This window comes from Dermacentor variabilis, chromosome 9 (assembly GCF_050947875.1).
Source record: "Dermacentor variabilis isolate Ectoservices chromosome 9, ASM5094787v1, whole genome shotgun sequence".
NCBI lineage: Eukaryota > Metazoa > Arthropoda > Arachnida > Ixodida > Ixodidae > Dermacentor > Dermacentor variabilis.
The window spans coordinates 35,436,950-35,581,128 of NC_134576.1; the positions used below are offsets into that span (position 1 = coordinate 35,436,950).

Genomic DNA, 144,179 nt, shown 5'->3' on the forward strand with positions numbered 1-144,179 from the left:
AACGGTCACATAACGGTCGCATAAATCCAGCTCGAGTTCGCAATGTTCGCGATGAGATGTCTTTTCGAGCTTGAGAAAGACGTTTTAGACAAAATCCAGAATGATCTCCGGCGCCGGGGGTTGCTTTGGTCGACGGTGCATGGACATCACGATAAAATTCCGTGGGGGGGGATGAAGCCCCATAAGCCGTCCCCCCCCCCCCATGGCTACGCCCCTGCCGTGTACTTATCTTTAGGTGCCCGTTAAAGAACCCCAACTGGTCAAAGTTAATCTGGAGGCCCTCGCTATGACGTGCCTCATAATCAGATCGCGGTTTTTGCATGTAACACAATTTAATTAATTTTTACTCGTAGCCGCTCGCCATTGCCCCTTGCAGATGCAGTGATCTCCGTCACACACGCTGGTACCGCGCACTGACTTCAGCAGCTATCACCAGAGGTAGCACACTCTCAAGCTCTACAAGTGGTCATAGAAGGAGAAAAAATTTACCGTGCGGCACAACTACGAAAACAAGCATAATACAGCCATTTGAAGCCAGCCTGCGTGAGGCACCCTAGAGGCTCCGTAGTAAGCGGAATTTTAACCTAAAAACTTTTCCCCACACCTATCGAGGCGTTTTTATTACAGCACAAAACGTACAACATTATCATTCCTAATTATACATTGTACTCTTTATTAGTAACATTGCTGTTTATTTTCCTTTGTAAATGCAAAAAAAAGCGTTCAGCACCATCAACCTCTCACGTGACCTCTGGCGTGGATTTAAATTTTTTACCGGCATGTTGCATGCATGGCAGGCACGGATCCATTCGTTCGTACACTTAATCTGGTTGCTTGTTTTGTGCTAAAACAAGTTCATTGCGCTTCGCTACCTCGCGCTTTTTAACTGTGGGTGAAGTGACCTGTTGCTAGCGAAGACGCAAGCCCGAAAGCTAGGTTTCGGTCTCAAGCCATGCAGAACACGTCTGCATTGAAACGGGAGCCAGATTCTGCAGCGATTGACGACGGCAATACCTGTGACTCGTTTAACTTGCCTGCTTGAATCGTTATTCGTCTCGTTGAATTACAGGCGCAGACAAGTTAACGAACTAGATCCTACGTTACATATACATGTGCAGTCAGGACACTCCGTTGCTCTTTCCGAAGTGATCAGTTAGTTGCGAGGCCGTCGTTTACACACACAATCACGGAAGAAAGAGAGAGCGATATCGGAACGCGCGTCGCATTTTTTTTTTGTCTTATTGTAGCCGTGGCCATACGCGACTCAGTAACCTTATCAACATATCTTTTTCGAAACCGCCGGCAACTATTTTTATCCAGACAACCAAGTAACCCTTTAATAAATGGAAGTGAAAACGCTAAATTTAATGTAAAAAACTGTTGCAAGCATGATAATTCACCCATATTTCATACTTATTAGTTCCAAATGTTATTGCTGTTCAGTTTGGCTTACCTTAGGGCATTTATTTTTGCAGCAGTGAAGCGGTGCACCACGTCTGTGCAGAAAAAGAATGAATCATTTCTAAGAGGTTCATGTCTCGCCTGCATTTTCTTGCGTAACGAGCAGTGTTATCTCTGCTAAAGAAAATATAAATAAATATATTATACTTAAGTTTTTGTGCATTGTAGTAATTGTAATTTTATGGACGGTAGAAATATTTAGTTAACGTGCTGCTTAAGCACCCTAGAACAAACAGTGAACATTTCCATGTGTTCTGCAGTCCCAAAGCATTACAATATATATGTCACACCTTTCTGCATTTCATATTGCAAAATTGTGCTTTTTTCAATTTCTGATGCAGTCACAATTTCTGTTCCACACATGCAGTAATGAGGGCTGCACCAGTGTAAAGCAACACACTCTACGCACTAAAGAGAAGCTACTGCCTGCTACAACAAGGACATTGTGTGGACTTTGACCACTACTTCAAGGTAAGCAACACCGGGATCAGAAATAAATATGCTTGCTAGTCCTGAGATACTTGTCATATGACTGTAGCAGATTTTATGAATGTTTGTTCATATTTACGGTTCAGCATAATTGCTTCAAGATAAAACACTACATGACATTGGCTGTGCTGTATCTCATGTGTTGTTGTTTTGCCTCAACAGAGTCTGCACCAAGTAGATCTTGGTCATCACAGGAGCCCCCATCTACACCAACAGGAAGCGGCTGGAGCAGAATTTGCAAGGCTTTTACACCACGAACAGAAAAGCGGATGCAGAAGTATTTGGATGAGATATCAGGTCCACGGTGAACTGTGTGAAGATCGAAAAGATCTTCAGTCATCATTAAACCAGCACGGTTTCCTGGTCATGTCCAATTCCATTTGTGCCAAGTATAATTTCTTTTCTATAAATGCAAGCTTTTTCACTGCCCATTCTTGTTAATCTTTCTTCCGCATACAAACAAAAAGGTCAACCGATCCTTCGCTCAGACTTAATACCAGTCATTTTCTAGTAGTATAACATATCTGTAGCAGTATCTTTTAGCGTACGCTGCCATGTACAATTCCTCTCCTGAAATAGCCGATACGGCATCGGAATGTGTCTTGCATCAACCTATGCGCCGTGTGCTACGTAGCCTTTGTAGCATTTGACTTTTCTTAATGTTTCTGGCCTTCAGTGCTTGCACAGTGGCTTCTTTCTTGAATGCGTCTTTTTTTTTCATTCGCATATTTAATTCCTAGTCACGTTGAGGATCAGCCTTCTCGCTCGATAGCCTGAGTCTTTACGTAAGCGGCACTGAAGTGATCGACTGCAGAATCTGGTTTCGCTACCCCACTTGGTCGTGGTCGCCGTGTTACGTTTCTTGGATGTGGGGTCTCGGTCAGTTGCATTAGGAAGCAACTTCTCGAGGTAAGCACCTGATCCTGGAGTCCGCACAGCGACACAGACTCCCAATATACACGCACCATAACTGGTGCTCTCCGTTCGTTCTTTCCTGCTGCGACCGTGGACAAAAATTTTGCTTGTGGCTTTTCTCGGCCACGATTTGGCGTGAACGGAGTTCAGCATACGTGAGTACATGGTCCGAAGTGTGTGAAGTTGATAGCTATATGGGTGGAAAGGCCCGAAAAGTGGCTGCAGAAGGTGATGCCCACGAAACCGGCCACGTCCATATTGAGACAAAATGGGGCACCAAGTGTGAGCGACCTCTTAGCGGCCCCCCTAAAGAAAATAAACGTGCATGTTGGAAATGAGATAAGGCAGGTTTATGTGATACCAGTGGCAAAAGGACGAAGCTCGCACCCACAACCATAGCACGCTTACTATGCTTACCGGAAGCACAAATGTGAATAAATTATAGATGATTTTATGTACCATTCGGTCCACAAGTTGTAGCTTTAGTACACGAAGCAGTTATTCCGGAGACGCCCAGAGCTGCCCAGAGACGCTGCCACGTGTCTAGTGACAGCGTCTCTGGGCTGTCGTGTTCTAGCATAGCACGCGTTCAGATTTTATTTACTATAACCACTGCAGCTGCGCAGAAAACGAAGCTATTTACCCAAAACCGTAGTGTGCCATGCGTTTGGTGTAGTTCAAAGGTCCCCAGGTGGTCAAAATTTCCAGAGTCTCCCACAACGGCGTGCCTCATAATCACACCATGGCTTCGGCACGTAAAACCCCAGAATCAAAACAAATCCAAAAAATGCAAGGGGTACCGATACAGGTGTCTCGCGGCTTTAAGGTCTCTCCCGCTCCTGAAACTGCGCGCGTAGTTCTATCGCGGTTTCTGGTGACGATCGTTTGCTTTTTGCAAACTCGGGCACGTAGCCATAGTCCTTTCAGTGGAAGGCTAAATGCCCCGAAGGAGCATGCTCTGCGTTGTACTTGTGCTTCCTGACCCGCTCGTTGAGACAACAGCCTGTTTGTTCTACATATACTATTTTATACGAGACATTGAGATAGAGCTACTAACATTTTCGCAGCAGCTGACAGACACCTGATGTTGCCTGAGGTCGCACTAGGCAACGCCGTCCGATGTTTATCAGATATAGGCATGTCACGTTGCTGTCTAGTTTGTTAACACTGACATGTGACGATAATGATATGCATATAACCAAATTTGATTACTTATATTGATAGTACGTAGAGAACCTCCACACAACTGTAATGCGTGTTTTTCCTTTTCATTCTTTATTTGGACAGATGAAATGTACTTATTCACATGTGCATGTCACACGAAACACTAGAAGCAACAAATTATGCAGCACGCTGGCACGCGCTTGATGCCATTGTCTCCCATAAAAAACGTAAAGTGCATAAGCGCTGTTTTGGTTAACGCACTTCCATTAAAATAAGCCTTTTTTTTTTCTCATGTGTTCGGTAACAAAAAAAAATTATACTACTCTTGTTTAGCTATACATTAAACGTGTCGTGTGTAGAGCTTGCATATGCAATACGTTCCGGGTGTTCTTCTTTATTTATTTATTTATTTATTCATTTATTTATTCAGTACTCACAGGCGCCAAAAGGAATTACAGTGGGGGGGGGGGGAAGGTTTTACAGAACAGTTATGAACTTTCCCAAAAGATTTTTTTACCCGACGTGAGAAAAAAAACAACAACAAAAGTTCAACAGAACTTACAGAATTTTCAAAACACGGTGAGTTATGCATGGGCAATTCAATCTAAAGGTAAAAGAAACAGGCTGGTTGAGTCACTTCAACAGGGCAAAAAATACACCATTTGACACGACGTTGACAACACTGGCAGGTAACCTATTCCATTCTTGTATAGTTCTTGGAAAAAATGTTTTCTTATACAGTTCTGTCTTGCATGGAACTTCTCGTACCTTTAGCGCATGATCCACGCGTTGTGATCGGTAATGAGGCGGCATTATATATTTGTCCCTTTCTATACCAATTGTACCGTAGAATATGGAATGGAAACGCTTCAGTCGCAGCCTTCTGCGTCGTACCTCCAAGGTATCGCATTTAAACTCTTCCTTAGCACTTTTTAATTATTAAAAAGATGTTTTATTCACTCGGACCACGTAGCACCACTTCTACTTCTTGATCTAGATTATTCTCAGAGGCGGACAAAATTCAAAATGAATATATCACTAAATAACAAAGTTTCGCTAATTACCTTTTAATGTAATTGTTTACAGCACATATTGTAATTTAGAATTGTAGCCGGTGACATTGAAAGTCATATTCACTGGGAACAAATTCTGAGGATGGCACAAATTTCGTGATCAGCGTTCTCAAAGTTCCCGATGAAATACATTGATGTTCCGGTAATTTATGAGTTTCAATGCATAAAAAAACACGTTCTATTTAAACAAAAAGGGTCATAGTGTCGACGCTAAATAGGAGGTCGACGCACACGGTGGTTCAAATTATTCGATGATTAAATCTAGATTACATATCTCTTCATTCTAAAATGCTTTCTTTTTTGCCATATTCCTTTTTCACTCATTTCTTATCTTATTCATATTGTATTTCATAAGCAATTACGTCAACCTCGTCTTCTTTAGTGTCGACACATGGTTGAGCACTTCATCCTTATTCGGACCACTTCCCACGAGTGAGCGGAATATGCCAGCTTGCTGCTCTACCTTTTGAAGAGCGAAACAATTCATCAAGTCTAGGCACCTCGCCGGAAACACTTATGGAGTTGCCTGTTATATAGAATATGTTTTTTATTAATAACCGTCCTTTCTTTCTCTTACAAAAAGATCCGGTGGGCCGATCCCGAAGGTTATGAAGTCTATGGTGCTGTATGGTATATTCTTTTTTATTACACTGGTGCGAATTGCGCCCGCATCGTAAACTTTACTCACTCTGAGGCTAACTCTCCCGTTTCGCAGGCTCTGGCGAAGCCGTTTTTAAGCCACCATTGCAACGCGCTGAACCCTACTTATTCCAAACGAAGTCGCTCCATTTTTTTTTTTTTTCAAAATGTTCGGTACGGCGGCTTCGCCTCAGCACGTCGATATATACGGCGGTGCACCCTTTACAGGGATCTAGTGCAACGTTGTTTTAGAGCCCAGCTCTTAGCTGCCCATTCCTGCAGCGAGCGTCGGCGTCCTACCTCGTAACTGAGCGAACGAGCTCAGCGATAGATGGGAGGGAACGCGGAGCGCAGCGAGAAATTAAATACGGGGATGGCGAAGACAGCGCGAGGAGGAAAGCGCAGGAGGAGGGGCAGCGGAACCATGAGACGGAAAGCGGAGGAAGAGGGTATGGCGAAAGCGTGAGAAGAAATACGTAGTGCCGCGCACGACAGGCTTTGCGGCGAAGATGGCTACGAGGTGGCGCCAGAGTAGTGCGCGTCGTTTGCATGGAAACAAAGCGCTGCATGAGTGCAGGTCTGTCTGCGGCTGCTGCTGTGAATGGCGCCCACGCGACGCGATTAGCGAGGCAGTCGCGCCACACTTGGCTCCGTTTGCAACGTGCCGCAAGAGAGATTGTCCGCGCCAGCCAATATATCGCGAAATGAAAACACGCATGCCGCTGGTCTCAAATCTCAGATCAGGGAGCATCGTAATTGTCGGCGAATATTTTTTTACTATATTTTCATTAATTATACCCATACCATTTCCCCTATTCTGAAACTAATTAGTGCTTCTTGTCTCTTTGAGACCGGCAGTTTCCTATCTTTTGCGACTCGCTACGAGGCCCTGGAGGCGCAAAATGGCTGTCTTTTTTTTTTTTGGAAGAGGTCAGAGGTCAGCACACGAAGCATTCAGCACGCGGGGCGCGATAGGATCTTATCGCACGGAACATAATGCTGCTCCGCTTCGACAGTCACTCTCGGTCGGGCGGCGCGCTATTTGAAAGCTGCTTGTCTTCAAAAATTAGATGAAATAACACCGTATCTTTAGTGCAACTTTGACAGCACTTATACATAAATCTCTGCTCGTATCAAAATTCATTCTAAGTGAATGTGCTTAGTAGAATCACTGGCTTTAATTTGGGTATTGCAATATGTGCGGAAACGTAATTGTTAAGCTGATCAGTGATCTTTTATTAATTAAACACTTATGAATTTGGTTTCGAGTGTAAGTAATGCCCGCCTTGCTGTGTAATCCACTTCAAAAAGTAGATTTGTGTTATATGCCACATGCGACCTTTTAATCTGTTAATGTTAAAAAAAGCCCATGTATTTCTTGTGGCTGGGTCACGGAGCAAGAAACATTTAGGAGTGGAAACTCCGCTGTTTGCGACGGCCAGACAAGGTCACAAGCCCGCGGAGCCGTTATCGTGCTGGCGGCCTGGAAAGAAATTACCGCCGTTGAGCGCGCGCCGAAGCCGCCTGCCCGGGCGGCGCTGCATTTTTTTTTTTTTTCGCTGCGGCTTCTACGACGCGCCGCATGGCGCCGCTACTGTATACGGCCCCGTCGGCGCATACAACAATTGTGACCTTATCTGGTCGCCCGCGCTCGCTCGCGCTGACGGGAGTTTCACCTCCTAAATGTCTTACTCCGTGGGCTGGGTGCACAGCCCATGATTACCTGAAATTTGATTACTTGAAAGGTACCAATGGCCGCTTCGTGGATGCCGCTGTCATGTCATCGTCTGGACGGGCTGTTCGTGGACCACCATTTTGAGTCTGAAAAATCGCTAAATTTAGTCGAAAGTATTACACTGCACACAGCAGCCCACGGCATGTGTTCTTTCAAAGGCTGTGACCACCCTAAAACGGGGAATGGCGTGTGCATGAAGGCTTCTTACTTTATGATGATGATGATGATGCCGTTTCTTGGCATCTGCTTTGAAACGTGACGGTGACAAATAGCTAGCCTGCATGATTTGATCAGGTTTTGCCAGTTAACATCATTCGGTCTGTGATTGCCAGTCGTCAGACACCAACAGCATTAGCCGGAGAGCAACTTCTCGAAGCTCTCGTTTCAGTTCTCCACGGCCTTCACTAGAAACAACATGAACGCTTGTCCAGAGCCTCGTCCATTTGTGCTGCCGTGAAATGTCAAGTCCCTACAACCGCGGCATGATGATCTAGTCCTTCGGCTCATCGCAATGAACACTCCGCCAGACGTTATAGTGCTTCAAGAAACCAATGTATGAAAAGAATTCAGACTTCCATGCTTCGTAGGCGCCTACGGCAACATTCGATGCGCACTGCCGGCATGCGGTATTTCTAGTGCATGGACTACACACATCCACGAAATGCTTCAAAAGCATCGTTATACGTACGAGCTGATCTACATTTCGCAGTTATTGATGCAGGTGACATCTGCGACGCCGATTTTGAATGTTCCGCTGTAGCTACAAGTCTCAGAGATACAACGACGACTGTGGCAAGCATATATTATCGACCGACGCGGTCTTCAGACACCACATTACTGGAGTGCCTAGTCTTTCGTAGCGGCTCATCATTTGTGCTGTGCGCAGACTTCAATGCTCACGATCCTCGCTGGTGTTCTTGTCCACAAGACAGTCGTGGCGTGGTGATCAATGAACTTACTGTTAGACATGATCTACAAACCCTCAATGACGGCTCACCTAGATTTGTCGGCAGAGGAGAGGAACAATCCAATATCAACGAGAGATGTGCGCCTGGCCTGGTCATGTGAAGCTGACCCGTGGGGTTCAGGTCACCTACCAATTTGCTTGGTTCCAACGTTGTTTTTCTTTCTTTCCCCACATGTAGTTCAAATGGTTGAACTACATGTGACTGCTTGCGGACGCAGCGGACGCCGCCCGACCGAGAGTGACCGTCGAAGTGGAGCCGCATTATGTTCCGTGCGATAAGATCCTATCGCGCCCCGCGCGCTGTATGCTTCGGGTGCAAGTGAAAGCGTGCAAAAGAGAGCCGAGAGAGAGAGAGACAGAGAGAGATAGTGATCTAAAGAAAGACGCTTGATTCTGCAACCCGTGAGGGAGCACGACGAAGCGTCGTCAGGGGAGAGCGAGATGGGAAGTGAAAGATGATAGAGAGAGGGATGTGATGAGCGCCGTCTTCCCGCACGAGCAAGGGGAAAGTGGAGAGAGTAGCGAGCTCGAGGTAACGCGATCAAGCACGCGCGAGGGCGCGAGGAGGGAGGGGGGAGTCAGGTAGAGAGAGAGAATAACTTTATTGAATTAGGGAAATGGGGATAGGGGATTAGGAGCTTGATGGGTGGTGCCCCAAGTCCAGGGCTCCACTGGCTTCTGCCGCTAGCCGAACGTGACCAAGAAGAGCCTTCTGCACCTTCGGGTCTGAGCTGGCGAGTTGTGCCTCCCATTGCTCCAGTGTGTTGGTTAGATTATACCTAACTAAGTAGGCATTTAAATTTGGCGGTTTATTTTGGCATCTCCATGAGATGTGGTATAAAGACGGTGGTGAGTCGCTACACCACGGACATTGTTGGGAAAATTTTGCTCAATCTTAATAAATTTGGGTAGGTTCCCGTTCGAATCCTGCGAAGATCTATTGCGTCTTCCCCTTGCAAAGATGTGTGGGGGGCGCCGTATTTTTGCCGCATGCCGCGCTGGTGAGCAAGAATATCGCGTGGTGCCATACGTGCCGGATCGTTATCATCCTCCTCGCGACGGCTTTCCTGTGAAGCGGCGGGTTGTGAATGGGAGGGCGATGGTTGCTCCGCTCGGTTCGTGAGCTCTCGAGCTAGAGCGTCAGCCCTCTCATTCCCCTCCAGGCCTTCGTGTCCCGGACACCAGACCAGTCTGTGTGTATTCCTGAGTTCCTTTCCCAGGAGGCGGCTAACCTTGAAAGGGAGACGGCCGTTCATAAAGAAGCGGCACGCCTCCTGAGAGTCCGAGATGATGGTGTTGTACGACGGCCCCGTCCTTTCCCGGTCCTTGATTGCCAAGGCGATGGCGAAGCATTCTGCCTTGGAAATAGAGGACGTGATCAGGGAGGCGCTTGAGATTAGGCTAGTCTTGTCATTGCCTATGATAGTGACTACTACACGCTTCCAGTTGTACTGAGAGGCGTCAACATAAACGGTGTTCTCATTATTTCTGACTAGTTTGCCTAGCCATTTCACCCTCTCTTCTCTTCGCTTTTTGTTTCTGTCTTTGTGCATATTTCTTGGGACAGGAGCGACCGAGATCCTGCTTCGGACGGGGCCGGGAATATCAACCAGTACCTCGTCCAAGTTTTGGGGGTGTGGTGGGATACCCGCCCTCACCAGGATCTCTCTGCCCGATCTCGTCTGGCTAAGTCGGCTTCTTTGTGAAATTAAAGTTGCCGCCTTGAGCTCGGAGTATGTGTTGTATACACCAAGGCCAAGGAGCTTGTCTGTCGGGGTGCCTACCGGTAAGCGCAAGGCCACCTTGTAGGCGGCTCTGATATAGTGTCAACCAGCTCCTCCTCACTCTTGTTGAGTGTGTGAAAAGGGAGGCTGTATGTTAGTTTGCTTATAACGAGCGCCTGTACTAAACGGACAGTGTCGCTTTCCCTCATGCCTTGTTTGTGGAAGGTGATTCTTTGAATCATCCTTGCCACTTGTTTTGTTGCCGACTTTAGTAAATTGATGGTGTGGCTGGCCCTGCCATTGCTCTGAACCCAAAATCCCAAGATCCGAGCAACAGTGACCTCTTTGATTCGCTGATTTTCGATTCCAATTTCTATGTTCCCATTACTTTTATATCGTTTCCCGTGGATGCGTATTATCTCCGATTTTTCGGTAGCTTTTCCTTTCGATGTGCGGTCGTGGTTGGGCATGGCTGTCAGCGTGGCTGAACGCGTAGGCTGCGCGCGCGCCCTGCTTTAGGATAATCTGCCACGTGCGCAAAGACTGGGCGAGCTGATGGAGGTGACGTGGCGTCGTGCGCCGTCTTCCCGCGCGTTCAGTGCTGGAGGTTGCGTAATCTCGAGTTTCAGAGATGCGTTGAAGCGAGAGGCAAGCGGAGCACACGCTCACCGCTGCGGGTGCCTTTTATATCAGAGTCGTCGGGCGACACTATCAATCGCGGGGGCGGAGTGGCTGCGAAAGTGGGGCTGCTTCGCTTCGCATAATAAGTAACTTCCATCGCCGAATCTCAAATCCAAGATTTAGTTTTTCTCATTCAGATATGTTTCTTTTTTCAATTGCATGATAATTTAAAAAATTTTGCGGCCTCTTACGTGTAAAAAAATTAATTGGCAACACTTTATTGGCATAAAATATCTAATTTTAATGTCACAAAATGTTAATATACCAAAGCGAATTGCTGATTTTCCCAACATCGTTATATCTAGGTTTAGCTCTATTATGCCCGACCAATTGTGAATATGGGTCCTGGTCCGGTATTCATAAAAAGCTCTTATACTATAGTAGGATACAACTTAAATCAGCAGTTGGCAACCAAGAAACACAGACCTTGCGGGGCTGTTACTCCGCCAGCCAATCACAGAAGCAAACAAAATTGTCATCATGAGAACATTTCAAAATGGCATAGTACTTGACATCTCCCAAGCGTCAGCTGTTATTGAAGAGTCTTCACCGGCAGAAACAATGATGTGTGCAACAAACATAGACAAAGTGTATAGAGTCTGAGCATTTCACTCTTCAAGAGTCCGCGATACAGTTCATTTCACTGCTGCCCCCGTTTTACTCATGAAACTTCACTGCCAACTGAAGTGAAACTTGACAATATATAGTTACAGCAAAGCAAGTGTTTTATTTCAGTCCAATAAAGAATTAGGCTTTCACCGTCCCACTATAATAGACGAGTGAAAACATACAAAATTATGCACTTATAATTTTATTTTTGTGGTTACCGCCTTATTTAGGCAACAGAGAAAGATTTACCTATGAACTATTTGCAGCCTCGTGGAGGAACAGTGGTTGGCGGTTATGAGGGCATGGGCGGGGCTTCACTACAGACTTGAGTTGTATCCAACTATAGAATTGTTTGCAAGAGAGAATTTCATCCACTCCTGGCGGTCAACACACACACACATAAAATATATGTGTGTGTGTGTGTGTGTGTGTGTGTGTGTGTGTGTGTGTGTGTGTGTGTGTGTGTGTGTGTGTGTGTGTGTGTGTGTGTGTGTGTGTGTGTGTGTGTGCATGCATGCATGCATGTATGTATGTATGTATGTATGTATGTATGTATGTATGTTGAAGAGGTTAAGCGAGGAGCACGACATCACAGAAAGGGGATTCTGGACTCTCGTAGAATATTTCCGTGGGATGTTTTTGTCCAAGCATTTCTAACTTGCCCTATGCTAGTACTCCTTCTCTCTACTTTTTCTCCCTGGAGCGTCACCACAAGGAGGGCAGGTCATGCTCGCTAATCATAAAAAACCTTTGCAACAACCCAAGATTGCAGGCAAACAAAGCACAGATTTAAAGATCGCATTGCAGAAGTGTATGCCTGAAGCAATGTCTTATTTATTATACGTACTTCAACTTTTGAAATTAGAAGCCACCACCCAGCTGAGAAGTTCTTTATTTCAGCAGGCATACATAGGTCTCCAACTAATGGAATACTATTTGACCATAACCAGTTTCAAATGCTTACAAATGTATTACAAGCATGTGTGTCTACTGACGCGACACATTGAAAACTGTACTATCAGTGCTAGCACTACTTTTAAAATCACGGTAAGATGGTGAGTATTTACAGATGAGGTAGCATAGCTGAGCCACAAGTGCAGGCAATTTACGTTGAAAGACCGGTGCGTGGCAAAAAGAAATCTAATGCTACCGGGCAAACTCATGAGCTGTTAGATTGAAAATAGTAATTTATCAAATCACATTGCACCTAGAAATCTTACTGAACCAACAACAAGACAAGCTACTACTCCAATGTAACCAGCAGACATATAATTTAAAAAATAACAAAGAAGAGCAAAAGACAGTGAATCAGATTTCTTTCAGAGGCACTGTTTCAGAAACTGCATTCCAAGGCTGTCCCTTGGAATAGTTTTTAGCCCTGCCTTATAGCATGCATGCACACTACACAACAGAGCTCAAGTCATCTGGACATGGCATAAGGAGCTCAGAAGAATAGATACGTAACCTTTATATGTCCTCTGAAGCTTTGGCCAAAGCTCTCTATCGTTCACCCAGTCATTCTCACTTCTAAAATAGCAGCTTGCTCCACTGCAGCCGCTGCCATCATAAAAACAATCAGCAGAAGCAGGTTGAGGTAAACAACAGAAGTGTCACTGCATGATTAAACATAGCAGTGCCGACAGGAGCCTGGTGAAAAGTATCTATAAATAATAAATAAATGAGTTCGTGGCAGTCGGGTGCAGATGCTGGCAACATTCCAGCCATAGTCATGGCAGCTACTTTACTGTCACAAGGGAATGCTTGAAATTGCGCAATGTCACCATGCGGTAACATCATAAAAAAGCCCGACTGAGTATGTGGTATGGCGTGTCAAAATCGTGTCAGCATCTGTCTAGTATTCATGGCATTACAGCCATTGCTGTATTTTAGTTGCAAGTACAAGTGTTTGGCTGCACGGCTGCTTGGATATATTTATTGAAACTTTTGCAAAGTTAACATCAACAACACAGTATATAAAAAATTCCTACTACTGCAGTAACTATGTTGTAGAATTAATATGGGCAAACCAAAAATATTTATATACAATTTTACATCATGAGCACATTTCAAGAGAATCTAAGCAGTATGATTCAAAAGAATATTAAATAAGACATTTCCTTTGTAGGATATGCAAATACTGAAGTTCTTTTAAAATGAAAGTGCCAGCATTCATCTTTTCTGAAAAGGCTAAATGTAGAATAATTAGGAGTCAATTGTTTTAGATACAAGTCTCTGGAAATCCATAAATTTGTGTAAGAGCCATGGTTAAATGCTTTCTTGTACCCTGTGAATAAAATTACGTTTCACTCATTAAATTTTACAAATTTTGATATGTCAGTAGAAGGAAGCTCTGACTATGGCTGTTCTCATGCAACGCACATATTTGTACACAGTATTTAAACGTATTCAGATACACTGCCAAATATGTAATCTTCATACTTGACCTTGCTAAAATACTTCTAAAGAACACTAACTTTTATAAATGCAATAAAAAAATCAGTAATTTGGTATTGTGAAAATTCCTAAGGATGAGAGAATTTCATAAAAGAGAAAAACTGGCATCCTCCCAAGAGCGGCACGAAGCTCCAAAGAAAATCCATAAGGGTATCTCGTAAAGAAAGTTTTGCACTTGAAGAAAAATATGTCTAAGTCAGGGGCGCAAACTACAGGGATCGACACTTTGCATTTATTATTGTGACAGCATTCATATAGACACTCCAGGTGAAGTCCCGCTTTCATCGTCGCCATGATGTTCCATATAAATTCCAAGTGCGATAACATCTCGGCCGTGCACCGTATGGGTGTGAGTGAAAATGCCTGTGAAGGTGAGCTAAGAAGAATGGTAGCTTGAAGCGGCAGTGTTTTCTTGTGCTCGCAAGGGAGGAAAGCGAGGAGGATGTGCGTCGTCTTCTCACGTGTGCAAAGGGGAGGGGGGAGGGGATATGCGTGCACTAGGAGGGGGGGCGAAGGGGGCTGATTAGTGGGCACCTAGTCTTCTACTCTAGGTGCGGCGGCTGACCGTGGCCGCGCATGTCCTATCTTGGAGCCAGTCTGTGCTGGGTTCGAAGGCTAGCCGACCTCAGATAGCTGGTGTGAGTGTGTGTGTGCTGCGTTATCGCATGCCTAGTTCACATTCAAGCGAGAGGCAGCACGAAAGAGAATTCGCTCGCCACTACTATTCTTCATCGCACCAGTATTCTGACAGCGAGCGTCTGCAGTGATTGAGTGCACTGTGTTCCCGTTTGCCTCTGTGCGCGTGACAGCATGCTTGTTAATTTAGTTAGCAAGCGAATGTTTATAGCACATTATGCAGCAGATAAAATTACTAAGCTTGCTTGATATAGCTGTCTTATAGTTTCCTATTGCAATCAATGCTTCGCCTGTCAGGCCAAACTGTGACTCTTTCGTTTATTTATTTTGTCCTCAAAGCATTAGAAAGTGGAGTGGTTAGGAAGAAATGAAACAATTTTTTTTTAAGGAACAAGTACAGCCTCATATCGACATGTTATAACAAGCAGTTTGAGAAATTCTTTCCCAAAGCAGCTTTGCATACCCAAAAAACCCGAACACCGGTGTACATACGCCTTTTTATTCTTTTGTATTCTCTTTGCATTATTTTGTATGGCTAATGGCACCACCTAACTTTGGATGCCCTATTTCAAAAACTACCGTATACCCAGAAAACTACCTAGATATGCAAAATTAACTGATTAATTTGCAAGAACAAAAGAACACAAAGTATAATGATAAATGCTTGCAACACAACTTTACCTTAGTTATGTAATACAGTACTAGCTAATGAGCAAAACAAGAACAAGGTGAAAGCGGGAGCCAACGTTTCGACAAGTGGATTTGTCTCCTTCAAGACAAGTTCAAGTCTTCTTCCAAGACAAGACAAGACAAGTTTTGCTTATCGTCTTGGATTTCCATTTCCTGCCTTCCCCCTGTTTTCCCTAGTACTAGCTAATGATAGACAAGAGTAGATAATCACTGATAGTTTGTTCAGGAAGGTGGTCATAATCCAAGGCAGTACAAGGCAAAAAGAACATAAAATGACAAAGTAATTACAGGATTTAACATCGATGCGAAGGCAGAAACACGCAGGCAAAAATTTGTTTGTGAACAGTAGCAATCAAAATAATTTGGCTTTGCTCCGAGATCTGCAAACCTCCCAGCTAACTCGCATAGTACAGCTACTGCCCCCCTGCAAACCGTTGGTCCCAGGTTCAAACCAGAAATAGGGCAAACATTTCTTGCAACTGCAAAGCTTTCCTTATGCAATTTTCTGCTATTGTATCGGTAGCCATTTTCCTGACTCCTGAAATAAACTAATTTGTGATGTGGAAACACAGCCAAGAAGCTAGTTTATGCTCTCCTGGCAGTGGTGGCATTTCAGACACTTCAATATACACGTAAAACGAAAAGGAAAAGCTAGTGTACAAATCTGGCTGCATAAAGATTTGACTGAACAAAAAGACACAACTCGGTCTAAATACACAAAGCTCACCAGGACACAAAAATAAAACACAGGTTGCATTACTTCTAAAGCATACACACAGATGTACAGCACTAGCAGATTGATACAAAATTGATGCTGGCTATGTCAACCTTGAATTCTGTCACCATTGTGCTTATGTAATATACAATGAAGTTTGGCAAGCTCGTGCACGAATACTGCTTATCCCTCGAAATAAGGTAGGTCAGCGTGGAATTAACTGACTGGTTTTTCAAACTTTTGACATAGGCAAAAATCACACATTCTGTGGTCCAGCAAATATTATTGCTTGCACCAAAGACTTCACCTGAACGAGCCATAATTTCAATAGTTCTGTACATTCCCTGCAAAGCTCCACATTGGCTTTAGGATCTTCATGATGTGGAACATGGTAGACTCCTGCTAAACAAATCCAGCTAAGACCAAATTTTTAGTGATATTGGCATTCGGAGGAAACTTCATGCAGTTTTTAGCATCTATCTGTTTATATCTGACACATTTCATGCCAACTTGGGTCACTGAGTAGGTGAAACTGTATACACAGTTTCACTGGATTTGTGCCACTGAGTATGTGTCACTGAGTGTGTACCACTGGGTATGTGGTGCTCTTCAACAAACCTCTTTGATGCCAATTTGGGTCACTAGACATGTGCCACTGGGTACGTGGTGCTCTTCGTAGTAACCACGCTAACATATAAAACATATCGCCAATTACACACCCATCATAAGACAGGTTGTTAATCGTATTAACAAAGTCTCAATACTCTTCACGATGATGGATGCAACACCAATTCTTTAGATATAAGCAACAATCTATGAACAGTTGGCTGGCTTCCCATAGACCCAGTGCGAGTAAAATCAGCCTAAAATGAACCGCAAATTTGGATAAGCCTAACTTGCACAGTCATCCTTGAGGCCAGCAACTGAGCTCAGTGAGCACCCCAGATTGGCACACTTCAAGGAGGCGACTCTGCTAGCTAAACGATGAGCAAATGGTGTTTGACACAGCTTGTACTGCTCATAATACACTGGAAAACTGAAGAAATTTCCCGCAAGCTAAGCGAAATACCAGTTTTGTGACATTGCTCATATTTGCTCAGTGCAGGCAAGCAGTATTTACAAGACAGCTTAAGCAAGAGCGTATAAACACTCCATGTCATGCAAATTCAATTCAGGTTGCCTCTTAGATTTGGCTTTTGGCTGTTATGCTGTTTTATTTATTATTTTGTGTCACACATTTCAGGGCATTAGGAGTAGCAGATTTTTAGCTATTTGAATCACTTGTGTTTAAGATGGCCTTCCGATAAGGCTAACAGGTTTTCACGGCCCCCTCAAGTTCCTCTAAATGGAAATCTAATCTACTGTGTCACCTGCAAACTGAAGCTTGCTGAGATATTCATCAATGGTCTTCGTTCCTAAGCTTTCCATGTCTAATAGCTTGAATACTTCTAAGCATGCAGTGAACAGCACTTGAGAGATTGTCTCTCCTTGCCTGACTTCTTTGTTTATAGGTATCTTTCTACTTTTCTTGTGGAGAAGCAAGGTAGCTGTGGAGTCTTTGTAGATATTTCGAAAGGAATTCATGTGTGCCTCCTACACTCCTTGATTGCGTAATGCCTTTATGACTGCCGGTATCTCTACTAAATCAAATGCCTTTTCATAATCTATGAAATCCATATAGAGAGGCTGATTGTACTCTGCAGTTTTCTCAGTTACCTCATTGATGACATGGATGTGATACATTGCAGAATATCCCTTCCTGAAGCCAGCCTTTTCTCTTGGTTGATTGAAGTCAAGTGTTGCCCTGATCCTACTGGAAATTATCCTTGTGAATATTTTATGTAATGCTGGCAGCAAGCTAATGGGCCTATAATATAAGCATAAGTATAATGTTGGCATTCTTTGAGCTCTCCGGTACATTTTGAAGTCGTGAGGCATAGTGTGCAAAGGGCCGCAAGCATTTCAAGCATTATGTTTCCTCCATCTTTGATTATATTGACTGTTATTCCATCTTCTCCTGCCGCTTTTCCCTGTTTCATGTCTTACAAGGCTCTTCTAACTACATCACGATGTATAGAAGGATCCTCTGTATACTGTTCATGACTACTTCCAATGAAGCTTACATGGCTGCTCTGGGTACTGTACAGGACAGTATAAAATTCTTCCGCTGTTTTTACTATATCATCCATATTGCTGTTAATATTACCCTGTTTATCTTTCACTGTGTGCATCTTGTCCTGTCCTATGCAAAGATTTCTTCTCACTGATTTCACACTGCTGCCATTTTTTAATACTTCCTTAATTTTTCCGATTTAATACTTTTTAATATTGCTTACTTTGTTCTTGTTTATCACCTTTGACAGCTCAGCGAATTCTATTTGATCTCTTGGGTAAGATGCTTTCATGCTTTGTCATTTCTTTATTAGATATTTTGTTACTTGGGAAAGCCTACTTATTGGCCACACATTTCCTCTGACATATCCGGGTCTAAGCAAATTATTTAATTAGTGATTGTCTTCTGATCATGAGTTGTATAATGTGAAATATAATACTCATTGTATTCTTGTTCCGACTAATCCTTGCAGCTTGTCGTACAAAGTCTGAGTGTGACAGAGGGCCATGCAGAATGCACAGACATATAATCAAGCTTTGGCAATTTGGTTGCAGCCTCAAAAAAGTGACATGGGTGAAAAACACTTATAAAATCAAATGCAAGAGGATCGAGGCACAAATGGAACATGTCACAGTTGGCAGGTATACTTCATGGTGCTGAAAGTAAAGCTTATGCTCTAAACGTTTAATTAATGTCAGAGTTAGCAGCACAATCACATGCATTGATATTGAAAACCAGCAATCGGCTGCACATGTGGTCAGTGGTATATTTTTGAATACTTCATTTTCACAAAGTCAGTAACAGTAAATGTCCCAAAACTGCAGCAAAATATAACTGCAGCATACGCCCTGGATATTATCTGCAGAAGAGTAGTCTGGTTCGCGTGCTATGACTTAAGCCTCCACCATAGATGACACTGTTCACTAATGTGCTAGCAGTGCCGTACAATAGGCCTGCAGTGCCAAGGGTGTCACCACCTTGAACTGTGGTACAAACTATTTTAAAGGCAAAGCTTTCCACTTGCCAGTTCACCATAGCTAGCTTAAACAGAGTCCCACAGTGCATGGAATCTGTATGATTTTTGTGCTTTTGCATATGCTAACTTTCAAGCCGCTGTACTTGTGACATGCCAAATGACTTTGTACAACTGCTTTGACACTTACTCAAGGATAGAGATGCACCAAGCACGGGTTACTGTTCTCAGATGATACCCATGCTGACAGCCCACTCTAATGCTTTCTTGAAATAGTCTATACAAGGCAAACATTGTATGAAGCCTTATTGCTGTATTGAGCAGATGGCGATGACATAAAATGCAGGTGGGCGTTGGCTGTCTCAAGAAATGCAGTGATGATCCTCCTATGTCCAGATTTTTTCAAAACTATGCACTACATTGTAGATTTTTCACTTAATAAGTTCCTGCTTTTCATTACAGTGAGAAGGCAGAGATTAAATTTGAGTGCCACTTGCAGAAGACCATTGTGCTGACATACTGCAAAACCTCATTAATTCAATATCGGTTCGTTTGGAAACCCAGATAATGCGTAAGATTTCTACTGTGCTGTAACTTCTAATTCAAGTTTCACGAAGCAGATTTAATAATGCCTTAGGAACCACCATGCAGGTTATTTATTATCTTGGGCTACGAGGCACGTGGTGCTGTAGCAGGCGCTCTCGGCACTGGTAGGTGCATTTGTGGCATCTTGAACGACAATGCAATGCCCGAACACATTTACTCAGCATCACCCTCTGTCTGTAGCAAATTTGAAGGCAAACACTCCAGTGCCACAGCATAGATGCTACTGTGATGATAGCGTGCTAATGTCCTTCACCGGGCAGCTGAATTTAGGGTGCTGAAATACAAATGCATGTTATTTCTTTCAGATGCCTAGAATTCCCAAGAATAAAGAAAGAGAAAGCCATGAACACATTCATTTCTCGGGCAGAGCAGAGCCAATGAGGCAATGCCTTTGACATCATTGTGAAGCTGTCACTTCGAGCAGTGCACTCAGGATCTCCCAAAATGAAGTCGCACATCACAAATACACATGCTCACCCCCTTTACGTCAAGCAAAGCCCAAGCCAAAAACTTTCCAATACTAGTATGCTTGAGGGTGCGATGATTATGAATGGCACTCGGAGCTTCACCTGTGAAACACTGTCATGGCATGAGCCACCATACGTGTGTTTACTATTCTAGTTTATGCTGGTCTAATTCCATTACACATTCTATGGGCTAAGTGTTTAAGTAAACATGCCACTGATTCATATTCTATGTTGCTCTGTTCTTTTGTTGTTGTTTTCTCTAGTTGCATACCACAAGCCCATTGGATGTCTCTGTCCCATTGCTTACCCTCCCATTTATATTTTAGCAGTAAAACCTCTCGCCTTCATGAAAACCGCCCATACTTGTACACTCTTAAAATTGTTTACAGCTTCAGCATTTATTTTGTTCCACAATGATTACAACACCGTCTGTTTGTGCACAATTTCTTTACAGCTGAACCTGAATAATAAAGAACATGGATATAACAAATTATGACAATGCAATTCTCAAATTTTTTGAAGATATCGGCATGTGACAAATTGCCAAATTGACAAGCTGACAAGTTGCCTATAATGGATACCAGACATAAAGAAGCTATTTTCATGTCATATGTGACTTATTATAAAAAAAATTTTCATGTATTTCACCCTCTATGCTCGCTACTTTCCTGTGAAGGAGACTGTGGCATACCTGAATGGAAAAATACAGGGCGTGACGCATTAAACAAGTACACGCAATAGTCATGACAATAGACCCTATTCAATATTCAAAAGTGCGCATCTCCGCACAGCAAATCTGCCCAACTAATGGCAGCAGTGGTCTTCAGTTAAATGCAGTACTAGCTGCATATGCTGGGGCTTATCTCTTGCACATGTTTTGAATGAATGAATGAATGAATGAATGAATGAATGAATGAATGAATGAATGAATGAATGAATTTATTTCTCCTGTTTATTTCTCCTAGAGCCACACCTACATTTTCCATGCCATACTACAAGCAAACTGCGCTTGTACATGCTGTCTGCAAAAAATGACTATGCTGTCCTCATTTGAGCAAACTCCTTTGAAAGAAAGCTAGCTTTCGAGTTACGCAAAGTGTCTATTACGCCCATAGGAGAAAATCATGCCCTGTACGGTGCACAATCTTTAAGATTTTATCTAGTACTTATGAGTGAACACTCTGATTATTGAGATATACCAAAGGGGTAAAGAGGTGGTGTCCACATTACATCCCCCTGGTGACAGCTCCCTAAAATTTATTTAATTCATCAGTGTCGGGCGTTTTCAGAGGTGACACACTTTCAGTGCCAGGTATTTTTTTTTTATTGCATATCATAAAACGAACACAATGGCCTATTTTTGGTTGTGCAGAAGGGTAAGAATGACACAGATAATGGCAAATGCTCTCTTGGCATAGTCCTAGCACTCCTATCCAACGTCAGTTACACGGTGGGAGAAAAACACGGAAATGTGCCAGCACGTCAGTGATACTGAAGGGGTTAAATAATCATGCTTAGCATTGCAAGGTGTGAAAATATATATCCAGGAAGGGCTCTGCATTGGCATTATGGCTAAACTCATGGTAGTAAAGCATGCAGCAAATTTCGTGGAAGCAATATAGTATTGTTGTTAGGTGGTGCACAACTTCATAATGCTCTGAAAAAAGTTCTGAAAAACTTATCAAGGCTTCCACAACTGTGGAATTCCATTGTTGCAATAGAGCGACTACTTATAATCTCAAAAGCCGTCTTGTTTTTTTTTTTTTTTTTGCATACTGCAATCTCTTCACTTCTCCTTCAATAGGTATAACGTCACAATTTTAAACTAAACCTTCCAGCTTAAAAGCACTAAAAATGCAGTTTGTTCAACTGCACTAATTTCAGGGCTTTAAATGTGTGAATCAAGAACAAACTGTAAACCAACTGCTGTATTAGCTTACCAGAGCATTGTTACGACACAGAAGATTCCAGAAGAAATGGTAAATTTATCGTCGCTTTTATATTTATTATTTTTACACAGCACTCTATATCTTACATGCACGTGATCTAGGGCAACTGCGAATGAATCGCTGTGCTGAGGCACCTCACAACCACCAAACTATGCTCTTGATGCTCAGAACTGCACACAATATCAAGCTTTCTCGAATGGCATGGCAGTGATTTTGATATACCACGCTAGTACATCATATGACCCGGCATATCGAGAACTGAAGTTATAAGTGCCACTGCAGTGATGATGCAAAAAATATACATGTAAAAGGCAGATAAAGGGGACATGTGCACATTCAACAGATACTTTGCTTATTTTCCCATACCTGCATCTTCTTGAAGAATGCAAAGATCAGACAATTTGGAATATCTTAATGCAGCTAATTAACAAAGTTTACCATAACTAGTACCAGTAGTGAAAAAAAATTTCTTAGATGCAAACGACTGCATTAATTCTAAGTGTCACATTTGTTGCAAGATAACAGTACAATGTAAACAATAAAAGAAAACCTAATGGCTTTTAAACCTACTAGAGCAGCTCTAAACTACACAAGAGAGCTGCAGTCTTCTGCTTTCGCTGCCTGACATGCCCAGTTGAACAAAAAAAAAAACAAAGAAAGAAAGAAAGAAATATCACTGACGATTACGATACTCCCTAATGCAAAATTTGAGCGCAGCTCAATACATGTTTTCATTTTGTGATACATTGGCTGGTGTGAAAAATCTGCCTCAGATGGCATGTAAGCAGAGCGAAGTTTGGCGCGACTGCCTCGCTAATCAGGAGATCGAGAGGCAGCACATGGGTGATGCATGGGCACAATTCACAGCAGCCGCCGCAGACAGACCTCCGCTCATGCAGCACTTTGTTTTCATATATGGTATCGATGGATGCACTCATCGCATACCTTATCGATGACGTCATCGGTGAACAGGCGCCACCGCACTACTCTGGCGCCCTCTCGTAGCGGTAGCCACTGCAAAGCTCGTCTTGCGCGGCACTAGCCTTTACTTCCCATGCTTTCGCTATAGTGTCCTCCTTTGCTTTCCTCCACACGCTCTCTTCACTGTTGCAATCTTTCATTCTTCGCTATGCTCGATTGAGGATGCTGACGCTCACGCAGGTACAGGCGCCTGAGAGCTGCGCTCTAAAATAACATAACTGGTTGCAGCAAGGGGTCCAGTGCCATTGAATATTCCCACCTCAAATAACAGACAGTCCTCATAGCTGGAAGACTCACTTACAGCTGTTATGCCACGCAGACGTAATGATGTGTGCGGCGCTAGTGTCTATGGGTGCTGCAAGCATGGCCATTCAGTCAGCTTTGGAATGATGGATAGTACATGGATCCTTCTAAACTTCATCCTTCTGGCTTCAAATGACTTTGTGCCCTTTATTGTGCTCACAATTGACCTTCAATGAAGTATTGTGCCACAAATGCAACAATTGGCAAGGATTATGCAAATGTGCTGAGAGACATATTGCCCTCATGCATTTAGGAAAACATGAGTCCTCAGAAATTTAGAAAGATGAGCCGTAATAATAGTACAGGCATGAAGACTAGACAGAGTATGTGCAGTCAGGGGCTCTCAAACTAGATTCTGCAGAACCTGACGATTCTATAAAGAGCATCTGAAGGTACCGCAAGTGGTCAGAACATATCCGATCCTACCCCGTTTTCCCCATTGACTTCCATAATTCATCAGTGTAGGAAAGGAATTTCGCACCACATTTGGGATTTAACGAAGACATTGCACCACATCCGCAGTTTGGTTATGGTGTCTAGAAGGGTAGGTGACACGAATGCCCATTACTCCGACAGGGAAAACACGATCCTTCAGTTCACGATGTTGCTGTAACAGCCACGGTGACACAGTAGTCAGCAGTTGAGACTGTTGAGCCATGAGACTGTGTGCACACACCTGCCATCTTTGGAGAGCCCTTCTGGTAACACTGTTTGCCGTGCTCTTTTTATTTAGTGCCAGACATATGCCACTGCTCGCCATGATGCTTTTGCTTTGAGCCAAAAGCATTGACCTGTCAGTACCGCATTCACTATGTTCCAAATGGAATGCGGCGTGAACTCAAAGAAACCATTGCAGACCCACTGTTTTGCGTTTCACTGCAACTCCAGGTGTGTCTCATAGAGAATGCCTCGTCGCCGTGTGTCTCTGTTCTCCATGCCAAAGGACCCGAAATGCTTTGAAGTTTGGCGCCAAGCAGTTGCCCGTGCTGACAAGGCTCTCAACATGAAATAAACACTTTCCAAGTTGCATTTTGATGAACAGTATATCATACGATTTTTCACGCAGGTTATCAATGATGAGACTGTCAAGATTCCAAGTGATCGACATGTGTTGACAACTGCTGTTGTTCTAACGGTCTACTTTAAAGCTCCCGCATGTTTGTCCAAGAAGGCACCCCAAAAAAGGAAGTCTAGAATTTTAACTTGTGGCTTGCCTACAAAGTTTTCACAATGGGAAGAAAATACTTTCTCTAATGATGATGTAGCCGGCATGCACAGAGAAGAAAGCACCCCACGTGAAGTTCCTGCTTTTGACTCGCTGGTAGTACAGGTAAATGTTGATATAATAAAGTTGGTAAAATCAGCAATTCACTTCAATATATCGAAATTTCGTTATAATGAATTTGCCCTTTTATGCAAATAAGTAGTCGCCGACAGATTTTTCTTGCATGAAAAGGCTTGTAACATTTCCCTGATTACATGGCTATTTATTTATTTATTTATTTATTTATTTATTTATTTATTTATTCATTCATTCAGATACATCACAGGTTCCTATTAGAACATTATGTGAAGGGGTTACAAAAAATTGTAAGATCAATAACATGGAGCGAATGTTTTCGAGTTATGCAATACAAGTAATCAGTACATTATCAACACAAACAACAAACCTATTGAATGCAATGATCATGTTGGGTTAATATTGATTAGGACAGTAAATGCAGATATAAAAATTTTCCTCAATGCGAGTGCTAAAGCAAGACCAGCAAAAGCGAGACCTTTAGTAACCATCAAACATCGTTATACAATGGCTCTTTAGTTAAAAGAAAAGAAAACAAAGCCAACAACATAGGCTATGGAAACAGGACATGCGGCTCCTTCTTGAATGCATCAGGGCTTCGCATAATGACAACTATATCTGGAAGACCACTGCAATGCACAGCACGTGGTAAAGCCAATAAATTAAGTGCTTCTGTTTGCCCGAACAGGCGTTGCAAGCTTTGCTAATTATGGAGACAACAAGAAGTACGATGGGCACGAGCGAGGGCAGTGTAGAAGTTTGATGACCGTAAATTATTTTATGGAGGAGGCAGATGAGTGAAATATTTCAACGTGACTCGAGAGACAGAAGTAACAGTTTTGACTTCATTTTGGACATGCTTCAGTGTTGCTTGTAATCGCTAAGGACAAAACATGCCGCGTGGTTTTTTTATTGCTTCGGAATAAAACTAATTTCAAAGAGAAAAAAAAAAGCTGCAGTGTCAACCAAAAAGCGAAGCATCGATTGCGATAGCAAATTAGTGGACAGCTAGCTATACAAAGTAAAGATAATAGTTTTATCCGCTGTATAACTTGTAAACATAGGCATACTAACAAAATTAACAAGCGTAGTGCCATGGGTGTGCAAACAAACAAGAACACATCTCCCTTGACGACCATGGAAACTCGGTATCAAAACGCTAGAGCGAGGAAGAGTCACACCAGCAGCGAGCGAACTGACTTTCGTGCTGCGTCCTGCAACAACATGAACTACACCGCAAAAGCACAGTGTGTGGCCAGACTATGACCCCATTGCAACAAACCTCCATGCAATGAATTCCTCATATTCTGAAGTTATTATATTCCCTGCCATTACTCCATAGAAGCACATGTATTTGTAACCTCTATGTAACAAAGTAGCAGCGGGAAACATCCTTGAAATAATGAATTCCCCTCGCCGAACACCTAGTGATTTTGCCCCAAAATTTTGTTATTTTAGTGCGAGCAGAAGCCACATGCATTTCCCGTGGTTGCCCCGCTGACAACGAAGTGCGGAGAGTGCCGCCGGCGCAGAGAGCAGGGAGGAACAACACAGACGACGCTGGTCTGCGCATGTCTGCGCATGCATTCAGGCACCCCCTGCGTCCCTCGAGCCAGCAAGGCAGGCAAAGCAATTCTTGCCGTTGCGGCCATGCCCGTCTTTCTTTCTCCCTTCAAACTTCATCCTGCCACTCATCCTGAGCAACGTTGCTGCTGCCTGGGATTCCCAGCGGCGCACAGGCAACGACACTCTTTGGTTGCTGCAGAAGTCTCGGCACTTCACTTCGTTAAGCTGACACCAAGTGACACTACTAAAAGAAAAGGAAAAGAAAAGGGAAGTGAGAAGGTGTGGTGGTTTTAAATGAGATGCGATCCACTTCAATTACAGGCTGGCACGAGAAGTGGGCTGGCGACTTGGTGGTCGCGCTGTTGCCTTTTTAGGGGGCCCACGGGGGCTCAGGAGGCCAGAGTAGATAGTAATGAAGAAGGTCCCCGAGGGGAACCTCAGTATAGCATCGTCGTCGATAACAGAAAAAGGAAGAAAGCAAGAAAGAAAGCTCGCCATGCAATAGGCTACTTAAACGTGCAGGGTGGCAGAAGAAGGGAAAAGTGGGCAGAGATTGAGGAGCAGTTAAATAGAGAACAATAAGGGTGTATGTGGTTACAGAAACGCACCTTAGAGACTCGCAAGAGCCGCCAGTGATTGAGGATTATGTTTCGGAAGGATGCAACAGAACTAAGTTGGAAAGAAAAGGAGGGGGAGTCAGAATGCTCATCCATCAGGGAGTCAAATGGAAAAGAGTAAATTCAAAATGTCAAGAACATCCTTGGTTATGAGTTGGTACAATGAGTGGGAAAAAAACCTTGGCTGGGTGTTACGCATTTGTGGAAATTACACAGAGAAGACAGAGTAAGTGGAATGCATAAGCGCCGATATTAAGGGTTTCAGGAATGGTGCTGAAATTGTCCTATTAGGTGACATGAATGCCCACATACAGGATTTAGATGGCTATACCGACAACAACGGGAAGTCAATGCTAGACCTTTGTGAGCAACATAACCTTGTTATTGTGCATACAGGGCCTAAGTGTGAAGGGCAGATCACGTGGGAAGTGGGAAACCGGCAATTGACCATTGATTACTGTCTGATGACAGAAGGAATTCATGATAAGTTGAGAGAAATGGTCATTGATGAGGAAGGGTATAGCAGCATAGGAAGTGACCATAAACGCATCATTTTAAAAATGAGATATGTAGTTGGGCAAGAGAGCAAGGAGCACAAAATGGCCAGCCCAAATTTGAAGGCTGAGCAAATAGAAAATATAGTCACTAGAGTCGAGGAAGAAATTGGCAAATGGCCAAGCGAAGAGTGGGAATATGGTGAGCTTCCAAGTGTAATAACGACAGAAATACAGAAAGAGAAACAACATGTTCATTGGAAAGGAACAAAGAAACTGGAAAGCTGGTGGAACAAGGAGATACGAGAAGCGATCGCAGAATGACAGAAAGCATCTCAAGAGCACAGGCAGGCAAAGAAGGCGCAGTTGCCGCAGGATGAAGTAACCAGTAAATGGGAAATATACTGGGAGAAAAAGTCTATGGTTCAAATACAGGTGCAAGCAAAGATAAAAGGTGAAAGTGAACGTTGGTTGTCAGAAATACGTGAGAAAAAGAAGGCCACACCTAGAGTTTTTTGGAACCACATCAAATTATTAGGCAGGAAGTCAACTACAACACATCCTAGGGAAGACAACATATCCTAAACAAACTGGAATGGCAAGCGGCATGAACTTACATCCGAAAAATAACAGCCAAATCTTTCTAAGGCAATGACGAGGTTGTTTTCGAAGAAAAAAGAGCATGAGAGAGAACAAGATGAAAACGGAGCTGGTACTGACAAATTTCAACTGGAAGAAAGCGGAAGCGCATAGCCACAGGGCTAGACAAGGTTTCTGTTAGGCTGATTAATGAAATAGGACCAAAAAGTAAGGGAGCTCAGGTGAAAGAAGTGCAAAAAACTTTAAAATATACATGAATGCCAGACCGTTGGCGAAAAAAGTAGAGTGAATTAAATTTATAAAGGTAAGGGGCAGAAAGATAGAATTCACTCGTAAAGACCATTGACCATTACATCGATAATATACAGGTTATGAATGCAGGCAATTAAATAAAAGCTGCATTTTGGGAGAACTTCACAATGGCTTCAGAATAGGTAGACGTTTGGATAATAACTTATTTCTCCTTACTCAGTATACTGAAATATCAAGAGTAGAAAGCAGAGCGCTATATGTGGCTGCTTCAGACATTACAGGAGTGTAAGACAACGTAGACTGCAACACTTTGTGAGATAATCTGGAAGAGGAAGTCTTAAGCGACGATTGTCTACAGCTTTTGAGAGAGATTTACCTAAAAAATACCGTTTGCGTTCAATGTGAAGGGATGAGGAAAGAGGACAAAGTTTATGTCAACAAGCGACTGAGACAGGGGTGCCCTTTATCCCCACTGCTGTTTGTGATGTACATGGTGAAGATGGAGAGGGCACTAGAAGAAGTAATGTTGGGTTTAATCTCTCATACAAACAGGCGGGCACAGTAGTAGCGCAGCAGCTTCTAGGTTTATTTTATGCGGATGACATTGTGTTGCTAGCTAACAAGCAAAGTGATTTGCAACGTCTGGCTAATATCTGTGGGCAGGAAGGCAACAATTTAAGCTTGCAATTTAGTGTTAGAATATCAGGTGTTATGGTATTCAATGAAAACAGTGAACAAACAGTGGCGATACAGGACCAAGAAATGCCTCAGGTAACAGATTATAAATACCTTGGTATATGGATAAACGAAGACAATAGATATATGGAAACACAGGAAAAAACAATAACAGTGAAGGGGAAGAGAAATGCGGCCATAATGAAGCACAGAGCGCTATGGAGATACAATAGGTACGAGGTGCTCCGAGGTATGTGGAAAGGTGTAATGGTTCCAGGACTTACTTTTGAAAATGCGGTTGTTTGCTTTAAATCAGGGGTACAATCAGAACTCAATGGGAAACAAAGGTCAGTGGGTCGCCTCGCATTGGGCGCTCAAGGGAAGAGTACAAATGAAGCTGTGCAGGGCTGGACTAGTTCTGAAGTGAGGGAAGCTCGCAGTAAAATTGAGTATGAAGAATGACTGAGGAATATGGAAGAAAGTAAATGGGCTGGGAGAGTGTTGAGATAGCTGTACAGGGAAAACATTGACTCACAGTGGAGGAAGAGAACTAGGCAGCTTACCAGCAAGTATGCGGCCTGTAGGGTGGGCAACACAGCAACAAAGAATGTCAAGCGGAAAGTCAGAGAGGCTGAAATAATTTCGTGGGTGGCGGCAATGGAAAAGAAACCTGCCATGAGTAACTAGGAGGAAAAAATGAAATCAGGAAAGAAACAATTTATGATAACTCCAAGGGAAGCTCATTACTTTTTGAAGCGAGATCGGCATGCCTTAGAACACGCACCTATAAAGCGAGATATAAGAAGGAAGAAGCAGCATGTGCCTGCTGCAGTAAAGCTAGGGAAACTATGGAGCATGTTTTATTAGAATGTGAAGACGTCTACCACAGAGCGTCTCCCCAGCGGTCGATATAGAGACCACTGGCCTCCTTGAAGCCCTTGGGTTCAGCGAGAGCAGTGGAAAAGTAAACATGTGTGCAGTAGGCATTAGTAAGAGGCGATTAGAGGATTGGTGGAAGAAAAGTAGGGAAACGACAAAAGACGGAGACGTACAAAAGCACAGTTCGCTATAGGGGATCAGAAAATTTGGGCATGGTAGTTCATAGTGTTTTTTTTTTATTGTTTAAACTAGGTAGGACATTAGGCAGTATAATAGCAAGAGCTTGGTGGCGCAACCCACCGCCCCGTTCCAAAGGGGACGCTCATAACATCCATCCATCCATCCGAACCACAGCTTTCCGCGTCTCGCAAGTCATGGTGTCTCTCTGTCTCTTCTCTTCACTATCATGTTGTTCGCTCTTCTTTTTTGACGTCGTGGGCACGTGTGAGTCTGCCCCTGTGTCCCCACATCCAGTCACTTTGGTGTATCATACCAAGGAGGAGTGCCTCGATGAAAGACAGTAAAATATTGACTTAGAAGACAATATAGCCATCTTGGATGCTGTTTCGGAAGGCGAAAAAAAGATGGAGGTGGCTGCCAAATGTGGCATCCCAGCTAGTTCTCTGTCTACAATTCTGAACGCTAAAGGTGTGATTCGCAGTGCAGTGGAGTCCAGCACCGACTCAAAGAAGAAGAAGCTGGAGCCATCAGCATACGCTGACGTCGACAAAGCGGTGTTTATGTGGTCCACGGACATGAGAGCATGAAATGTTCCCATCAGCGGTGCTGTTTTGCAGCAAAAAGCAAGGGATTATGCTTGTATCTTGGGCTGCAAGGATTTAAAAGGGAGTAAGGGGTGGCTTCAAGGCTTCAAAAGCAGGTATAGAATCGTCGGTGAGGTAATTAGCGGTAAGTCTTCCTCTGCGGACAGCGATGATGCCACTCTTTCAGGCTAAAGGAGTACTGACACAAAAAATTTCAATCTGATTTTTTCTGCCTTAGTAAGTAGCTAATGACCCAGTAATCACAGCACGAAACCTCATTTACTTCAGAGCGTGGCCAGTAATTATTTGGAATCCTGTTTGTAGTGACCAGTCCCGAGTTTCAGTTTCAAAGAGCAACAAGATGGGAGAAGGAATGTAAACACAGCTGCGCACGTGATCACAAAAACCTCCAACGTATGCTCTGACGCACATGCCAGCACACGCTCTGGCATGCGAGCTTCGTGTTGCTAGTTCGTCTGCTACACCTGCACGTGCTTTGCGATGCCTTGCCACCACTGTCGTCCTCGTTTTCGTCGTCCAGCAGCGACAATTTCCTGCAGTCCCCGCCACATTAGATGTGGGCAATCAATTTCGATTCAACCCACTAGATAGCAGCGACTCAGATATTGCGGCCAGCGACAGCAAGGACGAACCTCAAGACCGTCGCATTGGCCACGTTCAATGGTAAGAGACAACAAATTGACGACGAACAACAAAAATTGCCACCTAACTCTTAACTCTACAGTGACAGCAACACAGACAGCGTCTCACTACAAGCAGCAACTGCAAAGAAAAGCAGATGCAAATTGCATGGCAGCCAACTAAAATTTGTGACGTAGCGGTTTCTCAGTTGTTTACAATCCTTCCTTGATGTTGATGTTGCAAGGTGCTGCGTTGTACGGTTGGCTACATGCACATATTTTAAGATTCCTTTTAAATATGTTCTAAGCTACATTCGCTGCTGATATTTTGCAGACGATGTGTGTGTGCCCACATAAATCAATCTCACATGTTGTCTCCCCTTCAAAATTTTGTGCGAGTTCTCCTTTAAGCACAAGCTACCAGGCATTCTAGAGTGTTACAATGCATCTGATACATACGATGCTGGCGAGATGCCCCTTTTTTACGAGTTACTCCCAAATCCTTAAGCTAGAAGGAGACATCTGCCATGGCAGCAAGGACGGTAATCATCATTTGACTGTTTTGCTCAGCGTAAATTTGGATGGAAGCGACAAGCGAGTCCCACTGGTTATCGGCAATAGCACCTGACCCAGATGCTTTACAGAGACACCCAGAATGCCTGTGAACTACGTGGCAAATGCGGAAGCATGGATGACATGGGACATATTTAGTGACTGGTTGAAGGAAATTGACACAGACATAAAGGACAACTGTACTGCGCACCATGTTGAAGGCATCGAGCTGTCTAACAATGAACTCCAGTATTTACCCGCAAACTGTACACAGCTCGTTCAGCCCCTTGACAGAGGAATTATTAACAGTGTGAAGTGTTCCTACCGGGGTAGACTAATCCAAAGGCTGCTTCTGAACATTCGTCTTCAACAGGAAACAAAGGTGGCCATTTTTCAAGCAGTTGAGATGCTTGAAGCATCCTGGGGGGAAACAAGAGCAGACATTATTATGAACTGCTTCAGCAACGCCCAGAGCACAAAAGAGGTGCAGGCTGTGGAAACTGACAGTGGAGGAGCGTTCAGGCCTGCCCGATCTCACCTTGGGCTTCACTGCACGAGAATGCTTTGTGGTTTTTTGTATGCGGGCAACTGTGCTGACGCTATCGAAGAGATGTTGGATTAGGTGCTGGTAGTAAGTGTCCAATATCACAGTGACAACCATGGATCTTTGCAGCTCGATCCATCACGTGCTTTGCCTTCTGCGAAGGACGCGCTGGATGCCACTGACATTTTGCTCCACGTCGTGGGATTGCCAGACCATGATGGAGCAGCGTTGCGTTCCTTGATGTCTTATGGGCGTTCAGTGTTGCCATCACTCATGAACAAGCAACAGAGAAAAATAACAGTATTTTGCCGCTAAATACAGTGGACCCTCTTTAAAGGGAACCTCAAGTGACCAGGGAAATTGGTTCCTTTTATCAGGAGTTCCACTTACCGAGAGACAAAGCTGAATACAAGTGCAAGAGTATGAAACCAACCAACCATGAGGATGGTGTTTTATCTAAGGGACAGTTCCATCTAAGCTATTTCCATTTACATAGATTCCACTGTAAATGCGTTTTCAGTGAGGTCTACCTCCAGTTTCCGCTTTGTTTGATTTGTGTGTTTCTTTTTCGTATTTTCATGCTGAAACTGCACATAACGAAAACATCTTTGTAATAAACATTTTCGAGCATTTGTCAATTTCATTATATGCAGGTTTAACTGCATTGAAGTTCATTATATCGAAATTTAAGTGCACCTGAGGTACAGACGTGTCGACTGCCAAGCGCCCACTGGGCGAGATGCCGCATTTCTGGAGCTCAAGCATGCTTTGGACTACGAGAACCTCTACTTTGAAAAAGAGAAAAGGTTCTGTTCATGACAAATCAGCACAGTGTTCATGTCACAGTTTTTATACAAGCCAGACGAGTGAAAGCTGTTGAGCTCGCAACGTTAGAATGGCAGAAGAGGTGTTGCAGGAAGTTGACTCCGTGATTCCGTGCAAAGGCTTTCGGAAAAAAAGGAGAGTTCGCAGCAAATACAGAGTGCCGGGACAAGATTTCCGCTGAAGAAATTTTAAGCACGTCATGCCCACGAATTTCACACGTGCCAGGAAAAGTTTGCCTGCAGTACGGGCGCCTGAGGAAGCTGCTCCTAAACCAGGCTTTCTATAAGAGAGGAACTGCACACACCAATGTTCGGATGCCTTCATTTAGGCTGAAACTCCGGGGTGCACAGGTGAAGAGGGGTAAATTGAAAATCCTTCATGTGAAATTCAACATCCGGCAGTTGAAGAAAAGGAACTCAGTAATGGACTCCTCTTTGTTCAACAACCTATCAAGCAGCAGCAACAGATTAGGGCATGTGTGTTAGCATCAAGCTGTAAAAGCACAAAAGGAATGAAATACAAGAGTCAATGGGTGCTGGACTGTTTGAGCATGAAGAGCCTTCGGCTCTGTGGGCACATACGTGAAGAGCTACCGAAGCGGGTTCGGCCTGAGTGAAAAGGTTTTTGCTGCTGCAGAAAAAAAAATAAATGAATCCCTTCTGATGCCACAGTGATCCTCTCACCAACAAGATTAGGCTGTCGGAAAACTTCAATTTGTTGTCCAATATCAGCATTGAAGATTTCATAGACCTAGTGGAAATTACCGTTAGACTGATCACTCCATAACAAGTAATCATGGTGTTGATGACATGTTACAGCCCTTCAGCAGCAAACAGCATCAAATTATTGGCGTATTTGTTTCCCTTAGGAACGTAAAGGTAGAGAATGGTTAGCAAAATTATTCTTGAGGCTAAGGTAATGAGTGAAAATGCCATACTCCATGTTGATTTCATAACCTGTGATGGAACTATGTGGGATAGGAGCATATGGCATTCGTTTGGCATTTGCAGAACAAAAAATTGAACAGCTTGCTGGAAACCACACCCTGCCAACCCAGAGCGTTAACAATACTTATTATCAGATTTCCCGTGCCTCATGAAATGTGCAAGAAACACTCTTGCTCAAACAGGTATGAAACTTTCTGAACAGCATCTGTTGATGACATAGATTGTGCTCAGAAGTGTGATTAAGGCATGAGACTGCACTCAAGGCAATGTCTCATGTGAACAAATCACTTGTTCAGCCAAATGGTTTTGAGAAAATGAGGGTAAATTATGAATTTTGGCTTTTCACTGACGAGGCACTCAGATGACTCTTTTTGTACAAAAATGAGGATGAGAGCTGATGTAAAAAACCCAGTCCCAACTATCATCATTGTAGACAGGATGCAAAGAAAAGACTGATTGAAGCTATGACATCCAGATGCACATGAGGCGCTCCGAGGCCTGGAGGTGCCCGCGAAAATGGCATTAAGATCTTCTTGGCTCACTTGGACACACGGGAGGAAGCGACTGAACTGGAAAGCTTCGCAGCAGGAATCACAGTACAGAGACCAGCTGCACCTATGCTAGGCATGAAATGGAGGATCGGCTTTCACTTTCACTCTCTGTTTGCCCCACGTACTCCTTCTAGCCACCATACATCAATGTCCTGCGAGCAGCGAGAGACCCATGCAGCAGTGGCATGCAAGACTCATTGTTGTTCGGCTCACAGTGGCCACTCTCCATCATCATCATCAGCCTGGTTACGCCCACTGCAGGGCAAAGGCCTCTCCCATACTTCTCCAACTAGCCCGGTCATGTACTAATCGTGGCCACGTTGTCACTGCAAACTTCTTAATCTCATCGGCCCACCTAACTTTCTGCCGTCCTCTGCTACGCTTCCCTTCCCTTGGAATCCAGTCCTTAATGACCATTGGTTATCTTCCCGCCTCATTACATGCCCTGCCCATGCCCAATTCTTTTTCTTGATTTCAACTAAGATGTCGTTTACCCGCGTTTGTTGCCTCACCCAATCTGCTCTTTTCTCATCCCTTAACGTTACACCTATCATCCTTCTTTCCATAGGTCGTTGCGTCGTTCTCAATTTCAGCAGAACCCTTTTCGTAAGCCTCCAGGTTTCTGCCCCGTAGGTGAGCACTGGTAAGACACAGTTATTGTACACTTTTCTCTCGAGGGACAATGGTAACCTGCTGTTCATGATCTGAGAATGCCTGCCAAACGCACCCCAGCCCATTCTTATTCGTCTGATGATTTCAGTCTCATGATCCGGATCTGCAGTCACTACCTGTCCTAAGTAGATGTATTCCCTTACCACTTCCAGTGCCTCACTACCTATCGTAAACTGCTGTTCTCTTCCGAGACTGTTAAGCATTACTTTAGTTTTCTGCAGATTAATTTTTCAACCCACCCTCCGGCTTTGCCTCTCCAGGTCAGTGAGCATGCATTGCAGTTGGTCCCCTGAGTTACTCAGCAAGGCAATATCATGAGCGAATCGCAAGTTACTAAGATATTCTCCATTAACTCTTATCCCCAATTCTTCCCAATCCAGGTCTCTGAATACCTCCTGTAAACACACTGTGAATAGCATTGGTGAGATCGTATCTCCCTGCCTGACGCCTTTCTTTATTGGGATTTTGTTGCTTTCTTTATGGAGGACTACGGTGGCTGTGGAGCCGCTATAGATATCTTTCAGTATTTTTACATACGGCTCGTCTACACCCTGATTCCACAATGCCTCCATGACTGCCGAGGTTTCAAATAAATCAAATGCTTTCTCGTAATCAATGAAAGCTATATATAAGGGTTGGTTATATTCTGCACATTTCTCTATCACCTGATTGATAGTGTGAATATGGTCTATTGTTGAGTAGCCTTTACAGAATCCTGCCTGGTCCTTTGGTTGACAGAAGTCTAAGGTGTTCCTGATTCTATTTGCTATTACCTTAGTAAATACTTTGTAGGCAACGGACAGTACGCTGATCGGTCTATAATTTTTCAAGTCTTTGGCGTCCCCTTTCTTATGAATTAGGATTATGTTAGCGTTTTTCCAAGATTCCGGTACACTCAAAGTAATGAGGCATTGCGTATACAGGGTGGCCAGTTTTTCTAGAACAATCTGCCCACCATCCTTCAACAAATCTGCTGTTACCTGATCCTCCCCAGCTGCCTTCCCCCTTTGCATAGCTCCTAAGGCATTCTTTACTTCTTCCGGCGTTACTTGTGGGATTTCAAATTCCTCTAGACTATTCTCTCTCACAGTATCTTCGTGGGTGCCACTGTTACTGTATAAATCTCTATAGAACTCCTCAGCCACCTGAACGATCTCATCCATATTAGCAATGATATTGCCGGCTTTGTCTCTTAACGCAAACATCTGATTCTTGCCTATTCCTAGTTTATTCTTCACTGCTCTTAGGCTTCCTCCATTCCTGAGAGCATGTTCAATTCTATCCATATTATAGTTCCTTATGTCAGCTGTCTTACGCTTGTTGATTAACTTCGAAAGTTCTGCCAGTTCTATTCTAGCTGTAGGGTTAGAGGCTTTCCTACATTGGCGCTTCTTGATCAGATCTTTCGTCTCCTGCGATAGCTTACTGGTATTCTGTCTAACGGAGTTACCACCGACTTCTATTGCAGACTCCTTAATGATGCCCATAAGATTGTCGTTCATTGCTTCAACACTAAGCTCCTCTTCCTGTGTTAAACCGAATACCTGTTCTGTAGCTTGATCCGGAATTCCTCGATTTTCCCTCTTACCGCTAACTCATTGATCGGCTTCTTATGTACCAGTTTCTTCCATTCCCTCCTCAAGTCTAGGCTAATTCGAGTTCTTACCATCCTATGGTCACTGCAGCGCACCTTGCCGAGCACGTCCACGTCTTGTATGATGCCAGGGTTAGCGCAGAGTATGAAGTCTATTTCATATCTAGTCTCGCCGTTCGGGCTCCTCCACGTCCACTTTCGGCTATCCCACTTGTGGGAGAAGGTATTCATTATGTGCATATTATTCTGTTCCGCGAAGTCTACTAATAGCTCTCCCCTGCTATTCCTAGTGCCTATGCCATATTCCCCCACTGCCTTGTCTCCAGCCTGCTTCTTGCCTATGTTGGCATTGAAGTCGCCCATCAGTACAGTGTATTTTGTTTTGACCTTACCCATCGCCGATTCTACGTCTTCATAAAAGCTTTCGACTTTCTGGTCATCATGACTGGATGTAGGAGCGTACACCTGTACGACCTTCAATTTGTGCCTCTTATTAAGGTTCACAGCAAGACCTGCCACCCTCTCGTTAATGCTATAGAATTCCTGTATGTTAGTAGCTATATTCTTATTAATCAGGAATCCGACTCCTAGTTCTCGCCTTTCCACTAAGCCCCGGTAGCACAGGACGTGCCCACTTTTTAGCACTGTATATGCTTCTTTTGGCCTCCTAACTTCACTGAGCCCTATTATATCCCATTTACTGTCCTCTAGTTCCTTCAATAGCACTGCTAGACTCGCCTCACTAGGTAACGTTCTAGCGTTAAACGTTGCCAGATTCAGATTCCAACGGCGGCCTGTCCAGAGGGTTTAGTGGCCACATTGAAGCCTTCTAATTTGTGCTTACGAGCCCAGTATGTAGCACATGAACAGGACTCAACTTGGAAGTTCTGCAAGCTGAGAGCCACTCCATGTTTAGTGGTATCTGCCCGGTCGACTATTGTAGGCAACAGATAATGATATTGGTTGTTATACCCTTTGAGGGTCAATTTTTTTCCACCAAATGCGACCCTGCCAGGGTTGCCTCTCTTACTGCAAATTTAATATCTTCGAAGTTATCTATTTAGAAAGAAATATACTGCATCTTTTATAAAGCTACCTTATAATGGCAGAAAAATATTTTCTATAGGTAAACATGCATTCCTCATTCATGAATACAGAAGGGGTTACATAAATACTTATAAAAAGAATAAAAAAGCAGACACACTAGAACAGACATACCATAAAATCCCGAGAGATTTTCCATCCCCTAAATGTAACCTACCCGTGACTAAGCTCCCAGCTCAAAAAATTGGAAGTTACCCACCTGAAAGTTACCCACCACACTGAAAGGTAGCCCACCTCATATTTTCTCTCGGTTTTCTCTATATTTTAGATGGCCTACCTCTCTGGATTCTACGGTATTCCATTTCGGTTCATGAGCAGTAGTCCACATTGAAGGAATCACCGCTCGGCTCACAGAAGAGCAACCGATGTGCCCGTCTACAGCGCAATCGAACTGTGTATGAGAGCCCACGCAAGAAAATTCTTATCGTTTTGCAGCCGCCAGGAAAACCAAATGAATCGGAAACTTGCAGTAATGCTTCGCCCTATTGCCAACGATGAGTAGTCAGTTTTTGCGAGTCTCAAAAAAAGAAATGTGGGCATGGCAGCATCGTTCATATACTATCATTGTTCGTATACCAGTGCCTGCCTGTAAACAGACGTAATCACAGCCGCCTCCCCTCATCAAGTGAGTGTCTTCCCCCCCAAAATATTTACTGGCTACACCACTGGTGGTAGTCATACAAACAGCACTCTGAATAGCAGTGCGTTAAGTAGAGCAGAAGAAAAGATCACTTGTCTAATTGTTACCGTGCATTCATCAAGAACAATGCCTTTCAAGATTGAGGATAACATGCCAAACCGTAAGTAATGGAGGCCACACACAGATGCGGAAGGAGCGCTGCTTTGGTGTGGCGGATCCGGAGGGGTTATGACACCCTAAACCTGCCTCTCCTCTACCCTTCCCCTGAGAAATGCTGGCCCTTCGGCCCTCACAGTATTGAGCATGCTGCAAGAACCCCCCCCCCTTTTCATTTTCTGCATGCTTAATTCAGTCCTTCTAGTGAGTATCTGCAGTATCATTGGAAATGACGCAGATAAGAAAGCTCGGACGTTGAACCAAGAAGGCCGCTGTGTCCCCATTCCTCTCTCAAGGACCGACACTGCGAGACAGCTTCGCATTTTAGCACGCACGCTCTCGTTAGCTGAATGGAATACCACACATACAAGTGCACCAGACTGCACAAACTAAAAAAAGCCTTCGCTGCAACTCGGACCTCTGTCTGGACTTCACCGATGCGAAGGATCTCTTTTCAGTTGTGGTTGGGAGTTGCTTTGATGAAACCTTATTCTGCACTAACTGGAATGGCTGACAGTCCTGCATGTGATGTCTGCATGCGGGGAGAACTAGATGAGCGTCCTCTGAGTGAACAGACAATACTAGAACACCATCCCCACCAATCATCGGCTTAGAAGGCAGTGAAAGCACATTTGTGCTTTCTGAGAATGTCTGGCTTGCACAAGTGCCTTTGACTCTGTAGTACTGTCGGTTCATGTTTCTATACCCCTCTCTCTCCCTTCTTCCTCTTTCTTCCTGTTCTCCCTTCCCAGAGCATAGGGTAGCCGACCGGACTCTTGAGGGTTAACATCCCTGCCTCCCCTCTCTCTCTTATATATATATATATATATATATATATATATATATATATATATATATATATATATATATATATATATATATATAGTGACTGTGTAGTATAGACGCAGACGCATCGGTGGAAAGAGGGAGAAGGGAGAGGGGTTCCATGTCATTCTGGGAAAGCTGGTGGTTTCCCTCCACGGCCACAAGATTTCAAAAACCCTTGCGTGTAAGGTTGAGCACCATTATAACGAAGTGGCATTGGACACAATAATACCTTCGTTAAATATCCAATATTTGCTGTGAGCATGCACGTTAGGTGTTGATATCAACATGAAACATTATTTATTTTGTCACACGCAAAAATTTGTTATATCCATGTTTATTTGGTATATATGATACTTCGTTATATCCATGGACGTTATAGTGAAGTTCGAATTTACTGTCCATCATTCCCATGGTAGCTGAACAATCGCACCCTCATTTCCTCTCCATTAAGTTTAGCAGGAATCTCTGTGCTTTTTCATTAGCAGTATCCTGCAGTCAGCAACACGTGCACTGCCAATTGCAGATCACCAACAAAAATGGACCTGGATGCTCAATTGGAGACTGCGGCATCAGTGCTTCCTGCAGTCAGAGGTGTAGCGTGGGTGCCTGCTGCGTTGCGCCGTTGGTGTCGGCCAGCTGCGTCTGACGATTGCTGCCAACGTCCAGGCCGTGCGAGCGCAGGTGCACCTTTACGTTGCTGCGCTGCGAAAAGGCGGCCGGGCAGAGCGGGCACCGGAAGGGCCGCTCGCCGGTGTGCGTGCGCAAGTGGCGCACAACGTGCGAACGGTGCGCGAAACCACGACTGCACAGGTGGCACCGAAACGGCCGCTCGCCCGTGTGCACCCGCTCGTGCAGCACCAGGCTGCCCCGGTGCCGCGTTGCGTATGGGCAGAAGCGACACTGGTGCCGCAGGGCCCCCGATGGCGACCCCGCACCGGCTCCCATGGACAGCCGAGGCCTCTGCGGCAATGTAGGTGGACCTGCTACGTGTGGGAGTGCAAAAGTTGATCAGTCTTTCTTTTTTTTGCTTTTTGAAGTAAATTTTACTATTCATTTTCTGTAGCTATTATTATGAAGCCCTCAGATCCCCCTGTTCATGCTAATTTCGGAGCGAGAGCCTCATTTGGCAGCCTTGGTCACTTGGAAGCGTAAAAGAGTTTATTCGCCAGTTGCCTGCTCCTAAAATTGGGCATACTTAAGGAGGGGAAATACTCTTGAAATGCTACACTGGCTATGCTGTTTAATTTCAGTATGCATGACAACTGATGGATCAGGTACTAGCCTATGGCTATATATCCTGTATCCTATATATCCTGTATGGCTATATATCCTGCAACATGCATGTAAATATATGTAGTTCTGATGAACATTTTAATAAAACTGACTTGAATTTAAAAAAATATTAATGCAAGATTATCCGTAACGTCTTTAAGATGCTTAAGGACATGTCAATATATTCATAATTTTGTATGAATTTAATAGCCCCTGTTTAATTCATAATCGATTTCAGAATTCGCTATTCGATATGAATGAACTTTTCATTTTTTTCCGAATACGTAAGAAATAACAACACTTATATGAGTCTCGAGGCAGAGCAAACAAAGGATGCAAAAGCCGTTCCAAATGATTTTGCTGAAGGAGAGCTGTAGTTGTCGTGTAGGGGCACCAGTTCAAGTAATGCTCAATAATTTTCAGTCATTCAGGTTTTTTGACAGTGCACAGTTCACACCGTTTGGAAGGCAAATACAATAAATGCCGTTTTCTTTTGATCTGCCTTTTAGTTTTATTGCTGCTTCATTTATTATTTTGTGCTGTGGGTGTTTGGCGCGCCAAGAATAGCAGATTTTCAGTGTTGTGGACAACTTCTGCCAACATGACGATCTGATAAGAGAAACAGATTTTCAGGCGCCTTCGGGTTGGTCTTAACAGTTCTATTGCATAGTCACAACAGGAAAATGGTTATCAGCAACCATATGTCCTTCACTTCCGCCTTTGTGGCCATGATTGTCATGTACGCCTAGTGTATGTTTTGCCGTAGTAACTTGTCTCATTTTTCTTTGTTTTATTTCCCCTTCTTACATCATTGTATTTCTAATGTTCGCTATGTACTCCCCCTACAATACTGCCCCCTCAGAGTGTAACATTTTCAATAATATGCAACAAAATAAACAAATAAATGAACAGATAAATAGACGTTACAGTTCTGTTGATAATACACTTGCCTACCTGTTTCCGAAAGCCTCGCACTCGCGGCGTTGATGACAGGCACAGAAGACAGGGCGTCCTGTTCCTCCAGATCAGTCGACGGGAGGTACACTGGCAGCGAATGAAGATCAATTCCACGAACCATTGGCTGGTCCCGTGCAGCTGGCTCCAGGCCCAATCCTTGAAGTTTGGAAAAAAAAAAGTTTATAAGTTGCAAATGCAGGAGTATGCCAACCCCCATCACAAAAGCTGAGCAATATAGCATGCCTCAGAAGTTGCCACCAGCTGTGAATATTTTTTTTTCTTTAGCTCTGCCACCCTCAGGTGATGGCTCGAAGTTCTTGGACTCAAGCGGAATCTTCGGCTTGCCGGACGGCCCAGAGCTGGTCTGCCAGCTCTGAACTTCTGATAGCCACCTCCCAGCGGCGGCGACGCCTACAGAGAGGGTCCCCGGCGGCTCCCGCATCCGGGGCGGCGGCGGGAAGAACGGAGCTCGAGCCTTCTCCTACTCTGGCAACAGCCGCGATTATGGACGCGTCGCCAACGGAGCTGCTTTGATTACCGTTGTTGCCGGCACACTCCCAGAGCATGTGTCGCAGCGTTGCTCTGTGTCCGCATGTTTTACACGCGTCTGTTGGATACAAACGCGGATAGCAGTGGTGTAAGATAGCGGGGCTAGGGTAGGTGTCTGGAGCAATCGTAAAGTTACGGCCTCGTTCCTGTTCAATTTATCCACATCAAGAACTGCCACCACATCAAGAACTGCCGGACTATTCTTTACTAAAGTTTCTTCTTCTTCTTAGCTCTGCCAAGTTACAGGTACAGAAAACATAATAACAGGAAAAGAAAAACCAGAGAAAAGGCAAAGTTGAAAGAAGCAATATAAAGTAATAAGTCCAGCAGAAATTACTGTAGAAACTTTTTTTTACGGTAACCCTACAATCTAGTCTATGGACAAGGCCTAAAGACACTGGACTCTGTATTAGACTGCTCATCCTATTAGCCCATTTCACTATGCGATTTGGCATGGTGAAAAGATCCAGGCATAGCAAGGTATTGTTTCTTTTAGGTGTGCCTATTATTTTGAAAAATTAAATTGTGTTAAGACCAAACCTTTATATAGCCCCCATAATGTAAATTAAAGCTTTTAGGACAAAGCTTTGCCTTGGGATTTTTTCTATAAATACAAGGGAATGGAGAGATTACTTTGCTGTGCATACACTGCAAAAAATTTGATGAGATCTGCAGCACTTAAAGAAACATGTTAATATTCAGTCACTGCAAGAAGCAGATTTCATTTACTAGGCCATCAATTTTTCAACAAGAACTGCTGAAGATTGCAAAATTGAAAGAAATCTAAACTACAATGTTTCTTACTAAAACTAGGTAATAAATAATATAATTCTGTAAAGTACCGCCTATAATACATCTCAAGCAGAGAAAATTGATGTATTAAGACATCTATCTCCTATATATCACTAATTAAAGAGTATGACTTTTGAAGAACTCTCATAAGCATTGTAACGATTTCATGTAGGCTGTAGACTCATATGTGAAATATGTCCACTTCAGATTCTCTTAACAAATACAGTTTACGCAGTTTCAGAACTGTATTAGTCTTCATAGCAGAGTTACAGAATTGTAAACTTTGTGCTTCAACTTTTTTGAAACATGTCAATTTCTGACACTTTCTGTAAAAAAGTATGAGGTTTAAAATCAGATCTCTGCTTCCTACATTGCTAGAATTTACCTTCTCTCTCATAAATTCAACATATATATCCAATGGCTGTCCAATGAGACCATTTCTCGCATGTATTTGTATCGCGAGTTGGTGCCCATCTTCCTCTTAAACATGTAAAATCCATGGAGTGCCACCCAGAAAAGTATAATTTACCATATGCCAAGGCTTTAACATGCTCACTGTGGCAGGACTTACTGAGGTCCCGATAACTATGCGTCCTGATCCACTGACAAGTCATTCATCATGTCATTGTTCTTGGACAACTGAGAAATGTAGCCACCATTTCCTGCCACCGGTGCATGCTGCAGTGAACGTGTCAAAGGCCAACTGCAACAAAATTTCTGGGCTTTGGAAGAGTCTGGCTTCCGATCTAATAGATATAGAGAAAAATGTTATGTTTGAAGTACGAGTGGATGCGCCACAATACGCTAGCTAAGCAGATGTTCTGAATAGCAAAACCGAAAAAAAATAATAAAATTGAAAGATGCCAGCGTTATCGCTTGCCAGAAATTAAGCACAACGCAGAACATTGAGAACCAGTGTAACCCCTGGGTGTGATCTTCGAGAATAGCTGGCACGAAATACCTGCTGAAAATGTCTCTGCAATGGTGTACGGAATCTGGGTCATATTCACTAACTAAAAGGTACACATCTCACCCGCTTAGGTGCCATATTTAAAGGTTGTTAATTAGAAAATTAGACAATTACCAGCCCTGCAGCTATGGCAAGATTGCTTCAATAGTATAAACTGCTACATTATAACCAATTTAGCAAAACTGAAATTTTGTTGCAGTTTACCTTCAACATTGCTGTTGAAGTAACATACCTGCTTGCGCTTAATTAGGTGAAGTTCAATTTTAAGCAATGCTTCATACTGTTCTTGGCACAGTTAGTACTAATGAGTTCTACAATGCAAGCACGCTGCAGTGAACTAACATGAAAAACAAGGACATGACCATTGTACTGCATTTTTTATAAAAGTATAGGTATAAAATATATAGTGTAGTATATATAGGATATATATACTTATATAGAATATACAGGGCGTCTCAGCAAACACTTCCAAAATTCTTAAAGGTTTCCTGTGGCCGATAACAGAATTCTAGTTCTTGAGGTGGACTACTCGAAGTGGCAGACAATACATGAACAAAAATTGAAATGCATAATTGACTAATTAACAAAATGCACTAATTAAGTTTATAACTAATGACCATATGGCCCATATTGCAATTTACAAATTATAGTCGTGTAGTTTGCAAGGCTCGGAATTCTCACTTGGAATGAATTCTCAGGATGACACCAGTTTCGAGACATTAATTCTCAAACTTTGTGGAGAAATGCATTGGCGTTACAGTTACTTTCTTATCAAAAGATCATTTTACATATTCAAGCACCATAGTAACTGCCCACTGTGTATGAAACAGAGCATAGAACCACGTCTGGAAGCAAGCTGCCACATCAAGTTAAAACCATTCCTACTTAAGGACAATGAAAGAAAACAAGTAGCAGACATGTGCCTGAAAGGCCAAAGGAAAGGGACGAAAAATCAGCCCCCCGAGTAAGACAAAAATTGCGAGCACTTAAAAAGCCATGCAGACACACACAATAATGCCCACAATCTCCCTCATGTCGAGGCGACATGAATCAGCACAGCGCCTTCTTCCACGAGTGAACACCTGAAACCATGGAACAAGAAAAATTCAATATCAGAACTTTTGAGTAGTTTTGTTTTTTAAAACAAAGTCACATTATGAGGAATACTAAAGACTTAGGATTCAAGTGACAGCGACTGATTATTCCAAAGTGTCCAGAGTGCCATATTGATGAAAAACAGACCTTTCGCATAGAGAATTATATAAACATTGAAGAGGATTGGCAGCACAATGGTGAAAATATTGTAACCCATCACGAGACTTAGCATCTCTGGTTTAGAGCTTGAAAATTGCAGGCAATGCCTGATAATAAAAAGAAAGTTGATTACATCGCAAAGACATGCATTTTGGCCAATTTGATTAGATTTCTAAGCAGAATTCACTGATGTTGCCACTTAGCACCACTCTGTCAGTGCTAATTGTGCGAGTACAGCATGACCTCCAAGACTACTGCCACAGCTATATCACCTATCCTACTGGCGGTGTCCAGAACACGATGGTTATGATGTTGTTTATAGTGCCTGCAATATGCAAAAGGATGGCCTTCAAGATTAGTTTCTATTACTCTAAAGAAGCCAATAATTGGCGAGAGCAATGTAGAAACCAGCTTGATTGAGGGTGATTTGAATAGCATATGAACTGTGTCGTCCCCTTCAGTCGGGGCAATTTTGTCGGCAACAAAAATCGTCTTTAGACTGAAACAAGCACTCTGAGGTTTACAGAAGGCACTCTAGCATTCTGGACGGATTCAATACTTGCCTTACATGAATACTTTTAAGCAGGCTACAATGCAAGGACTAAAATATACAAGCATAAATATGTCACAGACTAAACAAGGCACATAAGTTATAGAAAACAACTTTGAAGGAGCCACACCAAGTTGTTCCCAATATCACCAGTTGTCTACAATGCAACAAACAAAAATCAACACTACTTTCTGTTGCATAAGTAGTTAAAGATTGGCACAAGAAGTTGTAACAGTGCAAGTAACCATACAGTACTTGCACACAGCTGTTTATGTTTATGTTTCAACTCAAAGTGCAACCGGCGCATTCCTTGTATCTGACATTGTGAAACAATGCTTGTGCGTGTCTGTATGCCCAGTGGTAGTTAACCTTCTTTGTATGAGCACAGCTGCATGAGTGTGTTTATTTCAGCGCACCATGTTACATTTGTTTACACTAAAAATGTGCATCAAATCCAACTTGCCAAAATTTTCTTCTTTAGAAAACATAGCTTGATAGGGTCAAAACTTTATCTCTCCCCATAAACAGGGCACACCTATTACAAAACAAGTCACATTCTGTCAATTCCAGTCGAATAACGAAAGCCTTGGGTGAGCACTTTAAGAAATGACAGTTGATTATCTAGACAAGCATGAATAAATTTTAGCACATTTCTAACCATACAATTGAACCTCATGGTACCATTGCTTCAATTTAGGAAATCACCATCTTTTACAGGAGGAGGAAAGAACTGTATTGTGTGCCCTGCGAGTTGGTGGGGAGGGCCAAATAAATAAATAAATAAATAAATAAATAAATAAATAAATAAATAAATAAATAATAATTATTATTATTATTATTATTATTATTATTATTATTATTATTATTAAATAATAAATAAATAAGATTGAAGCTTTCATTCTGGGTAATTCATACCATGTATGGAATAAGCACACTAAGAGAAACCTCTTGAGATAACATGTCACAATGAATTCTGAAGGCACTGTTCATGGTTCTGGAAACATATTTTTAAAAATTGGACGGAAAAAACTTGGTATAATTCTCAACATTGAGTGATAGCTTCCCAGTGTAATCTACTCAGCTCTCAATGAACACACACCAAGGGAACAACCTAAAATGTCACACGGCTGGACGCGTCAGATCTTGACTCCAGCATTTAGTATTTATTATTTAAAAGCACCCCTAAAAGCTCTTTTCTGAAGGCATTACATGGGGGGGGGGAGGGTCATAAAATCAGGTAATACATAAATACAAAAATACTCGCAGGCAAGACCACATCAGACCACACAAAGAATTGCGCAATATATTAAAAGTTAAGCAACAGCAAATTTTTGGTTAAAGTGTATTAGAAGCGGCAGACACAGAAATACAAACATATACAAAAGTCATGCTTAATAGACCTGTGCAGTTTGCATAAAAAATAAAAACGCAAGAAATGCAAGAAATGCATCATGCACTGCAACAGGCATTGCTCACAAACTCATGAAATTTATGGGGGTCAGTAACAGTGACTATGTCAGGCGAGAAACTATTCCAATCAATTATTGTTCTAGTTACAAAGGACTGGGAAAAACGGCGTGTGCAACTTGAGAAGCACTTCATCTTGCAAGAAAGATCGTCTAGAGGGAAGGTTACAGACGGTGCTTGAAATAAATCTTCATGAAGCAAATTGTAATAGTAAAGCTCATGAAAAAGTGAGAGCCAAGCGATTTGTTGGAGGCATACAAGATTCTAGAGTTCAGCGTGTCTTTTTAGTGCCGTTATGCTTGAGTTTCGTGAATAATCAGAATAGATAAATCGTACAGCATGTTTTTGCAAGCACGGTCAAGGTCCCAAATAGCTGACATATGCTAGTCTGTGCAAGGGTTAAATTAAATCAAATTCTGGGGTTTTGTGTTCCAGAACAACAATTTGATTATGAGGCATGCCGTAGCGAGGGACTCCGGATTAATTTTGACAACCTGGGTTTCTTTAACGTGCACTCAAAGCACGGCACGCAAGCGTTTTTGCATTCCACCCCTCTTGAAATGTGGCCACCGTGGCCAGTATTCAATCCCACACCTTTGGGCTTAGTAGTGCAATGCCATAGCTACCACAGCGGGTCTCTGCGCAAGTGTGAAAAAACATGTTTCAAGAGTGTGTGCTGGAGCTAGAGTGTGCCCAATGTGCATTTTTCGTGTTAAATTCAAAGTTTAAATGAACCCCGAGACATTTGTAGGAAGGTGCATGCTTTATTAACCTCTTGTTAATAGAGTATAAAGTATTTTATGCAGTTGTCAGCAAACAATCATATTTTTGAAGAATCATGGTTAGGTAAATCATCAATATAGATTAGAAAAAGGAAAATCCCAAGTATGCTACCCTGGGGAACCCCAGGCATGACGTGGGCGGCTGGTGTGGCTGGCACTGCGTTATTCAGCGTAGACACTGGGCGTGGTGACAAGCAAGAATGCCAAGGTGAAACACGAAGATCTGGACACCCACCGTGCCCCGCCCTCGACATTCCAACTAGTCACCTTACTTTGTATCAATGTTGTGTGACAAAACATCAAGCAATGCTGGAAGAAACCGGTGCTAAGATTTGACATGTTCAGCATTCGACATTATGGTCGGTAGTGTTGCTCTGTGCCAACGTCAATTACAAAACGTCAGCCCCTGGCATTAGAAAAACCAAATGCTTGCGATCTTCTTTGACAATGCTGGTTACATCCATGCTTGCACCAACCAAGTGGAGCACACCTCAGCATGTGGTAGGTATTCATTGCACCTTCCTTTACCTTTGCCTTTTCAGTGGCTGAAAATGCAGTCTATCCAAAGTGGGGGAAGTAGGCAATGAATGTTATCGTTTCAAAGAGGTGCTACACGTAAAAATAAGTTGATGTGTGTTCGTACCATACCTTTCTATAGTACCAAAGGAACTCTTGCCATGAGAACAGACAAGCCAGAAAATACTCAAAAACGAAAGGCAAGTGGCCACACATTCTTAAGCTTCCCACAACTCTGCTAGCCATGATTTTTTTTCATGTATGATTGGGTCTCCTTGATATGTTTTTGGGCAAAGATGTATTACACTGTATACTAAAAAAGCTGAAGACCAAACCTGATAAGTTTTGAGAATGTTTGCAGCACTACAACAGCTAGAATATGAGCAAATACTTTTAAATTCGTGATGTCACACTAACGTACTGACGCTGCAGTTTTGGCAAAAAATAAAAAATTTACAAAACACAAGCTTTCATCATCAGTTTTCTTAAGTCGTTGAGTTCTTGCAGTACATGTACAGTGCCATCGTTCTGTCCTGCATGGTTTTTAACGTAAATGCATGGAACCAATCCTATATTTTATATTTTGCATGTATTAGACACCAATGGTTGTTGAAAGCTGCTGCCAGTTCTATAGAGTCACCCTAAGTCATTTGAAAATGTATTTCAGCTCACTGGGGTGCCAAACTAGACCTGTTTACCTCAGAGTGCGTGCCCACATGTTCCCATGCATGCCATCTGCTACCTACAAGGCGTATGTGGAGGAGATGCCATCATTTTATACAGCTGCCGCTATCACGTTTCCGGCAGCTTAGATATAGCCCTGCATGGCTTAAGTTCAGAGTCACTAATAAGTTTTCTTTTTCTTTGCCAGTTCACATATTCCTACACGCTGAGGTGTGTGCAGCCGTGATGTTGGTATGGCCACATGCCGTGCCTTTTCTCACGGTGACTGCCCCAGCATTTCTTCTTCTCATGAAACATGTTTTTGGGACAAAAAATGAATGGCCATTAATTCTTGCAGCGACTGCTCAAGCATTTCGTGTTCCGAGTCATTTGTTCTTCCTGTGAAATGTGTTTTGAGGATAAATCGATAGCCACAAATTTTGCTATACATTTTTCTCAGTGTCTTACTGTATTTGTGTGTAAAGCATTCTTAAAACAAAACATTGCTTGCAATAAATTTTTGCTGTATTCATGAGCTTTTAATCATTTCCTGCTACTGGAAACAATAAAAATATTGACCATGGCAGCACGGTGCTTGCGAAAAAAATTAGACCCATGAAGGCTTAGTAATCAACCTATTGCTGTGAAATTAACAAAAATATAGTATTGAAAGCATTCCTTGGCAGCTTAAATTAATTTAGTGTTTCTTTGTATAGTGTCTCCTAAATTTCAGTCAAGCAGATCAGTCCTCAGTGAATGTTAGCAAATGAACAAGTGCCTTCTATTGCCTTGTTTCTGTAGCATTTTTGTGGCCTCTACAGCAGTGTCTTGATTTGAACTGATAAAACTTCTTTGCCACGAATCAGCAAGTCTCTTGCGGCTTTCGTGTTTGGCATTTCAACAATTTCAAGCCATTTGCAGCAGCAAGCATTGCCATTTATTTTGCAGCACGAACATTGCTCAGTAAATTGAGCAGCAACTAAACTGCGTGGAAAATGAGAGTGCAACAAAAATAGAAAGAAAAAGACAGAACCTGCACTGTGGCCAGTTGCGAAGCGTGGGGCAGTCTAAAGTGTATGCTTTGGAGTCTGAATTACGCCACTGTTAGAAATACAGTGAATCTGTGAACAGAACAACCAACTGTATTAGTTTCAGACTTACTCATTTTTGAATTTGTTTGATAGTACATACTATGTTACCTACAGCCTGCTAGCCATAGCATCACGTAAAGCAGTATGATTTTTAAGGGGGCTGTCAGCTCAGCTTACTTCACAAAACAAGAAGCTGACTATACCGTCATCCTCACTGTCAGCTTGCCTGTGTTGACAATGACGGCACCAAAGATGCATGGTCCTCTATCAGCAACACTACCATGGTTCCGGTTCCTTGGCAAAACCATGTCACTCGGCAACAGGTGGCAGTGACTGTACCTGTACTTTCCGCTACGGTGGAAGTCGTCAACCTGTACCACCTGGCCTAGGCCATGGAGCAGGGAGCCAATGCCAACAGCTGACACCAGACGACTTTACGAGCATAGTTCCACTAGTTTGTGAGGGTTTACTCAGATAGAGGGAACATGTTGCCAGTATGCTTCAAACAGCGCAAAAATTGACATGTAGTTAAGACGACGTACACAGCACTGTGTCTGTCATCTTCACTACATCCCATCTTTTGTGCTGTGTGATTCCTATCTAAACATGCACCAACTAGTGTAGTCCAGCACACTTCCGCGGGTATTCTCCTTCATGAGCCAGACATTGATGCGTCTGCCCACACAGTAGGTGAGTCAGATGAACTCCCTTCAAGAGAGGTATACGTTCGGTCAGCCATCGCAGCCCGGATTGATGAAGTAGCTCCTTTCCTCCCTCTGCCTGTACAATGCAGTGGTGCTGATGCTGCTTTTGGCATCTGTAGCCCAATAAGGCAGCCCTGCACCCTTAGACTTCCTACAGAGATTCACTATCACATTTTTGGGCTTCGGGTTGTCTGGGCTGAAGCACAGGTTGAGTTCACGGATGTCCTGGCATTCTGCTACCAGCATTTGACCTGGCACGTTGATGAGGTGCAATGGATGTAATATGGATGCCAAATGAAACACAAACAGCGACGCACGTGGCTGAAGCATAACTGAAGGTATAGTGCGTGCTGTCCAGTCATCCCTATTAACAGGTGCACACATCCTGTTTGACCACACAGCCCAATGATGCTCCTCCTATACTGCAATATTTTCATTTCTGCTTTGTTTATCTTTTATTTGAAAGTTAGAAAAGAAACACCTAAGAAAACAGAAGCTAGAATATGCTAGAATATCGCAGTGCCATTATCGGACAGTGTGACAAACATTGATATGCTATCGGCGTCAAATGAAACGTGATCAGAGATGCTTGTCGTACAGCTTGTGCCTGTAACAGTCATCATTGTAGCTAGATTTGCTCATCCGGTATGCCTGCAGGGGGAAAATATGCGCATCCTATCGCAACATCTTTGGCTTCTGTTTTCTCTGATTTTTCTATTATCGGTTTCGAATGAAAGAGAACCAGAAAAGAAATGAAAACATTGCACTACAAGCAAACTGGATGTGCATGCCTGTCAATGGTGATGGCTGGACGGCGCACACTATACCTTCAGTTATGCTTCGGCCATACGCTTTGCTTGACGCTGATGGTACAGTCCTTTAACTCGGCGCATATATAGGTCTGTAAAAGTGTTTTGACTAGTTCAGTGGGTCTAGGCGCAGATAAAAACTCTGAAGGGATGGAACGTTGCTCTGCAGATGCCGTGCCATCACAACAGAAAGTGCAGTAAATGAAATGTGTACGCTACACAACAGAAATTGGGTTAGGTCAGTGTTCATGGCGCGATCTATGAGAAAACAAGCGAAACTGTAGAGGGAGAGGAGACCGCGTTGCAGCCGATTTGTGACGCCGAGTGCAGGGCTTCCCACGACCACGAGGTGCGAGAGACACACAACAAGGCCTTTCTCCTTCCTTTGAGAATAAGCGAGCCACTAGTTTTACAAAAAAGCGAGAAACAAGGACACACACTCACGAGAGAAGCAAGTGCGGCCAGCCCAGTTGTTATGTACCGTGTTATTGTTTACATCAGAACATGTGCGTTTTTAGGACTCGCAAACGGGTGCAAAAAGCAGGCGCTCACGCACGGTCACCAGCTCTCTTCAGAAACAAGCAGCTAACTCTAAGCGGTAAGCCACTCTGCATTGCAGGCACGTGTCAAATAACCACGGGGAACGCATGCATCGATCATTACTTGTGGAAGATGTCAGAAACATCACAACAGAGCTTGCGAACTTGTGCGGTCATGACGCGCAGCGCACGACACTGGGAGCATACGTCACTTCACCGAAGCCGTCACTTGCTTTCCTTGCGTCGTAGGTCACCCACATTTTTTTTTTTTTTTCAGTAGTTTCCGTTGAAGCACATTTATCGCCTCTGGAGCTCCCGCTGGCATCACTGGGATACACACAAACACGCGAGCGACGTCGGCGCGCGCACACACGGGCGAACAGTGAAAAGGTCGGATGAACTACTAGGTCTGCTTTGGCACATCTTGCAACAGTTGAACACCCATCACGACACGCCATCCACACAACCAGCGAGTACGTGACACTGCACTGCACGGTGACGGCACACCACAGGATCCAGCAACAAATTGAAAACGAGCGGCACGGTACGAGCTGAACGCAGCGTTGAGCCAGCAGGCAGTAGAGTCAATGCAGGCTTCCACAACGCGCAAAAAAAGAAAAGAAACATTCATATTAGGAGTCGTTTCGCCACATGACATGCACACCGAAACATGACTTTTTTTCTTCCACCATGCACCAAAACAACTTTCACTAGCCACAGCGGTCGCCGCTATCACACAAAGTAGTAGATACTACAAATCACAAGGATGTGCGCTACCATGCGTCCAACTGTTTGAAGATGTACAGCAGACAGCGCTACAATATTGAGGTGGGGGAAATGCAATAAAAGAAAGCGCCGTTCAGTTGCGTTCATGAGGATTGATTTTATTCGTTGCAATACAATTAAGTTAAGTGCTTTTGGTGGCAACCTAAGTGATCGACAAAAAGGTGGGAAGGCATCAAGGTGGTTACATAGAGTTTCATACAAAAATTTTTGTATGAAACTCTATGTGTGGTTATATTAAAACTTCTGGAGTGGCAGCCGCTGCGGCCGCCTACGGATGGCCTACGACATAGAGTTTGATACAACAATTACTGTAAGAAACTCTATGGCCTACGGGATCGAGTGAAGCTAGTGGCGGCCATATTGCCGGGGGCAAAAGGGTGCGCGGCACTCGAGTGCGCTTTCGGTTTCCCGATCGAAAATTGCATACAAAAATATTTGTTAACCTTACATAAATATTTTACTTGCGGTGAGGCAAGTTAATAACAGTAAAATATTATACTACATTTAATTTTTGGGTGCAAGAAAGCATTTTAACGATTAGCGTCTTTAATGCGTACATTCTTTGGCGAGCTCCGTCAAACGAAAAGTGTAATGCCTTGTACAGAAATGCGTAATTTACGAAGTTAAGACATTTACTCGTTATAATATTGTAAATGTCAATGATTGGTACCCTCGTAAGTGATTACGAACAATTTCAACCAATATAACAAATGATCAGAGAGAATACCCATAGGGTATATATTGCCTCCATAGAAGATGCATGAACAACAGAAATTTAGTGTACACGGCTAGCTGAGATTAGGCGATGGGCACCTCGAAATTTGGGTGTGGGTCAACTTAAATTTGGGGCTTTGCCAGCTTGAATTTTGTGGATCGGCGAACTGAAATTTGAGGGGTGGGCAAAGCGCAATTTTTCACCCGCAAATTTCAAGTTGGCCCACTCCTAAATTACGTTGGCCCATTCCCAAATTTCAGTTTGCCCACACGCAACTTTCAGTTGGCCCACCCCCCGCATTTGTAAGCTTCCCCGTGCATATTCTATATCCTACACTCTAAGAACAGTTTACACCCTTTGGCTTGCGCCTGCTGCCACACAAAAATAATCGTCATCTGCCTTGATGCGTTTCCTTTCTTCATCGCTGCGAGCCCGGAACTTTCCAGTAACGAATGGCACGCGCGTTATCAGCATAGAACAGTTTACACCCTTTGGAGTGCCCCTTCTGATAACACGCGTGCCGTTCGTCACTGGAAAGTTCCGCCCTTGCAGCGATAAAGAAAGAAAACGCATCAAGGCAGATGACGATTATTCTTGTGTGGCAGAAGGGGCAAGCCAAAGGGTGTAAACTGTTCTTAGAGTGTATGGGTGTTCTCTAATTTTTCTGTTAAATTGCGTCTAATCGCTCATAAAGCTACCAAGCACATTTACACTATTATAACGATTAAATGTCATCGCAAATTACGCATTTTCGTGCAGATACAAGGCATTGCACTTTTCGCGTGACAGAGCTGGGGTATTCGCCAAAGAATGCTTACGCATTAAGAAACTCGATAGAAATTTAAAGCGCATATACACCCGCTTACTAGTACGCACTATCACCTACACTCTAAAAACAGTTGCACCCTTTGGGGTGCATATATTTGCCACACAACAACAAATACTTGCCCGCTTTTCCTTTCGCTGCGAGCCCGGTACTTCCAAGTACGGGGCTCGCAGCGAACGGCATGCGCGTTATCAGCATGACCGAGCATTCTCGACAGGAAAGTAACGAACGCAGCCTTTTCAAGAAAGGAAATGAGGGCTAGACAGATGACGATTATCGTTGTGTGGCAAAGATATACCTCAAAGGGTGTAAACATTTTTAGGGTGTCATGCTCGATATACATATAAGCGCCCTTAATTGTGTTTAAGTCCTATCACAAACAGACACATTGCGGTGCGTACAATCAGACTACACGCGTATTTGAGCACAGCTCGAGCGCGCTGCAATAAGCTAGCGGTGAAATCCCAGCCAAAACACATGCAGCGACGCGCCAACGAGTATTTAAGGCGTAAATTTAACATCGAGGCACGTGTAATGTACATAATGTACGTGCACCTTTCCAATGGTTCCGGTGAAATATTTTATTCCTGGCGTCTTCTTACGCCGATTTGTACAGCCGAAAGCAACGCACGATTGCAGAACGTACTAAGGTGCTGCAATGCCCTAGACAAACATGCCACAATCATTAACTATTATTGCAACAGCCGCGCGGCAGCACGCTCCGTGCTCTGCTACGACGACTAACCATGGCGGCACGATTTTTGCCCCGAGCAATGTGGCGGCGACCAGCTTCACTTTCGGTGAGCCACCTCCACTCCAGAGGTTATAACCTCTTTGGAACCTTAGTCATGCTTCTAGTACGCTGTACATCAACTGTAGCACCGCAAGAACAAGAGCACAAGGAGGAACGAAGCGCACGGGCACACGCACAATTTACTTTCGTGTATCTTGGTTCTTGCTGCGCGATACCAGTGACACTTCCGACCAGTGTTCCAACTTATGTGGGGTCGAATGCCATGCCCCAGCGACGGCGCTCTCTGGGTAACAAAAGTTAATCTCGAAGGCTATGCTTTTCCAAACTGTATTCTACAAATATTGCAATTCTACTGTAGACTAATATAGCAGGCGTTTACTATATGACCTATGATATTACTCTATGGCTAGACTGCCCGCGGGCATAGAGAAATATATTCGACTTCTTTTCCTCTGCCGTTCATAGCTGTGCACCGTGACTGTGCCGCTCGTTTTCAATTTGTTGTTTGATAATGCGCGGGGTCCCGCAGTCTCTGGGTGTTTGGATGGTGTTTTGTGATGGCTGTTGATGTGCCTGGTTGAACTGTTGCAAGTTCTTCCAGAGCATAGCCAGTACTTCATCCGACCTGTCCGCGATCCCTCCGCCAGCCAGGTGAGAGCCCGAAAGGCAATGAACGCGCTTCAACGAAAACTGCTCGAGAACGAGTGGGCGACCTACAACGCAAGGAAAACAAGTGACGGCTTTGGTAAAGTGACGTATGCTCGCAGTGTCGTGCGCTGCGCGGCATGAGTGTGCCAAGTTCGCGAAGCCCTGTTCTGATGCTTCTAACCTCTTTCCTAGGTCCCGTGGTCTCGAGGCATGCGCTCGCCGTGATGCTTTACTATTCTTAATAAACTGCCTGTTCCTGAAGAGAGCAGGTGATTGTGCACGACTGCCTGCTTTCTGCTCCCATTTGCTAGTCCGGAAAAAGAAAAAAAAAAAGAAAGAAAGTGTTCTGAAGTAAACGGTGAGACGGTACATAACTAGGGTGGCCGTACTTGCTTCCTTCGTGAATATCTGTCCTTGTTTTCTCTTCTTGTGTAACACTAGTGGCTGGCTTATTCTCTGACCTTAAAGACTGTATAACAAAGGGAAAAAGTTATTGTGTGTCTTTCGCACCTCGTGAAGTAGTACACTCTAAGAACAGTTTACACCCTTTGGCTTGCCCCTTCTGCCACACAAGAATAATCGTCATCTGCCTTGATGCGTTTCCTTTCTTTATCGCTGCAAGCCCGGAACTTTCCAGTGACGAACGGCACGCGCGTTATCAGAAGGGGCACTCCAAAGGGTGTAAACTGTTCTATGCTGATAACGCGCGTGCCATTCGTTACTGGAAAGTTTTGGGCTCGCAGCGATAAAGAAAGGGAACGCATCAAGGCAGATGACGATTATTTTTGTGTGGCAGAAGGGGCAAGCCAAAGGGTGTAAACTGTTCTTAGAGTGTAGTGATGGGAAGCCCTGCACTTGGCGTCATAAGGCAGTTGCAACGAGTTCTCCCTCTTCCTCTACCATTTTGATTGTTTTGGCATGAAGCAGGCCATGCACTCCGACTTACCATTTTCTATCTTCTGGTGTACACATTTTCTTGACTGCACCTTCTCTTGTTTTTATAGATGGAACGGCGTCCACAGAGCAACACTTCTTCTTTTAGAAGGTGAGTACTGCTGAACTGGCTTAGTGGTTATGGCGTAAGCACGAGGTCGCGGGATCAAAATCTCGACCTCGGAGGCCGCGTTTCGATGGGGCAAAATGCCAAAATTCCCGTGTGCTGTACATTGGTTGCACGTTAAGGAACCCCAGCTGGTCAGCATTGGAGTCTCTCACTACACCTTTCCTCATAATCATATCATTCTTTTGGCTTGTAAAACCTCAAAATTTAATTCTGAACTGGTCACAACGCTTTCACTGACCTATTTCAAGGAATGTGCATCTATTGCAACCCATCAATGTGCTAGGGCTAGCGCTGGTTGTAGAATGCCAAGGCATCTGCAAAGTTTGCCTATGCTTCAACCTGGACAACCCTAACGCATGGTTTAGGCACATAAAAATTCATAAAATACAAGACTAACTTCCATAAGCATGATAGTTACTCTTTAAGAAGTCTTCGAAAGGAAACAGGGTTGCTTTCTGGAGCAACAGATGCTGCAACCAGCATTGGCACTGTTGAACAGCACAGTCTATTTAATCAAGAAGCTATTTCATCAGCACAGGCTGCCTTGGCCAAACAAAAGACCACCTCTTCTGGTCAGAAGTCATCTGGCCCTCTTACTTCATGAGCAAGATCATGTCTCATTGTTTTGTCCATGAAGGAAGATATCAGCAACTTGTTCCCTCTGTCTGAGCACATCCTTGTGGACTAGTGGAAGTATGCATGTGAAGTTTAGGACGGCTTGTTGGTGCTGCCTCTGCTCTATGCTCTAGGCAAGGTGCTGGAAGTTGAAGACTGCCTCCATTGCAAGTGCAGCCACCCGTTGACAAATGACAATTCCTGCCAAGACACCAGGTCTTCGATGATAATGCTGATCGAGGACCTTGCATCTTTGGTAGGGTCAATGTTACTACAGGCGAGCTGTGACTTTAATGTAGATCACTGAGATGTGGTGACACTGGGCCCTGTCATGGCAGCCACCATGGACAAAGATTTGCAGTGATGAATGCTGCTGTCACGGTGTAGGTATGTTCACCCCTACAAGTTCTGCAACTTCTAAGAAACAGTTTTTGGACAACACAAGCAAGCGCACGCTCTTTGTCACACACATATGGAGTGCCCACACAAGAACTAAACATTCTCGCTTAATAGTGGCACACTTTGTTTCTCATTGAAGTTGTTTTCTTTACTGGCATACGAAATGGGGTGCAGAATACCTTCATGCTCCTGCATCAGTACAGCTCCCAGTGCAGTGTCGGATGCATCTGTATGAAGCATAGACTTCTTTGAAAAGTCAGGTGCTTGGAGTATTATTTGCTGCAATAGCGCAATATTGAGTTGAGATCTCAAGTGGTATCATGTTCCGGTGTCCAGTGGACAATGTTTTGCACTTGTTTTTGAGTGAGCTTAGTTAATGGATGGCTGTTAAAGCATATTGCTCTATGAATTGTCAGTAATGACCAGCTAGACCAAGGAAAGTCTGGGTGTGCTTTTGGTGTGAGGTTGTTCTGCTTTAATTACTTTCTGGAAAGTCATCCACAGTGGTTCAAACACACCGGTGCCTATCATGTGTCCAAGGAATTAAATTTTCCTTAACCTGGTCTGGCACTTCTCTGGCTTTAGCATCAGCCCAGCTTCCTTGATCCTTTTTTAGCCCCATTTCTAGTTTAACCATGTGTCCCTCCCAAGTGTCAGTCACCACTAGATTGTACTGCTGGACATTTGTAATTCCTTCTGGTACTTTCCTTATAAAACAAGCAAAAATTGCTGATGTAATTTTTCTGCCAAAAAGCATGAAATGTAACTGACAGCGGCCTGATACTGTTGAAAATGTTGGGTTATCCTTTGACTGTCAGTGAGAGGGACTTGCCAATTTCCTTTGGCCACATTGAACTTTGAGAAGTAGCACCTTGTGCTTACTTTGGCAAAAACCATATCAGTTCGTGGCATTGACTCTGCATCTAGAATGAGCACCTAGTTCAACTGATGAAAGTCGACGTATGTCCTATATGAGCCATCTGACTTTTTCATGAGTACCAGAAGAGAGTTATATAAGATGACAACCTTTCGATGACACCAACTGCTAACATCTCGTGGAACATATATTATAATCAACATCATTTTGTCTTTTGACAACATGGGAAGGGCTTTTCCAAGGTAGCAACAGTCTGTTGTGGCTTGTTGGTAGAAGAATGAGTGCCTTCTCTCCCACCTTGAGCTGTCACCATGAAGTGCATGAGTCATAGTGCTTCTTTTGATACTTTTGCACCTCCTAGAGTTTCTCATGAGCAAGTTGTGTCATATCCAGTTTTTCTCTTAACTGTAGAATATATTCGTATGTAGTCTTCACTTTGTTTTTGAGGTTGTCATCCATCCACAGTTCCTTCATCACGGTGACAGGGCCAAGTACATAATGCCCATGAAGTAAATGGAAGGCCGAGAAGCCCATGGTGGATGGTGGCACCTTACTATAAGCAAAAAGCAATGGAGCCAAATAACATTTTCAGATTTTTAGGCTTCTCCTGGCACATCTTCCTTAAGGGTGCTGTTGAAACGTTCGACCAAGCCATTGCTCATTAGGTGGTATGAGGCTGTTTGCATCTGTTCGATTGTTAATAAGTCATTGATCTCTTGTTGCGTTAAGCCTGATGTGAATTGCAAGCCTCAATCACAGAGCATTCCGTGTGGAAAACCTACTTGTGAGAAAATCTGTATTGGTCCCTCTGCAATGGATGCCAAATGAAATTTATCCAAAGTGACCGCATCTGCATACCTTGTAGTGAAGTCTGCCACTGTCAGGAAATATCACTTACCAGTAAGGGATGTAGGTGACATGGGGCCGATTATGTCGACGGCTACCCTTTCGAAGAGTGTATCAATAATAGGCATTTTGCCCAACCCGGGTTTTCCTGCCTTGCCCACAATTTGCTGGCATGTACACAGGAACTTGCAAGTCTATGGACACCTGCTTGGATTCCAGGCCGACACAATGCTTCTGGAATCCTATCAATAGTTCGTTTTGTGCCTTGGTGTCCATCTAGTGCACTTTCGTGTGCAGCCTCACAAGATCTGTTGATGTAACGCCGAGAGAACAACTACTTGTTTGAATCCAATACCATTGACAGTTCATATCGTTCATGTAAAACTTCCTTTTCGAGATATAATTTCCATTTTCTCCCTTTACGGTTGAATTCTTGGCCGATTGTCTGAAAGCAGATTTTCAAACTGGCATGCTCACTTTGTGCCTCTTTAAGATCTTCCTTGATCACGCTGTTCTTCCCACTAGTTTTCAGCATGTTCATATCCTTCAGGCCTTTAGCAACTGCGAGAACGTCCTCCTCCAGTAGTTCAGATAGGTCTGAAAAGTGTACTTGATATAGACCCCATGGTACCTTTGTTTCAGAAAACTTCCATGTACAATGAGTATCAGGTTCACAGGCTTCTGTAATGTGCCCCAGAATTACATCATAAATGGGTGATTCCGTACACCTCATTAAAATCTATCCTGTAATATAAGGAGACAAGGTGATCTAGACCTCGGGGAGAACGTGGGATGTTCCATCAACCGATATCACGGCCTGTTGCGTACAGGTGAAAGATTCTTGGGAAACCAGGCTATGGTGTACCATGACGATATTGCCGCCTGTGTCTCGCAGAACTGGAGCTCTGTATCCATTGACTCCCCCTGTCACAAGCATATTACTGGGATGGTTGTTTTTCTTGTATCTGTCATGTATTGTGCTGATCAGATCCTTCTGGGGACTCCTTGCCTCACTTTCATCTCCTGGCATCCCTCCAGGCAGCACAAGTTTAATATAATCTATTTGGTGCATAGCTTTAGACATGGGCTGGGCGTTATCTACCAGACATGATGTTTCATTTTGCCTCAACCATGTTTCTGGGCACAGTTTTGCCTCACGTCAATGTCGACGGCATTTCAGGCAAAATGTTTTTGTTTTGGCTCGACAGTTAGGATTTGTTTGGCCTTCCCTACCACACAAGAACCACTTCGTAGTTGTATCACCGCCGTCCAGGCCTTGTTTTTTTACTCTGAGTATTATTCATTTCTGAATCCTCCTTGAGTTGTACAAATTTCTTTGTTGCTGGGTGTCCGTAAAATGATCAGCTGCTTTTGTAGCAGCACGCAAAGTATAGCAATCCTGCTTGTGGAAAAGCATCACATTGCTTTTTTATTGCAGTTTGCTAGGAATTGTTCCATCATGACCAACTCAGCAATTCCTCGGAACATTTGAGGTGCCTCTGATAGCTTTAACCACCTATTGAAGTATCCTCTAATCCTAGCTACATGCTGCATAGCTATCTTTGTTCAGATGTTTGGAATCATGGAAATGTTTGTGGTAATCTTTTGCCATGAAATGAAGACGCTGCAGCAAAACTGTTTTGACTTTGTCAATCTTTGCAGTCTTGTGGAGACAGTCTGCCATGCACCTAGGCTTCCCTCGTGAGGTGCATGCTCAGTGCAATGGCCCACTGCGATTTAACTCAGCCTTGGTTGATGGTGACACACACAAATCTTTTGAGGCAACCATCGAAATCGTCTTGGGCTTCCTCAAACTGCGGGGGAAACTTGCATGGATTTGTCGTTTGTGAACAAACCACTTGTGCAGTTTCACTGGGTTCTCCTGCCTGCATTCTTTCTCCTTGAGCTGTGGCCATTTCAGCGAGCTTGATCCGTAGCTGAAGGCTGTGCTCTTCCGCTTCTGCTCAAGCTTTTTCCGACGATGCATGATCGTCGGCAACCCACTCATGCTCCACTACCCTCTCATTGCTATGACCTTTTTCTTTATTATTCGCTCTCTCAGCTCTGCCCCCAACAAGTCCCAAGTTCAATTAGTGCATAGGTGACCAAAGCATTGATTGTGTGCTTGTACAATAGGGAACAGCTTCGTCCTGTTGCGCAGACGGCAATATGGCATGGTGTAGGTATGTTCACCAGTGCTGGAACTTGTAAGTTAGAATCTATTTCAGATAAAACAATGAAGTGTACGCTCTCTATTGCACATAAACAGACACACTTTATAAGTCTTACAGGACATCGCTCATTAACAAAATAGGAACTAGAAACATACTAAACATAAAATCATAAATTAGTCCCAAACTACCTAATAAAATATCAAAGTTCACATGTTGCCCTACTTAGATGTGGAGTGTCAGAGCAAATAAGAGGCCGGAGTGATGCAGGTGGTAGTTACCCGCTGCGACTAGGGCCTTCCACTGTGACAGGCGGCCAGAAGGCATGGCAGAACTGGGTAGAACCATAGGTCAGGAAGGGATTCCAGAAGCATAGAGGTTATGGTGAATGCTCCACGGGTTGACCTGCAGACGTACATCAGCTTCAGGCATAGAATCGTAAGCTCAGAAGCACTAGGCATAGGCAGGAGCCTGTACCTATAGCCTTACAAGGCTGCTTTTTTCACTGCTGCTGCCTTCTCTTTGCTCCTCCTCTCACAGTGGCGTTGCTTCCATGTTTCTTGTTCGCTCCATGAGGCTCTCCGACGATTCTTCTTTCTCTTCGATGACTTTGTCCAGTGTCATTGCACGGTCATACTTGTGCCTTCATCGTCGTCATCTTCGCCTTTTCTTTGCAACGCAGCATGTGCACCTCATGACAGCTGCCAGTTGCATGCCCTGTTCAGTTGACTCCAATGGCATCTTCAAGTCCTGCAATGGGAGACTAAATCACAGCATATATGTCATAGACCTGACCACCAGTACCGACAGGAAAAAAGCTGCAGGCAGAATGTCAAGTGTCATCTTGGCGATAGGTGCAAGATGACTACATTGCTGTCCAAGTCTCGTCTGACATTTGCTGTGATTGCTATCTATCAGTGGCCACATGCACTGATGGGATTTGCTTCTACATTTGATGAAAGCCATTGACCAGTGCTGCCTGATGTGATTGGGTACTTCCAGTGGGTGCTACATTCCGCAAGTTGCTCCAAGGATAACTCTGCAGTCACCAAAATGATGTTTTCGCTGAGTTCGCAATGGCATTACCCTCCCAAATGGACTGTGTTGAATTTCCCTGTGCTGTCATTACACTACACTAGAGAGGAAAAAGGCAGAGAAAATAAATGGTAGATTCTTAGACATGCACCGCTGGCCATGCAGGATTGATTTGTTGCAGTGCTTCTTCACCTAGATGGTGAGCATGCAGAAAGCACTTTGCCTGCTCATGATGCAACCACAACCCTTCTTGACGACCTTTTTTGCAGGCGCATACTGCATGGCAAGCAAACATGCAGTAAGAAAAGTTGCGCGATGCAGTGATAGCCAAAGGGTGAGCTGCTGCAATATGTCCCAACCCAAAGGGAAAAGCAAGAGGGTATTGTGTGCCACTGCCAACTTGCCGTCCTAAGTACTGGGCCACCACCATTGCGGTGCACATTTTGCAATGGAGGGCCTGCTGTACTTCGATGAGCTCATTAGTTCAACGCATACCTGCTGCGAAGTGAAAGTACTGTGTGGAGGACTGTGGGGCTTTGTTCCAAATTCAGTCTGCTTCAGGACGTACATGAAAGCCGCTGTAGAGTAGCCGCATGCTGTGATAAATGTTGGTAAGTGATACGCAGTTTTCTCAGTAAACCATGTATTCTTCAGAAAAGTCTTCAATGTGCCAGTTAACAAGCATTATGATGATTACTCCGACGATGGCAGTCTTGCCAGCATGTTATTTTGTGAAGTAATTTGAGCTGACAGCCACGAAAGAAATTATATTACTTTGCAAAATGCTATGGCTAAGCAGGCTGTGGGTAACATAGCTTGTACTTCTGCGACTTTATTCTGTTTCATAGATTTAGAGTAGATGACGCATTAGGGGCCGCAGACCAATAAAAAAAATGTCGCATTGTTACTGCAAATCCATTTTACTGTAAAATATTCTTTTGCAGGTTATACGGCAGTTCTTGTTCATGGATGGGAGAAGTACGTGCTTATGTGGCACGTACTCCTCCCATTGCCGACGTCCCTGGCACTGCAAAGCGACAATGCTTATGTTATGGGCACCCCAGTGACAAGGGCCAACCACTGACGGCAAAAAAACTGTATTGCCTTCTATGATTCCGTTAGGACAGAATTTTAAGCAACGGTTTAACGGAGCAAGCATGTCATTCTCAATAGCATCGAGGCAAAAGCCCATTTAGAAGGAAGATTCCCCATCAAGAAGTTGCCAGAGATTAGACAAAACCATTGCAGAAGCAAGATTCTGCTGTGAAAACTCCTCGGCTCTCTCTAACCATACAGACCTCCCTTCAAAGAACTACTTTCTCGTGGGACATAACATCCAGTGTGGTGGCTTGCTGGAGCTGTGGGCACCCAGTCAGCAGTACACTTGCATACTGCATGACATGAAATTGTGCTGATGGATGCTGTGCTGTATTGTTCCACACGATAACTTTCAGTGGCTTTGGCAGCCGGCACACTTATGTCACCAAAAGTGACTGACCAGGAATTGTTGGCTCCTAGTATTGCCGATGGTACTGTAAAAAAAAAAAAAAAAAAAAAAAAGAAAGTGCTATTGCTGCGGTTTCATCTTCACTGACCTCAGAGAGTCGGCACTTAATATTTCACAAAACATCTGTGATGGCCATGTTCAATTCTTGAATTATATGTGCAGAGTCTTCAAGAAAATGCACACTCACTTTATATGATAGCATGTTCAAGCTGTCTGGTCTATGTGCTTACTTCCTAGTCAAGTCAATTTTATTTCAGCATTTCATTTTATACCTTTTGGGTACTTCTCTTGCTTTCATTTATTTATTTTGTCATCTCCCCCTTATTTTGGAGAGTCGCAAAGGCCCACCTGGTGTTGTCTTTGCCTGGAATCTTTGCAACAGAATCTTACATGTTTGGCTTCCTTTCCCACATCATTTCCATGATTTTCCTGGAATGTCATGTCCATACCTATTGACTTTTATTTTTGTCCAGAACTGAATCATAAGAAATGACTCATTGAGATGTCCTTAAGCTGCCTTCTTGTAGCTTTTTTGTCTGTGGTTCATTCCCTAATTGATTGGGATGAATAAAGCATTAATTCTTTAATTCCCACAGAGGCGTCTGCGTCAGCAGGCGCTTGGTGCGTTGCGACACCACGGACCCGAGCAGGGGGAGATTGGACCCTCCCTCACCTAACCGTGCATGGCTTAGCCGTGTCTGGGAAAAAGGGGATCATGAGGGTTGAGCTGATGCCGTATTTATGGACCTTTAACACCTCTTGGCAGTGGGATACACACTCTTTTGGCTGGGCTTCATGTAGACTGCACCCCCAGACTAACCCTCCCAGGGGAAACCGGTGGTTGTCTTTTCCTGTACCTGTCTTAATCTATTGCTTTCCTATCAACTTACGTTTTCTATCCTGTCATCTCCTTTCTTCATATTTATTTCTCTTTCTCTCAGGCTGCTTGGGTTAACCTGGTGCAGTATATCCAACCTTGAGCATGGTGCATTGGGTTATAGCAGCAATGCATGGCTATTGTAGGCAAGTCATTGCTCTGTCAAACTCGTAGCATCTACTAGTTTCTGTGGTGGGTCGCTGCCATTGCTGCCGAAGAAACTACATCCAACATGCAAAGGCCATATTTCCCTTTGCTGCCTGACTGTACCGCTGCAAAGCCCATATGCATTGATGGCTCCCTGAACTTTTTTGTCCAACACAAAGAATCTTTCCCACGATACCATGTTGTTCACAGCGATACACCTGAAAAGCCAGTAAGATTTATGTCACTTTTCCTTGTATTGAAATCCCTAACAGACACGATTGGACCAGGCTATAAAGCTAGCAAGATGGCAAGTGGAGACCTGCTCCTTGACGTTCGTGACAAACTGCAAAACTCGCAGAGTTTGCTGGCATCCCAATTACAGTGACCCCACACCATTCCCTGAACACCGTCCAAGGCGTGATCTCAGGTGCGGAATTGTTAGAATTAACCAAAGCCGAACACTTGGAAGGCTCGCAATAAAATGTCATTGAGGTAAAAAGAAATAAAATCAGGCGAGGCAACAACAAAATTTCAACAAAACATCTCACCATTACATTGGCCTCTGGTGTGCTACCAGACAGGTTATACTAAAATTTGTGTCAGACCCTACATTCCCAGGGTGTCTACCAACCGGGAAAAGCAGGAATGGACACACCTTGCAAAAAAGTGAGTGCCCTCTGCTGTATCCGTGAGGAAGCGTTCGGGGTGGCTGGATGCGAGAGTATTTGTGAGGCAAAACATTCCCCGTCGTCACCTTGTTGCTACATGTGTCATCGAGTTTGATGGCGTGAAATTCAGCTCACGTTGTTTGTTTAGTCGTTTTGCGATGTGTCAAAAATGATAGAGGAACACTGCATTCTGTTTTCTTTTTTAGACGCGGGGTGGACTTGTGACTTTTCGTGATGCTTGATCGCCAGTGACCAGGTGTGGGGCTCCCTGCACTCAACAACTCTGACCGTGTGTCAGGCCCATCGTGGTTGGGTATTGAAAGAAGAGGGTTGTGTGAAAAATGTTATACTCAATCTGAGCGCCAGTGACCCACAAGTGGGTCTTGTTTGGGCAGCTTACACCTGCCCCATCGGATTTGATGTCTGTAGATTCACTTTTGCTTTTCTCTTCCTGCAGTGTTGTAGAAGCTGAACTATATAAATTACAATGCACATTTAGTGCTGTGCGAACTGTTACATGTAGTCATTAAAACAAAGCTAAAATGTAGCCCAGGGATGAACTGGAGTGCTTGGGTAGATGCTAACACATACAGCCTGTTGCATCGTCAGCTGTCGAAGCAGGCTGCATTCCGTCAGTTAGCCTTTAACGCCCACTTATCTCACACTTTGAGTGGCAGCATAGAATGATCGCGGACTTAGCACCATATTTTCCAACAGATTGCATTTATGTCATATAAAACTCGTCGCATCAAGTAGCCAGTCTATGTGTTATCGGAAGCATAGCGACGTGCGAGACGGTATGGCATGATTGTCAATGTAATCCTTAGCAAATACGGCCTTTAATTTTCATTTCCACTCGCAATAAAAATGCGCGTTAGCTGGCACGTGGTTTATGGCCACGTGCGGCCGGCGGAGCTAGCCCGCATGCTGAGAGCTAGGAGTGTCCACCATGCACAAGAGCATGCTCTGAAAACACTAGCCGAGGCTGTCGCGCGTATGCCTCAACAAAATCCTACTTCGCTGTCATTAACGTGCTGTTACATGTCTCTTTATCCACGCAAAGACCGTGCCACTGCGCTGCAGGCTGTTCGGAAGTTCGGGTGTATGTGAAAACAGCACGTAGTCATAGTGACTAGAAATGTTTGAAGGCTGGCCTAAAATTGAAGGGCAAATATTAATACAAAGTACTTATTACAGGCCAAAATTTATGACGTATACCTGTTATAAAGTGCTTGCTGCGAATCCGAATCTCGGAGTGCTCGTTTGGTTACCACACTGAGCTGTCCGCATTCAGCTGCTTTACAGTGTTCACCCATGACGCTCTTTTTAGTGGGTACCGCTACTCGGATGGAAACAACTAAACAACAAAAACGACATTATTCTTGCCGCAATAATTCGTAGCTCCATATGCGATGCAGTGCACTGGCATAGCATTCTGAAATGTGGACACGGGAGCTTGCCTGAGAGTGCCGGAATGCCCAGCCAGGTGGGGAGTCATCTTCTGGCTTTACAACCGCTCGCGAGCGGCGCGCTTGCAACGTGAGAAAAAGAAGGCTGCACCTAGAATATTTTGGAACCACATTAAGTTTTTAGGCAGGAAGTCAACAACAGTACTACATATCCTACATGAAGATGGAAACAAACTGAAGGGAAGCGGCATTAAATTACATCTGAAAAATAACAGCCAAATCTTTCCAAGGCATTGATGAAGTTGTATTTGAAGAAAAAAAGAGCATTAAAGAGAACCAGATGGAAGAGGAGCTGGTGCTGACAAATTACAGCTGGAAGAAAGCCGAATAGAAAATTCCTAAGTGCGCTGCCACAGGGGTAGACAAGGTTCCTGCTAGGCTGATTAATGAACTAGGACCAAAAAAGTAAGGACGCTCTGGGGAAAGCAGTGGAAAGAGGAGAGAGGAAAGATAGAAGCATACCAGACAGCTGGCGACAAAGTAGAAGGAATTTAATCTAGAAAAGTAAGGGGGAAAAAGATAGAATTCACTCGTATCATTACATCGGTTAGCAATGCAGGCATTTGCAAGCATGGGCATAGAATAATGGCATTTTGGGAGAACTTCAGAATGGCTTCAGAACAGATAGGCGTTTGGATGATAACTTATTTGTTCTTACTCAGTGTATTGAAATATCAAGAGTAGAAAGCAGACCGTTATATGTGGCCTTTTTAGACATTACTGAAGCGTATCACAACATAGACCGCAATATTTTGTGGGATATTCTGGAAGGGGAAGGCTTAGGCGACGATTGTCTATAGCTTTTGAGAGAGATTTACCTAGAAAATACCGTTTGTGTTGAATGGGAAGGGATGAGGAGCAAGGAGAAAGTTGATATAAACAAGGGACTGAGGCAGGGGTGCCCTTTATCCCTGCTGCTGTTTATGATGTACATGGTGAGGATGGAGAGGGCGCTAAAAGGAAGTAATATCGGGTTTAATCTCTCATACAAACAAGCGAGTACAGTAGTAGAGCAGCAACTTCCAGGTTGATTTTATGCGGACGACATTGTGTTGCTAGCTAACAAGCAAAGTGATATGCAACGTCTGGCTAATACCTGTGGACAGGAAGGCAACAATTAGGTTTGAATTTTAGCATTAGAAAATCAGGTGTTAGGGTATTCAATGAAAATAGTGAACAGACAGTGGCATTACAGGGCCGGGAAATACCTCGGGTAAAAGAATATAAATATCTTGGTATATAAATAAAAGAAGGGAATAGATATATGGAAACACAGGAAAAAACAAAATCAGTAAATGGGAAGATAAGTGCAGCCATAATGAAGCACAGAGTGCTATGGGGATACAATAAGTACGAGGTGCTCCGGGGTACATGGAAAGGTGTAATGGTTCCAGGACTTGCTTTTGGAAATGCGGTTGTTTGCTTGAAATCAGGGGCACAATCAGGACTCGATGGCAACCAAAGGTCAGTGGGACGCCTCGCATTGGGTGCTCACAGGAAGACTACAAATGAAGCTGTGCGAGGTGGTATGGGCTGGACCAGTTTTGAAGTGAGGGAAGCTCACACTAAGATTGATTATGAAGAACGACTGAGGAATGTGGAAGAAAGTAAATGGGCTGGTAGAGTGTTGAGGTATTTATAGAGGAAGAACATTCATTCACAGTGGAGGAAAAGAACTAGGAAGCTTACCAGCAAGTATGTGGCCTCTAGGGTGGGCAACACAGCAATGAAGAACGTCAGGCGGAAAGTCAGAGAGGCTGAAATAATCTCATGGGTGGCAGCAATGGAAAAGAAACCTGCTATGGGTAACTACCGATGAGGAAAAAACGAAATCAGGAAAGAAACAATTTATGGTAACTCAGAGGGAAGCTCATTACTTTTCGAAGCGAGATCAGGATGCCTTAGAACATGCACCTATAAAGTGAGATATAAGAAGGAAGAAGAAGCATATGCTTGCTGCAGTAAAGCTAGGGAAACGATGGAGCATGTTTTATTAGAATGTAAAGCTATCTGCCCAGTGGTTGATTTAGGCACAAATGGACTCCTTGAAGCCCTTGGGTTCATCAAGAGCAGGGGGAAAGTAAACATGTCCACAATAGAGATTAGTAAGAAGCAATTGGAAGATTGGTGGAAGAAAAATAGGGAAACGACAAAATATTGAGACGTGCAAACACAAAGTTCACAATAGGGGCTCAGAAAACTGGGCTGTGGGAATTCGTAGTGTTTTTTCTTTCTTTTTTACCTAGGTAGTACATTGGGCAGTGTAATAGCAAGAGCTTGGTGGCGCAACCCACCGCCCCGCCCCGTTCCAAAGAGGAAGCTCATACCATCCATCCATCCATCTATCCTCGCGCGTGCGCAGCAGCTTTTCTTGCAAAGTGTCCATTCTCGGGAACTTTGATTATTCCGGAAATACTCGGCGTAAACTATCAGGAAGGATTAGCTGTAATTTTATTGTAAGAGAACGAAAGTCGCTCTAATGCTGGCTCAAGTAAAAGAGAGGAATCATAAGGAAGCGTCTTTGACGCCGTGTCGTCGGCTGGAGGAGTTGCCAGTGTGCAGTGCACGACCGATTTTCCGGGCGCTGGATTTTTGGGACATGCCCGGTAATGCGGACGGTTCGTACCCCATAGAGTCGATGTTTAAGAAAGTCTGAAAATTTTGACGCAAGAACCCTTCGCCGTCCGATCTTCCAGAATTTTTTCCAAACGGCATTAACCAAATCCAACACCGCCGTTTTGATTATCTCGCCGTCACCGGCCCTCGCACGTAGATCCGCTGGCAGCCGCAGCCACCACCGCGGCGAACGCAAGGCCTAGCTGCTTTGACGTTCGCTATTAAGCTCCTCGCCGTTCGGCGGCGTGTTTTTCATTGAAAGAATTCGCCGCTGTCAACAATGGCACTGACTCCGCCTTTCTTGTCTTCGCGACTTGGCTTCGAAGCTCGGAAAGCACAGCGCGTTATATAATGCCGGTTGCCGAAAGTCAGCTTCGTCTCAGTACAGCACTGTTACGCGGTGAAGCATACGCGAAAGTCTTGCAGTGAAGCATAACAAGCGTGGGAAGGGGCAATTGTCACGGGACGGAATAATTATATATGCGTGCACCCTCCATCTCCTCTCACAGTACGAGCATAGATAAGCCCAATAAATGTACTGGCAGGCCTTTTCGGATGTGCCTGCGGCGATTTGAGCCCTTAAAGGCAGTAAAAGACATGCATTCACTTTTTCTAACTGCCCGATTTTTCGGACGTTTTCATGGTCTTTAGGGAGTCCGAAAAATTGGACGTTGGCTGTACAACTGACCAAGAGGATGCTTCAAATGGCCCGTCGGGTGAACGCGCTGTAGAAGGAGTACGAGAACAGAAAGGCCCAACGCGTTGAGGAATGAACGGGAAAGGAAGCGTACTGCCACTTCTCTGAAGGAGCTTGAGTTAAAAAAACTGGCTGATGCCGAGGTGCAAGTATCCCTCATCCAAACCACAATAAACCCTTTAAAGCAGTGAAACGCAACAGGCGTTATGTGCAGGCTGAGGATATGTCAGGATAGTTGAGGTTGACTTTCCAGCTGCTGAGAGAATCTCACTTCTGACAAAGTTTGGGCCTCATACCAATGAGCTAGCTATATTTGATAGAAATAGCTCATTTTCGAAAATATTTGCTCTCTCTGTCTGCATCTCCTTTTATTCATATTTGAGAATGTACAACTTGATTTGCATTAGTGTTTACTATATTTTAAAGATATTTTATTCGCTGTGCATTTTACTAACCCCACCCTTCTGTTTTATTTTTGAATAAGATAAACAGTAGTCCTTACTATTCAAACTGGATTAAGTCGTTTTTTAAATTTTTTTAGCATGCTTACTAGAGAGTGACAGCATTGGGTGACATATTGTCAGCCCGTCTTGACATGAAATAAAGTTCTGTGTCACTCAGGAAATTTTGCAATGGCACTCGGGGAAAACCTCGAAAGCTCAGGGAATTTAAAAATATCAACTTGATAGGCACCTTGATTCCTAGTCCTCGTTAGTGTTTAAAGTGCAAGAAGTATGGCTATGGCTCGCAAAGCTGCCAAGGTCAACTCACCTGCGCAAAATGTGGCGACAAAGATGAACCCTCTGATAACTGTTCTACTACACCCCGCTTTGTGAACTGTGAAGGCGACCACCTGGCATATTTCTGATCCTGTGAAAACTGGAAAAAAAGAGAAAGAAATAATTACCTTGAAAATCTAAGGAAATGTTTCGTTCAAAGAAGCCAGAAAAAGATGCACAGTTTTTCACAGCACATCTTATGCGGATATGGCACGTCAGGCGGCGGCACTGCATCAGCCTGTGCCACTTCCCTGGCCCATGCGCAGCGAGCCTTCAGGTGTGGTACCTGCCTCCACGGTGGCAGTAGGTAAAACTACTGCACCCACTCAGCAAAACAGCATGGCGACTCCTGGGCCATCAGGCCACATGGTTTCTACTCGCCAGTCGAGGCCTGAAACATGAACAAGCTGCTTGCAAGGGCGGGCACCCAATGCCTCCCTCCGGGAGGCAATGGATACAACAGCAGCGCCACAGGTGCCGAAAGAACAGTGTGGTTCTCTCGGTCGTGTCAAAAACAAAAACAAAAGATCATGGGTCCGGGGACTCATTATCGAACTTGCGCCTCTGCAAGTTGTTTGAAAAAAGGAGAAATCTTTGCCTTGTACATTACCTTGAATAAAACAAAATGCTAGATCTGTATCAATGGGGATTTAGCGAAGGCCGGTCAACAACCAAACACTTTGTGCATGTCAAGGCTAATATTTGTGATGCTTTTGTCCATAATCAATTTTTATCTGTATTTCTTGACATGGGAAAGGCCTATGATACTACATGGCACTATGGAGTTCGCCGAGACCTCTCACGAATACTTAATGGGAGAATACCCTGAGCATTATTGAGAATTACTTCTTTGAAAGGTACTTTCCACGTAAAAATTGGCAACACACTCTGGCGTCCTCAAACATACAGCCGCATCAGCGACTACAAAATAAGTATTTCTTACATAGCTGTCCCTGTCATAGATTTTAAGCCCTTCCTATGCAGGAAACTGAGGGGCATTGGCAACATATGTTGGACACTGAAACACCTAATAATATTCATGTTACTAAACCAAACATAGGAAACTGGCCCACCCATAACAAAAGTACGACAAACAGGTTATTTTCGGCTGGCTTAGGATAGCCCACATGTACGGCAGTCACTCCTACCTATTGATCAGTGGTGAACCACCTGTCTGCGATAAATGTGGCGACATGCCAACGGTCCTTCACGTCTTGTTAGAGCATTGGCAAGTAGAAGCTCAAAGAAAGAGAGTGCTTTGCCCCGGCATACAGACAACACATTCCCCTCAACCATGCAATTTTTCTCTGCATTGAACCACTTCTTGACAGTAAGGCTAAAGTTTTTACAAGATGTTAGTACAGTGCATGTTATCAGCCCAAGGGATTCGTAGCACATCCTCTGACTAGAGGCTGGTGCTGCGAAAGCATTTTTCTAAAGCACATGCCTCCCAGCCCTCGAGCTAAGAGCTCACTGATTTCCCTAGTGATAGAACAAAATATATTTTAGAAGATACTAATTCAACTATTTTACTATCTCAAGCACATTTAACTGATAAACTTAGTGAGGTAGCTCAAGTTATAGAGATTATTGTTACAGATTTACAAGAGTTTCAAAACTATAGTAAAGATAATTTGAGCACTAATGTACAACCAAATAATCTAGCTTATATAATTTACACTTCTGGAACTACTGGTAAACCTAAGGGGGTAGCTTTAGAACATAAAGGCATTATCAATAGAGTCGTATGGATGCAATCTATATATCCATTAACTAATAAAGATAGAATATTACAAAAAATACCTTATAACTTTGATGTATGTATATGGGAGTTATTATGGGCTAATTGGTATGGTGCCGCAGTAGTTATTGCTAAAGCTGAAGGTCATAAAGACTGTGATTATTTATATCAGTTAATAAATAAAGAAAAAATAACTGCAATACATTTCGTCCCATCTATGCTTGATGTATTCTTAAACTATTTATCTACAAAAGAATCCTGGCGACCTAGGAAGAGGTGGGCAGATCGTAATACTGCTTCAGCCGGTCAATGCGCACAGTCTCTCGCCCCCGACGACGCAGATCGGAGGATGGCGATACAGGTTCGACCATGTAGTTCACTGGTGGTGTTTGTGCAACCACGTGGTAGGGCCCGTGGTACTTCGGGAGGAGCTTGGACGAAAGGCCAGGAGCAGCAACAGGCGGGACCCAAAGCCACACGAGTGAGTCGACGGGGAAGGGGTGAGGGGGAGGATTGAGGTCATGGCGGTCTTTTTGGCGGCACTGTTGAGCAGACATCAAAGAACGGGCCAGTTGTAGGCATTTCTCGGTGTGCTGAGCAACCGCAGAAACAGGTGAGCATTCAGCAGGGTCCGGCCGGTACGGGAGAACCGTATCAATGGTGCTGGAGGATGGCGGCCGTAAAGCAGAAAGAATGGTGAGAATCCGGTAGTGGCTTGAGAGGCAGTGTTATATGCGTAAGTGACGAACGGAAGTACAAGATCCCAGTTGGAGTGGTCAGATGCAACATACATTGATAGCATGTCACCAAGAGTTCCGTTGAATCATTCTGTTAAGCCATTGGTCTGTGGATGATAAGCAGTAGTAGTGCGGTGAATAATTTGGCATTCAGATAGGAGTGACTGCAGGACGTCCAAGAGGAATATGCGGCCCCGATCGCTCAACAGTTCACGAGGTGCGCCATAGCGGAGAACGAAGTTGTTTAGAATGGACGAGGTGATGTCCTTTGCTGATGCGGCAGGCAAGGCGGCAGTTTCAACATACCGTGTCAAATGATCTACGGCGACAACAATCCATCGGTTGCCAGCACCAGTAGATGGAAGAGGCCCGTATATATCAATGCCGACACGGTCAAATGGCTGAGCTGGGCAGGGAAGTGGTTGGAGAGGTGCGATGGAGAGATGCGGGACACATTTGCGTCGCTGGCAGGCAATGCAGGAGCGTACGTATTTGTGGATGAAGGTGTACATCCCTCGCCAATAATATTGTAGGCGAAGCCGTGTGTAGGTTTTTGACACTCCGCCGTGACCACACTGCGGGTCAGAATGAAAAGCGGAGCACAAATCTTGTCGTAGGGGGCGAGGCACTACTAGGAGCCATTTGCGGCCGTCATTGTGGTAGTTGCGGTGGTATAAAAGTCCGTTGCGGATTGTGAAATGCTGCGCCTGTCAGCGTAATGCTCGAGGTGCCGAAGTTGCCGGAGGATTTGACAAAAAGTCAAATATCATGACGATCCATGGGTCTTTTCGTTGCTCCGATGCCATGTCCAGTATGTCAAGTGGTGAAATGTCATGTCTGTCGGTAGAAGTGCTGCTGTCTGAAGTAACGGGGGAGCGTGATGGGGCACTGGTGTCAGCGTGTTTGCGTCCAGAACAATAGACGACACGGATATCATACTCCTGGATTCGGAGGGCCCACCGAGCGAGGTGGCCCGATGGGTCTTTTAGGTTGGACAACCAGCGAAGAGTGTGATGATCCGTCACCACGTCAAAGCATCGACCGTAGAGATATGGACGAAATTTTTGAAGAGCCCATACGATAGCCAGGCACTCTTTTTCTGTTACTGAGTAATTGGCCTCAGGTTTCGTGAGGGCACGACTGGCATAAGCGACTACGTATTCGGCATTAGTGTTCTTGCGTTGTGCGAGCACGGCACCAAGGCCGACACCACTGGCGCCAGTGTGAAGTTCTGTAGGTGCGCTTGGATCAAAATAGCGCAAGATTGGCGGAGACGTGAGTAGGTGACGAAGAGTCGTAAAGGCATCGTCAGAGGCTTCCGACCAAGCAGAAAGATCATTTTCACCTTGGAGAAGTTGGTTTAGTGGTGCGATCACAGTAGCGAAATTGCGAACGAAACGTCGAAAATAAGAGCATAGGCCAATGAAGCTGTGAAGTGCTTTCAAGTTAGTGGGCTTCGGAAATTCGGATACGGCGCGATGTTTAGCAGGATCGGGAAGAATGCCTTCTTTGGAGACAACGTGGCCTAATGTAGTCAGTTTTCGAGCTGCAAATCGGCACTTTTTTAAGTTAAGCTGGAGACCAGCATTCCGGAGACGGGTCAAAACTTGATGTAAACGCCGAAGATGGGTCGGAAAATCAGGGGAAAAGACGACAACGTCGTCGAGGTAGCAGAGGCAAGTATGCCACTTCAGGCCGCGTAGGATGCCGTCCATCATGCGTTCGAAGGTGGCGGGTGCATTGCACAGACCGAACGGCAGTATAGTGAATTCATACAAGCCGTTTGGTGTTACAAATGCGGCTTTCGAACAGTCAGCGTCAGCCATGGGCACCTGCCAGTAGCCAGAGCGGAGATCTAAGGAGGAAAAAAAACTCCGCTCCTTGCAAACAGTCAAGTGCATCGTCAATACGTGGCAACGGGTATACATCCTTTTGGGTAATCTTGTTAAGCCTTGGATAATCGACGCAAAATCGTATGGGGCCGTCTTTCTTTTTAACTAGGACGACTGGTGATGCCCAAGGACTACTAGAAGGCCGGATGACGCCGCGATTGAGCATATTGTTCACCTGGTCATTGATAATGCGCCTTTCAGTCGCCGATACTCGGTAGGGACGCTGTCGAATTGGTGCATGGCTCCCAGTATCGATAGTGTGCGAAACAGTCGTTGTGCGTCCGAGTGATGTTGCTTGGCAATCAAAAGAGGAAGAGAAGCCTTGGAGCAAGCGAAGAAGTTCGTCGCGCTGCGTCGTGGTAAGGTCACTGGCAATAGCTGGTGTAAAAGAACGCGGCAGTGACTGAGGAGGCGATGCCTCGAGAGCAGCAAGATAAGTGGAGTCGTCCATCGTGTCAAATATTGAAGATGAGGTCAGTGGCTCTGCTCTGCCAAGGCTTTCACAGCGGCATAAAGTAAATGGTTCAGTCGATGGGTTTGAGACGCACATGAGAGAGGCGCCAGCTTTGAACTCGAGGACGGCGAACGGCAGTGGTAGTGAACGGCGGCGAACCAAGAGTTCGAACGGAGCGAAGAGTACTGCGCCGTCATCTACAGAGTCGCAAGAGATACTGACAAGAGTGGAAGACCAGGCAGGTATAACGGTGTCTTCTGAAACAGCGATTTTACGACAATGGTCCTTATGGTCAGTGATAATATCGGTCGAAAACTGAAACAGCTCGATTTCGGCGCGGGCACAGTCAATGATCGCATAATGTGTGGAGAGAAAGTCCCAACCTAATATGACGTCGTGTGAACATGATGGCAACGCAGCGAATTCTATGATATAGAGGACCTCCTGAATTGGGACACGAGCAGTGCAGGCACCGGATGGCTCGACGTGCTGCGCGTTGGCAGTTCGAAGAGACAGTCCAGAAAGCGGCGTCATCACTTTTCCTATCTTGCGGCAAATACGAGCATCTATCGCTGAAAGTGCAGCGCCGGTGTCGACAAGTGCTAGCGTCAATGTTCCTTCTATTGAGACTTCAATAACGTTCTTCGGGGAAGTGTGAGGCCTTATACATTTCGCTGGCACTGCAGTTCTCGCCTCCTGAACTGCGATATTTAGTTTTCCTGGCGCAAAGGGCTCCGCCGCCTGTGCATGGGAGAAAGCGAGCGGCGGCGAGGAGAAGGTGAACAGTGAGCGGTGGAGAATGCGGTGTTGATGGCAGGAGGAGATTCAAAGGTGTCCGAGTAGTTGCGGCGTTGTTGGAAACGTGGTGCATACGGACGCACATTGCTCGGGACGTTCGGTGAAAGCAGGCGACAGTGATGTGCCACTTGTCCAGCACGGCCACAATTAAAACAAACCGGACGGTTGCCTTCCGTGCGCCAATGGCCTTGAGGCAATGCATAGTGCACCAGTGGACGGACTGGAGGGGATACGGGTGGGCGCAAAGGTGGGCGAAGGGGGCCTTAGGTCTGTGGCGCAGGTCTCATCGCGACTTCGGCGTACGTCAGGGGAGCGGCCGTCGGAGCCTGCTAAAAAGAAGGCGAAATGTGGTCGGCTACCTGCTCCTTGATCACAGATTGCAGAGCGGGCGCCAACGGAGTACTCGGCTGGCCGTGTGCAAGTGGAATCAAGGAAAGCTGACGAGCCACCTCTTCACGGACGAACTCCTTGATCTGTAGCAGCAGCGAAGTGTTATCCGGGGCAGCAGCTAAGCTCGACATTGAAGTGGCCTGAGGTGTAGATTGGCGGGTGGCTACGCGTTGTTTGCGCAGTTCGTCAAAGCTTTGACACAGACTGAAGAGTTTAGAGACTGTCGAGGGATTTTTCGCCAACAGCATCTGGAAGGCGTCGTCTTCAATGCCTTTTACGATATGGCGGATCTTCTCGGCATCAGCAATTGCGACGTCAACGCGGTTGCAGAGGTCGACAACATCTTCTATATAACTGGTAAATGTCTCCCCGCACTGTTGCACATGGCCACGCAAACGTTGCTCGGCGCGAAGCTTGCAAACCGCGGGGCGCCCAGATACCTCTGTCACGTTAGTCTTGAAGGCCGTCCACGTTGTCAGATCACGTTCGTGTTTGCGGTGCCACACGCTGGCGACACCGCTCAAATAAAACGACATGTAATTAAGTTTTTTGGTGTCATCCCAGTGGTTGTGGATGCTCACCCGGTCGTAGTCAGCGAGCCAGTCTTCTATGTCATGGTCTTCGGTACCACTGAAGATGGGTAGGTCGCGTTAACGCAATGGGCCAGGGCAGACCACGGTAGTCACCGGGGCAGCGGGTTGTGGTTGTGGTAGTCCTTCTTCCATTATTATGAAGACGGGCTGCAGTGTCTGATTCCAAAGTTCCAGAATTCTGGTTGTACCCAGCAGCTCCACCAATTGTAAAGGGGGGTTTATTCGGCCCGTAGAGCAGCAGCGACAAACTCGGCACCAGCAGGTAGGGCGCAGCCAGCGAACGAACTGGGTACGAGCCACGCGATGGCAACGGGGCTTTTCAGCCTGCCGAGCTTCTTCGTCACACAGCAATTAATTTTTAGGCCTCTCTACAGCCATGTTACATCTACCATTCACAGTTCTGATTCACAAATCTGACAACTCTGAAATTTGCCACATTCTACCATCAACAATCAATTCATTATCTTTTGCTTGGCGCTCTCTGGCCGTATCTGGCCTTCCACATCAATAAAATCCATAAATTATCATCATTCATTGATGTAATAGAAAAAGTGCAACTCTCGACTTCAAGCCAGATGCATTTGGCGCAGTGTGTCATTGATTTAATAATCTTGTTATGACCAGTTTTGAAAAATATAATCATCACTGATGGCAGAAAATGTCTATGAGGTCCATTTTAACTGCGATGACGTTGCACTGCTAGTCAGGATGCAGGATCAGCACAATGAACTGTGATGTCGTTAGCTTTATTCATATGTTTAAGTAAATGAAAGAGTTCTTTATGTTGATGGGAATCAAGACTGCAGGACTCATTTCTGTAGAGATTGACTTTGCCTTATAGTATTGCAGTTGATATGCAATAATGACTGGTCTTTTGTCAGTGCTCGATCTGTCATCTGTACTCCGCATGCATTCTTTTGTGCTATTCAGTTCCCTGCAACATGCACCAACCAGCCCAGTTCAGCACTCACTCCTGCATTTCATTGTGTCACTTCAGAGATGCTGACTTTTTTCATGTACCTGAAGCTGTGCACTGATGTACTAGTGCCATTTCATCAAACAGTAATCTGTTCAGGTTTATAAGGGATTGCTTGCTAATAAAAACTGACAGTAAAAAATGATTTATTGCTAAGCCTTGCTCGGGTATCTAGAGATAAACCTTTTTGGGTGCTGTGTGCACAACTGTGCATGCCAAGAAAGTGCATCAAAAGCAAACTCACTGATAAATGTCATCATGATCATCAGCAGCACCAGCAGCATCAGCAGCTTATATTTATGACCACCGCCGGAAGAAAGCCTCTCCTGGCAATCTACAATTACCCCTGTCTTGTGCTAGCTGATTATAACTTGTACCTGTATATTTCTTAATTTTTTCACCCTGCCTAATTTTCTGCTGTCCTCAACTGCGCTTCCCTTCCCTTGGCAGCCATTCTGTAACTCTTATGATACACCACTTATCTTCCCTGCACATTGCCTGCCAAGCTTCATTTTTTTTTCTCTTAATGTCAGCTAGAATCTCGGTCATCCCGGTTCGCTGTCTCATCCACAACGCTCTCTTCCTGTCTCTTAACGCTGCGCCTAACATTTTTCGCTCCATCGTCTTTATATGGTCCTTAACTTGTTCTCGAGCTTCTTTGTCAACTTTGAAGTTTCTACCCCATATGCTAGCACTGGTAGAATGCATTGATTACCCGCCGTGGTTGCTCAGTGGGTATGGTGTTCGGATGCTGAGCACGAGGTTGCGGGATTGAATCCCGGCCACGGCGGCCGCATTTCGATGGGGGCGAAATGCGAAAACACCTGTGTACTTAGATTTAGGTGCATGTTAAAGAACCCCAGGTGGTTGAAGTTTCCGGAGTCCCCCACTACAGCGTGCCTCATAATCAGAAAGTGATTTTGGCACGTAAAACCCCATAATTTAATTAATTTTAATGCATTGATTGTACACCTTTCTATTCAATGATAGTGGTAAGCTTCCAGTCGGGATCTGGCAATGTCTGCTGTATGTACACCAACCCATTCTTATTCTTCTGTAATTTTCCTTCTCTTGATCAGGGTCCCCTGTGAGCAACTGACCTAGGTAAGCATACTCCTTCACAGACTCTAGAGGCTGACTCGCGATCCTGAACTCTTGTTCCCTGGTCAGGCTATTGAACATTATCTTTGTCTTCTGCATCTCAACCCACTCTTACACTTTCTGTGTTAAGAGGAAGCTTTAACTTGGGTGGTCCTATCTAAATACATGTATAAGGAGAATTCGATTTTCTTGGCAACCACTGAACCAAATTTGGCAAGGTTTATTGCATTTAAAGGAAAGCTTAAAATCTAGTGACTGTTGGTTTCAAATTTTCGATTTAGGTCATCAGCTCTTTATTAAAAATTGGCAAAAATTGAAAATTTTCAGCAAATGAAACTATCATGTTTACACCTCTGTAACTCAGCAATGAAAAATAATACCACAATTCTGTGAATTGCATCTAACAGTACATCTGAAATGGACAAAATTGATATGTTACACATGAATAAAAAAATTTCATCATCAGCCTGGCTACGCCCACTGCAGGGCAGAGGCCTCTTCCATACTTCTCCAACTACCCCGGTCATGTACTCATTGTGGCCATGTTGTCCCTGCAAACTTCTTAATGTCATCCGCCCACCTAACTTTCTGCCGCCCCCTGCTACGCTTCCCTTCCCTTGGAATCCAGTCCGTAACGCTTAATGACAATTGGTTATCTTCCCTACTCATTACATGCCCTGCCCATGTCCATTTCTTTTTCTTGATTTCAACTAAGATGTCATTAACTCGCGTTTGTTCCCTCACCCAATCTGCTCTTTTCTTATCCCTTAACGTTACATCCATCATTCTTCTTTCCATAACTCATTGCGTCGTCCTCAATTTAAGTAGAACCCTTTTCGTATGCCTCCAGGTTTCTGCCCCGTAGGTGAGCACTGGTAAGACACAGCTGTTATATACTTTTTTCTTGAGGGATAATGGCAACCTGCTGTTCATAATATCAGAATGCCTGCCAAATGCACCCCAGCCCATTCTTATTCTTCTTTATTTCAGTCTCATGATCCGGATCCGCGGTCACTACCTGCCCTAAGTAGATGTATTCCCTTACCACTTCCAGTGCCTCGCTACCTATCGTAAACTGCTGTTCTCTTCCGAGACTGTTAAACATTACTTTAGTTTTCTCCAGACTAATTTTTAGACCCACCCTTCTGCTCTGCCTCTCCAGGTCAGTGAGCATGCATTGCAATTGGTCCCCTGAGTTACTAAGCAAGGCAATATCATCAGCGAATCGCAAGTTACTAAGGTATTCTTCATTAACTGTTATCCCCAATTCTTCCCAATCCAGGTCTCTGAATACCTCCTGTGAACACTCTGTGAATAGCATTGGAGAGATCGTATCTGCCTGCCTAACACCTTTCATTATTGGGATTTTGTTGCTTTCTTTATGGAGGACTATGGTGGTGGTGGAGCCACTATAGATATCTTTCAGTATGTTTACATACGGCTTGTCTATACCCTGATTCCATAATGCCTCCATTACTGCTGAGGTTTCGACTGAATCAAACGCTTTCTCAAAAAGTTTAGTAATATGGAAATACAGCTTTTGCAGAACCCTTGTACACAATGTAACAAATTCATGTAAGATATAAAGTGACATATGAATTTGTCCGCCTTCAATGATCTAACGGATGCCATTTGCAGAACCACAATATCGGTTCTTGATGCAGAGCTATTAGTTTGTAGACGTCGTGCTTCTATTTTTTGAAACTTTTGGATTTTTGAAAATTCTTGTAACAAAATTTAGGCCCTAATAGAAATTCCGCTTCCAACAGTCACTAGAATTTAGCTTTCTCTCTCAAATGCAGTAAATTTCATCAAAATCGGTCCAGAGGTTAATTCAGAAAAACATTATTGTGTTTTACATCTATTTGAGTAGGCTTCATCGGAGTTGGGCCCGAGCTAAAGCTTCCTCTTAAGGTCTTCAATCATTTGTTATAATTCCTCCCCAGTGTTGCTGAACAAGACAATGTCATCTACAAACTGAAGGTTGCCAAGATATTCGCCGTTGATCCTCACTCTTAAGCCTTCCCAGTTTAATAGGTTGAACTCTTCTTCAAAGCACGCAGTGAATAGTATTGGAGAGATTGTGTCTCCTTGCCCGACTCCATTATTGGTAGGTAACTTTCTACTTTTCTTGTGGCGAGCCAAGGCTATGGAATCTTTGTAGATATTTCCCAAAATATTCACATATGCCTCCTGTACTCATTGATTAAGGTAATGCCTCTATGACTCGTGTTGTCTCTACTGAATCAAATGCCTTCTCATAATCTATGAAAGCCATATAGAGAGGTTGATTGTACTCTGCATATTTCTCGATTACCTCATTAATGACATGGATTGGATCCATTGTAGAATATCCCTTCCTGAAGCAAGCCTGTTCTCTTGGTTGGCTGAAGTCGAGTGTTGCCCTTATTGGAAATTGTCTTGCTCAATATTTTATACAATACTGAACACTGAAAGATTACTGAATACTGAAAGTATGAATACTGTACAATACAATACAAGCTAATGGGCATATAATTCAATTCTTGCGATGTCTCCCTTCTTATGTATTAGTATAGTGTATAGTGTTGGCATTCTTCCAACTCTTTGGAACACTTAAGTCGTGAGGCATTGCGTATAAAGGGCCGCCAGTTTTTCAAGCGTAATATCTCCTCCATCTTCGATTAAATCTGTTATTCCATGTTCTCGTGCTGCTTTTCTCCAGGACATGTCTTGCACGGCCCTTCTAACTTCATGGCTAGTTATAGAAGGAGGCTCTGTATCCTGTTCATCACTGCTTCTAGTGAAGGTTGAATGGCTGCTCTAGGTACTGTATGTGTCAGTATAGAATTCTTCTGCTGCTTTTACTATATAATTGAAATTGCCGATTATATAATTCCGTTATAATTGTTGCCATTATAACTTATGTAACGAAACTCGCGCTATAACTCTTGCTGACGATTCTGGAGATATGACTGATACCGACTGCGCCATTTCGTTCAGCAATGCCTTCGCCTCAGTTTTTACTAACGTTACTAGTTCTTCCCTACCATTAATGTCTAGTGACATAGTATCTGTAATGCCGGCCATCACATTCTCCGTAGATGGTATCTCTAAAGTAATTGATAACCTCAAACTACCTTCATCCACCTGTTTCGATGGTATTAACTCGAAACTGTTAAAAAATACTAAGCATATCTCAGCTGCATTTTCGTGTCTCTTATTTTCTCAGTTACTTTCAGCAGGTTGCATCTCTTATGAGTGGAAAGCAGGAAAGGTCATTCCTATCTACAAGGGAGGCAACAGGAATAACCCACTAAATTATCACCCGAGTCTTCCATGTAAGATACGAGTCTTCCATGTAACGAGTCTTCCATGTAAGATAATGGAGCACATCATTTACTCACTCATCATGGACCATATAGAAGCCAACAATTTTTTTATCCTGCACAGCATGGAATTCGTGAGGGCTTTTCTTGCAAGACCCAACTAGCTCTTTTCCTTCACAACCTTCATGCGAATCTTGACTGTAATAAACAAACTGATGCTATCTTCCTCGACTATGAAAAAGCTTTTGACAAAGTCCTTCACCGTCACTTATTACATAAACTTTCTTTCTGGAATTTAGACATGGATGTATTAAAACGGCTAGAAACGTTCCTCACTGACCGTGAGCAATTCGTCTCTATCAACGACCAGTCCTCCGTCAACCTTCCGGTATCATCAGGTGTCCCTCAGGGGTCTGTTCTTGGACCACTTCTATATTTAATATACATCAATGACTTGCCCCTTCATGTAACTTGCAAAATTTGGATGTTCGCTGATGACTGCGTGCTTTATCATACCATTAACAATGACACTGATGGAGACAGTTTGCAACAAAACCTCAACCATGTACAGTCTTGGTGTGCCCATTGGCTAATGACTCTTAATCCCAAAAAATGTAAACATATGTCATTTACTCGTAGTCGTACACCCTTCTTGCCTTCTTACACAATAGCCAACAATCGGATTGAAACAGTAAAATCATTCAAGTACCTAGGCGTCTAATTTCCTGTGATCTTAACTGGGGCATGCTTATCAACAGCATAGTATCATTGGCGAACAAAACACTCGGCTTTATGAGGCGCCACTTGCGTCATGCGCCTCAGGATGTCAGACTTGGGGCGTACAAATCACTTATCAGGCCTAAAGTCGTGTATGCATCACCAATCTGGAACCCATATCAAAAATATCTTAACGCACTTGAGCGCTTCCAAAATCGTGCTGTAAGATACATTCATTCATCCTACTCATATGACGTAAGCATATCATATTTAAAAGAGAAATCTGAGTTAGAGTCTCTCTCGCACCACCGTAAGATAGCCAGCGTTGGTCTTTTTCATAGGTTTTTCTACAGTTCACTTAATCGTGTGCCATACATCATTCCACCCGCAAGAATATCGCAACGTGCTTATCATCCACTTCAAGTTTTAAAACCACGCTCACACACAACTACCTTCTCTGCTTTTTTTTCTCGAACAGTAACTGATTGGAATGCCCTTCCCCACCAAGTTGTATATACAAATATTCACCATGTGTTCATTGCTGAGGTTGCTTCAATTTTATCAAATTAATTACCTTTTTGTACAAATTCATCATCTACCATACGTTTTTGATTGTATGCAATGTATCTACCTTTTTTAAAATGTTCCACTAGTTACTGAAGTGAATTGTCCATTGCCACTGTTCCTTCTCTTTGGCCAAATTAACTGTTGCTTTTTTATTCTAATTGACAATTTGACATGAGTATGTACTTGTTTATACAAGGTATCTACCACTTTACAAATGTTTCGTTTGTTATCATGTTGAATTGTTTTGTTACAATATGTACCCCACCCCTTATGTAACACCCCTGATAAAGGGGCCTTTAAGGAAATAAACTGACCTGACCTGACCTGACCTGGCCGATGACATTACCCGTCCAGCGAGCCCACGATGCGGCCAGGGAGTAACAACTCCCGGCCCCTACGTGGGAGTAGCCTACTCTACGGGACGTTGTGCCCCGTAGCTCGCAGGACCTTTCATTAAACTTATTCCATCCATCCATCCATCCATCCATGGCATCACCCTGCTTATCTTTCACTGCATACATCTTGCCCTGTCCTATGCCAAGTTTCCTTTTCACTGATTTCATGCTGCAGTCATTTTATTACTGTATCCTCAATCTTTCTGATGCCATAATTTCATGTACCCATTACTTTCTTCATGTTGATCATTTTTAACAATACTGCAAATTTTATCAGATCTTCTGAGTTGGACACTTTCATGCTTTGTTGTTTCCTTATTAGTTCCTTTGTTACTTGATTGAGCTTACCTCCCACTTCACTTGCCTCTGAAGTCAGCCTAGTTAGAGTTTAATTCATTACCTCTTTGTTATCTTCATCTTCCTGTCATAAAGCTGCATATTTGTTTGTGACTACCAGTCTGAATTCATCTGCTTTTACACTTACTGCATCTAGGTTGGCCTGTTCCTCCCTGACTAATTTTGCTCTTTCTCTCTTGAAATTGAGAGCAATATTAGAACTTGCTAATCTGTGGTCACTGCCCTTTACCCTACCCAGCAATTGTACATACCTCACTATGCTGGGATCGACAGACATAATTAAACCTATTTCATTTTTGTTTCTCGATTAGGACATTTCCAGGTCCGCTTCCTGTTACTGCAGTTCTTGTTATTTGGAGTCTATTCTTTTCTGTGAATTCAACCAACATCTCTCCTCTACTATTCCTAGAATCGATGCCATAATTGCCATTTGCTTATTCCCCAGCATTTGCTTATTCCGGACAGGCCGCCATTGGAATATGAACCTGGCAACGTTTAACGCTAGAACGTTGTCTAGTGAGGCGAGTCTAGCAGTGCTATTGGAGGAATTAGAGGGCAGTAAATGGGATATAATAGGGCTCAGTGAAGTTAGGAGGCCAAAAGAAGCATATACAGTGCTAAAAAACGGGCACATCCTGTGCTACCGGGGCTTAGCGGAAAGGCGAGAACTAGGAGTCGGATTCCTGATTAATAAGAATATAGCTGGTAACGTACAGGAATTCTATAGCATTAACGAGAGGGTGGCAGGTCTTGTTGTGAACCTTAATAAGAGATACAAATTGAAGGTCGTACAGCTGTACGCTCCTACATCCAGTCATGATGACCAGGAAGTCGAAAGCTTTTATGAAGACGTGGAATCGGCGATGGGTAAGGTCAAAACAAAATACACTGTACTGATGGGCGACTTGAATGCCAACATAGGCAAGATGCAGGCTGGAGACAAGGCAGTGGGGGAATATGTCATAGGCACTAGGAATAGCAGGGGAGCGCTATTAGTAGACTTTGCGGAACAGAATAATATGCGGATAATGAAAACCTTCTCCCACAAGCGGGATAGCCGAAAGTGGACGTGGAGGAGCCCGAACGGCGAGACTAGAAATGAAATAGACTTCATACTCTGCGCTAACCCTGGCATCATACAAGATGTGGACATGCTCGGCAAGGTGTGCTGCAGTGACCATAGGATGGTAAGAAGTCGAATTAGCCTAGACCTGAAGAGGGAACGGAAGAAACTGGTACATAAGAAGCCGATCAATGAGTAAGCGGGAAGAGGGAAAATAGAGGAATTCCAGATCAAGCTACAGAACAGGTATTCGGCTTTAACTCAGGAAGACGAAGTTAGTGTTGAAGCGATGAATGACAATCTTGTGGGCATCATTAAGGAGTGTGCAATAGAAGTCGGTGGTAACTCCGTTAGACAGGATACCAGTAAGCTATTGTAGGAGGCGAAAGACCTGATCAAGAAACGCCAATGTATGAAAGCCTCTAACCCTACAGCTAGAATAGAACTGGCAGAACTTTCGAAGTTAATCAACAAGCATAAGACAGCTGACATAAGGAAGTATAATATGGATAGAATTGAACATGCTCCCAGGAACGGAGGAAGCCTAAAAGCAGTGAAGAAGAAACTAGGAATTGGCAAGAATCAGATGTATGCGTTAAGAGACAAAGCCGGCAATATCATTACTAATATGGATGAGATAGTTCAAGTGGCTGACGAGTTCTATAGAGATATATACTGGTACCCACGACGATAATGGAAGAGAGAATAGTTTAGAGGAATTCGAAACCCCACAGGTAACGCTGGAAGAAGTAAAGAAAGCCTTGGGAGCTATGCAAAGGGGGAAAGCTGGGGAGGATCAGGTAACAGCAAATTTGTTGAAGGATGGTGAGAAGAAGGATGATGAGATTAAGAAGTTTGCATGGACGACATGGCCACAATTAGTACATGACCGGGGTTGTTGGAGAAGTATGGGAGAGGCCTTTGCGCTGCAGTGGGCGTAACCAGACTGATGATGATGATGATGATGATATTCCCCAGCCTGCTTTTTCCTCACTTTGCATTGAAGTCAGTTATAACTACAGTATACTGACTTTGCACCTCTCTCATTTCTAATTCAATGTCTTTATAAAACTGTTCTATTTATTCATCATGACTGGAGGTTGGAGTGTAGGCTTGTACTACCTTTAATCTTCTATTTAGCTTTATTACAACGACCGCTACCCTGTAATTAATGCTTTAGAAATGCCCATGTCCCATGCTTTGAGTGCATGTTAAAGATCCACACGTGATCACAATATCTGGAGTCCCCAACTATGGCATGCCTCATAATCAAATTGTGGTTTTGGCACATAAAACCCTAGAATCCAGTTCAATTCTCTATTTCAGAGGATGTGGCCGTTGGTCAGCACTGTATAAGCGTCACCAGTTTTCTTACCTTAGTAAGACTAATAATACTCCAGGCAATGCCTGAAAATTCTTGAAAGAGCCCTGCTAAGCTAGCCAGAGGGCTTGCATGTTAAACGTTACCAGGTTCAGTTTCCAGTGGCAGCCTGTCCTGATCCAGAGATTCTTAGCACCTACTGCCACATTGCAGGTCTGACCGCTGCCTTGGTCAGGTGCTCTGCAGCCTTTGGGGACCGAGGGCCGTGAGTTAATTGTAAGAGTCGTGAGAAGGAAGGTAGTGGCCGAATACGGTACCAGGCAGGCAAATTCCTGGTCTGGTTATAGTGTCCCCTAATTTGGTTGCACCTGGACTAATATAGCCTCACTAGCTCTTGGCATTCCTTTTTTTCTTTCTTTCTTTTTCTTTTTTTTTTTGCCAATGTCAGGCACCACTTCAAGCCTGAAAAGTGTTGTGAACTGGACAAGGATTTGAACTTACAACTTTTGGATTAGAAGCCCCGTGAGAACAATAATATTTGAAACGAGTTGAATGCATCTTGGCACTTTTTATTTAATCTATGCTGCAGGATTGAGTAGTTTGTGTAAAGTGTTTCAGTAAAATGAGCGGGAAGACGGCTCAGTGTTTGCTGTCTGTGTCAATGTGTGGTAACATAGTGGGTTCACTTTTTTCATTGTTTTTCACAATGTTGTAAATCAGGCATATTCAAGTTGCTTGATAAGCACTTTCCGAGTATCCTAAACATGAAATAGTGAAATGCCACGTCTGATGCTGCTGCTGAGAATCCTCACAAGGAGCCGACATTCTGCCTAATTGACAACACTGACTGGGGAATTGAGAACTCTCAAGTCATTTTGCATGTCTTATCAATATTCTTATTATACAACAGATACTTAAAAGAACTGCTGTTGCTCGTGCTCTTAGCAGGAGCTAGTTTCCATTTCGGCTTCTGGCGGGACTGTGATCCAAGGGTGACCTCATAAATATATTGTAAATAGTCTCTTTTCTTTGTGTTTCTCCACACGTAACATTGCAGGAGCACATTAAGGCATTGTGGTAACTGCAACATTGCGGCAAGCTGTATGTATCGACGGCTGCGGAGCTTTGTGGGAACAACGGGGATTGAGTACTTCTACCACAATGTCTAGAGAGACACATACAAAAGAGACTATTTACACTGTATTCACAATATCACAGGCCCACCAGAGACCAAGATGAAAGCCGGGTTGTGCCGAGAGTCCAGGGACACCTCTTCTTGTTGCTTGTGGCAGCTGGTCTCTTAAAGGGAACATGATACGGCCTGCCAACTATTCTAAGTTTATCATTGTAACAAAGTAGAGAGTCCAATGTAGTTATACACACAAAAAAAAAAAAAAATTTCAGTAGAACCAACGTTGGGTTGACATCTGTGTGAGCGAGAGATTTGAAAGCGTCCTTCAGAAGATTATCTTTTATGGTAATGCATACATACACACATATTTATGCATATTACATATTTACACAAGTGCATGTTTATTGATTTTAACAATAATTTTCATGAAATGTTCATGCTTTCCTTTTTTTCATCTTATCTTCTTTTCCTACCAGTTAATATTGCGCACATCCAATGCACATGTTGGAATTAATGCGAAGTGAAGGTTTATTTATTTGTGATGCCTATGTGATTCTATACAAAGACTGGTTTGGCTTGTATTGCTGAGTTTTATGTACAGAAGCATGGCATCCGAGATAGGCTTCCGTTACTCCAAGGAAGCTGTAACTGCGGGTATAAATCGTTTTGTTACCAGTTTTGTCAGAGTGCTATATGGCTGAACTGTCGTAATACTACGGTTAAATACAAATTCTTTACAGCATTGAATGCACTCAAATTCTGACAGTTTGCTGTGGGATGTCTGCCGTTTTACATGCAATGCATAATTAGGCTCGAAAATTGGATGTCATGGCTCCTTTAACCCCCTGTTATATTGCAACAATAATATGGTTAGGGTAACAGCCAACGCACCTTTAGTACTATGCAGCTGCTGACAACAGAAGTTGTCAGTGCTCTAGATACAACATGGTGGTTCTATGCGGTAATAATAATAATAATAATATTTGGGGTTTTACGTGCCAAAACCACTTTCTGATTATGAGGCACGCCGTAGTGGAGGACTCCGGAAATTTTGACCACCTGGGGTTCTTTAATGTGCACCTAAATCTAAGCACACGGGTGTTTTCGCATTTCGCCCCTATTGAAATGCGGCCGCCGTGGCCGGGATTCGATCCCGCGACCTCGTGCTCAGCAGCCCAACACCATAGCCACTGAGCAACCACGGCGGGTTGTTCTATGCGGTGGCAGCAGATGATTTCTGAATCTTGAATAGCAACTGCACTGCATTTCACATGTAGCGGGTAACACTACAAAGTTTAGGGACTTCCATTGCTTTTGTCACTAAAAATACATCATGTTGCACTCAAAATAGTTATATAGGTATACATCAAATAATTTGATGTATCATGAAGTTTGGTAGATTTAAATGCATAAGCACTTCTATGCCTACCCAATGAGAAATTTGTCCGTCACTCAAGACAATTAATGACTCATACCCCCTTAAGCAATGTTCGAATTCTGGGGTTTTAGGTGCCAAATCACAGTTTGATTATGAGGCACGCCATAGTGAGGGACTCCGGATTACTTTTGCACACCAAGGGATCTTTCACATGCCCCCAATGCACAGAACACAGGCGTTTTTGCACTTTGCCCCTACTGAAATGCGGCTGCTGTGGCCGGGATTGGATTCCGTGACCTCGTGCTTAGTAGCACAACGCAATGGCTGCCAAGCCGCCCTGGCAGGGCCCTTAAAATGCAAAAAGGAAGAAATGCAATTGCTCATACCCACATCACATAGAGGCTACAAGTGCACAGCAAAATCAAGTGAACAGTGCTCGCATTCATTGAAATCACCCAGACAACACCCAGAATAGAACTCATATGTCATTCCAAATTTCTAGAAACTGTTCAGACTTGTATTTCACTGTAACAGCTGCCTTTTCTTGTATATACATGTTAGCCACACCTTATGTAATACCCTGAAGGGGGTCTTTAAGGTAATAAAATGAAGTGAAATGAGAACAGTGTATTTTTCCATAAAAATAAGCAAGCTCAAAACAAGTGTCTGAACCATCAGTAAAGCATTTCATACCCCCCCCCCCCCTGGCAAATGCAGTGGTTGTTTTGCAACAGCTTCACTGAGTTAACCCTAATTCACATTAAATAACACCAAAGGTCGTGGGTTTGACTCCCACCAAAGGTCGAGGGTTTGAGTGCCTTAAAGAACCATATCTTAATTAACTATATCTTAATTAACTGTGGCTAATTAACTCTGGCAAATGTTCTGAGCGAACAACCATTGAGGGTTGATAAGGGTTTATACTGGTCAGATCACGTTTCATAACATTGATAATGACATCGGGCTGCGTGTAGATGAGCATGTGGCACAATGCTTACACATACTTGGACAACTACCAGAGGAGTTTCTGTGTGAGCTTTTTTCTTTTTTTAAGTGTGTGTGTAACATAATGTGACGTAATTATTACATGGAAAACATCACAGATCTGAACATCATTATCACCAATTCTTAGTTTTTCACACATAGTAATGCATACCTCCGAACTCTCTCAAATTTTGCATAATGTTTACGAATTAGTGCTCTTTTTACAACTTTATGAATTTTTGCATCAATGCTTACACAAAGCTATTTGCTCGTCTGTTTTCGAAGAACGTCTTCTGGTGGTGAAAGGATGCCAGAGGAGTAAGTACTTGGCTTCGAGGGGGTTTATACTGATGATTTGCTAAAGCAGGCAAAATTGACAATAGCAATGTCGGTGAAAAACTCACTGTGATCTATAAACAATGTGTTGTTTGTCAATCCTCACTGTACTATATTTGGTGCTTGTATGCTGCACCTAAATGCAAATAATCGTTATCATAAAGTGTGCTCAGAAGATGCAATAAAAAATTATTCTGCTGCACCTCCTCTCCCACCTCCCTACCTTTCTTTCTTCTTTGGAGTCATGTTCTTGAGATTTTGCCAAGTTCACTGCTCACAGGTTGGCAAATATGTACACCCAGACTTAAAGCTTCAATATGATTTTTTCTTTCAGTAAAAGAAAGTGATTTTCTGAATTGAAGCAATGGTACCATGAGCTTTAATCGTATGGGTAGAAATGTGCTCAAATATATTCTTACTTGTCTAGATAATCAACTGTCATTTCTTAAAGTGCTTACAAGAGGCTCTCATTATTGGACAGGAGTTGACAGAATATGACTTGTTCTGTAACAGGTGTGTCCTGTGGATGGGGAGAGATAGAGTTGTGACCTTTTCCAGCTATGCTTGCTAAAAAAAGAAATTTTGCTAAGTTGGATGTGGTGCACATTTTTACTGTAAACAAATGTAACATGGTGCACAGGAAGAAACACACTTACTCACCTGCGTCTATACAAAGAAAGGTAACTACCACTGGACACACAAACACACGCAACCATTGTTTTACAATGTCTGATACAAGGCGTCTACTGTGTTACGCTTTGAGTTGTAACATCAACAGCTGCGTATGAATACTGTACAGTTACTTGCACTGTCATGAGTATTTTTATCACTACTCGTTGTAACTGTTTCTGCAACAGAAGGTACTTTTGATTATCCTGTTTATTTCATCGTAGACAACCTGTGATAATGTGAACAAGCTGGTGTAGTTCTTTGACCATTGTGTACATTAACATTTGTGCCTTTTCTTGGCTTTCACTTTGTTTCTGCTTCTAATTTTTAGTCCTGTACCAGTATTGCATTGTAGTCTGCATACCGGTATTCATGTGAGGCAAGTATTAAATCCGCCCAGAATGCTAGAGTACATTCTGTAAACCTTGCAGTGCTTGTTTCATTCTAAAGATGACTTTTCTTGCAGAGAAAATTGTGACTTGTGGAGGTGGCATAATTCTTATGCTATTCAAATCGCCCTCAATCACCTTGGTGTCTGTATTGTGTTCCCCAATTCAGGGTAATGGAAACTAATCTTGAAAGCCATCCTTGCGTATGTTGCGTTGCAGGCACTGTAAGCGACATCATAAACACCAGGTTTTGGACACCCTCAGTAGAATGTGGGATATAGCTGTGGCAGCAGTCTTGGAGGTCATGCTCCGTTGTACAGTCCTTCCTGGTTTAAAGAAGAACCTGCCCACAAAGCATGCCGTGCTCACAAAAATAGTGCCGAGAATGGTGCAAAGTGGCAGTGTTGGTTAATTTTTCTATGTGAAAAGCCAATAAAATTGGCCAAGCTGTGTTTTATTGTTGATGTAGTGTAATCAACTCTCTTTTTAATATCAGATGCCGATTATGATTTTTTAAAATTTTTGGCTCCCTCTTCTCCCCAGGCCTTGGTCTCACCGAGGGTTTCGTCCATTGGATCAAGATCCGACTTGCAGTGCCTCCTGTGGTATCAAAACAACTTCGGCGCCTCCCACTGACACTCCCACTTCAAGTTTCAGAAGAGCTTTGTCGGGTGGAAGAACTGGATGTCATCGAGGGTGTTAATGCCTCAGAATTGGTGTCCCCTATCATCGTGATAAGGAAGAAGGATGGCAGCATTCGAGTCTGTGTTGACTTTCAGGAACCTAACAAAGCATTCATCGCCGACAGCTTCCCGCTTCCTCACACTGAAGAGCTCCTGAACAGTCTCGTCGGTGCCTCTACCCTTTCGGGGCCTCTACCTTCTCCAAGTTGGATCTTCCATCCGCCTACCACAAGGTTCTGCTGGATGCCGAGAGCTGAGACTTGACTGCATTCGTGACTCACAATGGACTGTTCTATTTTAAGTGGGTATGCTTTGTGCTGGCGTCTGCCCCCGCAGCCTTCGAGTAGTTGATTTTGCAGATTCTCAAAGGGTGCCCTGGCATTGTGCTCTACATAAATGATATCGTTGTGTTCAGCGAGACCAGCCAAGAGCACCAAACGAACTTGGCCACTGTTCTCCACCGCATCAAGGCAGTTAGACTCAAGCTCAATCACAAGTGCACCTTTTGCGTCAAATTGTCTTTCTTGGGCCACAGGGCCACTGCTCAAGGCATCTCACAGCTGCCGGAGAAAGTGGATTCTATTGAACACTCACGCTCCCACTGACGCCGCTGGTTTGCGTTCGTTCCTCGGCTTAGTCAAGTACTATGCCAAGTTTGTCCCAGCCTTGCTGGAGTCGTGTATCCAATGCATGCATTGCTCCGCAAGAATCAGTCCTTCACCTGGAGTGATGCCGTTGACGCTTGTTTTCAGTAGGTCAAGTTCCTGTTGTCATCCAGCAAAGTACTTCAGATGTTTGGTCCCACTCTTCCAGTGGTTGTGTCCACGGATGCTTCTGACGGCAGCCTTGACACTATTCTCCAAAAAAAAATGGATTGGTACCAGCTACGCACAGTCACCTTCGCATCTCGCACACTCTCCCCAGGAGAGAGGAAATGTGCAGTTTCTGAACGTGAAGCACCTGTTTGCGTCTGGGCCTGCGAGTGTTAGCACACACATCTCTGGGGACGGCGCTTCACACTTCGTATGGGCCACCAAGCATTAGTCCCCCTTCTGTCGTCTCACGACTTGAGAAGGTGCCCCCTTCACATCCCATGCTGGTCAGAGCGTCTTCTGCACTACAACTCTATAGTGGAGTACCGCAAGGGGTCAGAGAATCAACATGCGAATGCACTGTCCAGCCTTTCAGTGTCTGTGTCGCAGGGAGGTGCTTCGTTCAACAAAGAGGTCGTGTCTCATTTCTCCACTCTGCCTCACCAAAGAACAGTTCCAGCAGCCCCTGCATAAGATGCTACTTTGGAGAAAATCAAGGCTTACGTCGCAACATTTTGGCCGCCCCACAAGTCCATCCCGGCTGAACTTCAGCCATTCTTAGCCGTGCTGAAAAACTGGCTGTGGTTGACGACCTGCTTTTGCGTGGGCACCGGATTGTAGTTCCTCTTTCCCCTACTCCACAGGCCATTTCCACCGTGCACGTAGCCCACCCTGGGATAGTTCGTACCAAGGCGCAACTATGAGAGCAGTTTTGTTGGCCTGGCATGGACAAGCATGTGGAAATTGCCATTCACAACAGCATAGTCTGCAAGGCTGCAGACAAGAATGCCAAGACTGCGCTGACTCTGCTACAACCTGTGCCCCTGCCAGAGCGTCCATGGCATAAGGTCACCATCAACATCATCAAAGTTGATCCCACGGAAAGAGCGCCGCACAATTGCAGGTTCGCTGTCACCCTCGTAGGCTACTTTTGCAAGTGGCCTGAAGTACAGTTTCGCATCGAGGTGTTGATGCGCACAGCGGCAATCATTCTGCTCTCAGTACTTTCTTGAGAGGGCTACCCTGACGAGATTGTATGCGACAATGGGCCTCAGTTTTGTTCCCGAGAATTCAAATAGTTCCTGAACAATCGTACCATTCACCTCTCGCACTGTTCGGTGTACTACCCCCAGGTGAATGGGCTTGTAGAACGATTCAGCCGTGTTTTCAAGAACTTCATGCAGATAGCTTTGCTGGAACATTGACCACTTCGCCCAGTGGTCGTCACCACACGCGATCACGGGAGTTGCGTTGGCTCTGTTGCTGCATAGAAGGCTGCTGAGAACACACCTGGACGTCGTCGGGCACCCGTTGTCTTCCTTCTTCAAGGACCCATCTATCGAGCTTCGTCATCTGTGTCATCGGATGAAGTGTATGCAAGAGAGCAGCAAGAAGCGTACAAATTTTCATCGAGCCGCGAAGAAGACTAGCATTGCAGTTAGTGACTTCGTTCAGGTGAGGTAACCCTCTGTCACCTTCAAGTGAGACTCTTCGTTTGGCAGTCCCTGCAAAGTGCTGGAGCAGCACGGGCTCCTTCCGCCTTGATGATGGCAGGACCTGGAATGCATCCAAGCTTGCCAAAGTCCGTTCGGGTACCCGTTCTCTGCGTCCAGAGGAGACCTGGAAAGTGCAAGAGGCTAGCACACCGAGGTTCCCATCACCGGGGAACCCTGGGCTACCAGCTGCTCGTGAGGCATGTCAAGCGGCGGCTCCGGCTCTGCCTGCTCCTGTGGCTACCTGTGCTGCTTTTGACCCAGACATGCCTGAGCCACAAGCAGGTGCGCCTCTTCCTGCTGTTGTGGCCGACCAGGCTGCCCCCGACCCAGACCCCCCTGAACCGCAACCGGGTCTAGCTCCTGTTTGCGTCCAACCGCCACAAGCAAGACAACCTTTGAGATGTTACGGCGAATATGTGTGACAATTCTATTAGTTTTTTTTTCTTTTCATACAGTCTATGTTGTTTTGAACATTTTGTAGAGATAAACTTTTTTTTGTAGGGAGAGAATGAGGTTTTTATGGGTTTGTATATAGAATTTGTAGTTGCTCCTGAGTGTACTTACGTTAACAATGTTCCTTTGTTCTTGACTGGTCACCGTTTTTCATTGCCTTATGTTTCCCTTATGAGCGCGAGTTGTTAATGTACAACCACCTTGAAGTACTAACCCACTAACAGTTTACTAAGCCACTGAAAGTTTTAACGAAGGAATATGTTGTGTCGTTAGTTTTGGTTTCAATATTCAGTCTAGAAACCCTTTGAACGGCTGTGGCACTGTTATCCCCATGTACATAATTGGGTGCCATCAAATAAAGGGAGATCATTCGTTGGGTAATGGCTGGTTGGCCCTCTTTGTCAACCTGTAGGCTGCAATACCACACTTTGAAATAATCCGTTGTGGTAAGTTGAAATAATCTTGGCTTTTAGTATACTTCATATGTGACTGTGCATTAGAAAACAAAATTACTTAAAGTTCTGATATTGCATTTTTTCTCTTCCATGGTTTCAGGTGTTCACTCGTTGACGAAGGCGTGGTGCTGATTCATATCATCTCGACTTGAGAAAGAGTGTGGTTGCTGTTATGTGTGTCTGCACAGCTTGTTAAGTGCTCACAACTTTTGTCTTACTCGTTAGAAGATTTGTCCTCTCTTTCCTTTGGTGTTTTGGGCATATATCTGCCACTTGCTCTCTTTCGTCCTTAAATAGGAGTGGTTGTAAGTTGAATTCATAGCCTGCTTCCAGATGTGGTACTGTGATCCGTTTCATACGTAGCGGGCAATGCTACAAAGGCTAGAGAGACTTCTCTTAATTACTGCATACGAAACAAAGAAATAGTGCATCACACATGATACAGAAACATACATATGCATAGTGCAATTCAGCGTAACATTTACTTCCATAGCTTTATGTTGCAAAATATGGCATAATCTTTACATGGGAGGCCTCACGGATCTGGGCCTATTGACGACCAAAGAAGCAAAGTGACACACTGATTGGAACCAGCGGCCATAGCACACTACCTGGTCTTGTGACCAAATCATAGTACTGTCGCATGCTGGAAGCACAAAAATGCATAATTAAATGCAGTTTGATGCAACTTTACTTCCGTAAGGTGTAGTTTAAGTGATTCCATTGAAAACATTGTAGATTAAAGAAAGCTGCACTGCAAAATGTATGGAATGAGACATCTGTGATCCCACTACTTGCATAGCTTGCTCAGTCTTGCGTGCTAAATATGAGACGAAGCTTAATGACAGGTTGCTCTCATTGCTCTTGAGTTGAGGTCATTGATAAATATGTTTCACATGAATGTACTAGACTGTCAGTGACCAACTGCTGCTGAACACACTGTTGACTGTTGTATTTCTAAGCATTGTCCCTCCTTCCTTCTTTTATTAAAATGTATGACACGTTTTTCATCCGAAGCAACACTTTCATCATTAGTATGTCCTTAGTTGTTGGCCTCTAATCATAACTTTAGCACTCTACATCTTAACTTACACTCGTATATAATACAACAGTGAAATAAGTTGTCTGCAATTTTCCATGAACTCCTACGTATAAGCTTCCACGAAGGATTGCTCGACAACATACTTTTTTATACAAGTGAAACTTGAAATATTGAAAGTGTAGACTAAATACATTGTGATTTCTTCACAAGTAAGGAATGTATGTCAATGGTAGCATGAGAAACATAACACAACAATAATATTGTTGGTTCTGGTAAGCTCTTCCAGTTTTCAATGACAATAAGTCGGAATGATTTGGTAGAGGCGTTGCTTTCTTCACAAAGACGTTGAATGTTTATACATTTGAATATGTGATGCGATGTGAGAGTAGGTGCAATTAGTATTGAATATTGAGCCCTGCAGGTGAGAAATATTGCAATATAATTAAACAGTTACAAGATGTCCCGTCTGAAAGCCAGATGCTAAGCTGAAGTTGATTGGGTGAGAAAAAGAAGACGGAATGACAAGGCGTCACATATACAAACAGGTACAATTTGCATGGAAGATAGTCGGGCTGACAACACCACATTGTTTTCACCAGAACCACAACAAAATGCACATTACACTGCAAGAAAAGGTTAGCTTTGTAACCTGTACAATGCTCGTTACAACTACATAAAATCCATGGACAATGAAGCCACAAAAAGCTCAGAAGAAATTTAGAAGTGCTTTATAATTGTAGTGTAGAAATAATGAGGAGGAAGAAAATGAGAGTGGATGAAAAGAGAAGTTACGGTTTGTGAGAACTGAACCCACTACCACGTTACACGTGCAGTGCTCTGCTCTACCAGTCGAGCTATGACAGCAGGTGTCTTCCAGACCACTCTGTTGTGTGTGTGTTCTAGATCTAGCACTGGGAGCGTAAGAGAATGCCACTGAAAGACACGTCAGTGGATATGAAACATCCTTTCAACTGCAGGCGTCGCGTAGAAACAATATTTGAAGAGCTGGCAGCTGGCCACTGAAACCTCATATGCAACCTCGTGGCATGAAGGGTTTCATATTCGAGGCCGTCGTTATGCAATGAGCAAAAACAGGAAAATCTGAAGGACTTGATTTCTTTTTACAATCACACAAAGCCAACTGAATATGTATCGTAATAGAAGTACACCGAAAGGCAATGCTAGAAAAAACAGAAATTAATTGACCTTTTCATTTCGGCATGCAGATTGGTCACCAGCTTCAACACAGATGCCTCGTCTGTCCATTGGAGGTGGTGCAGAGTTGCCAGCGGAGGCCTCGCGGTACCAGTGTCGCTTATGCCCTTATGCATCAAAGTGGCGAAGCAACCTGGTGCTGCATGAGCGGGTGCACACAGGCGAGCGGCCGTTTCGGTGCCACCTCTGCAGCCGTGCGTTTGCAAGCCACTCAGACATGGTGCGCCACCTGCGCACGCACACCGGCGAGCGACCCTTCCGATGCCCGCTGTGCCCGGCCACTTTCACACAGCGCGGCAATGCCCGTGCCCACCACCTCCGCTTGCATGGCCAGTCAACACCAGTGGCGCAACGTGACAGGCTTCCTCGCTCTGCCTTTGACCGCACGAGGCATTGACACTGCAGTCACTCCTGCAAGTACTTTCACGAGGCTGTGGTTATTTATGAGGAGTTGACAGGAAATGACTTGTTTTGTAATAGGTGCTCCCTATTGTTAATAGGGAGAGATGATGTTCTTACCTTATCAGGACATGATTGCTAAACAAGGACATTTGTGTGAGCTGGATTTGTTTATTTATGCCAGTAATCAAGCTAGTTGGTGTTCTATGATCAAACTTCTCAGAGAAGAAACAATGAACAGGACAGAGGGTGTACAATAGGCTGTTGCCCTCAGTCCTTTTCATTGTTTCCACACTAAGTTTGATGTTGGATTTTATCCACATGTTTGGCTGAAAGAAATATAACATGGCACACAGAAATAAGCACAGGCATCCCCCTACACGGAAGCAATGAAAGGTAACTACCACTGGGCACACGAAATGCATGCAAGCATTGTTTTGCCATGTCAGTTGCAAAGCAGTACTTGTATGTGTGTCTGCTTACTCTATTCCACTTTCAGTTGTAACATTAACAGCTGCATTGAGTGCTTGGCAGTTACTCACACTTCTGCCAGCTTGTTGTGGTGTAACTGTTTCTGCAACAGAAAGTGCTTTTGGTTATCTAGTTTGGTGTACTGTAATCTATCTGTGATGTGTACAAGCTTTGTGGCTCTTTCATATTTGTGTACAGTAGTCTTTGTACAGTATTTTGTCATGGCTTTGACGTCGTCTCTACTTGTAATGTTTAGTCCTGTACCAGTATTGCACTGCAGTCAGCATAGCAGTGTTCATGTAATGCAAGTATTGAATCATTCAGAATGCTAGAGTACCTTCTGGGAACCTCACAGTGCTTGCTTCATTTTGAAGATGACTTGTTGCCAGCAAAATTGCGACTGGAGGCGACCACGCAATTCTTATGCTATTCAAGTTACCCTTAATCACTGCAGTGTCCACATCGCACTTTCCAATGAATGAGCCTTCAGGGTAAGCGAAACTAATCTTGAAGGCCATGCTTAGGCATATTGCAGGCACCATAAGTGACATCATAAACACCACGTTTTGGATACTGCCAGTAGGATGTGTGATATAGCTATGCCAGTAGTTTTGGAGGTCATGCTCTGTTGTACATTCCTTTGTGGTTTAAAGAAGAACCTGCCCATGGAGCATGCTGTCCTCACAATAATAGTGCCGAGAGTGGTACAAAGTGGCACTGTTTGTGAATTTTTCTGTGTGAAAAGCCAATAAAATTGGCTTAACTGCATTTTTTTGTTGATTTGGTACAACGAACTCTCTTTAATATCAGATGTTGATTATGATTTGGTAACTCTTTGCCATACATGTTAAGTTATGGGATAGGGTACAATATATGTATAGTAGCACTATCAATGCTCTCCAGTGTGTGAGAAAATTGTGATAAAGGGGACGGCATAATTCTTATACTTCTGAAATTGCCCTAAAACCAATTTATCACTCTAAATACACAATGTGTACAGTATTCCTCTAACTAGCAGATCTTCTATTCTCTGTCAGTGTGATTTTCTGGGCACTTTTATATAGTTCATTACGGTGACTTGAATTATTATTGGCTTTTAGTATTCCTCATAATGCGACTGTGCTTTAGAAAACAAAACTACTCAAAGTTCTGATATTGCATTCTTCTTGTTCCATGGTTTCAGGTGTTCACTCATTGAAGAAGGCGTGGTGCTGATTCATTTTGTCTCGACTTGAGGGAGATTGTGGTTGCTGTTATTTGTGTCTGCGCAGCTTGTTAAGTGCTCGCAATTTTTTGTCTTAGTCGGGGAATGATTTGTCCTCTCTTTTTTTTTGGTGTTTTGGGCACATGTCTGCCACTTGCTCTTTTTTGGGCTTAAATAGGAGTGGTTGTAACTTGAATTCGCAGCCTGTTTCCAGATGTAGTACTGTGATCCATATTATACATAGTGGGCAATCTTACAAAGGCTAGTGAGATTTCTCTCACTGACAGCATCTGAGACTAAGAATTAGCGTGTCACATATGTTACAAAAACGTACCTATGCATCGTGCAATTTAACATAACATTTAGTTCTATATCTTCATGTTGCAAAATATGGCATAATTTTTATGTGGGAGGCATCGCAGATCTTCACCTATTGACTCCTGAAGAAGCAAAGCGCCACATTGATTGGAACCAACAGCCGTAGCACACTACCTGGTCCTGCGACCAAAACATAGTACTATGTTGTATACTGGAAGCACGAAGTGCATAATTAAATGCAATTTGACGTAACTTAACTTCTGTAAGCTGTAGTTTAAGTTATTTCGTAGACGGCGTTGCAGATTAAAGAAAGCTGCACTGCAAAATGCATGGAATGAGACGTCTGTGACCCCACTACTTGCATAGCTTGCTCGGTCTTGCGTACTAAGTATGAGATAGAGCAGAATGACAGGTTGCTCTCATTGTTCTTGAGTTGAAGGCATTGATGAACATGTTTCACAGGAATGTAGTAGAGTATCAGTGATTAACTGCTGCTGAACACATTGCTGACTGTTGTCTTTATAAACATTGACCCCCCTTCCCCCTTTTATTAATATGTATGTCATGTTTTTCATCCAAAGCAGCATTGTCATCAGTAGCATTTCCCTATTGGTTGGCCTCTAATCATAATTTCAGCATTCTACATTTGAATTTACACTTGTATGTAATAAAACAGTGAAATAAGTTGTTCGCAATTTTCTATGAAGTCCTACATAGGAGCTCCAGGATTGCTCGACAGCATACTTTTTCATACAAGTGAAACTTGAAATATTGAAGGTATTGACTAAATACATTATTTCTTCACAAGCAAGCAATTTACATAGATGGTAGCATGATAAATGTAACACAGCAAGAATACAGTCTACCCTCATTACAACAGACCTGCATACAAGAGATTTTAGGATATAACGGATCCTACTTTAGCCTTAGTTTGTTCTACCTATTTTATTTATGCTACAAGGTTCACTTTTAACATATCGCTCTATAACAGACTATCAGCTACAGTGAAGGAAATTAGCGGCATTTTTTTTTTTAAATCGGCCGTATAAATTGTACTTTTGCCATGTTGACACGGGTTGACAATTGACTTGTGAGGGTCAGCCCATGGTTGCGGCTTGATATCACGTGAAGAGCGAGGCAGGGCAGAAACGCGCTGTCTTTCACATGCGAGGCACGGAGGGGTGGGGGGGGGAGGCAAGAGAGAGAGGGGTTCTAAACAGGCGGCCAGTGCTTACGGCGGGGCTGCGGTATCTTGCAAGCAGTCTGCGATGCGAACAAAGTGCGCCCAGTGCCAGTAGCTTCATATGCACTGTGCTTTCAGCGTTTAGTTCACGTTTAAGCGAGAGACAGCCCAAAGGCCAATTCGCTCACTGCTGCTGCCACACTTATCTTGCTGAATTTGCTATCAAAATCGATGCTCAGCCTTTAAAACTGCAACTTTTTTTGTTTTTTTACGTTGGGCGTTCGTCACTCACTCTTCGCAATAAAATTGTAAGACATTGTGACAAAAGTTACGGAAGTGAGGTGTTTCTGATATTACGGACTTGGGTTAAAACGAACCTTTCTTGTCGGATTATCAGGGTCTGTTGTAACGAGAGTCAACGTTATTATTGGTTCTGGCAGACTCTTCCAGGTTTCAATGACCATATGTAGTAACGATTTAGTAAAGGGGTTGCTTTCTTCATAAGGACATCAAAAGTTTACGCATTTGAATACGAGATGTAATCTGCGTGTAGGTGGAATTAGTATTGTCTATTCAGCCATGAAGGTGGGGAACATTACAATGGAATTAAACAGTTTTAAGATGTCTCGTCTGAAAGCTAGACGTTAAGCTGACGTTGATTGGTTCAGAAAAGGAACATGCTATGGCAAGGGGTCACATAGAAACAGCTACGATTCACATGGAGAATAGTTGGGCATCTAACATCACATTGCTGTCACCAGAAGCACAGCAAAATGCGCATTTCACTGCAAGAAAAGATTAGCTTCGTGACCTGTACACTGCTTGTTGCAACTACATGGAAGCCATGAACAATGAAGCCATGAAAAGCATAGGGGTAATTAAAAGGGCTTTATAACTGTAATGTAGAAATAATTAGGAAAGGGAAAATGAGAGTGGATGAAAAGACAAATGGTTGGGGAGAGCTGAACCTTCTGCCACGTTACACATGCAGTGCTCTATGAATTGAGCTGTGACAACCGGTGTCTCTTAGCCCACTCTATTGTATATGTGTTTTTGATCTAGCTATGGGCACATAAGAGAATCCCACTGAAAGACAAGGATATGAAACATCTTTCTAATTGCAGAAGTCATGTAGAAACAATGTTTGAAGAGCTGGCAGCTGGCCACTGAAACCGCGCATGCAACCTCCTGGCATGAAGGGTTCCATATTTGACGCCGTTGTTAAGCAGTGAGCGAGAACAAGAAGATCTGAAGGGCTCAATTTTTTAATTTAAAGTTGCACAAAGCCAACTGAAGATGTGTAGTAATAGAAGTACACCAAAAGGCCAACGAAAAAAAGCAGTAATTAATTGACCTTTTCATTCCGACATGTAGATTGGCCACCGGCTTCAACAGAGATGCCTCGGCCATCCATGGGAGCCAGTGCAAGGTTGCAACCAGTGGGGGCCTCGTGGTACCAGTGTCGCTTATGCCCTTATGCATCGAAGTGGCGAAGCAACCTGGTGCTGCATGAGCGGGTGCACACGGGTGAGCGTCCGTATCGGTGCCACCTGTGCAGCCGCGCGTTTGCAAGCCGCTCAGACATGGTGCGCCACCTCCGCACGCACACCGGCGAGCGACCCTTTCAGTGCCCGCTGTGCCCGGCCACTTTCACCCGGCGTGGCAACGTCCGTGTTCACCTCGGCTTGCATGACCTGCCGACAGCAGCGGCGCAACGCAACAGGCTTCCCCGCTCTGCCTTTGACCGCACGGGGCATTGACACTGCAGTCACTCCTGCAAGTGCTTTCACGAGGCTGTCATTATTCGGGAGGAGTGAACAGGACATGACTTGTTTTCTAATAGGTGATCCCTATTCTTCATAGGGAGAGATCGTGTTGTGACCTTACCAAGCTATCATTGCTAAACAAGGACATTTGGGTGAATTGGATTTGTTTAGTTATGTCAGTGGTCAGGCATGTTGGTATTCTGTGATCAAACTTCTCAGTGAAGAAACTGTGAACACGACAGAGGGTGCGTAAAAGGGTGTTGCCCTTTGTCCTTTTCGTTGTTTCCACACTAAGTTTAATCTTAGATTTGATCCACATGTTTGGTGGAAAAAAATATAACATGGCACACAGAAATAAACACAGGCATCCTCCTACACTGAAGCAATGAAAGGCAACTACACTGGAAACACGAAATGCATGCGAGCATTACTTTGCCGTGTCAGTTGCAAAGCAGCACTTGCATGTGCGTCTGCTTACTTTATTGCACTTTCAGTTGTAACATTAACAGCAGTGGCGTAGTAATGGAAGGGGAGGGGGAGTTCGGGGGGCCATGGGCCCCGGGTGCCAGTTTAGGGTAGGGGACGGGGTGTCATATATGTCTGAAGACCCCCTTCTTTCTGCTGGCTTGACTGGGCACAAATTATAAAGAATGCTCCGGTAACCAGCAGCCCGAGCTCATGTACCTGATGTAGCAGATGTGAATTGTCGGCTGCAGCTTTATCAACATCCTACGTGAAAATTGCACGAATGTGCGGGCTAAAAATTTAATTCGCTAAATGGTTTCTGCATCGTCAGTATGTATACAGCGTTCCATTTATCAGTTTTGCATCATTTGTATTATTTTTTTATCAATTTTGCAGTGTTGAATAAAAACACTGTCTCCTAGTCCTAGCTGTCTCTCTATCATTTTTTTGTCGTGTGGCTTCATGTCACAAATACATTGTGTTGTTTCAGCTGCACAGAATCTCACAAAAAGGGGAACTTTGTGAGTTTATTTTTCAATATTTTATCACATTATATGTCTTTGTGACCACTACGAACTTGGTATCGCGCAAAGTATGGCAGATAATTAATAAGGATATCCTAAATAACTGCTTAATTAGCAATTATAGAGGAAACATTGCAATTCGGGAACTGAGGACCCAAATTCATATTTTTAGCTCAACAAAAGCTTCTCTATGCAAAATTATCTTGGATGCTAGAGCCTGCAGTACTTTGGCACTGCGAGTGGCCTGGTATGGCAGTACTGAAAGAAAGGTGAAATAGTGCACCAGTGGCGTCAATATCTCCGTACTCTCTGTTGCTTCCGCTGGCACAGGCTTCATCACTGTCCTCTTTATTTTTTGCATGATGACGCCAGTAATTGACACGAAGCGTGCTCTATTGCATTCCCAATCTCTTGTAACGGTACCACAGCTCGGATAATCACATTTGCCAATAGCAGAAAACAAAAAAAAAAGGCTTTATGGATCAGGATGAAGAGAACTCGTAATTGTCATAGCATTGGCACCCGCGCAGTAGGGAAGCAGCTGGCGTTTTCTAATAGAATGGGGAGATCCGCATCACTGTCACGCTATTTAATTTTTATTCGGGTTCAGGCCTGCCCACAGCAAAATACTGCATGCCGTAGTGCCTACGATGATTTTTGTGAAGCCGTTGAGAAACACGTGACTGACAGGTTTCAGTTTCGCAAATGCATTATTGCCTTTAAAATCACTAATTAAAACTTCATTAATCTATTTTTGTTACTTGTGAACCATATTTTCCACAATGCTGCATCTGTATTGCCTGCCAAGCATTACAGTCTGACAGCACAGGTGCAAATGCGGTTATCACAAGTTATCAGTGCAGCACCCTGTTTTATTTGATGTAGACAATAAAACAGCATGTATACCTGCTACATTCGCAATCTCTGGGAACGAAAGCGAAGTCGGGGGAGGGAGGGTAGAGGCATCCAAGGCGGCCGTGCTGGTGCTGGAACATCACCCGCCCTCGCCTGACATGTTCTATATCCTCGCCTTCGTGACTACACCTGGGCGGGGCAGGGGGGTTACAGAAGACCTATGGGTCCTCGGTGCCAGAAAACCTAGCTGCGCCATTGATTAACAGCTGCATTGAGTGCTCTGCAGTTACTCGCACTTCTGCAAGCTTGTTGTGGTGTAACTGTTTCTGCAACAGAAAGTGCTTTTGATTACATCGTTTGGTGCCCTTTAAACTACCTTTGATGTTCTAAACAAGCTGCATGGCTCTTTCATATTTGTGCACAATAGCCTTTGTCATGGCTTTGTCTTTGTTTCTGCTAGTAATGTTTAGTCCTGTACCAGTATGGCACTGCAGTCAGCATAGTTCATGTAATGTTCATGTAATGCAAGTATTGAATCACCCAGAATGCTAAAGTACCTTCTGGAAACCTCGTAGTGTTGTTTCACTTTTAAGATTACTTGTTGCTGGCAAAATTGTGACTAAAGGCAACGGCACAATTCTTACGCTACTCAAATTACCCTCAATCACCCTAGTGTCCACATTGCACTTCCCGAAGAATGGCTCTTTCAGAGTAACGGAAAATAATCTCGAAGGCCATGCTTGTGCATATTGCAGGCACCATAAGTGACATCGTAAACACTGTTTTTGGACACCGCCAGTAGGATATGTGATATAGCTATGCCTGCAGTCTTGGAGGTCATGCTCTGTTGTACATTCCTTCCTAGTTTAAGGAAGAACCTTCCCACAGAGCATGCCGTGCTCATAAAAATAGTGCTGAGAGTGGTGCAAAGTGGCACTGTTCGGGAATTTTTCTCTGTGACAAGCCAGCAAAATTGGCCAAAGTGCATTTTTTTTCTTGATGTCATGTAATCAACTCTTACTTTAATATGACATGTTGATTATGATTTCTTAATCTATGCCATACATCTTAAGTTGTGGGATAGGGTACAATACATTTATAGTAGCACTATCAATGCTATCCATTGTGTGAGAAAATTGCGATAAAAGGGACGGCATAATTCTTATGCTGTGTAAATCGCCCTAAAGCCTGTGTGTCGCTATGAATACACATTGTGTACACCATTTTTCTAACTTGCAAATCGTCTATTCTCTGTCAATGTGATTTTCTGGGCACTTTCAAATAATCCGTTGTGGTGACTCGAATTAATCTTTTCTTTTAGTACTCCTCGTACTCTGACTGTACATTATAAAACGAAATTCCTCAAAGTTTCAGTATTGCATTTTTCTTGTTCCGTGGTTTCAGGCATTCACTCGAAGAAGTTTGACTCATGTATCGACTTGAGGGAGATAGTGGTTCTTATGCATGTCTGCACAGCTTGTTAAGTGTTCGCAATTTTTGTCTTAGTGGGGGGATGATTTGTCCTCTCTTTTCTTTGGTGTTTCGGGCACATGTTGGCCACTTGCTCTCTTTCATCCTTAAAGAGGAGTGGTTGTAAGTTGAATTTGCTGCCTGTTTCCAGGTGTGGTACTCTGATCCGTTTTGTATGTAGCAGGCAATGCTACGAACGCTAGAGAGACTTCCCTTACTTACTACATTTGAGACCAAGAAATAGTCTGTCACATAAGATACAAAAACGTACGTATGCTTCGTGCAGTTCAATGTAACATTTAGTTCCATAGCTTCCTGTTGCAAAATATGGCGTAATTTTTATGTGGGAGGCCTCACAGATCTAAACCTATTGACCATCGAAGAAGCAAAGTGACACATTGATTGGAACCAGCGGCCGCACCACATTACTTGCTTTTGCGATCAAATCATAGTACTATGTTCACTACAGGAAGCACAAAGGTGCCTAATTAAGTACGATTTGACGTAACTTAATTTCTGTAAGTTGTACTTCAAGTAATTCTATAGAAATAGTTGCAGATTAAAGAAAGCTGCATTGCAAAATGCGTGGAATGAGTTGTCTGTGACCCCACTACTTGCATAGCTTGCTCGGTATTAACATGATATGTTATTTATCCGAAGCAACATTTTCATCGGTAGTATCTCCGTAGGTGTTGGCTTCTAATGGTAACTTCAGCGCTTTATGTTTGAATTTACACTTGTATATAATACAAAGGTGAAATAAGTTATTCGCAATTTTCTATGAACTCCTTTGTAGGAACTCCAGGATTGCTCAACAACGTATTTTTTCATACAAATTAAACTTGAAATATTGAAGGTATAAACTAAATATATTGTTATTTCTTCACAAGTAAGCCAGGTATGCCGATGCTAGCATGAGAAATGCAACACAACAAGAATATTGTTGGTTCTGGTAGACTCTTCCAGGTTTCAGTGACAATAAGTAGGAATGATTTGGTAAAGGCATTGCTTTCTTTATAAAGACATTGAAGGTTTATGCATTTTAATATGTGATGAGATCTCGTAGGCGGAATTAGTATTGATTATTGAGTTATGCAGGTAAGGAATATTACGATATAATTGAACAGTTACAAGATGTCTCGCCTGAAAGCTAGAGGCTAAGCTGAAGTTGATTGGTTCAGGAAAAGAAGAAGGAATGACAAGGGGTCACATTACAAACAGGTTCGATTCGTATGGAGAATAGTTGGGCAGCTAACATCGCGTTGCTTTAACCAGAAGCACACAAAAATGCAGATTACTCTGCAAGAAAAGATTAGCTTCGTAACCTGTACACTGCTCTTTACAACTACAGTAATCCCTCATTATAATGACATTGCTTTACATGAAATTTCGCTTTATTCAAAATTTCTTCCGGTCCCGACTCAATCGCATGCATTTTAAGCCGCATTATTCGAAGCGCACGAATAGTTCGACCTGCTTAGAGCGAAGTGGCGAGTGGAGGCATCTCTGCTCGCCGGCGGCAACCCTTTTGCGCGTGCAGTGTCAAATTAATACCGCCGACGAATTAGTCTCATGCCGGCACAGAACAGGCCACAAAAGTACCAAACCCACCGCTGACGACCACTTAGTAACAGGTACCAAGCGGGTGCCAAGGGTTCCCAGCTGTTGACTGCGGAGCAAACGGAAGCTTTCAAATTCCATGGTGCAGCGCGCTTGAACTGTTAATTTCAGTTGCAGTCACATCGCTGGTGTCCCCCGTTATATAATCCACAGAAAAATAAAGTTTTCCTGACACTTAGTGACGCCAGAAAACCGCGGCCTCTTGGATACGGAAAAGTGGCCGAGGGACTGTGGGCAGACTTTCGCCATTGCATTCCATGGGGTGTGTTTGAGTAGTAAAGTTTTACTGCTCTGAAAAGCACTTCTGACACTGAAACGTGCCGAAAAGCACAAAAGACGTGTCCTTCCGATTATAAGTGCCATGTTCAACGCAAGGAGCTATGTTAACCAATTGGTAAGCGGACTTTGGGGAAGCTGGTCTAGAAATTTGCTTGCTGCTCGCCATAATCGGCCTGCATCTCAATAAAACACTGCCCGTAGCTTCTTTGCACTTTTTATTGTGCAAATCGACTGATAACTTGCTGAAAATTTGAAAAATCGAAGCGTCGCCAGCAAGCTCGTGTTTCCCTGGTGATTTTCTCAAGCCGGTCATGCTCGATTCGCGCCATCCGACATTAGACAACCAGTCTAAATGCGTGGTAGGGTCATTGAGTTTTGTTCCTACATATTTGTCAATGGCGCAGATGCGATGGTGCGTGAACACCAACACTTGAACCGTAGAATTAGCACAGTGGTGTCGACAATGCTGCTCTAAAAAACTCTCGTTTTGCAAACTTCATGGCTGCATATCCCGAGAAAAGATTGCCCAGTGATCATGCAAAGCTGTTCAGTTTTCACTATCTTGCTGCGTAGCCACAATGAGTGGCTAATTGTTTTCTGAGCAGAACAAACAACCCAGACTCAAGCCACGGCATTTGGGGCACTTTCCAGCACGATACTCTTGTAGTCTTCCGTGACCTCCGCACCCCCCCTATAAAAGCGACCACTGCCTTCCCCTCATTCGCTCTCCAATCTGCAAGCCGTCTCGATGCCAGTCACTCCTCTCGCGTTCATGTCAACTCCTCGTCTCCTCGCTGCCAGTTTTGACGTCACTGCTCCTCCAAAGCTGCCCTCTTCTGGCCTGCCCTCTTCTGGCCTGCCCTCCTGAGCAACAGTTGCCCTTCCGTGGTTCCTGCTTCTTGGTCTCCAGAACTCCGATCGCCTTTCTTTTACTACATGTAAAGCCGATGACAAGCCCGCCATTGCAACCGTTGCCATCACCAGCGCGCACTGACGAGGAAAGCGAGATGCCCTGACGACATTTTGAAGCTTCTGCCTTCTGCATCACCTGGCGCATTCAGTCACTTTGGCACCAACGGCGCATGCGTTTAGATCCGTGCTGCAGGCCATGTGATTGTGCGTTAATCAGAGTGCTTCATTAGGTGTTCCCTGCGTGTGCTTTTGTAGTCTACATGGATAAATGGCTCTGTCCGTCTCCAGGCGAAAGTGTCTGACTTTGGAGCAGAAAATTCTGCTGAAGAAAGAAGTGGAAAAAGCTGTCCGGCAGAAAACTTACATCGCAAAGGAATTCGGCATACCACCGTCTACTTTATCAACTGCATTGAAAAACAAGGAAGCTGTGCTGGATAGCTTTGAAAAGAGCTTCTCAGTGAAGAGAAAGAGGAATCGTGATTCAAAATACCCCGAAGTGGAAGGTGCACTTCTACAGTGGCTGAAGAACGCCAGGAGTGCAAATCTCCCCGTACATGGACCTGCAAGCTCTCGCCCTCCAAATGGGCCATAAAGATTTCAAGTGCAGCAATGGCTGGCTTGAGTGGTTCAAGAAATGACATGGCGTGACCTTGAAGTCGATCGTTGGCGAAAGCGCAGTCGTGAATAATGACACTGTAGACGTATAGCGTCAGCATCGGCTCCAAGCTGTACTTGAAAAGTATGAAGGCAAAGACATCTACAACGTAGATGAGGCTGCATTTTTCTACAATATGCTACCGAATCGCGCGTTCACTACCGCTGGCGGATCCTTATCCGGAGGAAAACAGAACAAGGAGCATGTTATGGTGCTGTTTGGTGCCAATGCAACAGGGGAGGACAAGCTTCCCTTGTTGATACTGGGGAAGGTGGCGAAGCTGCGGTGCTTTGGAAATGCAAAGGTTCTCATGGAAGGCATCTACAGAAGTAACAAGCGAGCATGGATGATTGCTGCTATTTTCGAAGACTATGTGCGCCTTCTGGATAGACGGTTTGACGCGAAGAATCTGCAAGTGCTTTTTATAACTGACAATTGTCTGAGCCACGGGAAGATCGACAACCTGAAGGCTGTCGCTGTGGAATTTCTGCCTGCACACACAACTGCGGTACTGCAACCGATGGATCAGGGCATCATTGAGACCACCCGGAAGCTGTACCGCAATGCTCTTTTGCAGCGCATGCTCAGAGCGTATGGCACCAGCAAGAGGTACAACATTGATTTGCTTGGTGAGATCCATTTGCTGAACTTTTCATGGAAAAAACCCGCACCTTCAAAGGTCACCAGCTGGCTTTTCCCGCGCTGTTGTCAGTGACCCAGACGATGACCAACGTGATGATGACCAGGCTTGAAGAGATCTGTACAATGCTTTTCTTGAAATTGCTGGCCAAAAGGTAGAAGGTGACTTTGAGGCATTCGTGTTGGCTGACACTGCTGCTCCCGTGGTCACCCCAGCGATGGATGCAGAGATATGAATTGACACTGTTGGTTGCCCCGACGAGGACGAAGAGCCAGTGGACGAAGAGCCATGTGAAGTGCCAACTATGGTGCAGACGCGGGAGTACCTGTGCCTGCTACAAAATAAGGTTGAATGCATGGGTGGTGACCACGGCCCCGTGCAATGCTTGGTCAAATCAGATCAGGAGTTGCTCGTGCCCGGTAAGAACTTGAGAAATAGCCAAAGCTCACTGCCTTTTTCGCACCTGAATAAAGTTTTGCTTCACTGAACCCATTCTATTTTGACTTCCTCGCAGTTATGGCGCAACCAAAGCTCGACTGCTTTAGCTTTTGTCAAGTGGGCGCTTATATCGAATTACTGCTTTTAACGAATTTTTTTGCCATGCAGCTGACTTATTTATAATGAGGGATTACTGTACATGAAAGCCATGGACAAGGAAGACATGAAAAGCGTAGTGGAAATTAGAATTGCTTTATAATTTTAGTGTAGAAATAACGAGGAAAAGGAATATGATAGTGGATAAAAAGACAAATTACAGTTGGTGAGAGCTGAACCCACTGTCACATTACGCACGCAGTGCTCCACCAATTGAGCTATGACAACAGGTCTCTCCCAATCCACCCTATGGTGTGTTTTAGATATAGCACTGGGAGTGTAAGAGAACGCCACTCAAAGGCATGGCAGTGGATGTGGAACATCCTTTCACTTGCAGGCGTTGTGTAGCATCAATATTTGAGAAGCTGGCAGCTGACTACTGAAACATTGTGTGCAACTTCGTGGCATGAATGGTACCATATTTGAGACTCATTATGCATTGAGTGAGAACATGAAGATCTGAAGGGCTTGATTTTTTAATTTACAGCAACAAAGCCAACAGAAGACTTATAGCAATAGAAGTACACAGAAAGGCAAAAGAAAAAAATGTGAATTAATTGGTCTTTTCTTTACGACATTTAGATTGGCTACCGGCTTCAACACAGATGCCCCGGCTGTCTATGGGAGGCGGTGCGGAGTTGACAGTGGGGGCCTCGCGTCGCTTATGCCCATACGCATCGAAGTGGTGAAGCAACCTGGTGCTTCATGAGCGGATGCACACAGGCGAGTGGCCCTTTCGGTGTCACCTATGCAGCTGTGCGTTTGGAAGACGCTCAGACATGGTGCGCCACCTGCGCACGCACACTGGTGAGCTGCCCTTTCAGTGACTCCCGTTTCCCGGCCACTTTCATCCAGTGCAGCAACTCCCATGTTGACCTCCACTTGCATGGCTGGCCGACACCAGCAGCGAAACACAACAGGCTTTGCCACTGTGCCTTTGGCCGCATGAGGCATTGACACCACAGTCACTCGTGCAAGTTCTTTCAGGAGGCTGTGATTATACGGGACGATCTGACAAAACACGACTTGTTTTGTAATTGGTGTTCCCTGTTGTTCACAGGTAGAGATTGTGTTTGGCCTTATCGGCCTATGATTGCTAAACAAGGACATTTGAGTGAGTTGGATTTTTTTAGTTAAGTCACTGATCAGGCTGATTGGTATTCTTGGTGAAGAAACAATGCACAGGACAAAGGGTGTAAAGGAGGGTGTTCCCCTCTGCCCTTTTCATTGTTTCCACACCAAGTTCGATCTTGGATTTGATCCACATGTTTGGTATAAAAAATTATGACATGGCGCACACAAATAAATACAGGCATCCACGTACAATGAAGCAATGAAAGGTAACTACCACTGGACACAAAAAGCGCATGCAAGCATTGTTATTCCATGTCTGTTGCAAAGCAGCACTTGCATGTATGTCTGTTTACTCTATTGCACTTTCATTTGTAACATTAACAGCTGCATGCGAGTGCTCTGCAGTTACTTGCACTTATCTAATTTTTTTGTGGTTTAACTGTTTGTGCAACAGAAGGTACTTTTAATTATCTTGGTGCACTGTACACTACCTGTGATGTTGTGAACAAGCTGTGTCGCTCTTTCATATTTGTGTAGAATAGCTTTAGGATTATGTCATGGCTTTGATTTTGTTCTGCTCATTGACTGTTTCTTGATTGTGTAGAATAGCTTTTGTTTTTTGTTATGGCTTTGACTTTGTTTCTGCTTGTAATGTTTAGTCCTGTACCAGTACTGCATTGCAGTCAGCACAGCATTGTTATGATCCAGAATGATAGATTACTTTCTGGTAACCTCGCAGTGCTTGTTTCATTTTGAAGGTGACTTGTTGCCGACACAATTGGGATAAAGGGGAGAGCACAATTCTTATGCAATTCAAGTTACCTTCAATCCCCCCAGTGTCCACATTGCACTTCCCAATTAGTGGCTCCCTCAGAATAGCCGAAACTAATGCTGAATGTCGTGCTTTTGTGTATTGCAGGCACAAGAAGTGTCATCATAGTTGCAATGTTTTGGACACTGCCTATAGGATCTGTGAAATAGCTGTGCCAGTAGTCTCAGATGTCATGCTCTATTGTACATGCCTGCCTGGTTTGAGTAAAAGGGAAACATACTTACAGAAGGTGCCACGCTTCCATAAATAGCGCCGGCTGTGTGGTGCTGCATGGCAGTGTTGGTGAAGTTTTCTGTGTGATAATGCAATAAAATTGTACAAACTACTTTTCTGCTTGCCGATGTAGTGTAATCAACTTTCTTTGTAATATCAGATGTTTATTATGATTCTTTAAACCATACATGTTAAGTCGTGGGATAAGGTACAACATTTTCACAGTGGCACAACCAATCCGATCCAATGTTTACACAATTTCTCGTACTTATGAATGTTCTGTTCTCCGTCAACTTGATACTCTGGACACTAAGGAGTAATCAATTGATCTGACTTGGGTTAAAGGGTCACTAAAGGAAAATATGAAGTTCCATAGATTTACAGATTATTTTTTTAGAAGTGTATCATTGTTTTTGTATGCATATATGTCATTTTGTTGCATAGAAGATAGCCCCTGAAGGTACTGCTGCTGCTGGTCAACTTAAACTGCCCGTGCCAGAATGGACAAGTTGGCGTAATCTCAACCTCATCTACCTCAATAGGGCTCTTTATGAATCAACCAGTGTTGGTGTCACATGAGAGGTAGAATAGTCCACAGCAGGTGGCGCCACTCTGATTTTCTATTTTTGTCATTTTCTCACTTATGAAAGGTGTCCGCTCTGTGAATGACGAATTCATCATTACAGAAGCCTAATCTTTCAGTTTATCTCCATATAAATATTTATAGTAACGGCGTTGTGAAGAATTCTATACTGACCTGTATAGTACTCAGGGGAGTCAGAATGCCTCCATTCGAAGCAGTAATGAACAGGATACAGAAACTCCTCCTATAGCTAGCGGTGAGGTTAGAAGGACCTTGCAAAACATGAAACGGGGAATAGCAGCAGGATAAGGTGGAATAACTGTCGATTTAATCAAAGATGGAGAAGACGCAATGCTTGGAAAACTGGCAGCTCTCTATATGAAGTGTCTATTGACTGCAAGGCTCCAAGAAAACTTGAAGAATGCAAACTTTATACTAATCCACAAAAACGCAGACATTAAAGAATTGAAAAATTATAGGCCCGTTAGCTTGCTCCCAGTATTGCATAAAATATTCACCAAGATAATTTGCAATAGAATAAGGGCAACACTGGACTTTAGCCAACCAAGAGAACAGGCTGGCTTCAAGAAGGGATACTCTACAATGTATCACATCCATGTCATTAATCAGGTAATTGAGAAATACGCAAAGTACAATCAGCCTCTCTATATGGCTTTCGTAGATTACGAAAAGGCATTTGAATCAGTCGAGATACCAGCAGTCATAAAGGCATTACGTAATCAAGGAGTGCAGGACGCTAACGTAAATATCTTGGAAAATATCTACAGTGATTCCACAGCTACGTTAATTCTGCACAAGAAAAGTACGAAGATACCTATAAAGAAAAGGGTCAGACAAGGAGACAATCTTTCCAATGCTATTCACTGCGTGCTTGGAAGAAGTATTCAAGCTATTAAACTGGGAAGGCTTAGGAGTAAGGATCGACGGTGAATATCTCGGCAACCTTCAGTTTGCCGATGACATTGTTCTATTCAGCAATACTGCAGATAAGTTACAATAAATGATTGAGTACCTTAACAGAGAGAGTGTAAGAGTGGCGTTGAAGACTAATATGCAGAAGACAAAGATAATGATGAATACCCAGGCAAGGGAACAAGATATCAAGATCGCCAGTCAGCCTCTAGAGTCTGTGAAGGGGTATGTTTACCTAGGTCAATTAATCGCAGGGAATCCTGATCATGAGAAGGAAATTCATACAAGAATGAAAATGGGTTGGATATCGTACGGCAGACTTTGCCAGCTCCTGACTGGGAGCTTACCATTATCATTGAAAAGGAAGGTGTACAATCGGTGCATTTTACCAGTGCTGACATATGGTGCGGAGACTTGGAGACTTGACAAAGAAGCTTAAGAACAAATTAAGGATCGTGCAAAGAGCGATGGAGCACAGAATGCTAGGTATAACGGATATAGCCGATATTATAATTGACATTTAAGAGAAAAAAATGGAGCTGGGTAGGCCATGTAATGCGCAAGTTGGATAACACGAACCATTAGGGTTACAGAATGGGTACCAAGAGAAGGGAAGCGCAGTCGAGGACGGCAGAAGTCTAGGTGGGGCAATGAAATTGTGGGCAATTCGTGGGCACTAGTTAAAATCAGTTGGCACAGGACAGGGGTAATTGGAGATTGCAGGTAGAGGCCTTCGTCCTACAGTGGACATAAAATGGGCTGATGATGATGATGATGAATATTTACCCTATTGGTCGCTTTAAACTTGGCTTTTAGTATTCGTCTTACTGTAACTGTGCTTTAGGAAATGAAATTCCTTGAAGTTATGATATTGCATTTTTCTTATTCCATGGTTTCAGGTGTTCACCTAAGGCTGGGTGCCGATTCATGTCTCGACATGAGGGAGATTGTGGTTGTTATGTGTACGTGCACAGGTTTTTGAGTGCTCGACAAATGCAATTTTTGTCCTTCTCGGGATTTGATTTGTTGTCTCCTTTATTTTTTGTCATTTCATGCACATGCCTGCCACTTGCTTTCTTTTGTTGTCCTTAAATGGGAGTGGTAATTTGAATTCGCAACCTGTGTCCAGAGGTGGTACAGTGCTCCATTTCATACATAGCGGGCAATGCTATGAAGGTTAGAGAGACCTTTCACTGACTGCATTCCGGGCCAAAAATTGTGCTTCACATATGAACCAAAAACAAAGATGTGCATTGAGCAATTCTTCGTAACATTTAGTATTATACCATTATGAAAAAAAACATGTTGTAATAATTACGTAAAAGGCATCATAGATTTATCCTCATTTGTCACTGGATGAGCAGAGTTGCATGTTATTAAAACCAGCAACACGTTGCTTACACATACAACCAAAACATGGTATGGCGCATAATGGAAGTAAAGAGGTGCACAACTGATTGGAATTTGATGCAACTTTTTTTCTATGCGTTGCAGTTTAAGGCATACTGTAGAAAGTGTTGAAGATGAATAACAACACCTCTCAATATGCTTGTAGTGAGAATTCCATAACCTAGCGACTTGCATACCTTCCACAGCCTTAACTGCTAGGTATGAAAGGGAGCACAATCACAAGTGTGTTTCGTTGCGCTCGGGTTTCCTGGTGAACCTGTTTTGTATGAGTGTACTCTATCGGTGACTGAGAGTTCGTTAATGCATTGCTGTCAATAGTCTTTCTGAGCAATGCACCCCGCCCCCCTTTCTTTTGCAATGTATGTTTTTAAATCGAAACAACATTATGATCGGCATTGCCTTATTTGCCTGCTTCTAGCCATAACTTCAGGGCTGTATGTTTTTATTTGCACTCATCTGTAATACACCAGTAAACTAAGTAGTCTGAAATATCCTATGAACTACTATGTAGAATAAGAGAAGTCAGCTAGAATGTGGGATTTTTCATCAACCTAATTGTTATACAAGTGAAACTTTGTCAGTTGTAGACTAAATATGGAGTCAGTTCCTTACAAATACACAATAAATATTTATAGTAGCAAGGCCGATATAAAAACAGTATTATTGGTTTTGGTAGGCTGCTCGAGGCTTCAATGACATTAGGTAGGGACGATTTATTAAACATGTTTCTTTCGCCATAAAGATGTTCTTTCTTTCTTTATTTATTTCATTAAAAACCCCACATAGGTGTATTACATATGGGGTGAGATTACAACAATAGGTAAAACAATATTAGTTAAGGTGAGAGAATTGCTGACACTTTCATGAATGCAGATGAACTGGTGATGACAGCGATGTCATAAGGAAGGCCGTTCCAGTCTACAACTACACGAGAAAAAGAAGAAGAAGGCTTATTGAACTGAATATGTAACAAGATATGTGTGTGAGTAGAATCAGTATTGAGCTATGCAGGGGAGGAAAATTATGATATAGTTACAAGATTTGTTCCCTAGAAGCTAGATGCTAAGGTGAAGTTGATTGGTTCAGGAAGAAGATGGAATGACAAGGTGGCTGATGCATAAACAGGTACGATTTACATGGAGAGTGGTAAGGCTGCGAACATCAAATAGATTGCAGCAGAAGCATACAAAAACAAACATTACATAGCAAGAAAAGTTTTGTTTCGTAACCTGTACACTGCTCGTGACAAATACATGAAAGTCATGGACAATGAAGCCACGAAAAGCATAGGGGAAATTAGAAGTGCTTTATAATTGTAGTGTAGAAATAAAGAGGAGAAGGAAAATGAGAGTGGATGAAAAGACAAATTATGGTTGGTGAGGGCTGAACCCACTGCCACCATTACACGTGCAGTGCTCTGCTCTACCAATTGAGCTACGATAGCAGGTGTCTTCCAGACCACTCTGTTGTGTGTGTGTTCTAGACATAGCATTGGGAGCGTAAGAGAACGCCACTGAAAGACATGGCAGTGGATATGAAACATGCTTTCAGTTGCAGGTGTCACGTAGAAACAATATTTGAGGAGCTGGCAGCTGGCCACTGAAACATTGTATGCTAGCTCGTGGTATGCAAGGTTCCATATTTGAGGCCCTCGTTAAGCAACGAGCGAGAACAAGAAGATCTGAAGGGCTCAATTTTTAAAATTTCAGCCACACAAAGGCAACTACAGATGTATAGTAATAGCAGTACACCGAAATGCAAAAGAAAAAGAAGAAATTAATTAGCCTTTTCATTCCGACACGTAAATTGGCTACCGGCTTCAACGCAGATGTTTCAGCTGTACATGGGGGGTGATGCGGAGTTGCAAGTGGGGGCCTTGCGGTACCAGTATCGCTTATGCCCGTATGCATCGAAGTGGCAAAGTAGCCTGGTGCTACAAGAGCGGGTGCGCACGGGCGAGCATCCGTTTCGGTGCCACCTGTGCAGCCGCGCCTTTGCAAACTGCACAAACATAATGCGCCACCTGTGCACGCACACTGGCGAGCGACCCTTTCAGTGCCCGCTGTGCCCGGCCACTTTCACCCGGCGTGGCGACGTCCATGTTCACCTCGGCTTGCATGACCTGCCGACAGCAGCGGCGCAACGCAACAGGCTTCCCCGCTCCGCCTTTGACCGCACGGGGCATTGACACCACAGTCATTCCTGCAAGTGCTTTCATGAGGCTGTCATTATTCAGGAGGAGTTGACAGGAAATGACTTGTTTTGTAATAGATGCTCCCTATTGTTCATAGAGAGAGATCGTGTTGTGACCTTGTCAGGCTACGATTGCTAAACAAGGACATTTGAGTGAGTTGGATTTGTTTGGGGATGTCAGTGATCAGGCTTGTTGGTATTTCATGATCAGACTTCTTAGTGAAGAAACCATGAACCGAATAAAGGGTGTAAAGGAGGGTGTTGCCCTCTGTCCTTTTCATTGTTTCCACATTAAGTTTGATCTTGGATTTGATCCACATGTTTGGTTGAAAGAAATATAGCATGGCACACAGAAATAAACACAGACATACCCCTACACTGAAGCAATGAAAGGTAACTGCTGCACCACTGGACCTACGAAATGCATGCAAGCATTTTTGCCATGTCTTTCGCAAAGCAGTATTTGCATGTGTGTCTGATTACTCTATTGCACTTTCAATTGTAACACTAACAGCTGCATTCAGTGCTTGGCGGTTACTCACACTTCTGCAAGCTTGTTGTGGTGTAACTGTTTCTGCAAGAAAATTGGCTTTTGGTTATCTAGTTTGGTGCACTGTAATCTATCTGTGATGTTGTGTACAAGCTTTGTGGCTCTTTCATATTTGTGTACAATAGCCTTCGTACTTTGTCATGGCTTTGACTTTGTTTCTTCTTGTAATGTTTAGTCCTGTACCAGTATGGCATTGCAGTGAGCAGAGCAATATTCATGTAATGCAAGTATTGAATTATCCAGAATGCTGGAGTACTTTCTGGAAACCTCACAGTGCTTGCTTCATATTGAAGATGACTTGTTGCCAGCAAAATTGCGACTGAAGGCGACCACGCAACTCTTATGCTATTCAAGTTACCCTTAATCACCGCAGTGTCCACATCGCACTTTCCTATGAATGAGCCTTCAGGGTAACGGAAAATAATTTTGAAGACCATGCTTGGGAATATTGCAGGCACCATAAGCGACATCATAAACACCATGTTTTGGATACTGCCAGTAGGATGTGTGATATAGCTGTGCCAGCAGTCTTGGAGGTCATGCTCTGTTGTATATTCCTTCCTGGTTTAGGAAAGAACCTGCCCGCGGAGCATGCCTTGCTCACAAAAATAGTGCCGAGAGTGGTGCAAAGGGGCAGTGTTGGTGAATTTTTCTGTGTGAAGAGCCAATAAAATTGGCCAAACTGCATTTTTTTGTTGATGTAGTGTAATCAACTTTCTTTTTATTATCAGATGTTGATTATGACTTGTGAAATCTTCGCCATACGTGTTAGGTTGGGGGGATAGGGTACAATAAATTTATGGCAGCACTATCAGCGCTATCCACTGTGCGAGAAAGTTGCGATATAGGGTACGTCATAATTCTTATGCTGTTGAAATTGCCCTAAACCAATTTATCACTCTAAATACACAATATGTACAGTATTCTTCTAACTAGCAAATCTTCTATTCTCTGTCAATGTGATTTTTGGGGCACTTTCGCATAATCTATTGTGGTGTCCTGAATTAATATTGGCTTTTAGTATTCCTCATAATGCGACTGTACTTTAGAAAACAAAACTACTAAAAGTTCTCATATTGCATTTTTCTTGTTCCATGGTTTCAGGTGGTCACTTGTTGAAGAAGGCGTAGTGCTGATTCGTGTTTTCTCGACTTGAGGGAGATTGTGGTTGTTGTTATTTGTGTCTGCGCAGCTTGTTAAGTGCCCGCAATTTTGTCTTAGTCGGTGGATGATTTGTCGTCTCTTTGCTGTTCGGGCACATGTCTGCCACTTGCTCTTTTTTGTGCTTAAATAGGAGTAGTTGTAACTTGAATTTGCAGCCTGTTTCCAGAGCTGGTACTATGATCCGTTTCATACATAGCAGGGAATGTTACAAAGGCTAGTAAGACATCCCTCACTGACGGCATTTGAGGCCAAGGAATAGTGCATCACATATGATCCATAAACATATGTAAGCATCGTGCAATACAATGTAACATTTGTTTCCATATCTTTATGTTGCAAAATATGGCCTAATTATTGCGTGGGAGGCCTTGCAGATCTGTACCTATCAACCACTGAAGAAGCAAAGCGGCACATTGATGGGGACCAGTGGCCGCACCACACTGCTTGCTCTTGCGACCAAAACATAGTACTATGTCACATACAGGAAGCACAAAGATGCAAAACTTAAATGCAATTTGACGTAACTTTAATTCTGCAAGTTGTAAATGTAATTTGACAATGCATTGGTTCTATAAGTTGTATTTTAAGTTTTTTGTAGAAAGCTTTGTAGAGTAAACAAAGCTGCACTGAAAAATGCATGGAATGGGATGTCTATGACCCCACTACAACCATAGCTTCTCGGTCTTGCGTGCTAAGTGTGAGATGGAGCACAGTGACAGGCTGCTCTCATTGCTCTTGAGTTGAGGTCATTGATGAACATTTTTCACATGAATGTACTAAGCTACCAGTGACTAGCTACTGCTGAACACATAGCTGACTGTTGCCCTTCTAAGGATTGTTCCCCCTTCCCCCTTTTATTAACATTCATTACGCATTTTTCGTCCAAAGCAACATTTTAATCCTTAGTATTTCCTTAGTTGTTGGTGTCTAACTTTATTTAATTTCGAATTTACACCCGTATATAATACAACAGTGAAATAAGTTGTCTGCAATTTTCCATGAACTCCTACGTATAAGCTTCCATGAAGGATTGCTCGACAACGTACTTTTTTATACAAGTGAAACTTGAAATATTGAAAGTGTACACGAAATACATTGAGATTTCTTCACAAGTAAGGAATGTATGTCAATGGTAACATGAGAAACGTAACACAACAATAATATTGTTGATTCTGGTAGGCTCTTCCAGTTTTCAATGACAATAAGTTGGAATGATTTGGTAGAGGCGTTGCTTTCTTCACAAAGATGTTGAAGGTTTATACATTTGAATATGTGATGGGATGTGAGAGTAGGTGCAATTAGTATTGAATATTGAGCCATGCAGGTGAGAAATATTGCAATATAATTAAACAGTTACAAGACGTCCCATCTGAAAGCTAGACGCTAAGCTGAAGTTGATTAGTTGAGAAAAAGAAGACGGAATGACAAGGGCTCACATACACAAACAGGTACGATTCGCATGGAGAATAGTCTGGCAGCAAACATCGCATTGTTTTGGCCAGAAGCACGCCAATACTTGCATTGCATCACAAGAAAAGTTTAGCTTCGTAACCTGTGCACTGCTCATCATAAATACATGAAAGCCATGGACAATGAAGCCACGAAAAGCATAGAGGAAATTAAGTGTGCTTTATGATTGTAATGTAGAACTAATTTGGAAAAGGAAAACGAGAGTGCATGAAAAGACAAATTACGGTTGTAAGAACTGAACCCACTGCCACGTTACACATGCAGTGCTCCAGCAATTGAGCTATGACAACAGGTGTCTCGCAGTCCATTCTATTGTGTATGTGTTTTAGATCTAGCACTGGGAGCATAAGGTAATGCCACTGAAAGACATGGCAGTGGATATGAAACATCTTTCCATTTCAGGTGTCATGTAATATCAATATTTGAGATGCTGGCAGCTGGCCACTGAAACTTCGCATGCAACCTCCTGGCGTGAAGGGTTTCATATTTGAGGCCCTGGTTATGCAATGAGCCAGCACAAGAAAATCTGAAGAGCGAATTTTTTTTTAATTTACAGTCGCACGAAGCCACCTGAAGATGTACAGTAATAGAAGTACATTGAAAAGTAAAAGAAAACAAAAGAAATTGATTGGTCTTTCATTCTGACTTGTAGATTGGCCACCAGCTTCAACGCAGATGCCTCAGCTGTTCGTGGGAGGTGGTGCAGAGTTGCCAGCAGGGGCGTCACGGTACCAGTGTCGCTTATGCCCGTATGCATCGAAGTGGCGAAGCAGCCTGGTGCTGCACGAGCGGGTGCACACGGGCGAGCGGCCCTTTCGGTGCCACCTCTGCAGCCGTGCGTTTTCAGGCTGCACAGACATGGTGCGTCACCTGCGCACGCACACCGGCGAGCGACCCTTTCAGTGCCCGCTGTGCCCGGCCACTTTCACACAGCGTGGCAACGCCCGTGCCCACCGCCTCCGCTTGCATGGCCGGTCAACGCCAGTCTCACGATGCGACAGGCTTGCCCACTCTGCCTTTGACCGCACTAGGCATTGACACCAGTCACTCCTGCAAGTACTTTCACAAGGCTGTGATTATTTATGAGGAGTTGACAGGAAATGACATGTATTGTAATAGGTGCCCCCTATTGTTAATAGGAAGAGGTTGTGTTTTGACCTTATCAGGCTAATCAGGACCTTATGAGATTGCTAAACAAGGACATTTGAGTGAGTTGGATTTGTTTAGCTAAGTCACTGATCAGGCTAGTTGGTATTGTTAGTAGAAACAATGTGTACAGGAGCATGTTCCTCTCTCCCCTTTTCATTGTTTCTACACTAAGTTTGATCTTGGATTTGATCAACATGTTTGGTATAAAGAAATATGACATGGCACACACAAATAAATACAGGTATCCCCCTACAATGAAGCAATGCAAGGCAACTACCACTGGACACGCAAAGTGCACGAAGCATTGTTTTGCCATGTCTTTTGCAATGCAGCACTTGCATGTATGTCTGTTTACTCTATTGCACTTTCAGTTGTGACATTAACAGCTGCGCATGCGAGTGCTCTGCAGTTACTTGCACTTTTGTAATTTTTGTGTGGTTTAACTGTTTGTGCAACAGAAGGTACTTTTGATTATCTTACTTGGTGCACTGTACACTACCTGTGATGTTGTGAAGAAGCTGTGTCGCTCTTTCATATTTGCGTAGAATAGCTTTAGGATTATGTCATGGCTTTGATGTTGTTCTGCTTATTGACTCTTTCTTGATTGTGTAGAATAGCTTTTGTATTTTGTCATGGCTTTGACTTTGTTTCTGCTTGCAATGTTTTGTCCTGTACCAGTACTGCATAGCAGTCAGTACCGCAATATTCATGTAACACAAGTATTGAATGATCCAGAATGATAGATTACTTTCTGGAAAGCTCGCAGTGCTTGTTTCATTTTGAAGGTGACTTGTTGCCGACACAATTGAGACTAAAGGGGAGAGCACAATTCTTATGCCGTTCAAGTTACCTTCAATGACCCCAGTGTCCACATTGCACTTCCCAATTAATGGCTCCCTCAGAGTAGCCGAAATGAATGTTGAGAACTGTGCTTTTGCGTATTGCAGGCACAAGAGTGTCATCATAGTTGCAATGTTTTGGACACTGCCTATAGGATCTGTGGCATAGCTGTGCCAGTAGTCTCAGATGTCATGCTCTATTGTACATGCCTGCCTGGATTGAGTAAAAGGGAAACGTACTCACAGAAGGTGCCACGCTTCCATAAATAGCGCCGGCTGTGTGGTGCTGCATGGCAGTGTTGGTGAAGTTTTCTGTATGATAATGCAATAAAATTGTACAAACTACTTTTCTGCTTGTTGATGTAGTGTAATCAACTTTCTTTGTAATATGAGATGTTTATTATGATTCTTTAAAGCACACATGTTAAGTCTGGGTATTAGGTACGATTTCACAGTGGCACAAGAAATCCTATCCAATGTTTAGACAATTTCTCGCACTTACGAATGTCTTGTTCTTCGTCAACTTGATGCTCAGGGCACTAAGGAGTAACCTATTGCTCTGACTTAGGTTAAAGGGTCACTAAAGGAAAATATGAAGTTTCCATAGATTGACAGATTATTTTTTTAGAAGTGTATCATTGTGTTTGTGTGCACATGTCATTTTGTTGCATAGAAGATAGTCCCTGAAGGTACTGCTGCTGCTGCTGGTCAACTTAAACTGCCCATGCCAGAATGGACAAGTTGGCGTAATCTCAACCTCATCTACCTCAATAGGGCTCTTTATGAATCAACCAGTGTTGGTGTCACATGAGAGGTAGAATAGTCCACAGCAGTTGGTGCCACTCTGATTTTCCATTTTTGTCATTTTCTCACTTATGAAAGGTGTTCTTACTGTGAATGACGAATTCATCGTTACAGAAGCCTAATCTTTCAATTGATCTCCACGTAATATTTTCCCTTACGGTCCCTTTAAACTTGGCTTTTAGTATTCCTCCTATGATGCCTGTGCTTTAGAAAACGAAATTCCTTGAAGTTCTGATATTGCATTTTTCTTGTTCCATGGTTTCAGGTGTTCGCCTGCTGAAGAAGGCTGGGTGCCAATTGATGTCGTCTCGACCTGAGGGAGATTGTGGTTGTTATTATATGTGCGTGTACAGGTTTTTAAGTGCTCGACAAACGCAATTTTTGTCCTGCTCGGGAGATAATTTGTTGTCTCTTTTTTTTTTGTCATTTCATGAACATGTCTGCCACTTGCTTTCTTTTGCTGTCCTTAAATAGGAGTGGTAATTTGAATTCGCAGCCTGAATCCAGATGTGGTACAATGCTCCATTTCATACATAGCGGGCAATGCTATGAAGGTTAGAGAGACCTTTCACTGACTGCATTCCGGGCCAAAAATTGTGCTTCACATATGAAGCAAAAACTAAAGTGTGCATTGTGCAATTCTTTGTAACATTTAGTATTATACCTGTATATAAAAAAAATATGTAATGATTATGTGGAAGGCATCCTAGATTTAGCCTCATTTGTCACTGGATGAGCAGAGTTGCATGTTACTAAAATCAGCAGAATGTTGCTTACATGTGCAACGAAAATATGGTATGACACATGCTGGAAGCACGGAGGTGCACGACTGATAGGAATTTGATCCAACTTTTTTTATATGCGTTGCAGTTTAAGGCATTCTGTAGAAAGTGTTGAAGATGAATAACAACACCTCTCAATATGCTTGGAGTGAGACTTCTATAACCTAGCAACTTGCATACCTTCCACAGCCTTAACTGCTAGGTATGAAAGGGAGCACAATCACAAGTGTGTTTCGTTGCTCTCGGGTTTCCTGGTGAACCTGTTTTGTATGAGTGTACTCTATCGGTGACTGAGAATACCTTAATGCATTGCTGTCAATAGTCTTTCTGAGCAATGCACCCCGCCCCCCTTTCTTTTGCAATGTATGTTTTTAAATCGAAACAACATTATGATCGGCATTGCCTTATTTGCCTGCTTCTAGCCATAACTTCAGGGCTGTATGTTTTTATTTGCACTCATCTGTAATACACCAGTGAACTAAGTTGTCTGAAATATCCTGTGAACTACTATGTAGAATAAGAGAAGTCAGCTAGAATGTGGCATTTTTCATCAACCTAATTGTTATACAAGTGAAACTTTGTCAGTTGTAAACTAAATATGGAGTCAGTTCCTTACAGATACACAATATATATTTATAGTAGCAAGACAGATATAAAAACAGTATTATTGGCTTTCATAGACTGCCCCAGGCTTCAATGACATTAGGTAGGGACGATTTATTACACGTTACATTCTCCATAAAGTCGGTCTTCCTTCGTTTGTTCCTTTCTTTCTTCATTTATTTCCTTAAATATCCCACGCGGGGGTGTTATGTAAGGGGTGGGATTACAACTGTATTTAAAATGATATTGGTTAAGGTGAGAGAATCGCTGTCACTTCTTCCGTGAATACAGATGAACTGGTGATGGCAGCGATGTCATAAGGAAGGCCGTTCCAGTCTACAACTACACGAGGAAAAAAAGAAGGCTTATATAACTGAATATGCGACGAGATGTGTGTGTGGGTGAAATTAGTATTGAGCTATGCAGGTGTGGAAAATTAAGATAAAGTTATGAGATTTGTTGCCTGAAAGCTAGATACTAAGGTGAAGTTGATTGCTTCAGGAAAAGACGATGGAATGACAAGGTGACACATGTACAGACAGCTACAATTTACATGGAGAGTGGTCAGGCTGAAAATATCAACTAATTTCACCAGAAGCATACCAAAAACATTAAAGAGCAAGCAAAGTTTAGCTTCGTAACTGGTACACCGCTTAATAGAACTACATGAAAATCATGGGAAATGAAGCCAGAGAAAGCACACAGGAAGTTAAGTGCTTTATAATTGTAGAAATGATTAGGAAAAAGAAAATTTGAGTGAATAAAAAGAGAAGTTACTGTTGGTAAGAACTGAATCCACTGCCACTTTACACGTGCAGTGCTCTGTCTCTACCAGTCGAGCTATGACAGCAGGTGCCTTCCAGAGTACTCTGTTGTGTGTGTTTTAGATGTAGCACTGGGAGCGTAATAGAACGCCACTCAAAGACATGGTAGTGGATATGTAATGTCCTTCCAGTTACAGTCATGTAAAGTCAATATTTGAGGAGCTGGAAGCTGGTCACTGAAATCTCGTATGCAACATCGTGGCATGAAGGGCTCCATATTCGAAGCCCTCGTCATGGAATGAGCGGGAACAAGATCTGAGGATCTTGGTTTTTCTTTTTATTTACGATCGCACAAAGCCAAGTGACAACGTATGGTAATGCAAGTACGCCGAAAGGCAAAAAAAAATTAATTGACCTTTGCATTTCCACTCGTAGGTGGCCCACCGGCTTCACTGCAGATGCCTCGGCTGCCCGTGGGAGGTGGTGGTGCGGGCTCGTCAGCGAGGGCCTTGCGGCACCAGTGCCGCTTGTGCCCGTACGAGTCCAAGTGGCGAAGCAGCCTGGTGCAGCACGAGCGGGTGCACACGGGCGAGCGGCCGTTCCGGTGCCACCTCTGCAACCGCGGGTTCGTGCATCGCTCGCACGTGGTGCGCCACCTGCGCACGCACACCGGCGAGCGACCCTTCCGGTGCCCGCTGTGCCCGGCCACGTTCACCCAGCGCAGCAATGTCAAGGTGCACCTGCGCTCGCACGTCCCCCAGGATAGCGGCAACCACTGCGCACAGGCCGCCAAAATCAGCCGTGTGATGCAGCAGGCACCCGAACATGTCTCTGCATCTAGATAAGCGGGCACCTGCGCTCCATCATTTGACTGCACGAGGCGTTCACACTGTAATCTCCGATCGAGCGTGATTTTATATTTTTGTTAGCCATATGCGCCTTTGGCAGGTCACGTGGTCTTGAAAGAAGACTACTAGTGTAAGAGCGAAAAGTTCTATAAAAAGTTTGCCAGAGAAAAATCTACGCTGAGATGAATTATAGTTACCTTGGGGGTGAAGGGCCAAAGGTAGTGCGTGATGAGGAGGTCTCATGCCTTCTGCTCGCATATGTACGTGAAACTGAACTCATTGTCATGAAGCGAATTCTGTAACAGCGAGAGAGAGATGCACTGAGGGAGAAATTTCCAAATTAGACGGCCAGATTGCTGCGGCAAACACTTTGATTAACCAACCAACATTCGAACTTTAATACAGTTGCTTTCCGTTAATTCGATCCTGACTGCATCGACGTAACTGCTCGAATTTTCGGCAGGTCGAACTAAACAAAATGGCAGAAAACACGCCGAAATACACCGTTGATTCACTTGGCGGTATTGCCTTATGAGTTGGCTTCGGCGCTATGCAGCTGTGTTCTGATGTGAAGCGTATTAAGCGGGAAAGGGTGTCGCATTTACGTGACATAGCACGTGCTCCTAATGGATGGATTTTATGAATTCCCCCTTTGGAACGGGGCGGTGGGTTGCGCCACCAAGCTCTTGCTATTATACTGCCTAATGTCCTACCTAGGTTAAACAATAAAAAAGAAAAAAAAACACGAACTCCCACAACCAATTTACACACGCACATGCGTCGCCTGCGGTCACAGTACGAACACCGAGACGTCTAATGAGGTTGCTGGCAGGCCTTCAGAGATTTGGATGGGCCCCAGCTCTTTTGTTGGCTTTAAACGTACTTTGGACTTTCCGACTTGTTTATTCTTCTTTTATGTTATTTTTCATTTTACCACCTTCCTTTTCGCTAGCTTTCTGCAAACACAGATGGTTTTTGTCCGCTTCTGGGTGCACGGCGTGCGCGTTTATTTAAGGAACGCGTACTAGGCCCCGTTGGCTGTCTCGGATACGGGGCAGGCATGGCGGGCGTAACGAGGGCTCAAATCGCCACAGCAATGTCAAAAACCGCTCTGAATGGCTGCCCAATGTATGCTTATTAGGCGTCCAGGTGCTTTTACTGTGATCGGAGGCAGCGGGTGCGCGCCTGTTTGAGAAATGTGTGCTGTATAATGTGGCGTTTTTAGTATGCCTCACCGCAATAAATTGCTTATGCTTCACCGCTTAACACATCTGTATTGCGGCGAAGCTTGCGAACCAAGCTTTAATTATTCGGTGAAGGCCAATTTCGAGATTGAAATAATGGAGGTTTAGGCCAATGGAAATTGATATGCGCCGGCCAGAGCCATCAATCGGAATCGAATTACTCGAAAAATTGATTTAGTTGGATTCAAACTAACAGAAGTCTATTGTATAATGAATGTGGATATAGCATTATTGGATAAAACAAAGCAAATAGAAAATGTTTCTTGCCGATAACAGCATGTAGTGAACGCATTCTCATTATGAATATCGAATGTAGCTAAAAATATTTTTATGTTGGGCACCCTATCATTATAACAACATTCTAGTTTACACATATTCGTTGCAATCTTCATGCTCATGCCATTATTACAGTTCATCTCTCTCAATTTTTGAGCAGTCATATTTTATACCCCATGAGGGCAATGTCTCTCACTATATGTGTATACTGCTTGCTAATTGTGGTATTTATAGCACAATATTGTTAATGTAGAATTTATGGCGCAGTATTTCATTGAATATGATACATTCGTAATCTCGCAATATGATTTGAAGGCAAAAGAATGAAGTTCAGGCAAATCCATGTACTGTCCATCATTAGGCAGCTGGCTGGATGGCCATGCTTGCAGCACCCATAGATATCAATACCAGATTTCCCCCTAGTGAGTTTTGTTGGAAACTCTACGATGTAAGGGAAGTTGTAGTGAACATTCGGCATTACGTCAGTGTGGCATAACTGCTGCAAGTGCCAGTCCTTGAGCTGTGAGGACTGTCGGTTATTTGGCGTCGAAATGTCCAATGGCATTGGACCTCTTGTCATGACCAGTTATGTTTCTGTTTCCTTTTTTCCTGTCCTGCTGCAGCATACCAAGCTGTTAAAACAGAAGACTGCAGTGCTCTTGTTTATTTATTTATTTATTTATTCATACTGTCGATCCCATCAGGAATCATAACAGGAAGGGCATACGTAGTTATCTTGCAACATAATAATAATTAGCGCAATATTAAGATTACACATAATAGACATGCAATTAGCAAAGGCAAACAATATAGTAGGCAGAAAAATAACGCAATACATTGTAATAATGTTACGAAAAAAGAGGTAATCAAAAAGGTAGAAAATTTCCAAAGGTGAACAAAATGGTAGGCATAAATTACACCATAACACATAGCTATAAATTTAATAGTAACAAGGGGTAATGAGGTAGTCTGTCAAATACCAATGCTGGTAGGCAATAATTACAACAGGAAAAGAAGTAAACAATTTGCATAAATAAACAACAGTACTAAGTAACAACAGTACATAAGTAAACAACAGGGTTACAGACTGGATTCCAAGGGAAGGGAAGCGTAGCAGGGGACGGCAGAAAGTTAGGTGGGCGGATGAAATTAAGACGTTTGCAGGGACAACATGGCCACAATTAGTACATGACCGGGGTAGTTGGAGAAGTATGGGAGAGGCCTTTGCCCTGCAGTGGGCGTAACTAGGCTGATGATGATGATGATGATGACTCAGTAATGGTAAGTAATACAAGTTATAAAAGTGAGGTATACACAAGAGGTAGTAATCCATAAGATTTGTTTAAGGTGTCGTTAAAGAAATTGTGATTATGTACACAATATAATGAAATAAAATGGCACAGAAATAAATGGTGATACAGGTACGTCATAATTGTGAAGCACGCAATTCATTTCCGGCTAATGTCAAAAAAGTAGTTAAGGATGGGCGGTTTGTAATACTAGGGTCCAGCTTATTCCATTCACGTGTCGTTAAAGGGAAAAACGAATGCTTATGGCTTTCCGTATGAAATGGGTGTTCATTGAATGATAGTGAATGTTTATGTCAGGTGAGTCGTGTTTGTGCTATATATAAGTATTTGGAACTGTCTATTTTCAATTCATTATCAATAAGTTGATACATAATTTTTAATCGTGCAAGCTTGGCTCGATTTGGTAAGGTGAGTATACTGGCCTGTTTTAGCAATTCTGTGGGTGAGTCTGTTAACCTATGTTTGTTGCAAATATATCTTAGTGTCTTCCTTTGAATGGCTTCTAGTTTGTTAACGAGTTCTTTGGTGAAAGGAACCCAAACAATGTTAGCATATTCTAATACAGGTCTGACAAATGTGTTATATGCTAGTAGTTTTGTGTTTGGGGGTGCTAGTCTAAGATGTCTGTTTAGGAAAAACAACCTTTTTTGTGCGGTCGAGGTACCGTTGTTAACATGGCGCTCCCACCTGAAATCGTGTGTTAATGTTAAGCCAAGGTACTTGTACTCGTTCACTTTGTTAAGTGTGGCGTTATTTATAGTGTAGTTAAATTCTGATGGGAGATTTTTTCTCTTAATTGACAAAATAGCTGATTTTTTTAAATATTTAAAGTCATTTGCCATTCGTTATACCATTTGTATACAAGTGACAAAGCGTCGTACAAGGCCACATGGTCATTATAAGAATTGATTACCTGATGCAGAAGAGAATCGTCTGCAAAAAGTCTAACATTGACTGGAATATTAGAAGGCAGATCATTAATGTATATGAGAAATAAAGAAAGTTTAGGCATTGCCTAGTAGAGGAGGATTGGGAGCCATTTGTAGTTTCACTTTATTTCTTGTTCAGTACTGCAATGAGATCATTAACGTGACACTTCAGAGGAAGCTTTAACTCGGCGGCTCCAGTCTAAAAACATGGGAAAGGAGAAATCGTTTTCTTAGCAATCACTTCACTGATGAAGTTCGTTAAGGCTCATTTAAACTTAAATTTAAAAGAAAACGGTTAAGTGTAGTGACCGTTGGAAGCAGATTTTTTTTATGCCATCGCTATTTTTATAAAAAGGTTGAAAATTGCAGTATTTAGGAAAACGAAACTATCAAGTTTCAACTCCGTAACTCAGCAATGAAAGGCAATATCACAAGTCTGTAAACTGAAACTAATAATGCATCTAAAACAATCAAGATTTATATAATATGCACCCTGATGAAGGATATTACAAATTTGTGAATAGGAGTTTACAAAACTCTTGTAAAGAGTGTAACGAATTCCTGTAATATGTAATATAATTTCCCAAATATGGCTTTTAAGGTGCTCTGACGGATGCAGTTTACAAAACTGCACTATCTGTTTTGTTTAGTGCTGAGCTGCAAGTTTGTAAACATCGTGCTTCTTTTCTTCTTCTAACACCAATATTTCGCAATGTTTGAGTAAAAAATTCATGCCCTAACTCGAAGTTGTTTCCTACCATAACTAAATTTTAACTTTCTCTCCTAACTGCAAAAAGATGCATTCGGTCCAGAGGAGTCCAGGGGTTACTTCAGAAAAGCATTTCTGCATTATTCTTGTATCTGTTTGGGCAGCTATGGGAATTGGGCCCGAGCTAAAATTTCCGCTTAAAATGAACGTAGTCGTTCACTTATAACAAATTTTACTGTGGATATGTTAGCCTCTGGTTGGTAGGAATTTTGCATGGTGTGCTGACCCAAGAACAGCAGCTGGAAAATTAGTTTGTGTTTGAGTTTCCGTGTAACAGAATTGTGTTCTCTCGTATATTTGAATTACAATCTGATCTTATCATGTATGCAAGTTGTGTAAGCCATACTTGACTAATCTTCTGATGAATTTAGTGTGAGAAATAAATGAGCCCAATAATGCACTTGTGCTGGGCGGAGGGCCTACAAAAATTAGGATGTATGATAATGATGATGACGATTTAATGGCATCTCCTATGAAATGGGATGGTGATAAATAGTCACCTAGCCTGCTTGATTTAATCTGGTATGCTATACATGTTTTTTTATCTAGCATTTTTGCATACATTTTGTATAATTTTTTAAGGAGGTGTATAGAAGGAGATGTATTAAGGAGATGCACGATGTGCTAACAGTACCGCTACCTAGCGACTGTAGCCACTCAGACCTCGAACAGGAGCTGGAAAAGGGCTTTGTCTTTAATTTCCACGTAACAGGTCTACGTTTCAATTTCATTTTATGGTTTCTTTTTACGTCACAGAAAAATACAGAAAAACTGTCTTGACCAGTGGCGTAGCAACAGGGGGGGGGGGGGGGGGGCGGGGGCCCGTGGGCCCTAGAGTTACTGTATGTGCTACCGCAGGTACCTACGGTAGCATATACAGTAATTCTAGTGGGCCCCGGCTGCAAGGAGCCAATGGGTGAGGGGGGGGGGGTGCCATTTGCCTGAAGACAGCCGTCTTTCCGCCGGCTTGACTGGGCTCAAATGGCAAAGAATGCTCCAGTATCCAGTAGCCCGAGCTCATGTACCCGATGCGTTGCACCGCAGAATTGTCGGCTGCAGCTCTATCAACACCCCACGAAATAATTGCACGAATGTGCGGTCTAAAAAATTTTATTCGCAAAATGGCCGCTAAACTACTCGCCTTAGCGGAACGTTTCATGTGGGGTGCGCTCGTGCCGTGTGTTCATGCTGGGAGCAGGCGTCGCTAAATATGTACAGTCGGGCGTTGTAAGGCGTTGAGGCTTTTGGTCCCTCTTCCATTCAGAACGCGCAGCGAACAAAGTGCGCCAAGAGCGCGTTCAACCAGCGCGCCGGGCGCTCGCGTTTACGGCGAAGCGTTCGCTGAGAGCGACGTTGCATAAGTGCGGCCGTCAAAAGTCGCGAATGCGCTTCTCTGGATCGTCTTTATAGACTCGGTGCGGCCGAAGAGTTTGCCGGCGTATGACTATATAGTCGCGGGCGCCGCGATGTTCCCCTCTCCCACTCGCTCCGATGAAGCCGCTACGAAACCTGCCGTTATGTTTCACGCTTTCCTTTCTACCCTCGAAAGTTTCAGAAAGCTGTTGTTGTTGTGTGACTTCGTGTCACAAGTACAGTGTCTGTCTCAGCTGCACAGAATTTAAAAAAAAAAAAAAACGTGAATTTTGTAACGATATTTCCCGATATTCTATGAAGATATGTGTCTTTGTGATTACTAGGAACTCGGTAGCGTGAAAAATATGGCAGATAAGTAATAACCATATCCTTAATAATTCCTTAGTTAGTACTTATAGAGGAAGCATTCAATTCCAAGAATTGAGGACTCAAAGTCGTATTATTAACGCAACAAAAACTTCTTAAAATCATTTTGGGTGCTACAACCTACAGTACTTTGGCACTGCGAGCGGCGCCAAGTATGGCAGCAGCGAAATAAATATAAAATAGTGGATCGTGACGTTGATCCCTCAACCCTCTCCTTTGCGAGTGCAGACCAACAGGTTTCGCTGGCACGGCCTTCATCGCGGTCTTCTTTTTTTTATGGTGACGCCAAGAATCGACGCGAAGCGTGCTCTATTCTGTTCCCAATCTTTTAGTGGTACCGCAGCTCGGATAATCACCTTTGTCCGTATAGCAGCAAATAAAAACAAGGCTGTATTGATTAGAATGAAGAGAACTCGTAATTGTCATAGCATTGGCGCCGGCGCAGCTTGGAGGCAGGTGGCATTTTCCGTTGGGAGGGTTCTGATATGGTGGGGAGATCAGCCTCACTGAGACACAATTCAATTTTCGTTTTCGTTCAGGGCTGTCCGCAGCCAAAATACTGTGCGCCATAGTACCTACGACGATTTTTGTGAAGTTGTTGTTGGGCAAGACATGAATGCCGGCCTTCAGTTTTGCAAATGCAATGTTGCCGCTAAAATTGGTAATTAAAACCTCATAAAAATTTTTTTTTACTTGTGACGTGAGCCGTTTTTGCCACGATGCCGCATTTGTATTGGTTGCCAAGCCTTACAGTCTGTCAGAAGATGTGCACATGCGCTTATCACAAGTTATCAGTGCAGCACGCTGTGTTAGTTGGCGCAGAAAGAACAGTGTGTATAGGTCTCGAGCTCCACCACTGGAAAAGCTGGCGCCTCCGTCGGCGTGACCTGCTATTAGGGATCATGTGGACATAGCGGCCGCGTCGGCTGCTTCGAGAGCGCCGAAGCGAGCTGAAAACAAGTGTTTAAATTTCCTCGTACGCTGCGGTCCTCATTTAGTAGCGAGATTTTCCCGCTTCGAGTGTCTCCTTTACAACGCTTGAAAGCACTACAATAGGTAGTGGCTGCCTTTGAAGGCGTGCAACATGGTAGGCTACTGCTCGGTGCCGCAGTGCCGGATGTACGCAACGGAGCCCGGTGTCAGCCTTATTCACACGTAGCCGCAGCACAAGAAGCTGCGTGAAGCTTTGCTCGCGAAACATAAAACCGGCAAACAGTCATCGGCTACAACTCGGGTATGCAGCAAGCACAGACGCGAGGAAGATTTCTGCTACGGCGCCGGGTCTGCGATGTTCGAAAAACGCGCACTGAGACGCTCTCCCGAGTCCGCTGCCCGACTAATGTCATGACGGTTTGGTCTATGAACTTGTCGATGCTATAGATACTGGCAAGTTCACTGGAGTGGAAAGGGAGCGGTAAGAAGCACATTAAAAAAAAAGCATGGCATATGGTCATGTTTGTGTTATGAAATAATGCACTAGATTACAAAAAAAGAAGCAGCGGGAAATTGCACGCTGAGAACACCGATAAACATATAGTGCGTCGCAACTCGAGAAATAATATTGAAACGTCCAAGAATTTAGAAGAAAAAAAGATTGAATCGTCGCGACGGCACATCACAGTCCCCCGTAGGCGTCGAAGTCTCTACAATGCAATTATTTTTGAACAGCTCTGATAGCGCCCACGCAACAATGGTTGCTTGTATACTGTCAAATGCTCATATTCTGCGGCCTAAAGCTCATGGCACGGTGCGAAAACGCGCACGCGGCGAAAGCGAAACAGTGCGCGGAACAGCATGCAGACGCGCAGTCGATCGCTGCGAAGCTGTGCGATCGCTGCATTGAGGCTTCATTCTACTACGCTCAATTTAGTTATACAAACACTGTAAGAACATATTTCACATAGTTTGCTCTCAGCGTTTACCTACCTTTCGCGCAAGAAGCCGGTTCGGGAGACTTCATCGCGGCGACCGCGCACAGTGGCGTTCACTGTACCTATTCGGTAAAGAGATAGCGTCTGCAAACGATTGTGTGCTTTCAGTTTGCCCAAGATTACTATTTAGACAGTAAAAAGCTTAGAGAGTACTTACAGAAGTGTCCGGGAGAGCTCCTGCGTGGTGTTTTCAGTGAGCGCTGATAGCAAAACCTATGAGGAGCGCGCCGCGTGATCCCTCATACTACGCCAGCGAGGAGCTTCCGATAGATGGCGACTCCCTAACTCCTCGCCGCCAATACCTGCTGCATTCGCGATCACTGGGAAAAAAAACCGAAGGAGAGGGGGACCCGGGGAACGTGCGCGGTGTCCAAGGCGGCTGTACTGGTGCTTAAACCCGGAAATTGTCGATATCCACGCCTTCCTCGACTACAGGCGGGGGAGGGGGGTGACAGAAGATCTATGGGCCCCGGGTGCAAGACGACCTAGCTACGCCACTGGTCTTGACCCATAGCCAAAGGCTAGTAAGGGGTCACTTACATAAAATTTGTCTTAGTGCAAGTAAGAAAAAAATGTTTTTACAAAGTATATTGGCATAATAAAGTAATGCTAGTACTAATAACAAATAGTATCATATACTTGTCATGTGTTTGTAATATACAAACACACACCTATAAGCACAATTGACAACGTAAACTATATACAAAGGGGTTTTATTAACACACCAATGTTTGAGACAAACACGAATACATCTTCTTTGTCACATTGTGAGTATACATATTAAAAAGGTCAATCTATTGAAATTTTTTATACAAAATACCGCCTAATGACAGACGGAAAATGAGAAGCCTCTTTTATATAATATGTAAGTTCACTCCAAAGTTTGGCTCTGAGAAACTGTATTATTAGCCGTTCTCTATATATGTTCTTTGGTGCGGATAAGTTAAAATTTCTAGAAATAACACTCCTGGTGATGCGATCTGACGTATGAAATATTGACATATCAAATGGATGGTTATAATGCATGATAGAGGCTACGACTGAAACTGTCTTTAACTGGCCTAAGGAATCAGGTGTCAGTATCTTTAAGTTATCAAACAGTGGCTTACTGGGATGGTCGCGCTTTGATTTTGTAATTATTCTGAGTGCTTGTTTTTGCAATTTTATCACAGGATCAATATATGCCTTGAGCGTCCAACCCAAGGATTCGACGGAGTAGGAGAAAACATTGTGTATGAATGCAAAACACAGGGTGCGCAATATATCGACATCAGAGTAATTTTGAGCTTGCAAAAGAATAAAACACCCAGATGCCAGTTTCGCACATGTATAATTAATTTGATCTTGCCAATGTAAATGGCAGTCCAATGACACTGCGTGATTCTTGAAGTCACGTGTCCACTCAAGTAAACGGGAATTAATTTTAATACAAAAGTCATGACATAAATTTGGTCTGCATGGGTGGAACATTGTGTACATTGTTTTCTTTTTATTTAGATTAAATTTGTTAGCTGAGCATCATTCTGATATGCGTTTTAACTCTGAATTAGTCTTGTTTTCAAGTTCAATGGGTTTATCAGCTGTAATTACCATTGCTCTGTCATCTGCGTACATGTGTACATCAGATGACTGCAAAGCATCGGGAAGGTCATTTACATAAAGAGAAAAAAGAATCGGGCCGACAGCTGAAGCTTAAGGTACACCTATGTATTAAGGTTGGATGGAAGACTGTGTTGTTTATCATTGCTTTCTGTTTACGATCATTAATGTAAGAAGAAAAAAAGGCCTCCAATTTTCCTACGGAAACCATATTGCTACAGTTTTAATAAAAGAATACGGTGGTCTACTGTATCAAATGCTTTCTGTAGATCAAGAAACATCACTGCTACCGAAAGGCTTTGGTGTAATGCTGCATTAACTTTCTGCGTCAATCATCACTGCAGATGCTGTTGGGTGACGCATACAGAATGCATGCTGCTGTGGGCATAAGATTTTGTATTTATCCAGAAATTTCTGTATCTGAGTGCCAATAACTTTATGAAAGATAGTATTAAGAATGCTAAGGATCAAAAGTGGTGTCTAGCATGACGCGCTCGAGTGATCTCCATCTTTATATGTTGGCACTACTCGTATATCCAATAACAGTCCGAAGCTATTATGTCTGCAACTTGTGTGTAAGTCGTACTTTATGTGTTCTCCGATGCAATTTCCTTTTAAACATTGATTTACTTCAATATGGCGCTTGTGCTTGGCAGACGGCCTTGAAGTATGAGGATGTATGCAAACAGTTCCGCACGTGTGCGTGCGCGTGTGACGTACGTCGCTTGTGGTGGGGGGGGGGGAGTACCTGTCTAACGTCCACAACAGCTTCACTGTACGTTCACTTTCACAGGGTGAAATTGAGGTGGATTTTTCTTTTCACTATTAGCACTAGTGCTAACAACCTTTGTTAATTAGCTACATAAGATATTCCAAATTGGCAAATCATGGTATTTTTTCAATAAAAAAGTATGTGAAAATAAGCGAAGAACTTGCTTTGTGCTTGATGTACACGTGCCACCTTTCTTTGACTTTTATAGGCGTATTTTCAATATTAATGCAGTAGCACTTGCTACTGCAGTTTTCAGTGCTTGGGGCAATGTGCTGTTGTAGCGTGGTATATCAAAGTAGTTGCCGTGTCTCTTGAGAAAGCTTGACATAGTGTGTGATTTCCAGTTTGAGGATCAGCATAGTTTTACACTTGTGTGGCATCTTGGTACAATGATTCATGGAAGCATGTGCAAGCAAGTTGCCTATGCGTCTGCAGCTGCCCTGGACCACACACATGTAAGATTATGAGTGCTGTCCAAATAAAAATAAAAACAACCATGACGTCGCCATTCCTTCTCATGCCTGCTGTCTCGTATTGATGCTTTGATAAGCTAACGCATCAGTTGTTTTGCAGCTTACACTTGATTCACACCTCTCAAGCTACGAAATTGGTACAGTCAAACTGCATTTTCCATGCTTTTAAGCTGGAGGCTTTAGTTTAAGAATGTCATGTTCTACTTATTGGAAGAAAAGTGGCAACATAGCAGTATGTCAGGAAAATGAGCTCCACGATTAACGCGTTATGCGATACGATGATTCAATGCCACAGTCTTAAAAGCCGCATTATGTATTCTGATAACTTTTTTGTAGCATCATGAAATTGAACACCACCTAATAATGATACTATAATGCTTCCACATAATTTCCTACCTCTTTTGCAACCCTGAGGTAACCTGTAGAGCCAACACAGAGTCCTTCGTGCATTCCTTACCTCTTTTGTTTAGATCTAACGCAGTCCGTTATGCTTATATTTTTTGCACTTTTTAGTGCTAAGCCCCATTGCTTAAATAAATAAATCTCTAAGGAGCCGTCAATAAGGGGAGATGCGATGTGGATACTACTTATGTGCCATATCTAAATATATTGGTGTTCTTTGATGCACTAAATTGTCTTGACTATTAGCACTTTCTAGGTAACGATTTTCTGTCATGGCATTTTTTTTTCTCCCACAGATTTTCCCAACTGATATAGGCGCACTTATTGTTTGAAAACAGCAAAAATTGGTTGATTCATGGAAATGGGTTGAAATGAAATGGGGTAATGTGCTCTAAGAAAATTGAAAATTTGGTACCCAACACGTGTTTGGCACGATTTTGATTTGCATGTGCCTAAACGCATATACTGGTAGCAAAAATATTTAGTACAATCGTCGATCTTCTTTAGTACAGGTGCCAGAATTTTGGAACCTGGGCGATTACTCGAAAAAAGTGGCAGTTTTGCCTTGCAGGCGAAGCATTTATTGTGATAGAAAATTATGGTACAGTTATATACAAAATGATGAGCAAAACGAGAACAAATTAAAAGATTATATAAACTGTAGAAGTGGGAGCCAGCGTTTTGACAGGTGGACTTGTCTTTTTCAAGGCGACATATTAGGCGACAAGTCCGTTTGTCGAAACGTTGGCTCCCGCTTTTACCTTGTTCTGAACATGCCCATCGTCTTCAGTTTCCATCTCCCGCCTTCCCCGTGTTTTTCCTAGCTGCATTCAACTATATAAACTTACATTCACTCACCAAATTACCAAGCACGCTGTCATCCGTGCACACAGGCAAATAGAAACGCACCTCAATCGATGACCGTGGACACTCGCTGTGAGAATGCCGGCGAGATGAGTGGCAACAGCGGCGAGGGAGTTTCCCCTTCGTGCCGCCTCTCACTTCAATGCGAACTACGCGCGCGAGAACACAGCGCACACGAAGCCACCAGTTATGTCACCTAGCCTTCGGACACGTCGCAGATTGCCTGTAAGATAGGGCGCGGGCGGCCGCGCTCAGCCGCAGCAGCAGGTGTAGCAGATATGCGCGTTAACCTGGCCTCTTCCCTCTCTCCAAGAGCGCGCAGAACTGCCCGCTCTCCCGCACCCCCCATCTTCCGTTTGCGCGCGTGACAATACCGCGCACCCTCCTCGCCTTCCTTCCTTGCGCGCGCGAGAAGACGACGCCGCATCAAGTCAACATCCTTCTCGGCTCATCCTCGCAAGCTTTCCCTCGCGCCTACAGCATACAGCACGCGGCAGCGATGTTATCATACGTGGACCTCATAGACCCTTTTCGCGGCGATCCCGTGGACGCCGCCGTGTTTTATAACGTGCAGACGAACGCCCATTGCTTGCCTCAGCTTCCTCCGTGTTTACAATGGACGTGCGTGACGCTGGTGGGTCTCGGCAAACCTGTTTTTCGGCAAATATCGTGGATGGTGACTACGTGAATGACACGGAGCTTTGGCCGCAGCTTCAGAGGAAATGTATAAGCGCCTGCTAGGGGGGAGCTCATTTCGCCTTGTCGAAACCGTGTGAGCAGCGTATACGGTGCGTGTACTAAAAGCGGCGTTAGAAATGTTTTCCAAGCTGTCCAAACTTTTCGCTTATGATTTAAATGAAGATCAGCGTATTTTGCTCTTCGCGCTTTATTTTCAAACACTTTGAAGCAGCGGCTTGCCATGTTTCTGATTCAGCAAAATTTCTCCGTGCGGTCACTGTCTTATTGCTTATTTTCTGCCTAGTCGCTCGCGGGTCGGCTCAGTTGCGATAGATTTGTTCTGTGCGCACAGTGCTTGGGACGTAGATGTTTTGTGCTTTGTAACAGCTTGTAGCGAAGACGTCTAATCGCTAGTCACTCGCTTACTCGGTGGACCGTCACGAAACGTTCAGCTTTGAACAATCGATACTGTCGGTGCAGTCGCCGCCACCCATGCTTCGACGCATTGATTTAAGTGTACTGCCGTTTAGTTGTTCTTGATTCGTTGGTGATAGAGTGGGCGTAAGCTTGCGTGTGAGTTGCGGTAGATGCGTGTAGATAACGTGCGAGAAGATTACTATGCCAGGAAGGGCGGTACTCATTCTTGCCGTCGTTCCGAGTTTTTTTTTCTTTTTTAGGACGTTAGTAAAGACGTTAGTGATATTGCCTTGCTTAGTAACTCAGGGGACCAATTGCAATGCATGCTCACTGACCTGGAGAGGCAAAGCAGAAGAGTGGGTCTAAAAATTAATATGCAGAAAACCAAAGTAACGTTTAACAGTCTCGGAAGAGAACAGCAATTTACAATAGGTAGCGAGGCACTGCTAGTGGTAAGGGAATACATCTACTTAGGGCAGGTAATGACGGCGGATCCGGATCATGAGACGGAAATAATCAGAAGAATAAGAATGGGCTGCGTTTGGCAGGCATTCTCAGATCATGAACAGCAGGTTGCCATTATCCCTCAAGAGAAAAGTGTATAATAGCTGTGTCTTACCAGTACTCACCTACGGAGCAGAAACCTGGAGGCTTACGAAAAGGGTTCCACTTAAACTGAGGACGACGCAACGAGCTACGGAAAGAAGAATGGTGGGTGTAACGTTAAGGGATAAGGAAAGAGCAGATTGGGAGAGGGAACAAACGCGAGTTAATGACATCTTAGTTGAAATCAAGAAAAAGAAGTGGGGGGGGGGGCATGGGCAGGACATATAATGAGGAGGGAAGATAACCGATGTTCATTAAGGGTTACGGACTGGATTCCAAGGGAAGGGAAGCGTAGCAGGGGGCGGCAGAAAGTTAGGTGGGCGGATGAGATTAAGGAGTTTGCAGGGACAACATAGCCACAATTAGTACATGACCGGTGTAGTTGAAGTATGGGAGAGGCCTTTGCCCTGCAGTGGGCGTAACCAGGATGCTGATGAGGATGATGAAGTGAGACAACGGCTGACGAGTTAATTTTTCTTATCCTTGGGGAAAGCAGTGCATCACGAAAGGCCGCGCGAGACAGGCAGTCCTTATATAGCAGCAGTCTGTGAACTAGATCGCACATTAATTCCGTTTCTTAAAAGGACAGACAACCGTTCAGAATATTAATTGAGAAAGCCCTGCTGACAGAAAGATTGCCCACCGTATTGGCTAAAATGAGCACTGTCTTTCTCATTAAACGTGGTATAATATTCTTAATTCTTTGCTAAAAGGTCGCGAAAGATTATCTTTGGCGCCTCACGCGGAAAAAGAAAAAACATGAAGATGCGTAAGTGACCAACCTGTCACGGGACCATCTAGCTTACGCTGTTCGTGGTCTTTTAGGTAGTATTCAATTGAAGTAAATTTTTCTATTATAAACTCTTTCTAACCTACAATGTGCAGATAAGCCTTCACTTGTAGGGAGTAGAAAAGTGTCGCTGCCTTCACCTTCGCTTTCGATGAGGTGGCTTGGGTCGTCTGTCCACAGAATAACGATGCCAGGGGCCATGAAGCCATAACGTAGGCGTCTACTTGGGAAAAACGTGGTACAAATAAAGAAGCTGTGCAGTAACACAACAGTACTGTACCAGGATTTTGAGCAAAACGAGAACAAGGTGAAAGTAGGAGCCAACGTTTCGACAAGTGAACTTGTCTTCTTCAGTGCGACGTATGCTTTCCTCGCCACAGCATATATAGGTGAAGTTTAGGGCG

At 43.7% G+C, this 144,179-nt stretch overlaps 2 protein-coding genes across 5 annotated transcripts; one reads left to right on the forward strand and one right to left on the reverse strand.

Annotated features, from left to right (window-relative positions):
- Nucleotides 1-39,859: 39,859 nt before the first annotated feature.
- On the reverse strand, nt 39,860-53,191 carry LOC142592603 (uncharacterized). 4 transcript variants are annotated; one of them, XM_075704140.1, is made up of 4 exons: nt 52,366-53,191; nt 45,108-45,167; nt 41,772-41,930; nt 39,860-40,528 (listed from the first exon to the last, which is right to left on the reverse strand). In XM_075704140.1, the coding sequence occupies exons 3-4, from the start codon at nt 41,893-41,895 to the stop codon at nt 40,131-40,133; spliced, it is 522 nt and encodes a 173-aa protein (XP_075560255.1). In that variant the 5' UTR covers nt 41,896-41,930; nt 45,108-45,167; nt 52,366-53,191; the 3' UTR covers nt 39,860-40,130. The 4 variants fall into 4 exon arrangements, with proteins under 4 accessions (XP_075560255.1, XP_075560254.1, XP_075560253.1 ...); XM_075704139.1 differs by having other exon boundaries at nt 45,096-45,167; XM_075704138.1 differs by lacking the exons at nt 45,108-45,167; nt 52,366-53,191 and having other exon boundaries at nt 39,860-40,525; nt 41,772-45,041.
- Nucleotides 53,192-55,633: 2,442 nt separating this feature from the next.
- On the forward strand, nt 55,634-101,047 carry LOC142592604 (uncharacterized). The gene is made up of 3 exons (XM_075704141.1): nt 55,634-55,828; nt 57,194-57,234; nt 99,421-101,047. The coding sequence occupies exon 3, from the start codon at nt 99,444-99,446 to the stop codon at nt 99,804-99,806; it is 363 nt and encodes a 120-aa protein (XP_075560256.1). The 5' UTR covers nt 55,634-55,828; nt 57,194-57,234; nt 99,421-99,443; the 3' UTR covers nt 99,807-101,047.
- The last annotated feature ends 43,132 nt before the right edge of the window (nt 101,048-144,179 follow it).

Coding starts and splice junctions, on each gene's coding strand:
- LOC142592603 (XM_075704137.1), bottom strand. CDS start 42,015: ATGCTATATTGCTCAGCTTTTGTGATGGGGGTTGGCATACTCCTGCAT. Junction 40,529..41,771: donor TGCGAGGCTTTCGGAAACAG/GTAGGCAAGTGT, acceptor TCCCACACGTAG/CAGGTCCACCTACATTGCCG.
- LOC142592604 (XM_075704141.1), top strand. CDS start 99,444: ATGCCTCGTCTGTCCATTGGAGGTGGTGCAGAGTTGCCAGCGGAGGCC.